Here is a 144179-nt window from a genome sequence, read left to right as displayed (position 1 = left end):
GACGCGCTGCTGTAGCTCGCGGAAAAGTATTGTATTCCTGGAAAACTGTGGAGCGGACGTTAAAATGAAGCGAAGTTTGACCCTAAAGGGCTGCAAAATCGTGCGTTACCCCTGAAAATGATGTTACTTCAAAAAAATCGGGAAAATATAATGTTATTGCATTTATGCTCTTTGAGCGACCTCTAAATGTTTAACAATTGAGCTGAAATTTTGAGGATATCCATTCTGCACCCCATATAATTTTTTAGAAATCAAAAATCTGAGAAAAAAATAAAAAATAAGCAACACCCTACTATGCCCTTTCAGCAACATGTGGGCAGATTACTGATGGACACTGAATAGGGACTTACCAGATGCTAAATATATGAGAATATCCTATGAAAGCACGTATTCACATTTCTTAATTCACTATTTATTTGCTTAAATATCCTTGAACCCTTAATTAATTCGGTTGCGTTAAAGAAACTAGACGTGATAAAAAACATCTGAGCCCAGATTTGGAATCAGGACGAAAAGCACCTCAAGTATCACCCAACATCTCTGAGACAGAAAAAAATGTTCTTTTGTTGACCAGTGTATTTAGAGTAATTCCTGATAAATGCGATGGTGATTGGCATAACATGGTGAAACTCCTTCATGATGCACAAAGGTTAAGAAAAGACTTCGCTGTTTCACAAAATAAAATATATTTGCGACCGGTTTCGATACAGCGTATCATCATCTGGCCAGCTGATGATACGCTGTATCAAAACCGGTCGCAAATATATTTTATTTTGTGAAACAGCGAAGGCTAATTCCTGATGCTCAAAATAGCTCATCGCCATTGCCTCCTTTCAAATTACGTCTAGCGAATATTTATTCCGTAAGTTTTCAGAGGCGAGAAAATGAAGAAGTGGAGACGGGCTTTAAGTTAATTTTATTACGAGTGCGCGCGTGGACCAGTATCCATACAATTGTCCCTGTGGTGGGCACCTTAATCAGTAGAATGCTATCATAAATAAAAAGGGGTGTTATGGCGGGCCAGAGCATAGGGCCAAATGGCCAAAATCGCATATTTTTAATCGCATTTTTTCGCGATGTTCCACCACCTAAAAATTATTTCTTCAATACGCCAGCCGAAAGGTACTAAAAACACCTCCAGAAAACGTTTTTCTTTTCCCACTCAAACACATTCTATAAAACCATGCGTCAGAAATTTTCTAATCAACGCCATATCCTCCTGTCCCGCTCAAAGTTCTTGAAAACAATTGGAAATCTGCTCCATTAAATAAGGTTTCAAATTCCGCAAACCGCATTAAAAATATGCCTTCTTGACGGAGATATTAAAAAAAGCGTGAAAATCGTATCTTCGATATAGCCGGCCCTAGTGCGCCTCCAGCGGGCTGGAAATGTGGGGAGGTTTGTCCTATTTGATCCCAAATCGCATTCCCCAAGTACGGGAAAAATCCCGGAGGAGGTACTTTTCACCCCCTTATTCGGCTATGCCCTTTTCCACTTATATTTTTCGTAGTGAATTTTAAAGGCCTCAACAATTTAGTGCATCAAATTCTTTTGCATCGTAAATTGAGGTCAATTAGATGTACTCGGTCCGGAATTCGGATTCTACGACATGGAATCCTTCATCCTATTCACCCACCGGAGAGTCAAAGTATATTGTGTAAAACTGCCTCCAAAAATTTCCGCCTATGAGCCTTAAAAGTAATTTCACCGCATGCTTAACAATAGTAATCAACATTGTTCACGCCCTGTCTAAGCATGATGAGATCTATCCGACTTCACAACTATTACTGTGTAATAAGATGCAATTTTCTACGAGCAACAAAATTCTCAAACTATTTTCAGAGAAAACAAACGTATTCCACATATTGATGTGAAGTGGCTGCTCATTCAGCAATGCTTTGAGTCAAACTAGAGTAGGGTGCAAGTTGAAACAAATTTTCGCAGGATATGTAGGCGTGACAACGTAGGACCACATGTTTTGGCATCAAATTTTATTTTTACCTGCTCATACTATCACGATATATAAATGTAATAAATTACTACTACCCTTATAGCAAAAACTTACATTAAGCTGTCCTAAGGACAGTAGACGTGATAGGCAGAATCTAAGCAAATATTCCGAATCAGAACGACAAATACGTCTATGATCACCTAACAACGTCTCTATGATAGAATCTATGTAGACCAATGTTATCTAGCCCCTCAGGGGATTGCGTAAAACAAACTAAAATTACGTCATATCTGTAACACAGAAACAAAGAAAGTACGACTTCACTTTTTTTGGATGGTGTCTGGGCCAATATAATTTCACGAAAATGTGAAATTTAAAAATTCGCCTTAAAAAACAGAAAAAATGGACTGTACTCTGAATAGGAGAGAGAGAGAACGCCCCGATGTCCACCTACCTTTTGCTGCATGCCTTCTCTCCTCTCCCCCGATGATTCGGCTCGCGGTCCTCGTCACACCACGTAATGCCCCGAACTGCTTTGCCCACACGACTATACTAACTTGTGGGTCAGTTGACCTCCCTCGCTCCTCTCAACCCTGGGAGCTATTATGTCATGCATGGGAGCAATTATGTGGTAGGCCGACACCTCAATTATTACCAAACAGATGTGAACAAAGAAAATCTACTAATCGTATAGTATAATACTAGTAGTACACGAGCTTTATTGACTCCTCAATAACCATTTGGAGAGTGAAGCTTACTCTAACGTGGCTACTCGAATTGGCACACATCACGGAGAAAAAATATAAATTAATGAAAAAGAAAGAAAACTGAAAATAAGCTCCGTTCGAAGTATTTTCTAAACGAAATAATAACGGAGGTGAACGCCGGATTGTTACAACCAATACGGGGAAACTTTTTACCGGAAGATTTTATTTCATTTTCTTCAGCTAACCCGTAAACAACACACAACGGCATTTACAATGGAGTTTCAAAATTGACAAAGCTGATTATAAATTTTGTAGACAAAATAGGGAACACTTAGCAAACGGCCAGGACGAATCAACGTTCCTCAGAGCCGCGACCTAGAAATATGTCGCTCCAATATGAATTTAAGAAGTGAATATGGTTACCTAAATGTTTGACTGTATCCATTAGATTTTGACGGTTTAATCACAGGTCTATTCGTTTCAGCTGGCTAATTTAGTATTTGAAATCTATAGGATTTTTTTCGGTCATTCGCATTCTTATCTATTTAGTAATAATTGAGAGAGGCCGCTAGGTGTCGGCCTACCAGCAAATCTTCCATTCCCCGATATTCTTCATCATCATCTGCATAATACCCTGCGAGCCACCTCTAGGGTGACTGCGTAGGTTTCCGTGGTGCCGAGGTTCCAAAATCTCCATTCTTTCGGTGCTACCGCGTCGGTTGTTTCTTGATGACAACAGTTTCGTTGACCCTGCTGCCAGCATCTTCAGGTCGAAGATGAAACTGTTGTCGTCAAGAAACAACCAACGCGGAAACACCGAAAGAATTGAAATTTTACCACTTCTTGGGTGGCAGGGGGTTATCAATCACCAGCATGCTATTGGATTCCCACGGGCACACCACACGGTCCATTAAACGTTACGCATACTTAAAAATCATACTACCACATGATGTTAGAAATAATAATAAAACTACAAGTAATCTAATCTCTTTATGAGTTATAACGCTGCCGTTTTAATCTTTTATTGATCGTGGAAGAAAAGACATTCTGAATCTGTCTGTTCTACAGTCTATCCCTCTTATTTTATTTACATGATATAATCTTCCGTAGTATATTGGCGTCTGTAAGATATGGCTAACCTCGTTAGAAAAGACACTGCTCTTGAATTTATCTGAAACGTTCAGTCTATTTTTCAACCTACGGTTTGACAGAGATTTCCATCCGAGTTTATCTAAGAGGTCAGTTACACTAACAAGACTATCGTAGCAATCTTTCAGGTACCTAGCAGCTCTTCTTTCCACGCGTTCTATTTCTGTTTTTAAGCATTTTTCATGAGGTTCCCAAACACTGGCAGCGCATTCTTAATGGGGTCTAACGAGGGAGAAGTAGCTAATTTCTCTCACTATGTCGTCGCTTTTCCCTAATATTCCATTAACAAAACCCAATTTACGATTGGCTTGAACTGTTATTTCCCGAATATGTTCATTCCACGATAGATCATTATTGAGTCTAAATACTAGATATTTCACGGATTCAACTGCCTTTAATTGGGTGCCCCGAATGATATAGCTATGTTGTGGGGAGTTATTCTTTTTCCAGGAATTCATTAATATGCATTTTTTTTTTCAAATTTAATTTTAACTGCCATGCATCGCACCACGCTTGGATAGAAGCAAGGTCGTTCGTTAGTTCAACCCTATCTTTGCTGGAACGGATTTCACAGTAAACTACAGCGTCGTCTGCAAATAATCGTAGGTTACTGTGTAGTACTTCGCCAATGTCGTTCATATACAGAAGGAATAGGAGTGGGCCAATGACACTACCCTAAGGGACGCCAGAAGTGACACTAACCTCGTTGGAGACTGCATCGTCTAATACTACTCTTTGCACGCGGTCGCTCAAAACTTCTTTTATCCAGGAAATGACATTTTCACCAGGCCGTAAGATTTCAGTTTTGTTATTAACTTTCCGTGGTGTACTTCGGGAATATTTGTACGCTAGTTGTGGAAGCAGTGGTAGTGGCAGGACGTTAGTTGTCAGGCAGGTTAGAGTTGTCAGGCATTGTAAACGTATGCTCGCCGATCATGTCACAAAAAAATACTAACGACAATCGAGCAAAGTTTTGAGCTAACCCGTAAAATCTCTTGAGGAGACAAACATAATGATTCTTGAGGCTTACGGGGGCCAAGCTCTATCCTACTAATTAAGTTTTGAGATTGTTTTTAAGCCTATAAGAAGGGCCGGGAAGAGGTAAATGGCCAAACTGATAATAATGAGGAAATAAAAAAATCTGTGCTCATCGTCTTTTTAGACAGCAAAGGGGTGATGTATAGACGGTGGAATTCTTACCTTAGCATGACTGCTGCTGTACTGAGCCTTGAGAGATTCTTCCGTCCCCTCCATATGAAGCATTTGTGCAGGACATTCGTTAAGAAGGGTGGGGGATAACCACACACTCTCAGCACCAACCTTTGTCGATCCTTCCTAGTGGGGACTTGGGGCATTATCTCGGACTCCCGAGGGTAGTTGGGCTCCCTCCTTTCGGGGTTTAAAACCGTACCAGCAGCATTGGTACGCGGTCAATCGTGCTTTGTTTATATGAATTAGCTACATGGATAATTGTTGCATGAACGTAAATTGCAGACTTCGAATTGTATTCCTCGTTTTATTCTGTGAATCGTCAAATTTTGAACCAGGCTCTACCGTCAATATTAACACATTTAATGCAGCAACAATTTCCATTTTGATGTTTATACTGAAATCGAGATATAAGTAAATTTTTATCGTAGAATTTCGTTTCGGAAAATTTTAAATAGGGAAACGTCCTGCGTATTTATCTACTCTCCGAAAGATGTGTTTGACGAACTTGGCTTGTAAACACTTCCTATTCTATTGCCCTTTATTGCTATTCGCGGAAAAAGAATGTTTGCTTTGGATCCAGGGAATTTAGCACATGGGTGGGCTTTAACGTGAGTTTGAGGTGTGTCGGTAAGCGGAATTTTAATTATAGTAATCGAAGTAATTTCGGAAATTCACGGCATGAATTCGTCAGTCATCATGGCCGTTGGCACTCAAAATCCTCCCACGCTATTGAATTACTTTAGTTCGTCACGGTGGCGCTGGGAGCATGTCGCGCGTCCAGAAACGCCCAGACTCATATTTTCGTCCTTAGTACGGAAAAGGATATGGAATATTTTTCTCAAGAACTCACAGATAATGCTGCCTAGTACATGCAAGTGTTGGAAAGACTCCGAAAAAGAGTAATCAGGACGAGAAAAGACACCTGGAAAATATATCTTGACAACGCGCCTTGCCACAACGCGCTACGAGTCCGCGATTTCCTAGCAAAATACGATGTTTAAACGCTGCCTCAACGCCTTATATTCCTGAAAAGACCCCAACAGTCTTCTTTCCGTCACCTCGGATTAAGGAAGCCCAGAAATGAACAAATTTTTCGTCTATAGAAGAGACACTATCAGTCGTGACCAGGACCTCGCGAGAGAGTCCACGAAGAAGCCTTCCTGGGTGCATACCAGTCATGACAGAGACGCTGGAAAAAATATGTAGAAGCCCAAAGGCAGTACTTTAAATAATTTTAAGTGTTTGTGCAAATCTGGCCAATAAATTTCATTTTTCTTCATAATTGCATTACTTTCGGATGGCACCATGTATGCTCAGTCACCGAAGCTCAACATCATCGGACTTAAAAGCCTATGGCATTCGCCTTCCTACTGTATGTTGCGGGAACAAGCAAAAATATCGCTCGCGTGCTCTCAACACATGGCATTGTGACGTCCTTAAATTGAGTAACAAAGACCGCCAGCCTTCTTTGCAAACCAAAGCACTGAGTTTGGGCAGGAATCTAATGCGGAGTATACCAAGTCAACTGAATCTGTGGCAGCGCGTACATATGGCAAACATACAGAGCCCTAAAGATACGGCTCTACTCTATGGCATGTTTTGTTAATGAAGCGATACATTATTAATGAATCGATAAAGATTATTCAAATCCACGAAAACCGAAGGCCGAGGAGAGGCGGAACAGAGCTATCGCTCAAGCAAGAGGATTACGCCTTAAGATTGAACAGCCAGTTTTTATGTTTTGGCTAGAAGTATTCCACAGAGTAATGCCACACGTGAGTACACTCAACGATCAGCTACAGAGGAAATTAATAGACTCCGTGTCAGCAAATGCAGCCATTAAGCATTTCGAATCCGTAGTAATAAATGTCAGGGGGAGCATTGACAATTGAAATAACTCAGAGCAAGACATGAAAAGAGAAGACGTGAGGACGCTTTCATCTCCAGAAACCTAGCTGCAAAAGAGGTTTGTGATGTAATACTTAGGCGAAGGAACGATTCTCTTTTACAGGCCATCTTATGGCATCGGTCTTTTTCTCTTCAAAAAATTTCCCGAATTACAACCAGGAATTCCCAGAAAAATATTTGCATAGTGTGCGTGAGTCATATACATTCATAGAACAAGTTCGCCTTCGGACTGAGCTTGAAATAATTGACATGCGCTAGGACTTCCGGAAAGTCTCCCGTGTCGTTGCTCTACTAAGATTTATTGTAGACAATAACATTCAAAAAACGTTCAGTGAAACAACTAAACTACTGAAAATTCTGGTGACAATTCCCATGACAACCAGTGAAGCAGAGAGGTGTTTTTCAAACCTTGAGCGTGTTAAAACATTTTTGCGCAGCACGATGGACGAGGACAGGCTCACTGCTTTGGCGATGTTGTCAATTGAAAAAAGTTCCTGGATGGTATCGAAGGTTTCAACGACAAGGTAATAGACAAGTTCGCTCAGAAGAATGGAGGAATGGAGAAAGGAGAATGAATTTCATTTGCCATCACTTATAAAGGTGTGTTTAGAATAATTATTTTCATTAGCATGCTAATATTATTTCTGTTCATGCAATTTTAAGGGTAGAATGTGATATGCTTTGCTTGCTATGTATTCTATTACGACGAAATAGGATGCTCATGGATTAGGATTAAAATAATATAATTAAATCATCCTATATCTGCTCTAATGCACACCCTAGATAAATTACCACCAGCCGCCACTGCCCTAGCCAAATGTCTGTCTTAATGATGGAGCCTTCTTTAACGTAAGTGGAGATGGTTCGCATAAGGGTTGGACCGTCCCGCTTCTTCGCCACGCAGAGAAAAGTTTGGCACGTCTCTCTGTCGATACCCCCCAAAACTCACGTCGTCTTAGTCAATCGGCCACGGTTATACTTGCGTCACCCAAATGCACTCTCGTCGATCACCACAACCTTGCCAGGACCTCCAATCTGGGAGCAATCTGGGCCAAGCGCAAAGCTCCAAATGATTCTTGCGACATTACAGCGATGCAAAGATGTTTCCCTAGCAATTACTTGGGTTGAATAGCGATTTATCTAAACCACAAGAATTACAAGAGCGTCTTCCACTTTGACGCGAAATTTGGAGAATATCGTTCCCGCCGTAATTGAAGATGCCATTCCGCACGCCTTGCACCGATGCACGTACGGGAATCCTCTCTTTACCCTTCGAGACGATGCGGCGTATTCCCCCGCAACGACAGGTTTTACTCTCTAGAATAAATCCCAATATGCAGAGGAATTCCGCTACACCTACGGCTAGCAGATGGGCTCTTAAAGCAGATATGCTTGTTAAGCACACCATGTTGACACCAAGAATGAAGATAGAGAAGTAGTATGGAGAACCACTCCGTTTCGAAGCCACCTCGGCGAATGAAGTTCGATGATACCTAAAAAGTGAAAGTATGGGGAAAGAGAATTCTAGGGCAAATAGCTGAGCGGCATCATTACCCTATCCTCCATGCACATGAATTCTCAGAAAATACACCGCATTGATGCGTTCCTTGCTAATGCTTCCCCTTGCTTGGTTTTGTTGATCACCATCGCCTACTGTGCATATGAATTCTCAGAAAACACACCGTATTGATGTGCTTCTTGCTAATGCTTACCCTTTCTCTTCTTAACTGCTACACCATCTGCTGCCCGAACGCAGGAAAATCCCGGCCAGCCCAACGAAGTGGAAATAGTCGAGGGCGAACCCTCATTAGAGGGACTGACCGTCGGTAGTCCCCAGGACAGCGACATTAACCGCTAAATGTTAAATTTTAAGTGACAAAATGATGTAAAATGCATTTCCAGGAATGTTATTTTTCAAAAAATTTCCTGAAATCCCCGTTTCCTGGGGGGTAGCCCCCACTAACCTCCCACATCCCCCCAAAGCCACCTCATACCCCCAAAGCAATTCCTAGTTACGCCACAGAGTGTTTATCCATCGAGGAACTAAACCTTTTTTCTTTTATATTTCAGGTATCACTCAAAAATTATTTCAAGGAGTCATAAATCAGGCTAAGTAAGCCTTAGCTTTTGGTGTGCCATACCCGTTGTTGATTGATTTTTTTGTCCGCATTCATTGAACCAGTTTATTATATCCTTAAAAAATAGCAATTCCACAACTATAAATATGTCTTACGCAATTTACACTACTTAATTTTACAAAATTAGTTTTCAAAACTATTTATAAGAAAGTTATGTATAAAGCTGTAATTTAATGTGTTTTGGCTGCTGGATAGGAAGATATAAAATGCTTAATTTTTCCAATACATGTCATTTACCTCGGGAAATAGTGTACCGTCATTTAAATTTGTAGCAATCATGTGCATGTGCAATGAGCAAATATTTTCAGTCGCAATTGACGTACTTAAATCTTTTATAAAGATGATTGTTTAGGTATAATCGGAATTTACGTCTGAAAGAGGATTCTGAACGTTGCCCACGAACTAACCTCCTACATTATGCCTTTGACAAATGATTACCTAACTCCATCAATGCATACTGCTCTATTTTGACACTTTTTTTTATTACTGTATTTTAGACACTCTTTAACGCCACTCTGATGGGCGCAATCATTATTCCTGGAGCATTTTCTTGCGATCTATCCAAAGTCATTATATACTCAGTTATCCGTCACAGAAATGAAATAAGTACTGCCATTTTATTTTATGGTGTCCGTTGGGCACATAGACTGTGCGAATTGTCAAAGATGACGATTTTTCGAAAAATAAATGTATGGCGAATAAATTAACAAATTTTTTATGGAATCACTTTTGCCGGAAATTTTACAACACATTAGAAAGCTCCCGCGTGATGGTAAAAAATGACATCAGATAAAATTAGGCGGTTGCCTAGTTAGCGCTAAATAATGATTTTTTAACGTACTTTTACATTTTGGCAGCCGCACATCTTCTGTTTGAGAAGGGTTCTAAGATCTCTGTAAATGTTTCTATTTTTTCCATAACTTTGTCCTATTATTTATTTATTATTTTTTGAATCACAAGTCTCAGCTCTCCCACAGTATTTTATCATCACTTTCTGTAATTGTGCTTTCATCTTTTCATCGATGTAAATAAAAAAGTATTTCTAGCTGAAATTTGAAACCATTGTTTTCCTCATCCTAATGTGATTTTCAAGCATGCTTGGAGACGTTTATTGCTACATTTTATTGATGATTTATTATGTTAGTTGAATATATTTCGCGCGCATACATTTAATGATAAACCTGTTCATTTTTCGTACGCAACGCCCAAACAGCCCCCCGTTTCGAGAACTGCGAGCGGTGATATCTCCATTGCGTAAACAGACTCTACATGACGTTAAAATAATGACATCAACCGCAATTGAATACTGAAGTTGTTTTTGACGTAATGCCTGTTTACATGATGAAGATAACACCCTTGGATCTTTTTCATAAAAGATGTGAGCTCAAACACTCTAGAATTCCCAGGCCTATTTTTTCAGTGCATTGGAGTGAAACACAGCCCCAATTAGTTTATACTGTCTTTCCACCTTCTAGGCATCACATATCGACCCCGTCTGTGACCCATGGAGTTGTCACGGGAGAAGTTGGGAGGGGAGATGCTTTTTTTCTCCCCCTCGCGGCGCTTCGACTTCGGTCAGCGGCGCTACGGCTAGAAGGTTTCTTTGGCCATTAAATTGGGAAATTCTAACGCTAAGGTGTCCCCTTAAGTTTTCCACTTGTCTCATCACACGAGAAATCAAAAATACTTAGGAGCGCAAATGTTTTATATTTACTTCGGCATTATTCTAGCGGTTACTAACATTTCCTAAGTAAATATTGAATGAATGTTTAACACGATTTTAAATTGCCGACGATTGCTTGAATTTTTATTGACAGAATGAAATTACGAGACTTTTCATCCTTTATGACAAAAAGTAAAGACGGCGAATTTAATAACAAACAATTGAACGGTTAAGTTGGAATTTAAACTTTTACCTCCGAGGTAGGAGGGATCACATTTGACCCCCTGGTTGCTATGCATTATTCGACTTTCTCTCTTCGTTGTATCATTGATAATTACCTATAAATGTATTTTGAACTGTTAAAAAATGCTTGAGTGAAACACAATCCCTATTACCTATACCTTCCACGTCGCAAATGTTCACATTTTATTCCTTTACCACATCAATATGCACGTGTTACATTTCTCCTCTGACCTTATTACCTGGGATATCAGTGTCTGTAGTATTTGAATGTAAACTTGATTTTCGTTGAGTCTATTCATGCTTTCAATGTGTCCATTCCTTGAATGTGAAACTTCCTTGAATTTTAATCAGAAAAACTCATTTGCCATATGAAATCTGGTAGTTTTCTAAAATTGGTAGGCGGAGCGTTGATTGGCGAAATTTGCTGATCTTTTGTGAGCTTCGATTTGAGACTTTGTCTCTGCGTGGTGATGGTGAATAGATTTATTCCCATCATTTCCGCTCAAACTTCTACTACCTACCATTCGATTCAGTTTTTACAAACCCCGATAAAGATGAGAGCATTTGGTGGGCGGACTCGTGGACAGCGAACTTATCTACCGTTGCCCGAGTTATTACCTACGGCTCGGAAAGGTTTATTTCACAAGGAGCTTAGCGCTGCCATACAGGGCATATATAAATCTAATTATGACCGTGGTTTACGGGAAAATCATGATCCGAGTAGCAACGAAGAACTTATTTATCTAAAAATCATTCTATCCCATCCTCCGACTCGGATTCATATGTCCCCGATAGATAACTGGAGGACAGCAGTGCATCTTCTCGCGATGAATACTGTTGAGCTTAGTCGGTAATATGAAATGATGTGAGAATGTGAGGTGACGTACCCCAAAATGTAGTGCCATATAATTACTTCTTTCCCTGAAATAATTTTTCGGAAAAAGCAAGCGTTTAGCAAAGCTCGAACGAAACTTGGAGATTAAAATTGGTCGTAAAGTTTTAAAAAGATTGATACTTTTTTTAGGAATTTCTCCCTCGTGAGAACTCCTCGAGAATAAATCTCTTCCTTAAAAATCACTGTAGTAAATAAATTGTAGTTTTCCATGTGCAAAAATGCAATGTTTAGAGACAGTTTTCAAGAAATTTTTCGTTTTCGATCAGATTTGACATAAAATCGACAAGGCCAAGTAGACTGGTCAAAGACAAATTTGCGTTCATAAACGAGGTGAGGAGTACTTACATTGGATACAGTCAGGCATGCTAAATTTCAGCGCCCAACGTAAAAATTGACGAAGAACTCCCCACAAAACCCGTTGTCCATTATTGCAATTTATGCCAAGTAAGCCTGATAAGTACGGGCAAAAGTTTTGGCTGGTTGTGAATTAGGATAAACATTATTTCATAAATGATTTTCCCTAGAGGAGGCCCAGGCAAGAAGCACATTGCGGGTTAAAGGAATACGCTGTTTATCCACAAATCGCTAATAGATGGCGTCACGGCACGCGTAGGCCGAAGTATTAGGAATTTCAACGAATTAGACCATATAAGCTACTAATATGGTCTGAGGGGATAGTTGATCGGCTGGGTGACGCCATAACAGTTAAAACAAAACAACACAGGTGCGCGTTTGTCGTTAAAGTGAGTAAGAACGTTCGCTGCTGTTTTCTTACGACTTTCGCTAAGGTGTGTACTTACTTTGTGACTATTTTTCCTCTAATCGTCAAAGATCGTTTTTTGCAAATTTCTAGTATAGTGGCTTTTGGCAAGACGGATATGGGAAAACGGATAGGTATTCGTCTTGGAGGGGAAAGACAACTTTGATGTGACCATCTTATATATACTTAATAAGGAAAAACAGGTGTGAAGAGCCGTACTACCACCACCATAATTTTTATCTATCAAAAACAAAAGACAAGTCGGAGTAGTGAGCCGCGCAGAGAGGGTCTGAGGGTCTAACCACTATTATTTGTAGTTTTCTTACGATATTCGCAAAGCTTCGTAGATATTATTTGCGCCAATTGTCTGGTGATAATCTAAAGGTTTTATTTGTTTGATGGCACGTTTTATTACGTTCATATTGCTAAAAGCCCAAGCCGAAAACAATTCACAACTGTTCATCGGCTATTTTGCCTGTTCTGTATGCAAATGAGGTACCCGAAAGGTAAAAAACGCCTTTGCCGTTTTCGACCATTCAGGACAAACAGAAGGACGAACAACACCAACACCATCGACGAGCTTCAAATCACTAAAAAATCGTACTCACATGATCCTGCGGATGCAAGAAGACAGGAATCTAAAAACAAAAACGCCATATCAGATTTCTTTTCTTGGTGTGTACTGAAAAAAACAGGGAGCCGATTACTCTGGTCAACATAGATTTTCTCCTAGACACGTTGTCGAGTGATCTTAGATTTACTTTTCGCGCATATTCCGAATCTGTGCGTAGATTCTTTCTATCACGTCTAGTTTTTTTAAGGGCAGCTTAATGTATGATTTTACGAAAGTTATAATTTAATTCATTTAAATATCTTGATAGGATGAGCAGGTGAAAATAAAATTTTCCTGACAAAACATTTTGTCCTACGATATCATGCCTTCCTATCCTATCAAAATACATTTAAACTTGTACTATCGTATCGTTTTGTTCCTTTCCCTTGGGCTACAACCTTGTCGCGGTGGAAAGGATTGCGCGTTCCCATGACCCCCTAGAGCTACACTGGCGGTTTGGGTTACGGAGGCAATGGTAAAGCAATGGAGGAAAGAAGGAAGTGGAAGAACGTGGACACAGAACAGGACAAAAGAATGTAAAGGGAACTAAATAATCGATTACGACGTGAAACTAAGAGGGCAAGGGAGGCTTGGTGGAAAAGACAGTGTGAGGAAATGGAAAAGTTCCAGAAGGATGGAGAAGTAGGCGCGTTGTACGCCAAAGTTAAGTCGCTATCGGGCGGCAAAAGAGGACAAGCCATGTCCAAAATTAAGGCTAAAGATGGGAGGATGCTAACCGAGCGAGAAGAGGTACAGAGTAGATGGAAGGAATACGTGGACGTAATAACAACGTGCGGATCTGTATGACGGAGGAAACAGGCCGGAGAGATTGACTCTAGAGGAAAGTGCAGTGGAGGATGCTAATCTTGGGCCGGGGATATTAGATTAGGAAATAGAGAGAGCACTTCGTGATATGAAAGCTAGGGAAGCAGTACAGGGTTCCCACTCTACCTTAATAATGAAATTCACGGTTTTATCAGGTTGTTACGGTTTTTCTTCCAAGTTTTCACGGTTTTTTTCAGATTTTCACGGTCTCAATGTCGTCAAATTCATGATCCGTTTATAAGTCAACAATAGGAAAATCACCGGCCTAAATTACATAAAAATTAACGTACGCGACATACGCCGTGAATGTAAACGCCACAATGAAAACAGAAATCTTTTATGACGTCAACGTTTGGAAAATTCAGGGCCAACTAAAGGCCCAACCCAACCACTCTTGCCCGGACGCCAAATACCATGGCCTCCTTTAAATATGCGAATGCCCTCAGGACCTTCTTCCGTCTGAACACCGGAAGTCCTTTTTTAATTCCTCGCCGAGAGATTGTTTCTTGCGCACGTTGTTATTACCGCACAGTAACCAAATTTCCCTTACCCAATCTTTCTGAAATCGCCGAAAATATTTACTAAATTGTTTATAGAATGTAATAATCAATTTCATATAATTACAGTGGAACCTCGATCTATCTTTTTTCGGGGTTATGGGCGAAAAAAACGATGAATGCGGGAAAACGATCGCTGCGGGAATGTTTGGATATGTTGCCTATGTCCCAGAAAACGCAGGATTTTGGCGCGTAATTATGACATTTGTCAAAGGATTCAAAGAAGATTTTAGCCAATTACAGGAATACTAGTACCTTATCGAGACACTTACGTCATGTTGTTGATTCGAATAATATCTCTTTCAAATATCCTAAAGGAACACGCCACCTCACTAAAAATGTTTGCTCTCCACTCGGCATTTACCCTGCTATTATGGATTTCTCTCTGATGTAAAAATCCAACAAATGCCATTTACAGTACACGTATTCACGAGAGCAATGTGAATTTTGTGCCTAGAACAACCGCTTTCGCCGGCGAAGTGATTGGTTGTGAGACAGATTATATAGGCCAAAAATAGTCAATTATTTGTAATGTTCCTATCTTATACATATATTTTTCACGTAATTTAGGCCATGTGTAAAGCGTGAACATTGTTGCGTTAATCGTCAGCGGCACGCCCGCCTGAGCCTCGGCTTCGTCCCACTTCTTGTTTTCACCTGGTAGCTCGCTCTACCCCCACACCTACCGTCATGTGCTAGCGGACAGCCCGAGGTATTCTCCAATATTCACGCGCTTCTACCCGGATGCTTTTCTTCATATTCAATTATTGTAAGTCCATCTTTTAAAGTACTCACTTGTTTTTTCGGAAGGGCGATGGTCCAAACGGATAAAAAAAATTAAACCTTACTTTATTAAACCCACACGAAAAACACTCGCTAGTTTGAAGTCAACCCACCCTGGAAAGTACGGAACCACTCGTGCGAGGTGAAGTTCGGAACTGATGCTATCGCGTACGTCTTACGCAAACATACTGCAGAGGGTGAAGCATAAACATCTGACTGCGCCATGAATTTTTTTGTTCTAAAGAGAAGGCAACTTACCCATTCTTTTCTAATTATCGTAGCGAAAAATGAGTAGATGACTTCTGATTGTAGGTAGGGAGAAACAAAATATCCTGAGAAGATTCCACAGTAACTCTTACAAGTGAGACTTATAGTATAACACGTAAGTTGATAACTGATAATAACCTGAGATTCTGTTTTCGGAAAAATGCCACATTAACTGCCTAGGAGCTCAGCTACGAGGATATCGCGTTTCGCCAGAAATCATCTTTGTATATTTCCAACTATTTTCTTGTTTTAAATGCTTAAATAACGTTAGAAATACATCGTGTTTGCTCTCATTCTTTTTTGAATTACGTGCACTTGACAAATATTTCATTGTAATAAAAGTATAATGCCAATTGCCGAAATTCATTGTAAGACACCTTTTGGGCTAATAGGTGATTCATGCAGCAGTTTACCTCCAGAAACTGTAAACTTTGAAGCAGTTAGGCTGAAAAAGGTCACTAGGTGAGAAAAGGGGGGGGGCTAAACACGTTTCCATTGTTCTCGTGTAACTCGATATTTTTTTCGAAGCTTAGGTCTTCGTAATACGATCCCTGCGCGGGCTGAGGCCTTTTTTTATTTCAGAGAAGAGGAAGAAAGCTTCAGAGGGGGGAGGCGAGTTCTGAGTGGAGGGGGATAGCGGATCTTGGAAAATGCGCTAATGTAACTATCCCACGGCACTCAGCTTCCCCTTATAGTAATTCAATCTCTTGGGGGTGTCTGCTTTATTAGCCACAAACAACACGATGTAAACGTCTTCGTCTCATTTTCGTCAAACGATGGATGCAGGGAAATTATACGACGGGACCGCGAGGAACTTTATGTGGGACCAGGAACTGCGAACGATGAATGCGGGTACAATAGATCGGGGTTCCACTGTATAATGCACTTGGTTTTAAATATATAAAAACCAAATAAATACCTGCTTAAACACGTTATTTTCACTTTTACTTCATTATTATCATAAATTCGACGAGGTGAGCGTAGTCTATTGAGAGCTATTGCCATCAATTGAAAGTCTATTTGCCGTAGAAATGTTTCCTTAAGTATAATTCCAATGGCAAATTCATATTTCGAAGCATATGGCATGTGCCCTAATTTTGTGTGGGAACCGAACTTCGAGCTACAAATCAGATAATTTTCGTTAATGGTTCATTCTGGGTCCATTAGAAATGCAGGTTATTTCATTCGTTCTTTTTCGAATACAAGTCCATCCCAAGCTATCACTGATATTGAAAAGCTTAAACAAAATAACAGACTTCCACCATTAAAATGGAAAATATTGGTCGATGTGTCGTCATACAGTATGGAGCAATTACTACACTTCGAATATTGGTGTGTAGATAAATGCGTAGACTAAGAGTCTATGCGTGCCTGACCATGTAACATGATTAACATATCGCATTTGATCAGGCAATCGTAGTATTATTATCAATATTGAGATATTTTTAAGGTTTCATAGTGAAATTCACGGCTTTTTCCAGGTTTTTTCACGGTAGACGAAATTCACGGCTAATTCACGGTTTTAAGGTCTTCACGGTTGAGTGGGAACCCTGCAGTAGGCGTGGACAATATCCCGTGTGAGCTTCTGAAGAATCTAGGAAAGGGTAGTAAGAAAAGGTTATTCGAACTAGTACGCAGGATCAATGAGGAGGGATGTTGGCCGGAGGATTTCGTGAAGACGGTTTTAATTCCGCTTCCGACAAAGAAGAAAGCTGTGGAATGCGGAGATTATAGAAGAGTCAGCCTAATATAGCATGCGGCGAAAGTGGTACTGAGGATATTGAACAGACGAATGGAGGCCAGGGCAAACGAGTATTTGGGCGAAGATCAATTTGGTTTCAGAAAAGGGAAGTCAACTCGAGATGCAATAGCAATAATGAGGTCCCTCGTGGAGAGGAACCTAGAATATGACCAGGATGTATATGCCTGTTTCGTGGATTTTGAGTAAGCGTTTGACAGGGTGAACTGGGTAAGTTAATGGATATTCTGAAGAGAACAGGTGTAGATTGGAGGGACAGACGACTGATTCGTAATCTTTATATGGCCCAGACTGCGCAAGTGAGGGTAGCGGACGGAGAATCTGGGTGGGCAAGCATCGGCCGAGGTGTGAGGCAAGGTTGTCCTCTATCGCCGCTGCTCTTTAACGTGTACGCTGAAGAGATGGTAAGGGAAGTGTGGGATGAAAAAGAAGCTGGAATAAAAGTGGGAGGAATGATGTTGAAATCGGTAAGGTTCGCGGATGATCAGGCGCTGATTAGTCAGTCAGCGAGGGGACTACAGGCTCTAGTGGATGCGTTACACGAGCGGTGCTAGGAGTATGGGACGAGGATTAATCACAAGAAGACTAAGGTAATGCGGTTTTGTAACGTATCGCGAGCGAGGAATGTGAGACTCAAGATAAAAGTAGGTGGGGAGAAACTTGAACAGGTCGAGCAGTTTAACAATTTGGGCAGCACATTAGAGGAAAACGGACACAGTAGCAAGGACATCAGGAAGCGAATTGCACTAGCAAAGGAGGCGTTCATGAACAGGAAGGAGCTTCTGAGAGGATCGTTACGTAAGAGTTAAAAGAAAAGGTTAGTGAAGAGTTTGATTTGGAGTGTAGCTCTCTACGGTGCGGAAACGTGGACTTTGAGGAAAGAAGACGAGAGAAGGTTGGAGGCATTAGAGATGTGGGTATGGAGAAGAATGGAGAGGGTGAAATGGACGGAGAGGGAAAGGAACGACAAAGTGCTGGATATGATTGGCGAGGAGAGGCAGCTTTTAGATGAGATACGGAGGAGACAGAAGGTATGGATGGAGTTAGTGCTTAGCGGGGAGGGGATGTTGAAAAAGGTGTTAGAGTGTAGAATGTCAGGAAAACGAGGGAGGGGAAGGAAAAGAATAGGATTTTTAGATAGATTGAAAGGGATTAGGCCTTAAATTAATTAAAGAAGGCAGTGCTGGAAGGAAAGGGAGGCTTCCAGATCACTTCTTGAACACTCCATGGAAACCTACCTTAATCGGTAGAATACTATAATAATAATAATCGCTTTGTTCTAAGCAATGCTGAATCAGCTGCCACTTAACATCAGTATGTGACCAACTGTAGGTGCGTGAAGACGTTTGTTTTTCCCTGAAGATGGTTTTAAGAATGTTGTTGCTCGCAGAAAATAAAGCTTATTACATAATAATCCCAGAGAAGTGGCTTAGCTTTAATTAGGCCTAGATAGTGCGTGAACCATCCCGTTAACTTTTGGTACTTGTGCGGCGAAATTTCTTTTCAGGCTCAAAGGCGGATTACTCCCTTTTTGAGACATTGTTATAAGCTTTATTTTGACTGTCTGTTGGTTCACCAAGATAATGGATGTGTTCCTAATGTGATGTGTGGCACCTATGTTTAGCTTCTTACTGGTTGGACTGAGGTAAAACATCATAAGAATTTTGCCGTGCCCAAGATTTGGCGGGATACAAAGGATCATTTTTCAGGCTGTTATTTTTGTTTGAAAAATTAAAGGAAGTCAAACACACAGTAAAATATCTAAATAATTTGGAAACAGCGACACTATCAATACCTCACTCTAAAAATTTAGAAGTTCGGAACAAATAATTTTTTTTACAACAGTGAATATTCGGAAAGTAATCAAGAACGTGAGAATGAAGGATACGGAAACTAGGACCCAAATTTTGGACTGAGTAAATCTGATGGACCTTCATTTTAAAACGCAAGAGGATTTAAATAATATAATGCGCGATTTAAATTTGTCCTAAAAGAAGAGTGAATTCTTAGGATCACAATTTAAGGGTTGCAAGTTGCTGGACCCTAATACGAAAATGTATCCAAATACAAATTGCATCGATCTCGCCATGACGATTTTAAATTTGTTTTTTCACAAGAAAACAACCTTACCTTGTATGATGTGAGGCACGATGCGGTGGAAGTTCTTAATACTGGTAAAATTAGACATTGCAATAATTCCACTGGGTTTTATTTTAGCACGACGTGTTTCGCTGTTACTAACAACATTATCAAGTGCCACATAAGTCTTGGGAGTTCTTCCTTACATAGGTCTTGGTGCTTGAAGGGAGGGAGTAAGGCGAAGAATGGGGTTTGGGAGTCGAGAAGTGAGGATATTGAAACATACGCAGTTACTATAAGAAAAAAATCACTGCGAAAAAAAAGTGGAAAATTTGTGGCATTTCGCAAATAATTGCAATTTTACTAGTTTAACAGCTTGGCTACACTAAATATTGTTGCTTCATCTGCGAGTGGGATAGCAGAGAAAGAAAAAAACATAAGACACTTGTAAAGCACTCGTTCATCGATGCAAAAATGATCTTTTTCAGCCTTTGGTCGAACCGAAAAATAACCTTTTGCCGCCTGTACATAGTAAATGAGGGATTGTTAAAATTTCGTGAAATCCATGGAAAAAATGGTTCTGGTACTACTTGTTTGAAACAAAAATTCAGTGAGGCAAAGATCAAAGATGGAATTTGTACAATTTGCAAGGATTAGAGAATTGCCGAAGTGTTTGGAATTTCGACAATCGAGTTCGATGAAAAAAAGCGTGTGAAACGCATTCAAAATGTATTTGAACATTTTCTAGGAAATATCGTGGCTGAAAATAACCGGAATCTCGTGGCTAATCTAATTAAATTTTACCAAAAAATGGGCTGCAATATGAATTTAAAAATTCACTTTCTCGACTCACACCTTGACTTTTACCACCAAACCTAGGCACTGTTAGTGATGAACGCAGTGAGTGTTTCCACCAGGATAACATGGAAAACGGCAGCAAGGAAAATCCAGCAACATGTTCTCAGATTACTGCTGGACACTTAAAAAGAACTTTCCAGATGTTAAATATGCGAGAAAATCCTACGAAGGTACCCATTTTTCCACATGCTTGAAAACCACGGTTTATTTGATGAGACGTCCTTGAGCCCTTATTTAATGCGCTTGTTCTAAGAAAACTTGACGTGATGTAAAAAACTGAGCCCAAATTCGGAATCAGCACGAAAAAACCTCAAGGATCAGCCAAAACCTGTCTAGGACAGAAAAAAAAGGTTTTTTGTTGACCAGTGTTATCGAAGACTGGATATAGTGCAGGAAGTGACAAGTACGGGCACACGAGAACTGCACATCAAGTGCAGGATTAGGATGCTGCTTCCTAAATGATTGTCGATTGTAATAATCAAATTTTTCAAGTCATCTTTTTTGCCCTTAAAGCGCATCCATTCCCGCAATTTCCTTGTCAAACCCCATTACTCTAGGAGATGTAATTTACAAAACAAATATTTCTGCTAAATGCGGTCACCAAGTAATTCGAATATGTTTCTTCATGCCGATATTTCCTTTCATATTGATCATCACAGTAAGCATCCGTGATTATCCTCTGCTGATATATTTTTCAATTAAGGGCGATTAATGTGCTCATCAAATATTTGCAAATACTTATTACTATTCTAAGGGACCGAAATTCATGCGTATAACTCGACATATCCTGGTTACGAAAAAAGCCGACTTATGTTCTGATTGAAGCAGACACCGAAAGGTTACGAACGAGATTTTCTACCCAAGAGGCATGGAAGCCAAAGATAAAATGTAGATCTCCACACACAATGAGAATAGCCGCAATGATGATAATATTCCTCTCGCCTCAATGCTGGAAATAATATTTTACTTACTACGCCCCAAATTAAAAAAGTATTTCTTCATTGAATTTATTTTTGTTTAAATGGAACTTCAAGGAACTAAAAGTTCAGAAGATCCCATGTTACTGACTAAAAAGACATGGTTACTTCAAGGAGGTCGAATGGAGAAAAAGATCGACATTGATAACATTTATCGTTATCCAGTCATACCAAGCCTATTTTTCACCAACATTCTAACCCGCAAGCCGCCTGAAAAGGCGTGAGGTAGGGGGTATTAGTACACCAGCAGTTTAGATTAAAAAAACTAATGCTTGACCAAAATTACGAATAAAAATTATTGTGGCAGGGGGTGTTGGAACACCAGTCGTCAAGGTAAGTATAGAAAGCAAATGCTCAAACAAAATTACGCATAATATTCATTCAAGTCTTATATGGTTCGAGGGAAAAACGAATTCCCAAATCTATCCGCTCCTCAATATCTCTCCCTCAATTTATCGCTAGTAGAACCTGGAAATATAGTGGCGCTCCTGGAGACATCTATTGTCAATTGTTCAAGCAATCGAAGCCTAGAGCGCAACCTCCGAGTCCCTAGCGGCTCCCAGCCTAATTCGCTTAACATCTGGGTAACGCTGTCGGTATGCCCGAAGCAGATTTTGACGAATCGTGCCGCTTTCCTTTCTTTTTTATTCAGTTCAGGGATTAAGTCTTTCTGCACCGGATCCCACATGCTCGCTGCATACTCAAAGGTGTGGTCGGACGAGTGCGACATAGAACCTTTCTTTTACTTTCTCATCCGAAAATCTTCCCACAATGCGACTGACGAATCCTAACTTCTGGGCTATGCCGCAAATATTCCTTATATGTGTTCCCCACGAGAGTTTCGAAGTTATCGTAACTCCCAGATGCTTCACTTCGTCTGATGTCTTTATGCGAATACCATCAGATTTATTTAATTTAGATTAATAAAAAATAATCTACACTTTTCAGATAATTCCTGTCTGGACATAATAGTAATCTGATCAAGACGGAAATGACAGATTTGTAAATTATGACCTCTATTTGACGACTTGAATAAAAATTATTACCACTCGGAATATTTGCGCATCATTTGTCAATTTATGAGCAAATGGTACCTTACTTCGATCACCAGAGTGAAAAAATGTTCTTAAAAAACAAGCCTTTTAGATTTCGCTCTAAACTTAATTTCTTCAGACGGCATTTTCGATAACTTCTTTTCCTCTTGAAGACGATTTATTGTTTCGAAAGAAAAAGGATTATTTGTCACAGGAGCCATCCGTGAAAATATAACGGAGGAGTGCCTGATAGAATATAACAAAACCATCGGCGTGAAACCGATAGGAACATGAAAACAAACATTTGATAAAGCCGAAGGTCTTAGTATTGTTCCATGGAATGATAACTCGGTTGTCACAGGAGACAGCAATACAAGTTCTGCGCTACCATTGGGCACAGTAAAACGTTTCAGCAGAAAAAAGAAAATACTGCTCCACAGCCTCGAATTATTGGGAGTATAGTAAATACATGGGAGGTTTGGACCTACTTGATAATGCAAATGCATATTACCGCACTATAATTCACGGGAAAAAGGTCCCAGTTCATCAACTTACAGGACAGCGTTTGCACTAACGCCTGGAAATTGTACAGGCTATGCAACGGAAGTAAATGTCAATGGTAGACTTCAGAGCGTATTTAGCAGGGACGCATCTAAAAAGTGAAGTGAATGAGTCAGTATATGACGGTCTCCTACAAAATTCACGTCCATAAACATAGAAAAAGGTAGGCCATGTAATTCATCGCGGATTCGTGAAGTATGAAAGGAAGAAATCGGCTATAGAGAAAGAGTAAGACCAGAAGTAGTTGCCGACGCCACAGTGTAAAAGCCAAAACATACAAGAACGTACAAAATGTTGTGTTCCATTGCACCCAAAATGCTTTCATGTATTTCATAGATAGCCATTAATGTTGTAATTCAATCTGTAATGATAAAATTTATGTCCATGAAAAAATGTGAAATACATGCTCTTCTGAGAAAATATTCTATTTTACTCATTTCTTTCAAACCGTAATGCATTTCTATTTCATAGTGGATTTAGGTTAAATAATACAGCATCTCATTGTAAACATAATATCTAAGAATTTTAACTATCAAATATGACGATATTTGTCATATACGTGGCATAAAAAGGCTTAGAAATATATCTGACAGCAAAAACGGCATATTCCTACGAGACAGCAATATATGGTAATGTTGGTTGCAACTGCCTATAGATACAGAATTCGGTCAAAGCTGAGAAAACCAACGTTTAATTATTACCATTAGCGAATGTTTTTGAAGACCCATATTTTCAATTCACCTTATTTAGTACGTTATTTGGCAAAATGAAGAGAAAAATTATACATTTTCCAGTATTTCTTTACTCAGCCGGTAATGAGTTAACTTCTGGTCCCCACTCTATGCTTCACTAATGAACGCTGTTTGAAATTCTATCATCCGATTTAAAGTCAGGGTGGTCACTAATTTCGCGATAGTTGACAGATTCGTCAGTAAATAAACATTTTTTTACTAATTCTTAAACAGCATAGGCCATTTATGTATGTGATGGTGTTTGAATTTTATTCAATTCACGGATTAAGTCTTTCTGCACCGGATTCCATATGCTCGCTGAATACTCAAGGCGTGGTCGGACGAGTGCGAAATAGCACATTTATTTTATTTTCTCATCCGAAAGCTTCCCAAAAAACGCTAGCCGAATCCTAATTTTTGTGATATGTGCAGATGTAGGGTATAAGGTTCGCCGGGGTAACTGGGACCATGAGGTAACTGAGGCACGGGTAGATTATATGCATATTTATGTGAATTTTAAATTTATGTGTTACTGGGTCATGACAAACCCAGTTACCCCAACAGTCAATTTTAATGAAAATTACACGGATATACATGTTATGTAACTTATATAATTCATCGCTTGCTTAAAAATTCCTTTAACGTAACCCTTTCGCTCAGATGCAAACAATGGTGCGAAACTATACACGGAAAATTCAGAAGGGAGCTGGACTAACCTACCCAATTGAAGACCTTGAAAATACGTAAATGATGCAAAAAACGGGAACAAAACTACTCATAGAACAGCATTGTACAACACCATGTTTCTGGTACTCAGGGGAAAGAACACATATCTCAACGACAAGAGTGGAGGGGGTGAGACTTCTTACATCTCTGCTACTGAGGAAAAGGAATGCAATGTCAATGCAATACAATTTATGGAAAAAATGTCTTTGGCCTAACTGGCGAAGAGGCATTAGGCATTGTATAGTGTTACATTGCTCTAAACAAACTCGATACCAGAATCAAAAATCAGCGACCTGGCCCAGACTGGTTTTTCTCGTTTCAAAAAAGTAATCGCGTTTCCATTAAGTTGCCTCAAAACATTCTGAACTCTCGCTGTGACCAAACTAATCCTTGGGTCATTTATAACTTTTTTGAAAAATTAACGGATCTTGTTGAGAAACTTTGGTTTGAAAGGGAAGCCGGGTCAAATAACAGTGACGAGACTTCCTTCTGTCACGATTCTTCCAACACTTCCCAGACAGCACACTGGTAACGGTATACGTATACCGTAAGTATACCAGGTGTATACTGTTTCCTTGAGAATCTGTATACATGTTTTAGATTCTAGGTATACATAAACAGTATCCTGAAGCGTATACGTATACAGTATACGAAAGGTATCTGTATACCTTTAATATACTGTATACGTATGTGCTACATATGGAAACAGTATCTGAGAGGTATACGTATACCTTTCATATACTGTTTCCATATGTAATCTCAGTGGCGGATGCATATGGGAGGCGCGCCCCCCAACCCTTTCCTGGCCGCCCGCATAACCAAACATTGCAGGACTACAATTTTAACTTTTTTATGTCATAAGATGGCTTTGTATTTCATGTGCGTATAATCAGTTCAAATAACACTTTCTTAAACTTTGCATGTGACTTGATTATTTTTTTAGGATAAAAGTAAAGGTTGGTCAAGATATCTTTTACGCCCCCCTCTAGAGTTTTTTTCTGTATCCGCTACTGTGTAGCCATTAGTAAAAAATTAGTGTCCTTTAAAGGTTACTCTGTCCGTATACTATTTCCATATGTAGACTTCAGTATACACAGCGTCCTTTCCAATGGGCTAAAACCTTTCCGTTACTAATTGCGTGCTCCTATGACCCCAAGAGCTACACTGACAGGAATAAATCAAAATTACCTCAGGAAGGGCCACTCACGCCAACTATGTGGAAGGGTAGGAGCCAGACGAATGGTAGTCCACGTGATGGTGTCACGTGAAAAACACTGTTGGAATTTAGTTGGAAAACCTTACCAGCTAACTCTTCCCTGAAAACATGGAGTGGGACCTGTTCGCAAAGGGCAGGTGTCATTCACGGCAGCGAGGTTGGCAAAGCAAATAATTACGTTTGTACATGTATCTTCATTCTTTGTAAAGGTATTGGCTCGAGCCGCTATTCTCTTCTTATTCTCCTTCTGGTTTCATTGGATAAAGACGTCGTCTCATTTAATATCTTTAAACTGATTCATCAGTGAATTTATTTTCCACGGTTGGCTTCAGGCAGCCCTGGCAAAAATGAAGGAGGCTGATAACGGTACTGGAGAGTGTTTTATCATTTCTGTTCGGAACACCCAAGAACGCCGTCCGCCTGGGTTATTAAGAAATCCAGATTAATTTAAAAAATCAATGAACTGCCTTAAGATGTAAAAAATCCTGCCATGAAAAGTCCCTCTTTTCATAAAGAAAAATGCTCTTCGAAATGTGATTTCAATCGTGCTTTTTTATCTACTGAGGCGATGAAACAAAAAAGATATTTTTCAGTGGAATTTATTCCTCGAGTCATAACGCGAAACTTAATTTTTTTGAATGCCAAGATTTGGACTCCCGCCCGTGATTTCGACCTATCGATAGTGGATTCCGTCGATAGTCGATTCCACCAGTTGTCGATTTCCACAGATAACATATGCAAACGTAAATGCGTCCATAACCGCTTTCACAATCAAAGACCACGCGAATAATGTTGCGTTCACTGTGTTGTGTTCGTCGTTTGCGAAATTGATCCTGCCGAAGTTTATCAGCCTCTTAAGTTCTTCATTTACTTGTTTCACCTGCACCTAGGCAATCAATTACCGTTATAACTTAACTTTTGTAGTGTTGTGTTTGCTGTTTGCGAAACTTGTCCAATGAAAGTTTATCAACCGCTCAAGTGCTACTTTTGCTTCCTTCATCACAATCTGGGTAAGTAGAAGTGTTGCCATTGCCACATTTTTCTTTCTTAAATGACGCAAATTCTTAATATTTTCAACCTTCTCACACTTTCTGAGACTGAGGGATCCATCTTCTATTGATTGAAAAACTTTGCATTTGCGTAAACTTTAATTTATTTATGTGCTTGACGCATTTAATCACCGTAGTGTGGGAGGAATGTGAACAAACATTTCTCGACTTTACTATTTATTAAGTCATTTAAAGTTATTTACATTTTTTTAATTGGCTGTTGTGCCATTAGTGTTGCTTCCTTTAAAATGTAATCATATTTGTTGGAGATCAGAGGGTATTTCACTCTTTAGGTTTAGACAAATAGGTTTTAAATTATTAGGAATTAAATTCTCAAATCAATTTAGTACTTCGATTATTCAAGGTGAATAACTTATCGTTTTTTACATATAGAACTGATGGGGAATTTTTTCGAAATATCCTTTGTTGATAGTTGGTAGGTATTTATATAGCTTAAGGGAAAATCACATCAATAGAGATTACTTTTTAACAAAATGACTTACTTTAACTAGACAAATTAGATGTATCACTAATAGATTCTAATAAAGTTTATGTGATATTATTTACAGGTGTAGAAAGGAAGACTTTTCCAAATTGCCAATGATGAAGAAATACGAGGAAAAGTGAGCTTGTTCTTCATGGATTCTTGTGACCTTAAGGAAGGATAATCAGGCAAAAACATTGATATTGATCCTATTGGTCTTTATTTTCGTTTACATTGAATAAAGGCATTTCTAACGGTATTTGTTATTTATCAACACTCATCAAAATATTCAGAAAATATTTGTCTAGTTATATTTGACATCTAAATTCTTACTACTTCTTAAATTGACTTTTAACTTACTATGCTTAGTGAATTTACTCATACGATAAGATGTTTTTTTACATTGGATGAATAGACTGATTAAATAATACTGTGAGAGGATCCACTAAAACCTCTTGACGATAATTAAGCACAAAATGTGGTTTACCATCCGGGCTTGGCCCCTTTATTGTGTCTAATGAATTCAATATCTTATGTATTTCTGAGATTGTGTGGTATATTAGTAAAAATGTGTAATATTTAGTTAAATATAATTATTTTGTTTTAACAGCACACATGTGTTTTCCATTTCCTCTGTAGACCCTGTAAGACCTGAATCTCACAGATTTTTTTCTCTATTCACTTTATTGTCAGCAAGAAGTCTCAAACAAACTGGTAAGTGTTCCCACAGAACAATGCAAAACACACTAGCATGTTACATTATGTTTATGAACGCTCTCTGCTGCTTAGACAGGATGTTCTCAAATGTACGTAAACACTCTGAAATGCTGGAGATGTCACTCACACTAAATGACAAAATGAATGTACTAGTACTTCCACGCTTGCACTAAATTCACACTGGCACCAGAACAGAGATTTAGTTTTCGTTTTGCTACTTTAATTTCAGTTTTAATACGGCAGTGTATGTCAACAGCTGCATTCAGGATTTTGCTCAATGAGGAAAAATATACTCAGGGTGTTTAGTGATTAGGAATCTGGAAATATGCATGATTTTTTGTCACTAAAAATATCCATGAATTTTTGCTCCTGCTTTGCATTTAAAATCTTTTATTTCAAACTCGTTTCACATGAAATTTGTCAGTGCAAGGCCAATTTTCAGGCCTATTTTATATACTTACATGCATGCTTCAAAATGCATCGATTGCATTTTAAATTGCACTTTATGAGTGCAAACACTGTTTAGATAACTTTTACAATTTTGACAAATTTGTTGATATTCCAAGTGTTGCATTCATAAAATAAGTGAATAATTTCTTTTAAAAATGTAAGAATTTTAATTAGGACAATACATAATTATAGAATTAATTAAAAGTATTAAGTAAATGTAGTGTTGTAAAATTCGTATACATAGCTTTTATCTCGTAAGATTGACCTGGAATTTAGTAAAATTTCCCTAGAAAACCTGGAATTCTGCAGTAATTTTCTGCTTTCATACATATATACGTCTTGTATACTGTATATATATATGTCTTGTATACTGTATACGTATACTGTATATGCGTGGTAGGAGGACATTTGCTGCGTTATATACATTTGGTAGATGGTGGGTAGAAGGTTTTTATACGTATACAGTATACGTGTATCTTCTACTGTATACGCATGTTATACACTACGTATACGTATATTTAATGTATACAGTAGCATGTGTGCTGTCTGGGTTACGGGCAACATTAATCTCAATATTCAAGGCAAAAAAATCACCTCTGGAAGAGAAAACACAGGAACTTGCCATTGTGTTTCTCGTAATGATAAGTGGAGATAGTGCTGACAACTATGAAGATGGTAAATGAGCGAGAAGGTTGGTGAGAAGGGAAAAATATCTACAAGAGGTGATGTGCTCATGTATGGTGCAAGGTTAGAGTGCACAAAGTAAGGGAATGTGGAAGAGAGCTCTGAAAACCGTTACAGACATATTGGGTTGGTGAAGAAATGCGGAAAAGAGAATAGGACACAAGGATGAAGTAAGTAGAATGAGGAATGCTAGGCTTAATGTCGGACATTAAGGGGAACTCAGTGCTAGAATGGGAACTGGCGAGGATGATTCGTGATATTGTGGTATCTCATGTACAAATGCCTTGTCCGTTGAAGTACCTGTATTGATGTAACATTTCTACCTTGATTTTTACAATAGATGAGTGGTGACAGTGACGAATAGGATCTTTATTTCTTTGGATTTTTTTGGAACCACTTGCGCTTACAAATACTTTCGAATCATTTATTGCGCCCATTCAACATTATTGCTGTCAGCACAGCTTTCGTTTAATCATTTCCAAGTTTAAGGTATTAAGGCACCTCTGACGTTCTCCGTAATACTTTTTAGATTCGTCGATTGTCATTTTAATCTACTTCTCTGAGGAGCGGACAGCTTGGATAGATTGTCCTTCGGTTTTATATCATGTCAGTTATTCTATGGATGCAGACACTAGGTTGGGATTATTTTCTGCAAAAATAATACTAAAAGGCTAATAACCTAAGCAAAGAGGAAGTTGTAACGGGGTCGTACACTCAAATCTGCGAGCGCTATTCATTACAAGAAATCAGCAAGTATATTAAAAAATCGTAACGACGAGAAAATTTCATTCAGTCCACTGACATCCAAGACAAGACATTCAGCCATTCCTTCGTAATTTAAAATAGCAAAGCGTGAATTTTACAGCCCACTTTCAATGAAATGCATCTCAGAAGCATTTCTTCATAGTTACTCAGAGATGGACCAAACCAATGTGTCATCACTTTCCAGTATTTCAAACATGAATATGAATGCAGACACTTTGTTGGAATTATTTTCTACAAAAATAAGTGTATGATCCTAGTATATTCTTATTATTTTAGGGCGATTCGTTATTTTTCACATTACATTAATCCTTGAGGCAGGTTCTCCGGTTTGGAGTTGGGTGTATATAGAAGTTCAGTATGAGTGAAGACCATATTCAAGATAAGACATGAAAATGCATGCATTTACTCTACGATATGAACGTCCTGAAATCCTGAAAGTAAGAAATAGGATGTTCCATTGAGCTGATAACGGATCACACCGCTTCCCTACACTTCGATTGCTAACTCGCTTTGAGCAGCCACAAGAGAAACCCTTGATGATGTCGCCTGAGTCAGCGGTTACATCTTTAAGCCGAGACAGCTGGAGAGTAAAGCGTCCCCTCTGCTCAGATGGCCAGCACACACGTCCGATGCAAAGGTTACATGTCATTTCAGTTTACTACGCACGTTGAGAGCACGGGTGGATTGCGGGCGGACTTCCCGAGGCGCCATGGAAAAATATGCAATACCTCTGAGCGGCAATTCTACCGCAATAACAATGCGTAAAAATTGGCTCTTAGCTATCCATCAATTATTTTAAAATATTTTTCATAAAGGTGGCGAAATCTAATTTTTAGGCCACCAAACGACTACCATGTTTTCAATTATCCACCAATGACAGGAAGTCGTTACTATACATAAAATTTTCATCATTCGGAAAAAAACGTGTGTTCTGATTAAGTTTAGTTAACATCCGGTCTAATATAGCCAGGAAAAATAATAAGAAAGATCACCACTCCCGCTCGGTCTTTTCCCGTGATTGCATTATTTGTTTAAAACTCAAGCTAATTTCAGGGTTGACCTTAGCCAATATTGCCTGTATTTCACATTAGAAAATATGATCCCGCTCAACATGTCTTCTTTGGTGACGGATTACTCGTTTTCAGTCAAACCTACGCCATCATCTTGAAATTGTTCTTATGTATGAAATAGACTCTCATCAATATTTGTATATATGTCAAGTTTAAAAATCTTACCTCGGTAATTCTCAGATGCAAATTTTTACATTCGAGAAAGAGGAAAATCTTGACAATTTAAATACAAGGATTAGAGGTCTACGGGCTTGAATAGGAATTGTAAGATGAAATGCTCCAACAGTCGTAGCATTATTGCACTTGTCCGCATTACACCTACCCCGGTAATACTGCATTGGCTTGCGGAGATGGACTAAGACCGCACGGACCAAACACAGCCTCTCGACCGGGAAGCCACGACAATCACTCACACACACACACAAAGAGAGCCAGGCTAAAACTGCCAGGAGAATAAGCTCAATAAGAGCGGGTCAATATGTATAAAGCTACAACAGCCGTATAGTAGTCCGATTCACACTGACCCCAATATTACTGCATTGGTTTGCGGAGATGGACGAAAGACCGCAGGGACCAAACACAGCCTCTCAACCGGCAAGCCTTGACAATCAATCACTCTCTCAAACACACGCACACGTACACAGGCTAAGAATCCCAGGAGAATAAGCTCACGAAGAGCGGGTCAAGGTGTATTATGAGACAAGATAGGTGCAAAATGCCGGCCGCTTTTCAAGAGACCGAAGTAGCGCTATTTGGAGCATTTCAACGCGAAGTAGTATCTTCACAACAACATAAGGTTGAAGTGATGGGAAAGTGCGGACATGGTCAGAATAAATTCATTTTTCCTATTTATTCAAACACCAACTTTTCCAATTTATAGTCTACTCTGTACACTCCGAAATTTTCATGATGATTAAGCGTAAGATTTAAAGGTACTGCTAATACGTCACCAAAGACAATTTACTACCGGGTGAGAGAAAAGGTATGCGTTCTCTTAAAGTAAAATTTTAATATTTTATACTCAGGACGCCGTAACATTTTCAATACTATAGCTTATGATTTAAACACATAAGTCGTCACGAAAAAAGACAAAATACGAGCAAGATTGATGCTTTCCCACCGATCACCAATGAAATGATTTGAATTCACATTAGATTGAACATGCTGGAGTCATACAGTTTGAAGGCAGAATATTCAGAAGAGTGGAACGTGAAAAAGAAAAGTTGTGAATCTATCATGTCAGGTATAGGTCGACAATCGAGCACTTTCTTATGAAAAAAGGAAAGGTTCACCAGCAATGACTAATTTTGCAAATGTATCAATGGCAAATAGAAACTTAGAAAGCTATATATTTGGTCCATGAGAGTCATTGTGACTCAGTGTCAATTTCTCTGTTCTACTTAGTCGTAAACTGAAGGCCATTTTGTATTAAGGCATGTATTCTTAGCCTTCAAAATGCGAGCCTTGCGGTCAAAATGGTAGTTTCCATTGACAGAGCAGAGTGAGAGCCTTTGATGGATAACGTGCGGCCATCTGAGCATTTCCAAGGGCCCAGTCTGAAGTAAGACGTTAAATATAAGTATTGTGTGTGCCTCTGAGCGAATAATAGATTGGAATGCGACCGAAGCATCGGATGACATAATTCCGCTAGTGTACATAGATCTCTGAAAGGCTTATCAGGAATCAGTTCCCCCGTGTCTCGTTCATTAAAATTAATGAATGGGCTGTGACTCAGCGGTTGATATGAAAGGGAAAGCATGACGGACCGTGACGTCGCTGCCTCCTCGTGGCGTCATCCGCGTCCGTGACGCCACCAACCATTATCGGACTTTACCACTGAAGTCAATACAATGGAATGGTGAGACCTCAACCTTGAGTGAAGCCTAATCACAGCGAATCTGGTCATCATTGAGAGGACCTTCATTGTCCACAGCTCTAGAGTTAAGCCACCAAGGCGGAAAACCTCCAAACCTCGTTAAGTATTAGCAGCGATTGTTCCTCTATTTAGCAAAAAAATGCTTCAATGCGTTTAAAATTATTCAATATAACTTACCAACCGCTCCGCAACCAAAGAAGAAGTCAGTTGAAATGACTATTGAAGAATCTAAAAAGTATCACGGATATCGTCAGAGATGCCTTAATACCTTAAACTTAGAAATTATTAAACGAAAGCTGTGCTGACAGCAATAATGTTGAATGGGCGCAATAAATGATTCGAAAGTATTTGTAAGCGCAAGTGGTTCCAAAAAAATCCAAGAAATAAAGATCCTATTCGTCACTGTCACCACTCATCTATTGTAAAAATCAAGGTAGAAATGTTACATCAATACAGGTACTTCAACGGACAAGGCATTTGTACATGAGATACCACAATATCACGAATCATCCTCGCCAGTTCCCATTCTAGCACTGAGTTCCCCTTAATGTCCGACATTAAGCCTAGCATTCCTCATTCTACTTACTTCATCCTTGTGTCCTATTCTCTTTTCCGCATTTCTTCACCAACCCAATATGTCTGTAACGGTTTTCAGAGCTCTCTTCCACATTCCCTTACTTTGTGCACTCTAACCTTGCACCATACATGAGCACATCACCTCTTGTAGATATTTTTCCCTTCTCACCAACCTTCTCGCTCATTTACCATCTTCATAGTTGTCAGCACTATCTCCACTTATCATTACGAGAAACACAATGGCAAGTTCCTGTGTTTTCTCTTCCAGAGGTGATTTTTTTGCCTTGAATATTGTGATTAATGTCGCCCGTAAGTGTTGGAAGAATCGTGACAGAAGGAAGTCTCATCACAGTTATTTGGCCTGGCTTCCCTTTCAAACCAAAGTTTCTCAAAGATCCGTTAATTTTTCAAAAAAGTTATAAATGACCCAAGGATTAGTTTGGTCACAGCGAGAGTTCAGAATGTTTTGAGGCAACTTAATGGAAACGCGATCACCTCCTCTGGATATTTCCCCTTCTCACCAACCTTCTCGCTAGAGAAATTCCTCGCACTTATTATTTTGGGTCAACCTCACCCTATCATTCTCCGCCTATCACAAACCACGAACGCTTCCAGGTCATTCCAATCGTTACTTCCTCCATGGCTATCAGCACGGCCTCCGAATAGTTAGATCATGCGAAACACAGCTCGCGCTCTATCTTCACGATGCTCTCAAATCTGGTGAATCGAAAAAACAAGTAGACGCATTATTTCTAGATTTTTAGAAAGCTTTCGACCGAGTATCTTAAAACATATTTTTCTACAAATTGCAGGCATGCGGATTAAACAAAACAGTGGTAAACTGGATACGCGACTTTCTGAGTGATCGTAAACAAAAAGTAGTTCTTGACAGAATTACCTCTGATGAAGTCCAAGTGACAGCAGGTGTACCACATGGAATCGTTATCAGCCTCCTTGTGCTCATCATATACGTTTATGACCTCTGCTCCCGAATTAGCAGTAAAATACGTTTATTAGCTGAAGACGTACAACGTTGTAAAAATTCTCTTCCCTAAATGCAAAGAAAACAACGCAGAATCAAAATTTTGATGAGGGACAACATTTTTACCCGTTCAGAATTAAAACCCGCGTAATATCAATGCTACAAGTTATTATAGAGACCATGTATTCCATTGACGCATGGGAACGAAGGGTAGGGAAAGCCCGTGATCAGCGTTCCAGGTAAAAATCATTAGAGACTCACGTAAAAGATTGCCATTGTTTCAGCTTTTCCTACATTTACAGTTCTCCCCCCTTAATCTGCCACCAGGGTGACAAAATATTATCGGTTGCGAGGGAGGCATTAGTTCTCATAATCAAACAAAATGATATGTTTTGTTGAAAGTGGGGGCCGACATCTGAGGCCATATCAGCCATGGGAAACGTGGGTGGTAAATCCGTGGTCAGCGTCGTAGGTACAGCACTGCGTCCGTCAGAATTGAGCCTTGATCTTGTCAGACCTTTTTCTCTGCAGAGAAGTGTCGCACACGCTCATCCCGCATATAGTTTATTTCCCTCGATTATGCAAGTGGTCTAGGATGTTAGTTGTCTTATCGAAGTAACAAACTTGTAAAGATAATTTCTTTCCGTGTTTTTTCTCTGAGTCAGTCTCTCCGTGTTGTCCGATATTTCGTTGTAGTGGAATCATTCAGTAATTAGTTTAAATTTATATTTCAACCGACTGGATACGCGACTTCCGACGCGAGTGATTGTAGGCATAAAGTAATTCATGACGTAATTAGTTCTGACATAGTTAAGTGACTTCATGTGCCCCAGAAGGAAGCGTCATCGGCCCCTTTTCGTTCATTAGATACATTAATGACCTATTCTGTAGAAGAATCAGTAAAAAAACGTTTATTTGCTGACGAAGCTGTCATCTATCGCGAAATTAGTGACCACTCTGACATTAAATCGGATGATAGAATTTCAAACAACGTTCATTTGTGGAACCAAGAGTGGAGACCTAGGCGGTGATTCTCTTTCTCCTTCCGCCCGAGTCTTCGCTTCGCCACGGAACTCGAAGCTAAGCGAAAAATTTCTCCGCGATATCCTCGTTCTTTTGGCCCCGTCTATCGCTTCGTTCTCTTGGCGAAATACTGTGACGTGGGCAATGAAGAATTACCCACAAGTCAATGGGCACTATACCACGTTTTGTTTATTGCGTGAGACTCAAATTGCTACACTAAGTATTGTTGTACAATATCGCTTATTAATTAGTCGTTTTCCAGAAGTAGTTGAACATAAAACCAATCTCTTTGTTTTTCATCTTTTTCGTAAATGTAAACGATGAGTCCAAAAGTCGCTCCAGTGAAACTTATGGGCTAATATTTTCAATTTTAACCTAACTCAGATGGCACAAAATAAGAGAGATATCCGTTTCTTATGGTTTACGTACGGAAGAAAAAGATAAGCACCTTTTCGTACGCTAAGGAACTTATGTAAGGCAAGGATAAGATTTTAGGGAAAAATAGTTGATGAAATACAGTCAAATATTCTCATAAAAAAATAATTTGCTGATATTAGATAAAAACACCAAAGGCGGCATGAAAGCGTACTACACATCACATGCTGCCTAGAGCTCTGCCGGACATAAATATGAACCCTGTTAAAAATTCCCCATTGAAAATACCCATTAAAATTCCTTATAGGGAATTGGCAATGGGGACTACCATTCCCTATAGGGACACCCATTCCCTATAGGGACACTTATTCCCTATAGGGACTGTAATTCCCCATTGAAAATACCCATTAAAATTCCTTATAGGGAATTGGCAATGGGGACTACCATTCCCTATAGGGACACCCATTCCCTATAGGGACACCCATTCCCTATAGGGACACCCATTCCCTATAGGGACACCCATTCCCTATAGGGACACCTATTCCCTATAGGGATAGATATTCCCTATAGGGACTGTAATTCCCTAATAAAACAGAATGAATAAAAACAATTGTTCCATTGATATGAATTTAATGCTAAATTAAACATTTTTACATTGTATAACATAAATTTGTTGACAGGCTTGCTACTCTTTAACAATACAAAAGGTTAAAGAGGGCAAGATTTGGGGTAAAACTGTACAAATTATGCAATTCCAGCTATGGTTATACACATAACTTTAAAATGTATGTTGGAAATGATGAAGTAAACAATATTCCTGTTAATACAAAGGTAGTATTGGATTTGATGGCCGCGTATAATCTTATAAACAAAGGATATTAATTGTATGTTGATAATTGGTATAATTCGCCAGATTTGTTTCACAAGTTACACACCTTAGGAACTAATGTACTGTACTTTGTGATCTAAATGCAAAAATATGCCTAAAGATAGAGACGAATTAAAACTCCAAAAAGGTGAAGCCATATCATATTGCAGTAATAACATTACTGCAAATGGAAGGACAAGAAGGATATGTTACAATAATGAACACCAGGCATTCCTTGGAGTGTACAGATACCAAAAAAGTAAAGGTAAAAGGATGGCAAAATGTGTAGTGTGCTCGGAGAAAAATATAAGAAGAGAATCCACATGGTAGTATGATGTGTGCAAAAAGCCACTATGTTTGGAACATTTCAAGCCCTAAAGAATTATCTCCAATTATGTAAAGTATTTAATTTAATTTTGAATGCTTTTATTTTTGCACACAGTAAACCATAGTTGGTAGCATATACTTCAAGCAAATGAAAGAGCAAGTAACTATTAACAAAATATCAAAATTTGGACCGAATTGGTTAACAAATACCACTTCAAATGTCTCATACAAACCAATATTACAATTGTGTTCAAATTCTTTCAAAGTTCGTGGTGTTTGGGGTCGATCAGGGGATTGATGTGAATGGTATGCGAGTATTACAAAGGCTGACAGGGAATGAACAATTAATATCTTAGCTGGTAGCATTTGCATCCATCATCAGTCTGGATAGACATGTGAAGTATTATTTGCTACTTTTCAGTAGCTTCTTCCTTTGGTATTTAACCATGTCACAACTTTTGGTGGCAAATGCCTTTGTGATAACTTGCTTTAGTGTAGTTGGTATATCCCTTTTCAGGTTGTCATCCTGACTCCAAACTCTCTCCATTGTCCCTGCAAATAAATATAGAATATTAGTAATAAAAACAAGGTTATATCATTTGCTATATGAACCTATCCCGCAGGAAATCTACCTATTTATTACATTTACACATGGCATCTTGCAAGCATATTTATGCACTCCCACTCTAACGCATTCATATTTATGTGCATGCATCAACGTGGCGAACAAAATGTTAGGCTCAACTTCCTAACAAGTATCTATTCTGTGCTCAACAAACAGGTTATTTTTTTATAAATATTTATGTATACCCGTTAACTGCGTAAGGAACACCGGGGTAAGTGGAACCCCTAACATAAATAGTTGACATTTCAATAGAATTGAATTGACATTCAATTTTAGTAACATTCTATAGCAATTGATAACAATATAACTCTTTAAGACTTTCATTGCAATTTAGGCATTTGTGAAAAATGTACTCAAGTACAAATCAATACCTAAATGATAATGATCGGAGAGATTTAAATTGCGATGGCAATGTTTTGAACAGCTTATTAATTACTATAATTCTTCGTCATAATATCTTCCCGATGGTTATTCATTTTTCAAGAAAATACCCTTCGTATACGAGCTAATTGTGATTGATAATTTAATGCCATAACGAACTGGATGCCATAATGGACTACTAACAAAGTGGATTCTTCTGCGAGAACCCTGATATTTCAACTTAATCGGTCTTAATGGATTGTATTTTTACTATGGCCGAGAAAGGAAAGATCATGCTAAATTGTAATTACACTGTGAACATAGTAATTAATAATCTTAAATACTTATTGAAATGAAATTAGCGGTCCATTAATCGTATCAATACATACAAATGTTCGGTGATTTACTAACGAATAGAAAAAATGTTTCATTTACTTACATGGTCAGCTCAGCGGAGATGTGTTGATGCCTTTTTGCCAGTCTTCACTGCGAAACACGGATTATTTTCCTCTTCCATTGCGTACTTCAACGTAAATTTGCTTGTAAATGAGGATTCTACAGCACAACTAAATTCGCAAAGTCACAAAACGGTCACAAAATACAGTAACTACGAATGTAAACAATTCATTTGCAATGGCTCTTGGGTCACTGGTATGCAAGATGGCCGCCGGTCGTTGTGGCGCTAGTTTCCAAATACGATATTTAATCCGTTATATTAAAAAATAATTTCGTAATATAATGGGCAAAATATGTAACTAAGGTATTTTAAACGCCAAATATATATTTCCCATAATTACCAAAAGTTGTGAAAATACTTGGCATTCCCCATTGAAAAAACATGAGAGATTTTCATTCCCCATTGAAAACCCATAAGAGATATTCATTCCCCATTGAGTACCCATAGGGACAATATATTCCCCATTGAGTACCCATAGGGACAATATATTCCCCATTGAGTACCCATAGGGACAATATATTCCCCATTGAGTACCCATAGGGACAATATATTCCCCATTGAAATTTAATGGGGAATATCATTCCCTATAGGTTTTTTCAATGGGGACTAATGGGTAATTTTTAACAGGGAAGCCTAATATTGAACTTAAGTGAGTCTTTATAAGAGCTGAACTACTCATGATAGATTTTCTTTTGCATAGAAAATATTTTGACAACTTCAAGTGAAGATGAAAACGATAGTATGCGAACCATTTTCATGTGATGGAGAGAAAAAATTTGCTATGGCAGGAATCGACCTCATAACATTGAGATTGGTAGATAGCCGCGCTATCCACTACACCACAACTTCATTTACTAGAGGACACGTTCTTATATGAGAATACTCCGGCCAGTCTCTTTCTCATTATTTCCGATGAAGCGTTCACGAGCATATAAGAACCGAAACAACAAGTTTTCTCAGGCAACCCAACACATTTATATGATCAGAATAACAGCACTCCCACGGTAACAATACGCTTACCAGACAAAAGCTTCGCAGTTCATTCAAATCCAAACCAACTTTTAATCCCATCTATTGAATTACGTAGGACAACAAGACGAGTGAAGCAACACAGGTTGTATGCCAAGAATTTTAATAATAATTAAACTAATAGGGATCAAAAATTTAACATTATAATGGTGTATAGTTGTAGTTAAATCACGAGTCTTTGTCTCGTCAATTCTTTCGCCAAGTCGCTAGAGCGACTTCACTGTCGTCGCTAGCGAAATGCTCGCCAGACAGAACGAGAATAACTTTTTCGTCGCCAGAGGGACGAAGCGAAGCTTTTCTGGCGAAATAGCTTGCGAATGAAAAGGAGAATAAGAATTCAGTCACCGTTCGGCAACCTTTTCGACAAACCACGTTGGCTATAGCCAGGAAGAACCAGAGTCAGGCCCCAGAACTTAATCGGAGCAAATGCTCGGAGTTCATCCTATTATAACCATGTTTACGCTGCGGATGGTATTCACATAAAGGCATCAGATGAAGTGAAGTACCTGGGAGTTACGATAACTTCGAAACTCTCGTGGGGAACGTAAATAAGGAATATTTGCGGCATAGCCCAGAAGAAGCTAGGATTCGTCAGTCGTTTTGTGGGAAGATTTTCGGATGAGAAAGTAAGAGAAAGGTTATATTTCGCACTCGTCCGACCACACCTTTGAGTATGCAGCGAGCATGTGGGATCCGGTGCAGAAAGACTTAATTCCTGAACTGAATAAAAACAAAGGAAAGCGGCACGACTCGTCAAAAACTGCTTCGGGCGTACAGACAGCGTTACTCAAGCTGGGAGCCGCTAGGGACTCAGAGGCTGTACTCTAGGCTTAGATCCCTCGAACAATTGACAATAGATGTCTCCAGGAGCGCCACGGAGCACATCATCTTAGAGCCCCACTATATTTCCAGGTCCGACAAGCGATAAATTAAGAGAGATATTTTGACGAACGGATAATTTGGGAATTCGTTTTTCCCTCGAACCATAAACGACTTCAGTGAATGCTAGGCGTAATTTTGAAAGCGATTTGGTCGATGACATAGGCAATATTAATGTTTAATATCAACAATATAGATAAAGAATTATTGAGAATTTTAAATACCTACCTGCACTCCGTCACATTTTAAATCGAAATCAGAAGCCACAGCTAAAAGCAGGGAATTTCAAAATACACAGGATATTAGGAAGGCGTCATTCAGGGCAATTTCCACTATGGAGAGGTTTTATTAGGGACCCAACTCTAGGTATATACACACATTTTAAAATTAAAATATTTAAAAGTAACATTTGTAGAAAGTTACCAACCGAGAAGTTCAATTTCCATCACGCGAATCAAATTTAAAGTGGAGATAAACCCAGCACAGACATTACATGGCTCTTAACATACTAGTAATTACAAAGCTAATCATTACTTACTCACCTTGACATGATTGGCAGGAGAATCATATTGCACTTGGATGGAATACTCCTGTGCTCTGCATGAATGCCAAGTTGGGACTAGGCTTCTCCAAAAAATCTCTCTCACTGAAAAATCCCTCAAGAGCTGTAGGAAATGTACACATTCCAATACTAAGGAAATTGCACTGAGGTATAGTTGTACAATCCACCCTCTTTTCCAACCTACCACTTACGTGCCTTCCTATCTTTATGATCCTATCTCTTCCCTTAGAGAGCGGACAACTGACACTCCACACTTGTCAGCTCAACCACACCATTTCTATATCTGAATGCTTTTATCAGGAACATGATGCATTCATCCATTTCTTGTCAATATATCCCAATTTCCTTCATTCACTAAGGTTCACACGTGGTAAAAAGCAATCAATTCCCTTGTGCATTAGAATCAAATTAGCCGTTAGATTACAGAAAAAAAAATTTGCAAGTCATTAAAACCATGAATAATTTATCCTCATCAAGCTAATTCAAATACAAGGAAAATATAAAAAATACATATACCTCAGCTTTGGAAAAGGTAAGCATGATAGTAAATTTGACAGCACAGGTTGATTAGTTTGGCAAAGGTAGATGGAAAGCTTAGACCCCTCTTCCCTTCATACGCTGAGAAGCCTACAAAGTTGTTCTCATCTCTCCTCAAATATGGAAAGCTTGGGACCAAAGGGTAGATTCTAGATTTCTGGCCTTCATGGTATGTTTTGTCAATTAATTAATTTATTAATTCGTTCAGGCTCTTGTGTGAGCCTGAGATAAATCCTGAGAAATATGAGATCCTTACACGTCCCTGCCTAGGTTGTTAGCATAAGTTCATAGCATGTGCTAACTTCCTATTCATCCCAGAACAAGGCTCAGAAAGTGGTGCCACAAGGAGGCTAGTTGAAACACTGCACAGACGAATTTTCAAACGTTTCAGATTTCTGATTTTCCAGGTTTCTGGATTTCGGATTTGAGGTCCTCAACTGTATTGTCAACATATCACAATGGCCAACATAGTGAACCAGAGGCAGCATACTCAGACTTGGAGAGTGAGCCAAAATATACACTACAGGTTTTCATATTGTGAAACAATGTTAAGCAATGATAGCATTCATCGTTGAGTCACTACAATTATGATGATAAATAAAAGCCATAACTCAGCATTCTGAGTAAGCTTCATTAACTTTTTACATAAACTTCATTTACTAATAAGGTTCTGACTTACCAAGTCACAAGGTTTCCTAATGTCAGACCTGACAATAACTTCCTAAGTAAAAAAATAAGTAGTAAATGAAGGCTTAAGCCCGTATGACACTTGCCAATTTATTGGCCAATATATCGGCGCGCAATATTGGTTAAAATATTGGGCTTTGAGCATCGTATGACACGTACCAATATTTACACCAATATTGGCCATTATAGTGTTCTAATACCCCACTAGAGAACGCCACGTAACACAAAATGACAAAAGAGCATCTCAAGACGCAGATTGATTGCCAATGAGCTACAGAATGGGAGGTGGCATAATAATTTAAATTTAATAACTATTTCGAGGGGCTGCAAAGATATTTTCGAATTGCTCGAAATTTCATTCGGGTGAGTTCCTTGAATGATGAGAGATTGGAAATATTGTGATCTCATAGGTGAGCCAAGATAACGTAGCGGCTCGTTTTGGCTGGAATATGTACATCGAATAAACAGAGATTGTGTCATCAATTGGGACTTTCACCCGAAACTTTAGCGCTCAAATCATGAAAAATAGTTTAATAATTGTAATTTAAACAAAATATAGACGCAATAGAGGAGAATCACGACGTTTTTATTCATTAAATATCCGAAATGTTATTTCCGAATTACCCACTTTAGACAGTTGATGTTTGTGAATTTATGTTCTCTCAAAGTACATATTAATTATTTGAGCTATTCCATGGATTGCTATGCTTCTAAAGTTTTTATATATGATATTAAAATTCCGAGGTGAAATGTTTTGCAAAGAGCTTATAGATTTGGCCACTAGGAGTCGACGACACTGAGTTCTGATTGGAGATTGGCCTCGAGAAAATAGAACCCGTTCTAAAATCTAGATTAGCCAAGAAATTGTGCCCAATATTGTGAAACGGAGATTGGGCTAGAAATTGGTGTGTGTCAGTGGGTCCACAATCCAATATCCAATGGATTGGCCAATAAATTAGGAAGTGTCATACGGGCTTAAGCAATAACGACTGCAGACCCTAGTATTTTTAAAAGATGAGGTTGGAGAATATAGCATTGCATAAGGTGTGGCTGATGAAGTGGTGAGAAAATGAGAATATTCATAACGGGTGAAGCATACAGCAAGCACATAGTATCCTGACCAGAAAAATGTAATTTTTGAACTTCTTAAATACAAAGGAAAGCTCAGCCATCCATCAAAAATGCCTCTAAGTGAGCATATATTGTTATGCCGCTTCTACAGGAGTGAGGCTGAGAGCCTCAACAGACTCACCAGTTTATGCACTATGATTAGATTCCTTGAGCTATAAAAAACATAAATCATTAAAAACGAAATGTTGAAATCATCCAACATCCCCACTATGTTTCTAGGACCATCAGAAATGGTAAAGTATGATAGATAAATTGCCCAAGAGATTGATATTGGAATTTGTCTCTCCCTCAAATTAATCAATAGATAAAACAAATAGATACTGGGTGGGACACAGCAGTTAAATTTTTTTTTATTTTTATTTTATTTTATTCTCAAACCACCGGATACAGCTCTTATTGGCCATTTTACACCGGGGTGTTCAACAAATGTAACAAGTAAACGTACACAAACGACCATGCCCTGGACCGGGGAAACCTACCCAGGCGATCCCGCGACCTTTTGTTTGGCAGGCGAGAATTTTACCCCTACGCCACCGAGGCCGGCAAAACCTCCAAGACCCTTCTTTTCTAATTTGTATAACAATCCCACCATAGACCTATTCAGGTAGATTACAGGGTAGTATGTTGATGAGGATGCATATGGCAAAGGAGTGACATCTATTGAGTATGATGAAAGAGAAAGATGTTCTCCATAGAAAAACTTCAAGCAACAATGAATTCAGGATATAAGTACATATGCAAACAATTTGCACTTGTTTTTGGCTGAACAACTGGTATATTGATTTTTGTTGCAGAGCATCAAGCTGATTCCTCAAGTAATCCATGAATTGAAATTTAAGATAAAGACAGAGAAGAAGCCATGTACAGGAGATTTGGTCATTAAAAACCAGGTTAAGAGCATGAAATATATAAGCCAGATTTCACACCAACCACTCTTCCATTGATAGGAAATGTGTATACATTTGTTAGAGGTAAAGATTGCCCAGACTGCTTTGAAAGAAACTCGCTCGTCGGATTAGTTGCCTCATTTTTTTGCCATGGTCAAATTTACTCAAAAATATTTCAGTTTTCTTCTTAGACCTAAAGATTAAAAAGAAAACTAACTTACAGGTTTTGATAACATTTGCTCGACAAGGATATCAAGCCAATGATAGCCGATAAATTCAAGCATTATTCCCGATTTTCCAGGAAAATTTTACAAAATTTCAGGGGCCCTATCCACTAAGGCAATATCTTGGATATTTTGTGGTTGGTTCTCAGATAGACGTCATAATATCGGAATGAGCTATCTACTAAGGTCTAATCAAACCTTACCTGATGGAAATCTGTCCGAGAGCAGCCAATGAGAAGTAGGGTGTCGGAAAATGACTTTCTGTTTCTGGGAATCAGAAAGTGCTGAGCCAGCTGGTAACTTTTGGAACATTTTTACAGCGAAAGTGGTTCTGCAGAAACTGGTAAGAGGTTATTAGTAAATTACACACCTGGCACGGTATGTGCACTAAAAGTTATAGAAATGCATGGTTATGGACGGAGTTAAGACGTAAATAATATTAGAGATGAAAACAGTTGAAAAATGTTGTGTTAAACTATGTGAAGAAATATTGATCCTAATAAATGTTGTTGTTTTAGGCTGCAGACAACTACATTGACCAATTCTCTCAGTATTGGGTATTACGGTCAAGGAGAATGATTTTTCTTTCTTGAATTATTTGCTCAGTAATCCAGACCATTTTGCTCCTTATAGCCCACAAATTTCCATTTAAAGCACATATGCTACGGTAGTGTAACTGGTAAAAGCAGTCGACCGGAAATTGGGGAATACAGGATCGAATCCCGGTCAAGGTTACAGTTTCTTTTTTGCACATACATTACTTCCTTGGTATTGGTTTTAATATTTAGATGGATTTTTTCCTGGTTACCTACGCTAATTATAATTCTTTTATAATATCACTTTTTGCTCAGTAACTGAAGTGTACCAGATTCTTCACATATAGTAGCCAAGTGGTGCTCTAATATGGGAGTCACAGAAGCAGAAGCAAGAACTCTTTAATCTAATGCAGCGGTTCCCATAGTGGAGGTCGCGACCCCCAAGGGGGTCGTAGGCCGTTCGGAAAGGGGTCGCGAGATACTAATAATATGGTGAACAACGTACTCAAACTTGGACGACCATTTTTAGGGGGTCGCGGCTAAAAAGAATGAGCTAAAATGGGTCGCGGAAAGAAAAAGTTTGAGAACCGCTGCTCTAATGGTTTGAAATCTGAGTTTGGACACCAAAAAAATCGTTGTACAGTAAAACTTCGATTTTACGCACTTCGATTTTACATCAAGTCTCGTTTTTACGCAGTGACACTCAAGTCCGGCCGGAAAGCATAGGGAATTCTAATGGTGAAACTTCGATTTTACATCTTTTCTTGATTTTACGCAGTTTTTCGATTTTGCGCAGCATAACCTCAGCCCCAAAGAGGCCGCTAATTTTGATTTTACGCAGTTGTCTTTCGACTTGTTTTGAAAATGCCGACTGGAGCAATATGAAGTTAGGTTATTTATTCGTCTAAATGAGTTGCAAAAATAAATATAAGAACGGTTGAAATGACGTCGCGCTGTTGAGCGTGAAACTGAAAACATCGCGAATCTAATTATTGCTTGCCCTTACGCCCTCTCAGTAATATTTCAGGCTCCTTTACGAACGCGAATATCGCTCTTAGTTAAAATTTGCCGTAGAAGGATATCGAAACCTAAAATATACGGCTATCGCCGTGTGTATGCGACAGATGATCGCCGTAGATATTAACATTATCACCTTTTGTTTATTATTCGACTTATTGATCGACGTTGCTTATAACATATTTATTGTAATTACAGTAGACGGTCGTTAATCCGGAATTAAGAACTACGGAATATCTATCCCTAACGGAAGGTTTTCTAGAATTTTGCGAACGCTATGTTTTCCTTCGCCGCAGCGAAATATAACGGCGAAATGAGCCGTTGAAAATCCTCCCGTGCCACAATTTTGGCTTCCAAGGTGATCCAAAAAAGATAGTCGTACTTCTAGTATGGACGTAAGTCGATGGTGATTCAACACGATGGTAAAAGCAGCATACGGTGTCTCATTCCGCGGGCTAACCCCACATCTGCGGGACGAATGGAGGCGAGGGAAAGTTGATTGCGCGGCGCGCTTATTAGAGCTGATTCAACTTGTATCTCATTGTCAGTGGGTTTAAATGAAACATGGTTGGAACTTGAATAGCTATTAGCTTAACTCCGCTAGGTGGCAAGCGTTTATTTTTAACGGAACGGAAGTTAATGCCTACGGAGAATAACTCGCGTCGTCAATCGTCATGCAATCATTGAAGTCAAATTCAAGACGTGAGTGATAAGGCAGTCCCTTTAAACTCAGGAATGGCTTATTACCATTAAATCGAAGTTCAAAAAGTGTCCGGTGTTGTTATCAGATATGGGAAGGCAAAATATTACGTGAGGATGAGTCACACGGCTTGTGAGTCGAAGGTCCCGGCGCTGAATTCGCGGAAGAATGCCGACAGAGAAGCTATACCCGGTAGATTCTATCTAATAATGCTAAAATTTCACGGGAAAATGCTTTTTTAATGCGTAAAAATTATAAAGAAGGAAGATTGTTCCGGACTATTAATATTTTTTAATTCATCAGTGGCGGCAGGATGGTAGTTGCGCGGTTATTTAAATAGCTCATTTTAAAAAAGTGATCTAAACACCGGAAAAATCTGAATTTCCGAGTATCCCGGGTCCTATGTGCTCCGTATTATCTATGGTATGCTATTTGGAAGGAGGTAACCGACATCTGGGGTCATTAGCGCCATGAAGTAAGGGCTGGGGGGGTAGGAACCCTATGTTGGCAATAGCCAGATTATAATGATATGTAGACCTTAAAGGGACGAGGGCTTAACGTCCCATCTGCTGGACAGAGTGGTGCACTGGAAGTGCCCTCCACATTACTCTCAAGTAGGTATAGGGTCATCTCTGATAAGTTTCTACAATTGCCAGGACTTGAACCCAGGCCCACAGGGTGTAAAGCCTTTGTGATGTATTAGCGAAATTTTGCTCCCTGTTAATGGGGTTAATTTAGATGACTATCCTCAGATATCTCATTTCTTCAATCTCCAATCTTTGTTTGTCTGCAGGTGGTTAAACGGATTTCCTGAAAACTGCTTTTAATGAGAATGTTTTCAAAAATTAGCTTCTCTGCAAGCATTTAGTATCACCATTCTGACATTTCTCCTGGGTAACAGAAGTAATCTTAGTGCCAGAAATGCTAGCAATTCTACCATGTTATTGAACCATTGGAAACATTGTTCAGGAATGCAACGATGTTTTTCTTCAGGCAACACGTCATCTGTGGTGTTGCTTGTGAGTAAATAAGATTATTAGGCTTCATTTTCTTGCCTCCAAATGAGTTATTGAATCCAGGAAACATATACCTGATGCGATTGAAAATGATTTCATGCTTTTTTACCGTAAAGCCTCACATATGAGACTTTTTCTGAATCCGGTTCTGGCTTAAATCAGAACTATACAAAAGTGTATGACTAAGGGTTCTAAAAATAATGAGCAAGAGTTATCCTGAAAACTATACTTCTCCTCAATACTAACTCTTGATTTTACACACTTTGATTTTACACAGTGCCCATATTTCGGTCCCTCCAACTGCGTAAAATCAAAGTTTTACTGTACATAATTCAAATTTAAAAAAATTGTCGAATGCAAAATGGACATCATTTAATTGAATACTTTTGTAAACAAAGTTGGAATGCATGACAAAATTGAGATATGTGGTTTCTTTTAATGTTGTAAATAACTCTCATTGGTGTAAGAGGATACAAAAACCGTAAATGTTACTTATGTTGTCAATATCAATGAAATATGAGATGACAGGAGAATACAGTAGCCAAATGTGACAAACCTTTAGAGATGGACGCCATCAATTAAAATAAGCAGGGGAAGTGGCTAAGGTTTTATTTTATCCTTGCGACTGTCAAATCTTCGTTGAAGAAATGGATGATATCCATTCGGTCATAAATTTTTAACCATTTATTGTTGTATGATCGGGGCGGTCTGATAAGGGGCCATATTCTGTATTTCGTCGGTGCTGCACGGGTCGGTTTCCCTTTCAAGCCCACCGACTGGACATCATTCTGTACCGACAACGGTTTCCATACTGACAACGGCACTTTCAGCGATTCTGTAAGGTCGTCTGTTTCAAACCAGTCGGTACGGTTCCCCTCCCTTCCCAAACAGGGAAAATCCAAATATATCCGAAGTTAGAAGTCATCTAACATGTTACCACCAATGAAAGAAGGGTAAAAACAAGTGAAGACTCATTGGCACAGTTTGTTGTCGTCGTTCTCAATCTTTTTATTTGCGGAAATTATGACTTATCGCTAGATTAAGATAAACAATATTGGATAAGTTGCTAACAATGCTTATATAATGTGTGGTAGTAATGCTGTACCTACAGAATCGAAGGAAACAATATTACAACATCACAATAAAGTTTGTATGTGATGGAGATTGTTGTTGCTGGAATGGATTATTGAAACTATCCTTGAGATCGTAGTTTCTTTTTTTAAATATTAGTTCCGTACATTGCTATTTATTCATGATTTGGTAATATAGTTGTCATTAAGTAAGTTCCGTCTAAATGTTATCAACGGAAGGTTATGCCATTGGCACCGTAGCAGATGAAAATAACATACCATGGAACGTGAACGTACAATTCAAAAGCAAATGTAAATGTCATATTAGAGGAACAAGTTAGGAAATTGTTATAAAAATATGGAGCTGGGTGTAATTAAACAAGTGTAATGATGAGGAAGTAAAGAAATTGTGATTGGGTGAAATACATATGTTTAAGTTGCGCATTCCAAGTGAGAGAAAATGATAATATTGCGGCAAACCTCATACTTATTAACAAATATCTTCTTTTATCGTCAAGGGAATCAATCGCTGACAATAAAATGAAATATAGTTGCCTGTTACAAAAGAAAGAAAATGATACCGTTGTGGAAAACTTCATACTTAAATAAAAAGATCTTATTTCTATGCCGAGAGAAACGCCAAATGATGATTGAGTGAAATAATAGTCGCCTATTCAGAGTGAGATAAAGTGATAACATTGCGGCAAAACTAATATTTAATCAAAAATATCTTTTTTATGTCAAAGGAGCAAATAAATGATGATAGAGAGAAATAAAGCCTATTACAAGCTAGTGAAAGTGGTAACATAAATGAGAGAAAGTCATTATATGTTAGCAAACCTCATGTTTATTAACCATTACCTTATATTTCTGTCAAGGTGATCAATATAGATGATGACACAGTGAATTATAGAGGCGTATTCGAAGGGGCAGAAAAAGAAAACATTGCAGAAAACCTCATTATTTACTCGGTGATGAGGTAAAAAAATAAAACGTGCAATGCGCACCGGGGTTCATGAAACCCACAAGTCGGTGGCCGTACCGACACCTTTTAGCTGTCGGTACGGCTACCGACGATCTCCCGTCCTCACGTCGGTGCCGCACCGATCGGGTGCATACAGAATCGCACCACTGCTTGCCGGGAGTCGGTGTGACGTCGCACCCGACGAATCGGTACCGCACCGATCGGTTTGGAGATACAGAATACGGGCCCAGGTTAGTTGGTTGGCAATCTCTGAGGCCCCAGAGGTTATAGGGCCCCCACAACACTCGCGTCTATCTCGAAGTGTATATGAAAGGTGTAATAAAAAAACTCAGATAACTCGAATCGAAGTATTTTTAATAATTAGAAAATTCTAATCTTTGATTATTTGAGTTATTTACAGAATAATCTGTGTGCAAAATTTGTAAAAAAATAAAATAAGTGTTTTAGAAGAGAAAAGAGATTCTTATGCTTTTTGAAAGGGTTATTTGAAAGTTATTATGAAGGGTTTTCACTTTTCAAGGTGGTTTTAAGGAACAGATATACTAAATAGAAAATAGAACCATCATTCCCAATTAAATTTTTAAGCTGTGAAATTTTCATTTTTATTAGTACAGTAAAACTTCTATACACCCCTGTCTCGTTTAGCGCAATTTCGATTAGCGCAATTTCGATATAGCGCAAATTCGTTCCTCGGGGAAACATTGCAACGCAGTGTAGCCTAATCAAAAATCTTAAACGCTTTCGTGATAAAACGTGAACTTGCGCTAAGTACACACGAAATTGCAATCATTTTCAAGACCTATGCTACCAGGAACGCATCCCTATCTTCCCAATGTTAAAACGCTCTCGTATAACGCAAATTCGTATAGCGCAAAGACCCCAAGGAACGCATCCCTTGCGCTATACGAGACATGGGTGTATAGTGAACCTCTTTACATCGTAAACCTCCATACTTCATACCACCCCTACGGTCCCGTCAGATTTACATGTAAATTTATAGGCAAACCTCTATATAGTGAACCTCTTTATCTCAAAAAACCTCCACTTATCATACCAAGGAGACACCCCCGAGATGGCCCAACTACCTCCGCAAATCGTACCGAGACAACTAGAGACCATTAATGCAGCCACGATTACGTACGTACGTATGTACATGGAATAACATTTTCAGCGATAAATGTTTCACACTTAATTTTTTTCTTATACACCTTTAATATGCTGTAATTTTCATGTTAACCATCAGTTATGACCATTTTGTTCCATATGAGAGCATACTTAACAGTAAATAAGAAAAAATGTATCCAACTATCCTAATAATTTTAAGTGACTGTTGAATTAAGAGAGCTGACATTGTTTTCTCTCGAATCATGGTAAAAATCATGCAGTAGCGCTCACTTTCTGTTATAATGAAATAATAAATACATGTTCACTAATGCATGCATGTTTGTTTAAACCAGTTGAATTAAATGAAAATGTTTCATTTCGACCCGGAGGGAAGCGAAAATTTGAGGCCTGGGTGTAGTTTCGTTCCCGCACAAAATTAAATTCACCAAGTAGTTTAGTTTTGACCCAGAACGAAACTTTACTCCCGGGAACGAAACTAAATTAATCGAAACTCTGCCGCTCTCAGTTAAATTTCATTCCCGGAAGTTGAGTGGAGGGGGAAAAGAGGGAATAGTTTCGACCCATTACGTTTGACATATGTGTAGAGAGGTTAAAACATCGAGCTTAATAATCGAATGGCCAGTTTGTGTTCCCATTCTCCTGTAAGTGGTAAAAATATGAGTGCTCCATGAATATAATGGCGATAGGCCGAACCTCTACTTCATTCTACCATACTTTGTACTCGGTGTGTGGGTCGAAACTAAACTGTTCGAAGGTGAAGAACGTGGTCCCTGCGGTGTAAAACATTATCTGCATTTCATTACATCGTAGAGTTTTAGTTAAGTTTCGACCTGAAGTAGTTCTGACTCCGATTTCGTTTCGATCCCAAGTTTAGCTCCCCGGGTTTGAATCCATTGCATTTCATTAAAATATTTCGCTCCTGGGAACGAAGCTATTGAAATTTTACTGGTTTTGACTTCCTTTTAGTTTCTGTTGCCATCCCTGGCTTAAACACATAAATAATATGGTTTAAAAGACAGCAGTGCCTTTCATTTACGCAGGATATGAAAAAATGGTGCCCATCACTAAAACCTCTCCATATTGAACCTCCATACATCAAACTGCCAAAATTGTGGTCCCCTCCATTACGATGTAAAGAGGTTTTATTGTAGGTACTTTCATTTACGAAATTGCTATCTTTTATGAATTTTTATCTAAATTTGAAGAGCCAGAATACCGTCAAAATCCAATTCTGGGCAGGCGGTTTCCCAAAATCTTCCGGGGGAGGACCCCCAAATTCCCCAGTAAGGATGCCCTACCATGAGCCGCAGCTGAGGTCACACAATCACCCCAGGCCACCCCTTCGTCCGATTATTTAAGGTGAAAGATTTCATGTACCAATTTACTTCCGCTTAATTCATAGAGATATTTGTATTTCGAACTCCCATTGGAAGGATAGAGTTGGTGCTTTTAATCACATAACTTCCCATACTGGTGAACAAAGATTTTGTCCTGGAGAAGTCATTGGATGATCTCAAATTTATTTTTTGTGCTGATTCGGAATCTGGGCTTAGATTCTTTCCATCACGTCTAGTTTCATTAGGACAGATGAATGTATGTTTTTGTTCATGGTGAAATAAAAACACAGTACTATTCCACAAACTTATATTTTTGCAGTCTACTAGTTTCGACGTTTACACCGTGAAAACATGTTGGTGCATGAAGATGTGTGCTTTTCATCTGAAGAGGGTTTGAGAATTATGTTGCTCACAGGAAATGTCAGCTTATTACAGTGGAACCTCATTAAAGCGAGTACGGGCTATAGCGACACCCCCGCTATTACGAGGGATAGCCAATGCACCGTCAATTGACCCTATAATAAGCGTGTTAAAAAATTCGTTTTTTACAAGACCCTATGGTGTTGGCTCTCGCCATAGCGAGGGTTTCACTGCCGGAAGACTTTCATCAAGACTCCTTAACCTCTGAAATTGCTAGTGATCTGTTAGAAATGAAGTTAATGGAGTGCTCAGTCTCAAATTTATGTGCTAAACTGTCGTTCGATAAATATAATGATTGACAAAACAATGCTTTGCATGATTTTTATTCAGTGAGGCGCTTATAAATTGTTTGAATAGTTAGTCGTTATTTGAGTAAGGAAATTTAGTGATGCAAAAAAACATTGCCTTTCGCCTGGATTTATGCTTACGTTTATCGGATAGATGTTTATCTGTCGCCGCACCACTCCTGTTCCTGTATATCTGTTCGCAACCGTGGGTTGTCGTTATATCGAGGTTGCACTGCACATTGTAATCATTGTGAAGTGTCTTAGCTTTCATCATGCCTAAACAGTGACTGGACCACCATGATGACTTTTGTTACATGTGCGATGAAATTACTTTCAAGGCTCAAAGGCAGAGTATTACCTTTTTGAGACAGTGTTTTAGACTTTATTTTCACTGTCCATTGGGTGACCTGGATAGAGGACCAGAGCCTTACATGATATGTAGCATGTGTGTAAGGTTTCTCACTGGTTGGACTGATGGAAAACGTCATACGAATTTTCCCGTCCTCATGATTCTGTGGGAAGCTAAGGATCATATTTCTGACTACTATTTTTGTTAAACAGAAATTAAAGGAATAACACCGAAGTCAAAACACACAGTAAAATAGACCTCTTTATTGATGACGGAGGATTTAAGTGATCTAATGCGCAATTTAAATGTCTAAAAACCAGAGTGAAATCTTAGTTCACAATTGAAGGGCTGCAATTTGCTGGATCCAAATACAAAAATTTCTATGCATCGATCTCGCAATGACGAATTTAAATAATTTTTCTCATGAAAACAATATTAATTTTTGCAATGACGTTCTCTCTGTTATGGATACTCATAGTTTTGAATACAACACAGATGATTAGGGTTTGTTCATTGATTCCTCTAACGTCAGTTGAAAGGCTGTTTTCTAACATTACAGAATTGAACTACCCTCGAAAGCATTAGCTCATGGAACTGGAATGAAGGAATCTTACCAGAATATGCAGTAAATTTTTCATTATGCAAAATGTATGGCAAATTGAAAGTAGGTGCATTTTTACTAGGCTTACAGCTTGACTACACGAAAAATTAATGCTTCTTCTGCGATTGGGATAGCACAGACAGAAAAAATAATTGCTTGAAAAAAATTGGCTAGAATGTAAAGCACTCATTCCTGGATCCAAAAACTTCCTTTTTCAACTTTTCTACGATCCTAAAAATATTATTTTAAAAAAGCTATTTTTTTAACTCACAATTTATTCACGGAAACTCCCTTGAATCCCTGTTGAATTCGATTGTCCTAAAAAAACTTAACATGATAGAGAACATCTGCGCCCAGATTCCGAATCAGCCCAAAAAATACCAGAGGATCACCCAAAAACATGGCTAGATCAGAAAAAATTATTTTTTGGATGAACAGTATTATCGATTGAGTTGCACACATTTCTTATGATCTAGGGCTATCATTCTCATTTCAACAACGAGTGTATCTGGCTATTTATTGAGTATTGTCCATATTATGAGTAAAGATTTTTATCAACGGAGATTTCACAGTCGCAAGGATAAAATACAACCTCTGCCACTTCCCCAGCTTATTTCCACTCTTTGAATAAATCTGCTAAGAAATAAATGTGTTTACGCGGATTAGGTCATTGATTTTAAAAAAATAGTCACTAAAAAAATTCTGTATTCATTTTTTTCTTTAGTCAACTGTATCTATTATGTTGATGTTTTCAATTAATCTTTCACAAAATGAAAATTACAATTTGCTCAGATTCGAATCTCCCCCATAACCTCAGTGCAACAAATGCGCATGAAGTAATCCTACTCAGCTACGGAGCCACATACACATTCCGTGTTTATAGTGAGTCCAAATATGAATCTAAAGAGAGGAAATCCTCACCACGGAGCTCGCAAGAAAGCACTCCAACGGCCCAACCTGAGTGTGGACATGAGTTTTCTCAGTGCATTCTATCGGCTAGGGCATTTGTGCCTGTATTTTGACTCCTGTCTTCCCAGCCTGGTCGCCCCCACGTCCGTCCTTGTCGGCTATTGCTGGCATACTGGTTAGAGATGCAGGCTACCTCATGTGCCAACCTTCCAAATTTTTACCAATCCTACCACATCAGTTAAGTGCGGTTCGTGGGGGTCTACATACTTTTGGAAATGACAGTACATATGACACGAAAATCAGGATCCACATGGTGCGAAGTCAAAGTGCTAGGTGGTCTTCGCATAAAAACATCAATAAGTACTGATTCCGAAAAAGACTAAATCCAGGAGGTCCATTAAAATCCAAAAAGCATAAATTCAAAAGCTAGCCGATTGAAATCCAAATGTAATGTCGAAATTCAAAGCAAATTTATAGAGAGTACAAGGCATTAACGCTTTTCAAATTCCAACCCAAACATCCCAGGTGCATTTGAGCACCCAACGGTAACTGAATGGCTCACATGACAAATTGTAGCAATGTCAAAAAATGGAGTGCCAGAGGATAAATGACCCTGGGATAGTGGTTTCTTTAGCATATGCATTGCGGGTAGCTACCTTCCCACTGTCCCTATATTGGGATTTTTCTTCCTCATAGAAAAATCTCCCCGGGATGGTGGTAAAAAAATTGTGTACGCATGGTTTCGCTAGGTAGGGCCCCTTTTGCTTCCATAGCACTGGGGTGCTTTATCCCTACTCCCATTTCCTTCCAGCCCTTCCCCTTCCCTGGAGGCGTCGGCGGGCTCCGATCGCGACGGCGTCTCCATCCTTTTTCCTTCCTTTCCAGCCCCCTCCCCGGGATTCCTGGCGTATAAGCCCCTGGCTTGGTTCCGGGCCCCGGTGCGTTGTACCCTTATCAGGGTTCGCCTTGAACCCTGAAAGTTCTTGCGGGTAGCTACCACAATAGGAAAAAGTTTGGAGGGGGAGAGAGGGAGGGCTGAAGCCCCCCATGTCCCTTCCTGGCCACATGCTGGCGAGTTGTGAGGGTAAACAGGTTGTTGCACATTAATAATAGTTAAGATTACTAGCCAAATAGGGCTAGTTCAACAATTTTTAAAATTTGAATTGCAACGATTTTACTGGTGGCCAAACCCGGAATTTCCACTGTGAAATTATGGAGCTCTACCTTATGCTCCTATGACACCCTGGGCATCACCCGTATTAGAGCACCACTTTGGCCAGTATGCATAGTGAATTGGATAAAGTCCAGTTACTGAGAAAATTATGTAATTGCAAAGATTCAGGATTAAAATCAACTTAGGTCACCAAGAAAAATCCATCAAAATATTAAAAGATATATCAAGGATACAAAGGATAATATCAAGTAAAACACTTGCATGGAAATTCCTTTGAGGAAAAAAACCAACTACGACTGGGAGTTGAACCCAGATCCCTCAATCTCCCGGAAAATGCTTTAACTGTTTGAGCTACCGCAACTTCATATGCTACATTGGAAATTTGTGGCCTATACAAAACAAGATGGTCTGAACTGCTGAGCACGTTATTTCATGGAGAAAAAACCGTGCCCCATGAGTGGGATACACAATGCTGGGAGAGATGGTCAATATAGTTGCCTACGACCTAAAACAACAATATTTATTAAAATTAACATTTTTTCACTTACCTCCTCCTCGCTCCACATTCAATGGCATGATTAATAATTGCCAGATGATATTCAGCCATTGGCTGCGTGAAGATTCATCATGCATTCTGTGACGTAGCCTGTTGTAACTTCGGCAATCTCCGCCTCTTCTTCTGATGACTGGGGAGGGCACGGAATATATCCTGAAAAGCAAAGTGGAGAGCGTAAACCAGCTTCCAAGTAACAGAAATGGATTCAAAATGTTCTGAGATGGAAACAAGAATTTCAATTTCGAAATCTCAGAAACAAGAAGACGTAGTTACAGGATAGGGCTCCGGGTCAATCTTATGTGATTACTGCGAAAGATAAGAATTTTAATACACATAAAATTACTTCAATGCTTTTCAGCAACATTATATTTATGTATTCACAAGGACAAAAAATAGGTTAGTTAACAGACAATGTAATCAAAATTTAGATTTATTCAATGAAAGCCAAGAAGCTGCATCGACTTCATAAGTAGATGTTGACATCACCTGGCATTCTATTTTTCGTGTTTTTGAATCTTACTTGAGTTGCCAATGCTAGACATTTCACTTCTGTTGTCTTGTTGGACATTTCATGTTTCAATGGGGCTGTAAAAATTCTACTTAAGTATGTACTGCAGTTAAATTACGACAAACACATTTTATGCCAGAAAATGGGTGTTGAACTGGAAAAAATTACAAGTGTAATGAATTTGAAATAAAAGATTTTGAAATTCCAGGTTGGAGCAAAAACTCATGAGTATATCATGCATAATTCCAAGGGCTTAAATTTCAAGCACAAGCCCTGGTTTTCCTGCTCGCTGGACACTATGTCTACTATGACAACCATGCAGATATTTTATAAGGCTAGCTTCTTCCAAATTCCATTTATAGCCAAGTTTAATCATAAAAGAACTAATACGTACAGGCAATCATCGCTTGTAATATTCAGCTTCATGTATTGCAGTAACTGTTAAGCATGTAGTAAATCCTTAATTACAGTCACTGAAAGATGACATTTCATTTTTATTGTTCTATTAACTCCATGAAGCCTCTCAAGAACAGCAAAAACGTTGCATTCTCTTTATCGTTTGTGACACCAAATATTGCAATAGAGTGGTTTCCTATTATTTTTTTACGAGCGTGCTGCGCCTGCTCCCAGTGGGCTTCCCCTGCTCTTTGCATGATTTCTTGATTTTTACTGTATTTTCATTTCAACATGCATTTTCGCAACGTAAAAGCCGAATCAATTGAATTCATGAATACACGGTATCAATAAAGGTAATATTAAAGGTGGGTAACGAATCGAAATCAATGCCTTTCATTTTCTTTGATGAAGGAAACCCACCCTATTACTGAAACCATTTCCATTTAGCTATGCCAAGCTTGGGTGCCATTATGAAATACCTAACCTAAGTATGCAACTTTCTCTGGTAACTTAAATTCAAAATGAATAGATATCACATAAGAAACAGTAACCACCAGGAATGGAATCAAGTCATTCTATTCCACATCGGCCGCACCATGGCACCTACCAATTTGGATTTTGATGAAACTTGGTACATTTTACCCCTTCGCCAAGACAAGAAAAATACTCAAATATTGTTTACCTAGCTTGAATGGGTTGACAGTTACAGCTTCTCATCCTTACAGGGGCTTCTCAATGTCTTCCATTATCACAATGAAGTATAATATTTTGACCACTTTCAAAGATGCTTCATTGGGGCCTCTAAAATTTGATAGATTAATTCCCAAACATTAGTGCATTTGCAGCTGTTTCCAATTAATTACCTTAAAAATGCTCTTTATTTTTTGGGAAAAGGTTACGAAGCTATTACTTCTCTTTCTGACGATGAAACAATGGACTTTTAAGTTAATTATGGCCCAAAATATATCAAAATTGATGGACACAACATTGTTATTGAGATTCAAAGTTGATGATTTATTGTTCCAAAAATATTCCAAGTACAAAGTTTAAGAATTTTTCATAGTTACAGAGACCGAAGGGTCAAGACCATTAACAATACCATTTTTTCCATAATTCCCTCACTGCTGCAGTAATATATGGCTGAAAATTTTCTAAGGAAATAATCCACAAACAAGTGAGAAAGAATTTTTTAAGCAAAGCAGTGCACCTCAAGAAGTGTGCACTGATATTGGAAGAAATTGATAATCCCCTTAACTTTGAGAGGACGTAATTGACAAAATATTCAAGCTAGGTTTTACTAACTCGCTAAACTAGCAAAATATATTAGGACTTTTTTTATATCTTGGTGAGGGGACACAATGTAGTAAGTTAATTCAAAATCAAAGTGTGTTGATACCAAAGTCTAATTTTTGGGGTTGATTTCATATGGAATGACCCAACCTTGAAACACTATTTACTGCAAAGATTTTTTTTACCATCCACAAATTTTTCTCCTTATTTGTAACAATATTCCAAAAGAAGCTCAAGTCAAAAGCAAATGTGCATTCCAATAATACTGTCATCAATATTTAAAATAATTAAGGTATCGACTACACACACAGTATGAAAAATAAGTTTCCCACAATATCTCATGACACATGATGGAAAATTCATAACAATAAATATTTTAGTCATAAATTATCACCAGGTCAATGATTTCAAACAAAAACTTACCAAGACCTTTCCCAAATCCTGATTGCTTGAATCCACCAAATGGAGTTATGATACCAGTTTTGTAGTAAGTATTGACAAAAAAGTTCCAGCCTTTATTTTGTCAACTACAATTAATGCTCTGTTTATGTTGGTTGTAAACACACCAGCAGCAATAGCATTCTCTGTAGTTTTAGCTCGATATATCATTGAATCTTAGTCACTGTAAATAAAAAGCATTTACATGTGATTATATGGTATTTTCAAACATGCTAAATTAAGTACGTATAAACTGTAACCTTGTGCCTATAAGAAGGTCAATTTATATCAAGAAAAGCTATGCGTAAAAGCTGTAAAATTATATCATAAGCTTCCTTGATATCCTCCGTCATGAACCGTAATGCAACGAGAACCTTAAAATAATTATAAATTTTCCGTTAATTTTCATTCAGAGGTTTCATGCATCCATCCCCCCCCCCCTCCAGGCATGACATGTCATAGATGAATGACAAGCACATTGTAGGTATGTAGAGAGTCCACGCGAAGAAAGAAGAAACTGCTCACAGCAGGAATACAAACGTTGAAGTATTAAAATCAGTTATTCAGAACATTTGAAGAATACTTTCAAAAGGCACTTGTCTTGTCGATGATAACAGCAGTAGAGTAGTCCACAAAAGTATGCATAATGAACAGCAAGAGATATGGGATTATAAGATCGAGATTGATTGACCATGCGACTAAAGAGTAAGGATATGCATGTAAAGAGTGAAGGACGAGAGAAGTAGTCTTTTCAGATCTTAATAGAAATACGGAAATAATTAAATGGCCACATACTTACACTTGATGGTGCGATAAAAACAATCGCCAACAGACAAGCCACTTATTTCACATTCCTCCGTATCAAACAAATCACCACACCAAATAAATTCGCCAAACTAACCGTTAAAATCGCGAGGAAAACTAAATATTTAACTGAGTCCACTGATGCATATGCTCACTCCTACTAAGTATCCTAGGGAACAGCAAACTTCGTTCGGGAAGAAGGCACGAGGTGGCGTGCAGATTGGTTAACGCGGTTAACGCCATCAGCCACCATCAGCTCACCGGGTAGTTTGGCACCCTGTCGCTACATCTGCATGTCAAGGCCAAGCGCGACACTGTCAACGTAGCGTCGGTGCCATGGCTTTTGTCGTAGCGTACTTTCGTGCGCAAAGAAGGCAGGCGGTAACGATCAGACTGGCTAGCGCCGGCTGGAGACTAACAATTATTGTTGGGATCTCACCAAGACAAAAAGCCAGGCAGTCCGACACCTTGCCGAGGCAGCTGCATGTCTGAGCCAGATGCCAGACAGTCCGACGCTAGTCAGCTACAAGTCATCGCCGTGAGAAATTATTTCAGCCGCAATGTCGACTCTGTCTCAATGGTCTCAGTCATAGAGTTTATGTTACTATTAGTGATGAGCGATATAACGCTGTGATTGAATCACCGTTACTGAAAAGCAGCAATCACTGTCGGTGCGAAATCACTGAGATAGGATCACTAGATTCGGTGATGAAAGCACAGGATGCTACCAAGTGATTAGCGATATATCGCTACCTGTGATTGAAGAGAAGTAGCCGATCACTGCCGGTGACTAAATCACTGAATACTCGAAATCACTGCTGCGACGCTGCTTGAAATCGTTGCGACTGTAAATACCGTGAATACGCTGAATGTAGCTTCGGCTGCTACCACTGCTACCAACAGCATAACTAAGGATGTCTTCATCTTTTATGATGAGTAAGACATTCTTTACGAATTACACAGCTAACGGTTTGAATATAAAATATGTTAATAAATGCCGACGGGATTTTAATGATTGCCCCTTATCAATTCCTTTACCATATCAAATTTACTTAATTAATGTAATATAAACTCAGAATCAGAACTATTCCCTCAAAAAAATATTTTGCCTAATATTCCTATTTTCAGTAAGCTTATTCGTTCCTTTTGCGGCCGCAGAGCCGGAGAGCTTATTCTCCGGAGAGCTTATTCATTGGAATTGGACGAAGTAGCAGGAATAACAGAGCTACAAATCACCGCTTACTTTTAAGAGTGATTCTCCTCGGTGATCGCAATCACCGTTACTGATGAGTAGCAGTCACAGGTAACGAAGTGATTGGAGAATCCATAGCGTTAATATACTCTAAGGGACAGGGGCGCAGCTAGGAATCAAGGCTGGGGGGAGGGTTAATGGTGCGACAAATACCGGGGTGTACGGGGGTATGGAATACCCACTGGGATAAGCGGTAGGTGCGAGATTAGTAAATTACAGAATTTTAAGATAAATGGTTCAAAATGGTGAGTTTTACGGCTTTCTGAGGGATACTTTATTTCTTATTACACAATTCTATTAGTAATATCAATCCAATTAAGTAAAATTGATTAAACTTAAAAATTCCTCTGAGCTCTGGGGGTTTTTTTATCCCCCAAACCCCCACCCCCCTCGCTGCACCACTGCTAAGGGAGAATCACAGTTCTGCTCATCACTAATTACTATATTGTGGCTCACTAGGGAGCAGGTGCCCCGTTACACGATATTTTACCCTCCGGAGAAGATAACATTCCAGTAGATGCGATTTTTCTTGATTTCTAAAAAGCATTTGATAAAGTACCCCACGGAAAGTTAATAATAAAACTGAAATCTTATGGTCTAGACGAAGATGTCATTTCCTGGATAAGAGAATTTATGAGCGACCGCGTCCAAAGAGTAGTATTAGACGGTGCAGTCTCCAATGAGGTTAGAGTGCAGTCTCCAATGATTGATTTCTGGCGTCCCTCAGGGTAATGTCATAGGCCCACTCCTATTCCTTCTTTATATAAACGACATTGGCGAAGTAGTAAACAGTAAGTTACAATTATTTGCAGACAACGCTGTAGTTAACAGAGAAATCCGTTCCAGCAAAGATATAGATGAACTTACGAATGACCTTGCTGCTATCCAAGCGTGGTGTGATGCATGGCAGTTATAATTAAATTTGAAAAAATGCATCGTAATGAATTTCTGGAAGAAGAATAACTCCCTGCAACGTAGCGATATAATTCGGGGTACCCAATTAGAGAATGTTGAATCCGTGAAATAGGTACCTATCTTAATAAAATAATTTTATGTTTGTCGACCATTCCATAAACCCCCCCCCCCGAAAATATTTTCTGGCTACGGCCTTGGGTATATGTGTCAGATGGTGGGGGGAGGGGAGCAGGAGGTTGGAGAAGTGGGTTGCTGATTGTTTTTTCTCACTGCGGGTTGCCAAGTACGGCTAATTTTAATGACGGTGTTCCTGTTAAAATTGTTCTTTTCTTCTTCGGATATTTCAATGGCATCTCTGACGAGTTTCTGTTTAAAATCCATTACTTTGGCAAAGATTTGGCTTCTTTGAGGTCGATTGTGTGGCCAAGCACTGCGTATTCGGCTACCGCGGACTTACTTGACTGACCCAGTCGAATCCTTCTCTCGTGCTCCTCTAGGCGTGTTTTGACTGACCTGCCTGTTTCGCCGATGTAGTTCTTCCCGCAGGTCTGGCAAGGAATTTGGTAGACCCCTTCCACTTGTGGTGGAGTTCTATCCTTGGAGGTATTTAGGAGATGCTTTATCCGTATGTGAGGCGAGAAGATTATCCTTATCTGGAATTTTCGTAGGATATTTCCTATTACGTCAGTCGTCCCCTTAATGTATGGCAGGAGGGCTTTCTTCTGGTTGCTGAGGTCATTTGTGGATGAGTTCGCGGCTTCTGCGGTGTTGTTTTTTATTTTTTTTATTTTTAATGACTTTATTAAATGTGCGATAGATAACTCTGTCGTCGAATCCATTTCCCCATAGAATGGCCTCTAGCTTCCGCCTCTCTTCGGCAAAGTTTTTCTGGTCACTTATCGTGTGGGAGCGGTGAATCAAGGTGTTGACCACTCCATTTATTTGGGCTGAGGACATTTTTTTTGGAGTTTCTTTCATAATATCTCTTAATTAGTGGTAAAACAATAGGATAGGAAAATAATAATAAAAATCAGTTGGTAAGTTAGTTCGGTCTTTGAACAAGCTGGATGGTCCTTAGCAGGTGAATACCTCAGAAAGACATCTTTCTAAGCACAAGCATAGATTTCACAAGGCAGCAGATGACACCCTTCTCCCTCCCACTTAGAGTCAGCGTTGTCATATTATTTACTGTGATAGTGCCCGAAATGCACCGCTGTGCTCGGAGAGATGTATTACAGGTGCATATATATGATTCATTTGACCTAATGGTGACACTATGCACCTGTTATGAGTAACAAATTTTCACAATGAAGAAGTGATCAGTGCAAAAAGATTTATTTAATTCATGCCATTATGTTGTACCATCATATCAAGCCCAACAAAGCTGAACTAATAATGGGTAGGAGTGTATGACAGCTATTAAGGTCCATCCCATCCTCTATCACATGAGGTGTCATTTCACAACATATCTGAATTTCTATAGAAACAGAGCAAACTGACACATCACAAATTATAAAAAATAGATAAATAACCCAGAGCAGTGGCGCAGCGAGGGGGGGGTTTTGGGGGATGAAACGCCGCCCAGAGCTCAGAGAAATATTTAAGTTTAATCCATTTTACGTAGTTGGATTGATATTACTAATAGAATAGCGTCAAGATTAATAAAATATCCCTCAGTAAGCCGTAAAACTCACCATTTTGAACCGTTCATTATAAAATTCCGCAATTTATCAATCTCGCACCTACCGCTTATCCTGATGGGTATTCCATACCACCATACACTGCGGTGTTTGTTGCACCTAAACCCCCTCAGCCTTGATTCCTGGCTGCGCCCCTGACCCAGAGAACTCTTTTCATTGGAGTAATCTTGTTCAATTCAAGCCCAACAACTATGTCCAGGGACAAAATTTGTAATAAACAATTTTGCATACAAAGAAAAGTAATATTAATGACAAAAATTAATTTCAATAATTTTACTGTTCACAAAGAAAGAATAACTATAGATCATTCAAGTTAGTGAGCACTTACATAAAATTAAATCTTGATCAAACTTAAAAGTATTTGGTCAGAGGTATCGATGGTCTTAAAGGTGATTGCCACGTATGTGGTTTTAACACCTGCAAGGAGCTGAGTTAAACTGTTGGCATGAAACCCTTGCTTACACGTGCTGGTCACTGTCCTATTTTTCATTATGATAATAAAAAAATAGGATATGGAAATTGAAAGTTTAACCTGTTCAAATTCTCTAAATTAAAAAAAAAAAACAAGCATGTGAAAACAATATCAGCCACATAAATTATGGGCATGTGCAAGCACTCGATCATTTGAGTTGCATCGAGCACTAGGTGGTTGACTTCAAAATATCAAAATATGCAGTGTTGCGGAGATTGCTACATAAATATGCAATAAGTTGATGCTCATCTTCCCACTGTCCTATTCATCCTGTCTTTTTTCCTTAGATCCTTGGTTTTTTCCACCATTTTCCTCGCAGTTTCATTATTCTCACCAAAGCCTTATGAATGGAAAAAATGCATATTAGTTACAATTAATTTTACTTTTTCCTGGGTAGCCAGTGAACACTTATGGTAAATTAAAATTAGAATGAAATCACAATTACAAATGCTAATTTCTTTAATAAGAGTAATACCAAATTTCTGTTGAATTGGAATTGCCCGAAGGACATTTTAATCTGGGAAATAATATGTAAGCCATAGGAATATCAGCTTGCACTGGACGCTTCCTCGGAGACCATATAAATTCAAATCGTGCAAGTGCTAGTGCGGGCAGATATTTGGGGCGTATCTTCAACCGATCATTCACATCACAGGGCCTTGGTTTGTAGGTGAAGGTAGACTGACTTGATATTCCTGTGTCCATTGATGTTAGATAGGTTTAGGTTTCCGTTTTTCCTCCGAACATTCAAGATAGCTCCGGCTTAATAAATGCTGGGTAAGATTCAACGGTGAAATATTTTGAACACACACCATATTTACTTTTCCCTTTTCTGCACGATGGTGGTGATTCAATAACCTCTTCTACACGCCTATAGCGGCGGTTTGCGGTGTAGTTAGTAAATGCAGACTACATAGCAAATTGGCAATAAGAGCAGCGAGTTGAGAACTGATGGCACCAATGAATGTGATAGTATTTATGAATTTTACATCTCAATGTGATAGTAGGTTGATGAATATTAATAGTTTATTTGTAAATAGACCAATTGTCTTACCGATTTCTCGCGAATTTCATTTACACACCTTAAGAGCCATCATCCAGTGAGATTGGATCAGCATTGGGCTTCAAAGTGCTTCAGCAATACTCTTTAATGTTACGCAAAGGAAGATTCACTCACCTCTTGATGGAGGCTAGCCACGGGTCTCAAATGGGACCCTCGCCTTGGGGTCTGGCCCACGGAAATCGTACCTCTGTAGCAGGGGCTGCGTGGCCCGAGAAGACCATCATGACGTCACCGCGGACCACGAACCCCACCGCCCGGACCACCCTCTCTCCTCCGTTTCCTTCTGCCAGCACATGGAGGAAGACGTTCATCATGCCCATTGGCATTGCATCCAAGCCAGGCTCCCCCGGTGGATGCCGCGGAGGGGCTTGGCTAATGTCTGGGCCCGCATCGCCCGCCCCAAGATTAGGCTCCTGGAAATCTTCTTCTTCCTCCTACACGAGCGAATTAGGGCGTGGTGGACTTCACCTTGCTGCCTCCTAGTCCAGGGTGCTGAGTGGCGTCGCTAATTCACACGTCTCTGTGGAAGTGTTAGTGGTGATGGTGTTAATACTTCTTTGGGAGGGACAGTGGAGGAACCTCATCTATCCTCCTCGCTCCTTCCTCGTCCATTGTGGTCCTCGTGCTTCACCTCCCGTGTGCGCTTGCCTGGCGAGAAATGAAGGATATAACAGTTCTATAATCTCTCTATGAAGACGATCATCGAAGGGCAGGTCGACTGGGAGAAGGGTAAGGGACGGCCAGTAGTAATGAGTTACATAGGTCAGGTGAGTAGCATAACCATGGGTGTGGGATGAGGGGAATAGATTCCCCAACAAAGCCTCAGAAAAACAAAAAATATTTAAAACCAGTCTAGTTTTTACATTTAACTGCATGTGTCTTGAGTTAAACTTTAAGCGCCAAAATGATGTATAATATATTTCCTGGCATGTCATTTTTAAAAAATGGCATGACTGTGGCCTGAGGTAGGTCGCACCCTGACACCCTCACCCCATTGCCCCTAAAGCATATTCCTAGTTATGTCACCGGGTCAGATTATTAAGGATGCAAAAGAGAACAAATACACCACTATGAAATAAAAATATATCTATTTCCAGTGGTATAATCAGGGAGGTAGGGCACAGGGGGCCGTGCCCCCCCCCCCAAAGCATTTGATTTTAGCATAAAAATTTTAACCTATAAAACAGCTTTATTCAACCACACCCATTTATTTGAGAGAAACAGTTTCCGGACGACTCATCAATTGTGTTCTTTTAAGTTCCAGAATAGCATAAAATGTGATTTCTTGAGATTAAAATTTTCACATTTTCCCCAGAGGATGATTACAACCCCCTGTAACCCCTGGTCATGCAACCCCCCTAGCACATCGTCCTGACTACGCGCCATACTGTTACAAAATACATATGTATCAACATTATTACACAGTACTGCTGGTAGTTCATCAATTAATATTGAGGAAAGTAACGCTTCAGCGAGTCATTGATTTTTTAAATATAATTTCAACCTTTCCCATTTCCATTTGTAATAAAAAAATGAATGAATGTACCTTATATCAATTAAATTGATTTGAAGCATACATAATAGAGATGTGGGAGTAGTACTTTTTGATCTTGAGTTGAGTATCAAGTCATGCATGCTCAAACATCTCATTCTCGCTTTTCCAATTTCCTTGTGAATTTTCTATCCTGAATGCATAGCTCCATATAAAAAGGAAAAGAAAATGAGGAACGATGATGGTATTTGTATCTCAACTAGGACATAAATGAAAATTTATTTGTCATAAACAGTTCCATAAGCACAATTGAAATGACATTACCTCTAGTAATATGTCATCAATTTACTTAATGTAAGTATCCAAACTGCCCTGAAGAGTCCTCAGTTAAGGCATTTGTATAATTGTAATAAAGATTACATACTTAAATAAATCATGTAAAATTTGATTCTTTCAAATTCTCATGCAGAGAAATTATTTTTTTTCATGCTCAGGCAGCAGGTTTCAATGCCTCCATGTTACAGAACTACTCCGGCAGAAAATTGTCTTTCGCAACATACTTGTGTGGCTAGACAAGTACTTTCTTGCCAAAGTTGCAAGATTGGGAACATTGGGAATTTTTATTAAAAGTTATAGCTACGAATTCTATTGATCTTGAATGATCATGGAATTTAAGTGGACAAGCTATAGAACTTCCAAGTAGCTTTAGCTTTATAGACCAAAAATTTTTTTCTTCATTTCTTACTTTGTTTAATTAACCATATTGAATCTTTTTTTATTAGTTCAAGATAGAAACTAAACCCAACAAAGGATTAAACAAAAATTAACGATGGTCCTATGTAGTATCTACTCAAAAAGGTCAAAAGAGGGCACTACTTGTGACGTCAAATACCGGGAAAAACCAGCATTGTCCTTAAAACCTAAAAGTTGCATTTTTTCAATAGAAATCCTAATAATTGATGCATATTCCCTCAGCGTTTGAGTAAAGAAAGTATGGTAGCGTACAAAAGTATTACATAAGAAAGTATGCGTGATGCAGTGGTCCACTCAGATTACGCCGCCTGGTTGGAAGACAGTCGGCTGCCGCAGCGGACAATAAGATATTCAGTACCCACATCGAATACTATTGTGGTTGACTGCTACTTAGACACCTAGCTGAAACTCCCAGGCCAAAGACTTAAAATGTCTTATTGTCTCTAAAAATGGTATTATTACATAAGTTTTACGATAGTGCATCCTGTCAGTATATTTCTGATCTTACTGGCCATGACAGCTCTGCAACCAAAACTACTCGACTCTACTCGACATTCCTAATACTAATAAAAGCACTCAAGTAGAGTACTAACTACTGGATTCGACTCAAATTTTTGAGTTCTCAAACATCCCAAGCACAAAATTGCCTATATGTTACCAATTAAATTCCTATTTTATGCATTTCTCGAAACACCATTGAGCATGAATGAAAATCATTTGATCAATTCAATTCAGGTCTCGGGCTTAGGTTGTCTGAAATTTGCGAGCCCTATAAGCCTACCTTCTCCTTCGAGTAGGATTCTTGTGTAATAAGACACTATGGATACGCTTCGTTGCAGTAACTGGTCATTGCAAAAAAATAAGCGAAACGAATTTCATACAATGAAGAGAACTAGGGGCACAGCTAGGAATCAAGACTAAGGGGGTTTAGGTGCAACTAACACCGGGGAGTGTGGGGGTATGGTATACCCACCAGGATAAGCGGTAGGTGCGAGATTAATAAATTGCGGAATTTTAAAGATAAATGGTTCAAAATGGCGATTTTTATGGGTTTCTGAGGGATATTTTATTAATCCGTACGCTATTCTATTATTAATATCAATCCAATGAATTAAAATGGGTTAAACTTAATAATTTCTGATCTCTTGGGGGGGTTTCATCCCCCAAAATACCCCCCTCGCTGCGCCACTGAAGAGAACAACAGCATGAAATCTGCACTTGCATTCACAAAGCACGCCATAAAACCAAACACATCAGGTTTACGATTCAGAATAATGCTTAGTTAATTCAAATCTGAAAGATATTACTCCCAAAATTAAGAGCATGTGCCACCACTTGTGTATCACCACTTGAAAACCATTGAAACATTCGACGTCCGACCAGCCAAGGGATGTAAGATGATTATATTGAAGTTGTTGCTTGGCGATGTTTAAGTCCTCACCTGGCAAACCTAAGGTCATGGGTTTGAGTCCCCGCCTGGTTAAGTTACTCTTATCAAGCCTGTGGATGTATGTGAACGTTTGATTGTAAGTTATCAAAAACCCTGATGTAAAGGCCAAAGAGTGCTGTCTCCGGTAGCATGGAAAAAAATAGTTTAAAAATATTTCTGCAATTATTTTAATTAAAACGAGCCAATATTTTGCTGAATTAGGTCTATTAATGCTATCTAATAATGCTTATGACACTTAAATAAACATTGACCCATGCTGGAAGTCAAAGTTGTTAAATTAGCCAGCAATATCTTGATATATATCTATTGTGTTGTTCTCGACAGCGAGGTTGGCAAGGTCCTCTGGGTCATCAACAGGCGAAATCCTTGCAGAGACTTATCATCAGCAGCAGCAGAAATAAAGGGGTCATAGTTTCCTGTGTGAGCTGCAGAATAATCTATGCTGGGATGGTGAGAGAAGGTTATTCAAACAAGTATGCAAGATCTATGAGGGAGGGTTTTGGCCAGAGGATTTTGTGACAATGATCTTTATTCCAACACTAAAAAAGAACAAAGTTGTAGAATGCGGAGATGACGGTACTATTAGCCTAATATCGCACAAGGTGAAAGGGATACTGAAGATATTAAACAGACGACTGGAGATGAGGGCTAATGATTACTTGGACTCGGCTGTCAGAAAAGACAGTGCAAGGAAATGGAAAATTTTCAGAAGGAAGGAGAGGTAGGTGCATTGCATATGTCCTTCGGAGGTCAATAATTGACGAGATGGATATGTTTAATGCACTGTCTTGGGCAACCGTAAAAACCTTTCAGTTGATTGCCTGGATATTTCTGCCCATACCTCTGTGAACTTTGACCATCTTATGACCACAGGAAGTTAACAATTTAACAAAATGGATATGAAATATGATATGATGCTTTCCTGGCGAATTATGTGAGCAAACTGTTATTGGGATTCCCAATGAGATTATTCTTTCATAATGGCCAACGTTTCAATTTTGATTTATTAAATTAATCAAAATTCAGACCTGATGATGAGCACCAAGACGGAGCGGATACATGTACTATGCCACTTACTTATCACCCTTTAAAATCTTTAGCAGGGGATGCTAGTTTCATATTTTAGTTAACATTTTTTAGGACTTTCACGGGAAAAACATCGTAACCTTTAACTTGAGCATTACCAATGGAGGTCGAATGAATGAAAAGCGGCATCAAGGGGCATTGCTATTTGCTTTGAAATCTTTAAAACCAATGGGATTATAATGTAATTACCATGAAAGTCCTCTGTGGCATTTGACCTCCTTACAACCTTCTTGGAAGAGAAAAGGCAATGGAAGAGTGTGGGCACAGAGCCATGCCAAAGGATGTTTAAGGAAATAAATAATCAACTTATGGTATGAGACTAAGAGGGCCAGGTAGGCTTGTTGGAAAAGGCAGTGGATATGTGTGTTATGACATTCACTTGGTCTTGGTCACCTTTAAAAACGTTTGGTTGGGATCTAAGGTTTCCCTGATGTTTTAAAACATACCTCAATGACAAAACTGACTTGGATACTCTTAAAAACCTATGGTTCCACACGCTGGTAGTCACGATGGCCCAACGTTTAAGTCTATGACATTTGACCTCCGTATTAGTCTTGGAGGTCAATTAGTGGATAATAAAGGTATAAGGACATTGACTTGGGCACCCTTTTAAAATCAACACTTTTGTTGGTATGCTTTCTTTATACCACTCCCATGACCTTGACTGTGACCTTATTTGGTCAACAGTTGAATTTTCATAAATTCAACAATTCCTTCGTAACTTATGTTATATCTTGGTAGAAACCGTCTATGTATTTTTTCATCTTCATAATCTGATACAGGCATGTAAACCTGCAACACAAAAGTAGCTATGGGTTTAGTTTCTATCTTCACCATTGCTATCCTTTAATTTAACTGCAGCTAGCTTTCAACACACATCCAGGCATTCTTTCTAAGAATCATCCCTTCTCCAGCATTATTTTTATTTTTTATTTTATCTCAATTACCCCCGAAAACAGCATATTTAGGCCTTTACTTTGGGGGTTTAAAAAATCAGCAACAGACGATCACACACACCCATGCCCTGCAAGGGGCAACCTATCCAGACAGGACTCAAACCCTCGACCTTCTGTATGGTAGGCAAGGACTTATCCCAGCTGCCACCGAGGTTGACAATTACCATTGAGCTATCCCATGTGTATCCTCAAGTTGCCCAAAAAAGGGGCCACTGTTGTACTATACAGAGTTTGAATCTGCAGAAGCATGTTTTTACCTTTAAATAATTTTCCACCATCTCCTTAGGTGGAATTTAAAAGCCATGCATGCTAATGATGAACTCTAGCTGTTTAGGACCAAACTCAGACGGGTTAGAAATGTTTGATTTATCAGTTAGGTTTGGAGTTTCATTGGAAACACTGAAGTAAGTGTTCAACTACTGGTTGTTTATTGTATATTTTTGCCCGGGATGCCTAAACATTTTTCCTCATAGGGATATACATATTAAGATTCACTCCTCCAGAATTAAAAAAAAATCCCCACCACCATAATTACATATTCTTAATGCTATGGAGGTGAAGATCGAAATACTTTCATTGTTATTGTTGCAAAGGCAATTATTTTCTACCAAAAAATCTGCCAAAATCTTAAAAAGGGTGGTTATCTGTGATCCAAAGGATGTAATTATTGTTGCCCCCCCCCCTCTGTCATTCACCAAATAAATATCTGACAACCAGGTAACTCAGGAGAGTGGCATGCATAATAATAATAAGATGTCTTTATTTGGGCGAGGTTGAGACTAAGAAGTCCCCTCTTCCACCTAACCCCTTGATAGCATCAATGCAAACATATTTAAAAACGACAGATAAATGTTTACAATACAAAATATATACAATATGCAAATATGTACCTAATATATTGTGAAATGCCAAAAAAGATAAACATGTTGTATACATGAAAATTTTGTGTTGGAAAAAAGATTTCTGCTCGTGGGAAAAAACATGAGGATAAGGGTGTACTATCCTTCAGCAAAAAAACTCACTGCAGAAAAATGCCCACACAAGAAGGGTGGCATGAAAAACCTGCGCAGAAAAAAAAGCAGTGAAGAGGAAAATAGAAGTAGATTTGACTGAAAAAAAATCGGAGGAGGATAGCCAGAAAAACATTAGAAAAGGATTTCAAGGGGGCAGAAGAGAAGTTCTAGGGAGACAAAAAGTTGATTAGAAAAAGCTACGGATCATGAGTGAAGTTCTATACCTCATTGAAGAGCATAAGAATCCAAAAAATGAGGAAGGCTTTCAACAGGAGAATAAGGAATCAGATTTGTCAAAAGGCGAGGAAAGGTAGAGAAGCGTGGATGATAAACCCATTAGAGAATGCACAAAATAAGATAATTCAAGGGAAAATGGAAGGGTCCCATGCAATAGTGAAGAACTATGTGAGTGAATGGAGAGCAAAATGTAATTTCATAAAGGACAAGGATGGATATCATTGAGTGGAAACAAAGACAAAGTGAAGAGAGAGAAAGAATACCTGGAAGAGGTACACAAAGGAACCAAATTTAGCACTCCAATAAGAGACCTGCGAATGAGTAAGTCACACTCAATCACTCAGTGATTCATCCCATGGTTGGTTTGGATATGTATTTTCCACATGAGGAAAGATCTCACCCTAAACCTAGCCACAAGTATGTGAATTTCACTTATTCAGAGTAGGAAGTCCAGTTTCTTTCCCTGGGCAACTTTCCCCCTTGAGGATTTAGTTTCTGGGGGTGTCCAAAGGCTTCACCTAGGATTTTAACTTGGAAGCCTTCCATCCATAGCAAAGGGCTCTACCCACTATGCCATTACCCTTCCTACAGCAAAGGTCACACTAGTCTGTTGAGCAGCTGCTACTAACCAGCTGCCGGTTAAAATTACCTTCAGCCAGCGGATCTGTAGGGTTCACATTATAAATAAATAGCAACAAGTACAGTTGCTGCTACTGACTTGAAAACATTGTGTGTGTGCATGCAACATGTCATCCATTGGAGTGAGTCATGGTGTTTTGACACAAAGTGTTAAATGTTGGAGTTACAGATTGTTGTGAGCAGATGTTGAAACAGAGAAAAATGAGATGGTGGGTTATATCCTGGATATGAAAAAGGCTCTATTTGGGGGCATCAACAAAACCTTTTAACCCAAAACCTCTTTCATATGGTTTATATTGCATTGAAATTGATCACCTCGTTTAGATGATAGAGCTCCTCAAACTCGGGTGTCTTCCTTTTTTTTTACAGACAGTATGTAAATTTCAGGGCGTGAGAGGTAGCTCTGATGACGATACGATTTTGCATCTTTTCGTGTCTTTGTGACAATTCTTTTTGTTAGCTATCCACTTGTTGGAATATTCCACACATTCCACCCTTTTCCCTGAAGCAAATATGCTTTACCGTACTGCCATACACCTGTCTTCTCTTCTTATGCCGGAATTGTTTCCTGCAAAGCATTTTATACCTTCAATTCAACTCATTTATTTATTTACCCTTTCTACGTACTCTACTCCACCTGTCCACATTCAATGTACGCATATTTCAGCTAAGCACCAATCACATAAGTAAATGCCTCGAAAGAGAGACTTGTGTTCAGTACTTCTGCCCAACCTAGGATATTTTTATGTTATTTACCTCATTGAGGAACATTGCGAAGTATATATATATGTGAAAGTCAATATCAATAAACATAGAAACACTCACACAGTAAAATAAACTCGGAAGCTTTCGAAGTAGTTACTCCTTTCTCAACCTCTGTAAGAATGGGGAGGAAAGGAGAGTGTTGGAAAAGGGAAAAGAGGAGAGAGGTGTATGGGGGAGGGGTTTAGGAAGAGACGTTTGGATGCGACGTTCAAACCCGGAAAGCTATTGGCTTGCAAGTGCCAAATGCACACCAATTCAAGGGTGTGGAGATTGAGGGTGGAGTCATTGGGAGGAAGGCAATGACTGAAACTTTAAAGCATTGATTAAAGACGGAGTCGTGCGACAAACAATGTGTAGGTACTGGTAGAGATGCGTGGGGGATGGATGATGGACAGAAGGAGGTGATTATTAATTCTAAGATTGAGGTGGGTGGTGCATTGGCCGACATAGAAAGCAGGGCAGAAATTGCAATGGAGGAGGTAAATGATATTGGTGGACGTACAAGTAGTGGAGGGGAAAATCGGTAGGCATTTCTCCCCAAACTTAAATGCCTACCGATTTTCCCCTCCACTACTTCTACGTCCACCAATATCATTTACCCCCTTCCAAGTGCTGCCCCCTGCTACGCCCCACCACCTCACCAGTCATCAATAGATCCTCCTCCACTCCATCTTGTACTTCCTTCGACGTTGTTTACAGACTGTTTTGTAATTTTTGCCCTTCGTATTAAATAGGAGAATGTACCACACCCATATCCATCAGAATGAATAGCCACAGACACTCTTGCAAAACTCCCCCCTTTCTTGAACCCATCCCCATTCACACTGCCTCACACAACAGCTGTTTTGACAAATGTTTTTCTCTAACCTTCATCGAAGTTCTGCCAGAGAGGGCAACTACCATAGAGGTGAGAACTAGGGAGATGGCCCACATCTGGGCCGAAAAGGCATTTGAAGCGCATGGGCTAAATATTGCCCATTAACCGCCAGAGCAAACCCTATCCCCCCAATGCCTTCCCCCTTCTTCCACCCCCACTACTTCACCAAGGAGGACCACTGGAGGAATTTTCCCTGCCTGCAGCAGTTCATCTTCGGAACCGAAGATAGCGGCTCAACCCATTGAAACGTCCGCTAGTTATTGTGAGTGTCCCTTTTTTTTGTTTCTATGTTTTTTTAACTGTCAATTTTTATATGTCTATTGTACTGTTTGTGTGATTGTGACCATCTTTAATTCCATTTCTTCTTCTGTGTGCGTTGAATTCTTCGTTCGTGGCAGGACCTACGCCCAGAGCCATCTCTTGGCCACTTGGCCTCTTGTTCTTTGAACTTAAAATGTCACAAATTCTCTATTAGATAAGTGGATGTGATGAATTAGTAAGCTAATCAACAGAACTGTATTGTTACTGCAATTTTGATGCGAAATCCCCATGCATAAAATAAGTGAAGTGTGTCAAGTCATTTCAACCTCAAAGTTAGTAGTAAGTAATAGTGTGGGGGCAAATGGGGAACAGCGGTGTGGAATGTGCAACCCTCCATCAGTTCTCCACTTATTTTCTTCAGTCATGTCACGAGACAACTCAGGCGGGCTGGAATGTACGTGCATAAATTACACAAGAAGGCGAGATCCTTGTAGCAGGTAGTGAAGATGGAGAGATTTAGTCTATGTTCAGGACACTTACCCCTAAAGGAATCAAATACATCAGCTTACATGGCATTTTGAGTAGATAGTAAATTAGAAAAAAGTGAAAACATTGCACTCAATTACCATAGAAACAGATAGTAGCTGAAACATTTGAGTAAAACAAATGGATGGCTTGATTACTGCTTCAACAGATAACTATAACGTTTATACTAGATGAATTCACAGTCCAGCCCAGTTCCAAGCAGCAAAAGAATATTTACATGACATTGTAGTTTATATTAAGTAAAAACAAAACTAAAAAAACGGAACAGATTCTTTTTTTTAATTGTTCCCCCAAGGGTGTACCAATTATATACTAACAAATTTTAATCTCAGTGTCAGGATCTTGGAAGAATACATGAAACGCCCATAAATGAATCACTTTTTTAATTTTTCTTCATTATCCAATATACAGTTTTTTACTCTTCGTTTTTACTTGTCCCATCTGGTACTCCCCTTTGGCCTGCACCTGTAAAAAAGTAATATTTATAAAAATAAGTGAAATTTTAATTTTTAAAAGCCACCAAAATTTTCAAGTTCATTAGATTTTGCAAATCATAAGTTTCATTAAAACCATCAACCAAAACTTTCACTGATGACCGCAATCGATTCTGAATATAGCTTTCAAATTCAGAGTCACTCTCTGTAATGGCTGTCTTTTTTCCATTGAATAGTTGGAAAACTTTAAATTTTGCATGATTGTTTGTGAATTTTATTTTTTCACAAATCTTTTTCTTCAGTAGTTACACATTTATCAAATTTCTTTCAGTGAATATTACATGCTTTAAGTTTGTTCTCTATGACATTTCCTGATTGTTCATTGCTTTTTTTACACTTGATTCTTCAGAATTGGGCATTCATTTTTATCAGAATATCAACTTTCTATGAATTATTATAAAATTTTGATTCAATGCGCTTGACCCTAAAAGTTTTTAATTGTATCTTTTTAGACCTCAAGAATGTACCTATCTTACTGGAAGCAACAAGGATTACATTGAAAAAGTGAGATTTAGCTGGTGCCACATAAGTAGACCTAATGCGGAGAGCGGAATGGAGGTTAAGGTACTTAGTGGTCAACTGATGAATTCATGTGTGTGAGTTAAGTATAAATTGCACCAATTAAATTCTGAAGATAGAACTTCTCTCGGGGGTGGAGTGGTCATTTATAGGGGAATACGTTTGGGGAGAGGTACCTTATCATGAGGAGGGGGTTCTCTTAAGAAGCATCACTCTTGTAACTGACCAATGGCAGTATAAGCGGCAGCCGCCTCCCCTATTTGTACACTTATCTATGAAAATAGAAGCTGAAGTAATTCACAATCACTTTCAGTACCAGGCAAGATTTGGAAAAAAACAGGCATAGGCGTCAAAGGCTGGTTGTTAAAAAATAACTCAATGGAATTGAAAATGGCCAGCACTCGGGTACAGATCTATAGAGCTAACGTCAGCACCAGTGGCGCAGTGAAGGGGGGGTTTTGGGGGATAAAACCCCCCCAGAGCTCAGAGAATTTTTTTAAGTTTAATCCATTTTACTTATTTGGATCAGTATTACTTACAGAATAGTGTTAGGATTGATAAAATATCCCTTAGAAAGCCGTAAAACTCGCTGTTTTGAGCCATTATTCTTAAACTTTTTCTGGAGGAGGGCCCCCACAACTCCTGCTTACCCTGGTGGGTATGCCATACCCCACACTCTTAAGAATTAGTTACCCTAAAACCCCCCCTAGCCTTAATTACTAGCTGCGCCCCTGGTCAGCGCGGTAAGTAATATGCTTCCTTGCAAGCAAGTGGGTTGGACTATATGTACTGGAAACTAGGAGTCTGAGGGGAATTCCAGCCTTGTGCACCTTATGGAAAACGAAGAATCTGGTGGCCAGATAAAACCTCTGTCCGCCAGATTCCTCGCTTTCCCAAAGGTGCACAAGGCTGAAATTCCAGTCTCACCCAGCTTTTTTCTTCTACTGGAAGTTTCCATTTGCATTTATTTTCAAATGAAACGGAAAAAAGAACACTTTTTTCAAGCGTTGTGAGTGTTATCTGTTTTCAGGTGCCAATATATACTAAAGAATTTAGTCGAATATCCCATGCATTTATTTTCACCATGCACCTCTTACCATGGCCCTATCTCCCGTACATAGATCTCCTGGACTTTGCCATCGTGTGATAAGACGGTGGTTACGACTAAGTGGCGCTTTTTGGCAACTGGGGTGGCTGCTTCGGTTTTTGGCTGTCCTACAGACTCCTCCACCACACTCCTTTCCTGTTGTCCTCCCATCTGTTTGAAGAAGATAATTACACATAATATAACGTAACCCACAGTATGAAATTCAACATTTAGGTACAGTGGCTTCACCATGGGGGGATGAAGGGATGGATTCCTCCCCCCAAACCTCAGAGAAATAAAAAAATAATTTAAAATATTGTCTAATTTTATAACTAAATCTCCTTAAAGTTAATTATTAGTGCCAAAATGATGTAAAATGTATTTCCAGGCATGTCATTTTTCAAAAATTTTACCAGATTTTGCCTGGAGGGGGACAGGGGATGCCATTACCCCCCAACCCCCAGCATATTCCTAGTTACGCCACTGTGTGCGTAGATATTTTCTCCCCGTCGATGTCGTGTTTGAAAAAGTGCAGAGCAATGCATGCTTGATACTATCTTACCATTCTAAGGTAGTTCTGGCACATACGTGGCCAGCTCCTAGATCTCGCCAAAATATAGATTACATTACAGTCTCTAAGTGCGGAGGCAAATTCACGTTTCCTTTATCATAGCCTAAAAGCCAGAGACCACATGTTACATTAATCCCCTATTTTCAAGAGCTGACATTACCATGTTTTCATTAAGTCGCTTCTTTGCATGTTTGTTTTGTCCTACCGGAAAAAATTTTGCCGCTCATATTCAGCCCAATACCCGATCAGCTAACGACTTAAAATTTTGAGTCCTGGGCAGAACCAGAAGGCAATCTATTCTTACGCTATTTCTAGTACTTTCGATGCAGATAAGGATCAATGGGAGACACAGGGATGTACCCTATTCCACTTTGCATTGTTACAGTGATTTATAGTGTTTATTATTTCTTTCTTGCGGCTGGGTTTAAAGCCACCAAATGCATCCAAAGGGTTGCGAATGGGGGGTCGACCTCTAGATATAGAGGTTAGCTGCGAGATAAGCGAGTTCTTTCGTCGAATAAGCAGTCGTGGACAAAAAGAGATGGAGTTCGGAGGGATTATTGGTTTCTCCTTGGGTAAGGTAGATCATTTTTATGATAACGAAACCTATGAAGATTCTGCGAATTGGTGACCCGGGGCTGCCAAAAAATTATGCCTCTCATAACCCAGGGGAGAGGGAGAACAGCTCTTCTCCATATGTGCAAAGGTGAAACCACATTGGTCGATACAGCGGCACACATTCCACTAGGGGCATTGAGGGATTTACTTTATGGCTGTAGCACTGCAATGTGAAAGGCAAGGGGAAACCACCACAGTATCATCCCAAGGAGTCGCAGCCGCTCCGCTCTCTTTATATAATGAAATGATGGAATTCTCTCGATTAAGATATACCGGAGGTAAATTAGTCCCCCAATTGGATCTCCAAGTGGGTACTACTCGAGAGGGTGCATCGATCAAAGGTGATAGAATGTTAAAAATAGAAATGGAACATTAGTTCGCTTCGTACCTGCAGTAGGCTAGAGAACATGAAGGTGGAGATGCGAAGAATGAACCTCAATGGATTAGCAATTAGGTGTCAGCGAAATGAAGTGGCCCCAAGAAGGAGACTTTTGGAGTGGAAGCTTTAAAATGATACACACAGGATCGCTAAATGGTAGTGCTGGATTAGAGATAATGCTTAGATGGAGCGCCCAGATGCGATTTAAAAGCTACTCGCAGTCTAATGAAGAGAGAGTAATGGTGAAGGTAGAAACTGAACCCATAGCTACTGTAGTGGTGCAGGTTAACATGCCTACATCAGATTATGAAGACGATGAAATAGAAGATTTCTACCAATATATAACCGAAGTTATCAAGCAGGTGAGAGGGGAAGAAAAGCTTATTAATTTAGGTGGCAGGAATGCCTTCGTCGGCGAAAGTCAAGACAGAATATGGAAATATGGATTGGGGAATCAATGAAAGAGGAGAAAGACTACTTCATTTCTGCACTGAACACAGGCTATAACCCTTTTTCTGAACTGACGGCGGCTGACCTTGAGCGTGCTCAAAACCCACCCACTCTTCTAGCCAATCACAGAAGAGCGACAATAGAAAGTTTGTAGGAGCCCGCAGTCTCTCTCCGAACTCCGTGCAGTGCAGATCGCACTCCAGCTAGCAGTGTTGCCAAATCGAATCTGTGGAGACTGCACAGCGTTCGTCCGAGAATCTTCTGCTGCCCCCGAAAGTACCGTTATTCCCAACGCTTGCAACGCCGTACAGTGAGCGAAATGCCCAAAATGGTGGCCAAAATAGGAAAATATGAACTTAGTATACAAGGTTTTTGAAACTTTGTGTTGGCTAAAGGAAGAATGGGATCGTCCGAAAATAAAATTGTAAAGGCTGGTGAGTATGTTTACACGTTGATAAACCACAGTGAAAGTGATCTCCACGTTAGTAAGAACGGCCACTATGCAGCGCAAGAATAAGTACTTGTAATTCATAATAGCGCTACTGCTGGTGTAATTGGGCGATTTTCGTTCTGTAAAATGGATTTAGCCAAGCAGTGTAAGTGCAATCTAATACATTTTTTTAAAATTGCTATAGGTTAATAAATTGGCAGTATTAAAGTTTTTTGACTAAAATTAATACAATATTATTCGAAAATTATTTGAAAATTAAGTCATAAGTTTAGCATTCAGGGGCGCAGCCAGGAATTAAGGATATGGGGGGTTTCAGGCAAAACTAATACTGGGGTGTCTAGGGCGTGGCATATCTTCCAGGATAAGCCGGAGGTGCGAGGGCCCTCCGTCAGAAAAAAAATATAAATGGTTTAAAATTGTGACTTTTATGGCCTTCTGAAGGATATTTTATTAATCCTTACACTATTCTATAAGTATTATTAATCCAAATGAATAAAATACATTAAACTTAAAAAATTGCCTGAGCTCTGGGGGGGGGGTTTTATCCCCCAAGACCTCCCCCCTTCTGTAGCATTGTAGTCTGCCACTGTAGCATTCTGTCGTATTCTGCGTACTAACAAACATATCATCAATCTTATACATTTTATAGCTATTACGAAACAAAAATTTGCTGCCCCAAACTGCCCCTCGCGAAGTTTAAGCCATTTGAGATAATCACATAGCCACGCGCTGGGTTCCAGAGTAGGTACTGTACACGCTCTTTGTGTTTCCGTTAAAAACACGAATATTTTTATGCGAATGTATTTAGTTATGAAATTGAACTGAGAGTATTTATTTTTAAGTTTCGAAAATTGTTTATATGTTTTGTTATTAACGATTCAAATTTTGAATGGGCCATCTGAAGAGGTTTTTGGTAAAAGCCTGCGAAAACAGGACTGGCAGAATTGTTACGAAAGAATAAGGAACGAGATATGTCGCAAAGCAAGGAAGACTAGAGGAGCGCGAATTAAAATATCTCGAAGGCGTTCAAAACTATTTTTGCATTGAAAAATAGAGGCTGCCTATAGGATAGTGAGGAACCACTTTCAGGAAAGGGGCATAACACATAATGCCCTAAGAAACAAAGTAGAAGAACTTATGATTGAAAACGAAGACAAAGAGAAGAGATGGAAAGAATATCTACAAGATTTGTACAAAAGAAGCGGCCTAAGAACCAATGCTATCGAAAATAAGAAGGGAAGTGAATGAAGATGGCATGGGAGCCCCAATTTTACGATCAGAATTTGATGCGGCTGTAAGAGACCTTCGTATAAATAAAGTATCTGGAATTGATGATATTCCCGCACAGCTGAAATGCAGGTGAAAAAACGTTGAACCACCTGTACAAAGCTATCATTGAAATGTACTTGACAGGTGAGACACCAAAGGACTGCTAGAGGAACGATATAATCCAAATTCGCAAGAGGATAAGAGCGGAGAACTGCGAAGATTTTAGGACTATTAGACTGGCTACACATGGGCCGAAGATACTGACAAGGATCATCTATAGAAGAATAATAAAGTAGAGCAGAAGAGTACCTGAATGAGGACCATTCCGGATTCAGACAAAACAAAGGCACAAAGGAAGCAAAATTGGCCCCTAAGCAGCTCATAGAGAAGAGAATGGAAAAGAACAAGCCGACGTTCGTTTTGTCGTAGAGTTGGGGAAGGCATTTGTAAATGTATTTTGGAACTCAATGCTTGGAATCCTAGAAGAAATTGGAGTTCTTTACAATGACAGAAGAATCATCCACAGTTTACACAAAACCAAGTAAGGGTGGTAAAATCAGGACCTAGTTGTGAAGAAATGAAATAGGAAAGCAGTGAGATGAGGCTGTGCCTTGTCACCCATAATTTTCAACGTTTACAACGAGGAAGCAACAGTGGCGCCGACTCCATGGGGCCTGAGGGGGCCCGAGCCCCCTCAAAGATTCGTTTGGGGGGGCGGAGCCCCCTTACCCTTTTACCCCCCTTACCCCCAACAGATACGGTATACAGCGTTTTGTTGGAATAACTGAGCGCAATTTTGCGTGCTTATTTGCTTTCAGTAGGTTGACATCGTTGACATATACCTTAAAATTATTCTTAAAAGTTGTAATTTCTTTAATTTACTCACTTTTCTAATCATAGGTTTGCTGACCGGTGGTGATGACTGTTTCTCATGAACGCCTTGTGAACTGGCGAGGAAAGTGAGCACGTGGAAAGTACAATTTCCAGTCTATAGGAATTGAAAACCCACCGAGCAATTTCTCTTGTCGTGGACAATGGAGCAGATACGTCGCCGGCCCTTCCTCGCTGCCCCTCTGCTATTTCTCTCAACCGACCCTTCCATTTCTTCGTGGGGCGGTTAACTAGGGACTATCAAATTCATTGAAAGCGAGGGTACCATAAATTTCTTAGGTTCCTACGAAAATTGGAAACATCCGGAAAATCGAAAACATCCAGTGTAGTCCAACCAGCAGAGACAACAGATACGGTATACAACGTTTTGTTGGAATAACTGAGCGCAATTTTGCGTGCTTATTTGCTTTCAGTAGGTTGACATACCTATACCTTAAAATTATTCTTAAAAGTTGTAATTTCTTTTATTTACTCACTTTTCTATGCTTTTTCGCTGATTCTGGCGGTGATTTTTTTGGCCTAGTGATTTTGTCGACGGACAAGGACAAAAACTTATTGGCACAGGTTTGTCGGTGTATGGATCTTATTTCCTCACGTGGTGGCAGGAATATGTAAACACTGATATTCTTTCCGTGAGTCTTTTTGAAGCAGTGGAGGGTATTTCCTACTTGTAAAATATAATTAATGCACTTTTCAGCCAGTTTTTCCAAAGTCAAATATTTTTCTGTGTCACGAGTATATTATTTGGCACTATTTTGTCTTTGCGCAAAAGTATCTTGTAGGGCTAACATATTTTGGCGCGAAATTTTCCCGCCTTGTTTGTTAAATATTCTTTACACACTTTTTAAGCCAGTTTTTCGAAATTAAAATATTTTTCTGCTTCAAGGTTTTATTTTTTGGAACTTTTTTTACTCGAGACAAGTTCACGTAAAATATATTATCCTACAAGATTTTTTGGCGCAAACTTGTCCCTCGAGGAAAAAAATAGTGCCAAATAATTTACTCTTGACGCAGAAAAATATTTAACTCCGGGAAAACTTCTTAAAATATGCATAAATTTAATTTAAATAATCGGAAATTTCTTCCATTGCTTCAAAAAGACTCACGGAAGGAATAACATTAATTCTGTATTCCGCCACCGCGTGAAGCAATAAGCACATCCATACATCGACTGACAAGTGCCAAAACGTCAGCCTCCTTGTTCTTCTCCTGCAAAGCCAGCAAATTACCAATAAAAAAGTGAGTAAATTAAAGAAATTACGACTTTAAGGAATAATTTTAAGGTATATGTTAACCTACGGAAAACTAATAAACACGCTAAATTAGCTATATTTATTCCAGCATAACTTTGTGGACGGGCACGTTTGCCTTGCGAATTACGTCGCCATTTGGTTAACGTATAGTGACAATAGAGAAAGGTGGCAGTGCCTTCAATCTGAAGTCAAGGTAGCAACAACTTTGGAGGTCCATGCTTATTATATTCGCTTACATCTTTGTACGCCGCTGTATTTGTTGCTATTCTTCAATTGCATTTGCGGTAGACTTTTGAACGTTATTTTCTGGAGGAAAGCCTGGGACTGATGATTACCCCCTCAAAAGTGGCCTCTTGAGGACCTTGGTGTCAAAAAGGGTTGACAGTAGTCACAGGATTTAATCCGGGCGAGGCCTTTGTAAACCATCATACCATCCATCCCATCAAACCATCGCAGGATTAAACGACCCAGGCAAAGGAATTGACCCTCCCACGGTGTGTGCGACCGCTGCAACTCCGACTCAAGTAATACGATCCAGGGTATCCTCACATCATCGGTACAGCATTTAGGATCGCGTTTACATTTCCTTTACTTTATGTGCCAAGTATTTCAATGTAAGCGATGTCATTGCATTCAATGCACTCGTAACATATAATATCATTCAAATCTTAACATATTTGGAGTTAAGCTTCAGCAGGAATCTAATGAATTGTAACATTTTAGGCTTAATGATCATGAATTTATATGATAGTTATAACAATATATCATTGTATTAAATATTTTTAGATTCTTTTGGCGCTGAACCCTACAGCTAGAGTGAAAGTACTCATGAATGAGTACCAGCAAATACGGAAAAACTTAATTACATGTTCAACCATATTATCTTACATGGGGGATTTTATATCAAATCACGCAAGGGGGGTCTGGTGACCATTACCGATTTCCCTAAGGTTTAGTATGCGAAATATGTATCCTAAAGATGAATCATACAAAGTTCAGAATGCAAGTTATGGAAAGTTATGAACCCTTGGTGTATCAAGCCATGGAGGAAAAACTGAAATATCACATAAATGCTAACTCTGGAATTAAAGCACGTAGAGAAGATATATGCTGTTTATTTTAAAGAATTTACTTAATGTAAACAATTTTTGCACAGTTTAAAGGCTTTCAAATTGATTAACAGGGTGTAAATCATCAAAATTTGCAATCATTTAAAAATTGATATCGGAAAGAGGCTTCCTCTTATTTTCCTCAAATATTTGCAGTAGCTTAAGTTGATCCATAAATTAAGAAAATAAAGAAGTAGTTTCTTTCCATGTCAAAGGGCAGAAAATACAACTTTTTCGTTTTTATATAGATGGATCAGCACTGACCAGTGGCGCAGCAAGGGGGGAGTTTTGGGGGCTAAACACCCCCCCCCCCCCCCCAGAGCTCAGAGAAATATTTAAATTCAATCCATTTTACTTAATAGAATTGATATTACTAATAGAATAGTGTAAGGATTAATAAAATATCCCTCAGAAAGCCGTAAAACTCACCATTTTGAACCGTTTATTTAAAAATTACGCAATTTATTAATCTTGCACCTACCGCTTAACCTGGCGGGTATTCCATACCACCACACACCCCAGTATTAGTTGCACCTAAAGCCCCCCAGCCTTAATTCCTGGCTGCACCCCTGGAACTGACTACTGCGTAAGTTTGAGGAAAATAGGTGGCCTCTTTCAACCATCATTTTCCAACAAATCTGTAAATGCACTCCTTCTCACGCACCAAATTCAAATTACTTCAAGAGGAAATGATAATTATTATACTCTGCATCACAGGCGGATTTAGGGGGCACATCCCCCCCCCCTCCAAGATGCTTAAAAAATAGACAAATATCATTATATGTTTATGATTACATTCATTTTTTTTTGTTTATTACGGAGCTCCAAGCATTAAATGTCATATTAATAACTGCCATTTGAAATTATAGAGAATATTTCGCACAGTAATTGTTGTATCTCGTTCATAACCTCAAGTATGAGAAGATTGTTTGCTGGTCAGACGCTTCAGCCCCCCAGAAAATATTCTTGATCTGCCCCTGCTCTGCATGCAAAATAAGCAGTGCTTACCATGTACAGCTATTTTTTACATGCTGTTACTGAATACAAGTAAATAATGTGCTCTTCTGTAGCAACAAATTCATGTAAATGCCCATTGCTACTGACAGGATATGGTGGGTGTTAAAGCTTGAATAGAGCATTTTTAGGACATTACTGACACACATCTTTTAATATTGGTCTTCAAAAACTATAGAATAGCCTATTAATGTGATACTATTACAATGCTCTGGGAAAGGTACAGCAGTAATTTTAATAATATGCCTCTTAATTCCATAAACGCTTGCAATGAAGCCATTGAAGGGAGTCTTGAACACTGATATTTACTCATACATCTATTATCCCCACTGAATTATGGACTCTACTACTATCTCTGCCTCTTTACTTGTGTGGTTTACTAAGCGAATGATTATGGTCCTCTGTCTGTTTGTAACCCAGACATAACACCTGTTTGTGCAATGAACTTTGACCCAATCATGGTATTTTGTCGGAAATGAGATATTAAATCATATGAGAAATCTAAAAGTTATCAAGGAATACTTTTCTTACATGCTATAGAAAGGATTCACTGTGTTCACATATACAGTCAACATATAAATAATACACAGAATTGAAAATTTTCAACTGCACAGTTATTTGCATTCATGTGATTTTTCAATTTTTGCCATTAGACATTCTTCCTTATACCAATATGACTTCTCGACTAAGTTGCAATATTTTGACCTATCTTATTCCATCACATGGCTCTTTTCCATGTTTGATTTCTCCAAAACACCCAGGACTTTCTTTTAGTTCATTATTTGACTCAGCTGAAACATGTGGAATCTATTTCTAGAATCAGCAACCATCCCATCCCAAGTAGCAAAAGAACATGGAAAAATGATTTTAGAATTATTGCACATAATTTTAAAATCAAAATATCATATGGTGGCTAAATTCACGACTTTTTCAAGATTTTAAAATCATTTTAAAATAATGTATTTGGCGTTGCTCTTTTTAAGTCTTGTACCATTTGATCTCATTTTGTTAATAGTGTATACATGGATATGTAGGAGGTAATGGCTTATTTTTTGCATTAAATGTTCCTTTTTTAATTTCACAGAAAAATAATTATGTGAACATTATTTTAAAACAATTTCAAAATTATTTTACCCACATAATATTTTGATATTTATTTTCTAATCATTTCAACATAATTTTAAAATCATTTTCAACATAATTTTGAAATAATTAGGTATTTATTTTGAAATCATTTTAAAACACTTATATAAATTAATCTCATTGGCACAGGCATATACCAATGTGATAAAATAAACCAGTATAATAATTCTTATTCCTTTGAGGTGAATGTGAATAACTGACAAGTAGCTTTACATAAAACAAGTAATACGGAGACTTTTTCTACCAAAAATGAATCCCTTTTTACAAAAGTGAGTTTGAATTTTGCTGTTTTCAGGACTTCTTGAAATCCACAAAGCTGTATTTTTTCGCAGTTCTCCATAAGATTACTAAAATTTAAAATAATGAATTTACGGGAAAAATGTCCCAAAATGAAGGCATATAATTGAAAAATGGACATTGAATGATCCAAGAATACAATCAAGCAACGCCTGAAAACACTCTCAATATGTGCTTCATTGCATACTAAAAAGGGATAAGGCCTGAGTTTTTCACATTTGCGATTGCGTATGTCTTATAATCCAAACACAGACATATCTGATTGGAATGTCATTAAAATGTCTCAGGTGATGGTGGGAATTCAGTGAAAGCATGCAGATAAGGAGATTCTTTAATTCTCATGATGGTTGTACTGCTTCATGCGAAATATTCACGTATGCAAAACTATAATGTTGGTAGCATAGTAGTTAGGTGGGAAAACAGTGTTTTACTGTTTCTGTCACAGTTCGAAATTTCAAACACGTTTACTTGTATTATATTAGCATAACAATTGATCAATTTAAAAGGAGGCTGAATTAGTTACAATGTATTTAAAACAATTTTAAAAAGTACTATTCATAGCTCCTTCAAGAGTAGGACATATTTTAAACTTCTGTTAAAATCATTTTGAAATAATGAAAAAAAGATTTGTAACATTGAAACAGAGAAAGCTTATGTTTTCAAAATTATGTTAAAGTCATTTCAAAATGTTCTCGCAATATATTTTAAAATAATTTTTGCATAAGATTTTGTTACTTGGGTATCAGATGTATATTTTTTATATTTCCATTTAAAATTTGTCGGCATGTTGTTTTCTTCTATATTCCAAATTGCAGGTAAATCATATGCCATGTCATGAGGCAGCTACACTCAATGAATACCTTAGCTCTTGATCCCATTGTCATTTAATCACGAACAGGTTCTTACCGTTTACTTTTCATAGGACGAAACTGATCTTGCAATAACATGGTAAGCTATATTGTTCTATCATGTAGTGTTTCAATAAGATTTCAAGCAGTGATATTTATTTTTTTAGCCATTGAATGAAAACATACAGTTGTGGTAATGGCAGTTGCTTTGGCAACTGACCGGCATCCACCCATTAGTACTCATATAATTCTTATTCTATCCTTAGAAGCCCAGAAAATTATAAGGAAAACAAATAAAGCTAGTAGCGTGTATCAGGGATTTTCAATAAAAAAATCATAAGCAAACTGCTTCTATTGCTAAAAGAAAAAAACATGAAAAGAGAAGCAAAAGAAAATGAGCAGGAAACTCTTTGAATCTGACTCCGACTTCTATTGATGAGAAAAAGATTTGTGAAGACGAATCAGAAAGTGAGTTACTTATAATGGAAATGGACAAAGAAACCTCACTCTATAGCAGAGCCACCCTAAAAGATGGAGTAATGCGGTATCAGTGCACTACTTATGAATTATGGGCTCATCAAGAATGCTCTAGATGGAACAGTTCCGAGGGGTATTTATGAGACATGTGCTTCAGAATGTAAAATGCACTTAAGCTTCTAAAAGCTCATCAACTTATGTAAGCATATTGGTGGTACCCTTAAAGTTTTCAGCCCTTTTTATCATGGAAAGATATTTTTTTAATTGACCCCTATTGGAAATTTCTTATAAGTCTTACAGAAATTCTTATAAGAATTCTGTAAGACTTATAGATATCTATAAGTCTTACAGAATTCTGATAGGATTCTATAAGTCTTACAGAATTCTTATAGGATTCTATAAGTCTTACAGAATTCTTATAGGATTCTATAAGTCTTACAGAAATTCTTATAGGATTCTATAAGTCTTACAGAAATTCTTATAAGAACTTAGCATTTCTTATAGCATTCTATAAGAATGTTGCACAGGTCACATAACTTTCAGGTTTTCATCCGGCATGCATTTAAGTCACCATAACTTATGTTGGCAAATTATAATTATTTAAGAAATTCTTATAAGATTTTTTTGGAAATAATGTATAACTCTTTGTTAAGTAATGTTCTGCTAATTTATTGGCGTTTTCAGCATGGTATTTGACATAAATGGTTCCAAGAAGTTGAGGCTTCTTCTTATGAGACTTGTTAATATATATCCCTAAGAGCACACGAAAAATTGTACACTTATAATATCTGTCTGTTTGGAGTCTATAGATTACTTAACCGATGGAAGTTTGATATGGGCCATGAATAAGCACGATGTATACTACGATTGCATACGTTGCAGGATACGGTTGCCATGGAAACCTTGTTTGGTTGTTAGGTTGCTAGGTATTGCTTTTATATGTTAATCATTCACCATGTTTTTGTGTGACCTGTTTAATGAAATAACCCTATTGAAAATTTCTTATAAGTCTTACAGAAATTCTTATAAGAATTCTGTAAGACTTATAGGATTCTATAAGTCTTACAGAATTCTTATAGGATTCTATAAGTCTTACAGATTTCTTATAGGATTCTATAAGTCTTATAGAAATTCTTATAGGATTCTATAAGTCTTACAAAAATTCTTATAAGAAATCTGCATTTCTTATAGAATTCTACAATAATGCTGCGCGGGTCGCATACCTTTTAGGTTTTTATCCAGCAGGCGTGTCACCATAACTTATGTTGGCAATTGATAATTATTTAAGGAATTCTACATAAAATATTTTTTTGAAATTATGTATAACACTTTTTTAAGTAATGTTCTGCTAATTTCCTGTTTTTTTTCAGCATGATATTTGACATAAATGGTTCCAAGAAGCGGAGGCTTCTTTAATGCGACTTGTTAGTATATATAGCTGAGGGCACATGAAAAATTGTAGACTTATAAGATCTCTCTGTTTCGAGTCTACAGATTACTTGACCGATGGAAGTTCGATATGGGCCATGAATAACCACGATGTATACTACGATTGCATACGTTGCAGGATACTGTTCACATGGTTCCCTAGCAACCTAACAACCAAAACTTGTTTGGTTGTTAGGTTGCTAAGGATTGCTTTTATATGTTAATCATTCACTATGTCTTTGTGATAGCAGTTTAATAAAATAAATCGTGTGCTTCTAACAAAAATAAGGCATTGACCTCATTTGGTAAGTCTTACAAAACTGGCATTCCTAAAATCATGTCACCTTAAACAAACAGTTTCATGGAATTTTAAACTTTTCATCGTTAATTTAGATAGACTTGTATATTTTTCAGATTGTGACATATCTAATATAAGTGGAAGTTTTAATGAAAACAGTGTTTCAATGGACAAAGTGAGTGATTTAGTCGTCTCTGGAGAGAATGAATTTGTATGAGTAAACCTAAATAACATCTGCACAATTATTATTTTATGGAAAATACATCAACTATTATTCTCAATCAGTGTTTCTGGGATTCCTATTAATTTCCCTAAATCTTGCACTAATTGTTAGCCATATTCTACCTATCCTTTTCTCCAAATGGCATCAAATTCCATTTTACTTTATTTATTTCTTTCATTATCTATCCAAATCTGCATGTAGAGGTCATTCTCTCTGGTATCTTAAATAAAAATTTCTCCTATGTATTCGATTTATCAATTTTTCCTTTTCCTTCCCAAATAATTTCTTGAAGTATCCCAAGTCGAACTTGAATTTTATTTCATTTGCTTCTTCAATTTTCCAGGTTAAATCATTCCATATTGCAATTCCTTTATATTTCATTGCGTAGTGATTGCCAAAGCCATATTCTATTATCAGTCCATCATTCCAGGATATCGTTGGTTTCATTGCTTTTAGTTTTTTAGTTTTAAAATGTGGGGGGCGTTAACCCTATGCAGAACCCATGACCTGAAGGACCTCTATGGTATCTCGCATTGTCTGGCCAGTCAGGTGGACTTTACAGAACTTGAATGTCCTTGCTTGATGCACACTAAAGATAGACATTACATTTGGTACATGGGAAATCATTAGGTTTGCTGTGTACCAGATATAGGCACCTTCATTTGGAAAAAATTAGGTATAATGCTAACTTTGTACTCTCAGGAGGGATGTAAATCTCATGTAGCTTTTTATTGAAGTTTGCACAAGTGTTTTAAGCATGATGATATGATAATTATAATAAATATTTCCATGAGAAAATTTCTAATAAATAACATTTTGTAATTGATACTTTTGATAAGAAATTTTCTTATAAGAAAAATGCCCAATTTCTGATAAGAAATTTTCTTATAGAAAAATTCTTATAAGAAATTTTCTTATAAGAAGAATTCTTATAAGAAATTTTCTTATAAGAAAAATGCCCAATTTCTGATAGGAAATTTTCTTATAAGAAATTTCCAATAGGGACATATTATATCCATACTTCCATTTACTTGTTTGTAATTTCTTAGTTGCGGAATTATTTAATGTAATTAGCATAATTATTTCTGTTTGACGTGCCTGTGCCATCGAAAATCCTCATATTTCTTGTTTTAAAACAATTTAGAAGAAAATGGCATTACCGACTGCCATTACCCCAGGGTAGTGGTAATGCCGGTCTAAGCTGATTTTGCAATATTTATAATTTTATGAATAGCTAAGGCTAATTAGAGCTCAATTGAGATCTGCAATAAGTAAAATTTACTAAATGTAAGTGATTCCACACAACTGCATTCCAAATTTAAAACAGAGTGAAGCTTTATACTCAATTTCCCTTTGATGACAGTCATTAGGTAGCCCAGTCCCCCCTATAATTTAATCTGTAACATATAGGTTAGAAATTTGAGCAATCATACCATAGAAAATATCATAGCAGCTTTGGCTTCTCTAGATTGTGGGTTCATGAACTACTTATATTACTTCATATCACCCACAGTGATTTCCGACATATCTTGCTGATTAGGGCTTAAACAAGAGCAATCATTTTCTTCACCCATATCATATGAGCCAGCAATCTTAATATACTCATCAGTGAAGAAATGTACACCATAAACTTCAGAAAGGGCCCATATTTCTGGTTGCTATATAGCTCTATGTGATTTTACAATAAAAGTTTTGATTGAACTTGAACAAGATACCATAATTTCTTGCTTGGAGTAACTTGTTGGTAGGAGTGTCAAAATTTAAACTTGATCACAGATTTAGGTAGTTGCCACTATTGGCTATATTAAAAGCTGCTGAGATATGATAACATTCATGTTTCATATTTATCATTTTTAGTGATAGCTATGTATTTATCTTGAGCATCATACGATAAACTAATTTCATTGAAGACTTCTGGGAACAGTGACTTCAGTCAGCTTCCTTTTGCCCCATGAAACCCTTCAATCTGGTCACATTCTCATTGAGATTCCCAGTATGGACATGAATCCCATTGATTACTATCTATACTATTCATACATTACCTGCATAGACTTTTAGAGGATTATATAAACTGCCAAAAGTATCATCATTTTTCTAAGGTTCAACTAAAATATCTTCATTGATCTTTTAGTCAAATCAATTGAGATAATCAGTAACCTATATGGCCATATTTTTTTATTTTGGAAGATACAGGCACATCTCCCTCATAGGTTTGAATTTCTTCTCGTATTAACAACTCTTGGTGAAGAACAGGAAGGTCAATTTATGCATCCTGTCATCTAATGCAAAAAAATTTTACTTGAACCATTTGTTGACATGTATCATGAGTGATCAAGATTTATATAGGATTAAGTGGCTAAGATTTCATTCTCATTGCCTTTTAGATGGCAGAAGGGAATCACCCCCCACCCCGGTCCTGGAGAACCCCTCCACCATCATTATCAAGGGTAGAAGTGGATAATGCACGAAGAATTGCCGAAGAAAGGTCGGATGCTGCAGCTGCAGCTATTCAGCTTGCAGTTCAGCGTCAGCACCAGAACTTAGCTAATCCAACACCTCCCGGTCCTCAGGGGGATGCCGCTCCTCCTCCTGGAGAAGGAGATGCCCCTGGGGTCAATAGGGACCCAGTTCCCCAACAAGGGGCCAACCGAGGCCTACCACAACGGCGTCATACAGTCAGCCGAAGAGGCGATCGTGCTCCATGACTTTAAAATCTTTGTGCTTTGAGCAGTGGCTCTGCAGTTTAGTTTGAGATATCCTACTTGTATTACATTATATAACAAAAATCAATTGTCACCTTTAATAAAATGTTGGCTGAACCAAATTTAAAAAAATGAATGCCATATAAGTACAACAGTTTTGTTCAAAAAACTCCAAATCTTTCCTCAATCTCCGGACAGAATCTTTCATTGATATATTAAGATTTCATGTAGGTACCCAAGAATCACTTGCTTTCCACCTGGTGCAGCATGGAACACATAAATAACCAATGTTGTGCGATGATTCTAAAACAGAGAATTATTTTTCCCCTAATGCAAATTGACCTTCAAAATAAGCAAGCCGTCATCAACTCACCTTTGACTTTCCATACATGGAGAAGGATATCCTACCTTAACCCTTTCACTGCTTTTCAATCTCCGAAAACCTTCTCCTCACATGCCGCGAAAAGGTTAAAATGTGTTTCATGGGGCCATGAAGCAGGTACTTACAGGATGGGCGTGGTACACCCTCATTAGGTCCCTAATCCGGGACCCTTTCCTCGACCAGCTCACCCTCGTCTTTGAACCATGTTTCTGCAGTGAAAATTAACGATTTTATTAACTTTGCTAAAAACGTGGCTGCAGACCACCGGAAATTGGCCATTTTAGCAAAGATAACAAAATCGTTATTCCTCATCGCAGAAACACGGTTCAAAGACATACTTGATTGCCTGATTGGCAGGGGTGCGATGCAAACAATCGTTTTTTGATGATTGCATTGAGTGATAGATTTTCAAAATGCAGTCAGAGTGGTCACTTTTGGGGAGGGAGGCCCCCCGCTCAGAGGGACAAAGAGATGGGCCAGCGAGGGTGAGCTCGTCGAGGGAAGGGTCCCGGATATTAGCGATCCTTTGGAGTGCTTCGGCGAAAGTGCATGGCAGGGAGACGACCAGGTACATTCACAGCAGTGAAAGGGTTAAAATCTCCCTCCATTACCCTCTTCCTTACCTCCCTGAAACCCTTCATGACAACAGGGGCGCAGCTAAGAATTAAGGCTAGGGGGGATTTCAATATTTTGGTGTGTGGGGTATTGCATACCTGCCAGGGTAAGTGGGAGTTGCGGGGCCCTCCTCCAGAAAATGTTAACATTAATGGTTCAAAATGACTAGTTTTACCACTTTATGAGAGATATTTGATTGATCCTAATACTATTCTACAAGCAATAGTAATCCATTAAGTAAAATGGATTAAACTTAATAATTTCTCTGAGCTCTGGGGTGGGGGTTTTATCCTCCAAAACCTCCCCCCCCTCGCTGCGTCACTGCATGACAATACCAGTCTCCTTCTATACCAACTGCAACTTTCACTGCACACCTCTAGTTTCTCAGTTTGGACTTGTTGAATATTAAAAAAAGTAACTTTGGTGTTAGTACTCATCCCTGGGTTCATCCTGGTGATGCAGGGAATTGCAATAGGAAAGGCCACATAACAGAAATTACTCCTAAAATAACATACATTTTAAGAGTCCCCATTCCTGAGTGCCTTCCACCTCAAAGACCCACTTCTTGCTTACCTTGCATCGACCACGTGGTTCCCTATGGGCTCCTCCTAATTGGCCATTGAAATGTAACCTGAGATGCCAGGTATTTCTCCATGATGGCAATTTCAAAGTTTGGGATACAGCAACATGTGAAAGTTAAATGTAATTGGGGTGGGGTTGGTGCCAGTAAATCACCTACAGCAATTTTAGAAGTTGTATCATTGTCCGAATGACAACCTACAGTGGTGGTATTACTCTCTCTCTCTTTAAAGCGGGAGTTTTCTACCCCCGTGGTATTCATTTCATGGCATGATTTTAGCTCATAAGATTTTAGATCATTTACCCAATAAAGCCATACCATCTCAACAAGGAGGTCATCTTTTGCTTTAAAAAGGGGAAGATGTTCAACAATTATTCTTCTGCTATACCCTATCCTACCCTGTAAGCTTTATTTATTTCCCTTGCTACTTTAACATTTTGAGTATTTCATTAAATCTCTTCCATCCTATCCCTATAATTGGGGATACATGCTCCTTCTGATAGCCTGAACTGTTTCAAGTATTTGAGGATCATTTTCAACTGTACCCTCAATATTTATCGGTGAACACAAGTCTACAGTATCTAAATCCATCCCCAGGATATAAAACATTGAGGGAGAATTATAGAACTTTGAAATCTTAATGGCCCAATCCATGTTTCAAACACTGTGTAATGCATGTGGTTGTGTGTTTCACAAAGCAAACAACACTTGCCAGTTACTTGATGTGAACTATTTAATGACTAATATGTGATCATATTTGAAAGCAGGTGGTTTTTGTTTTTGAATTAGTGAATACAAAGATGAGGAAAATGGACTAATTTTGTGAGAAAACACGTAAAATACAAATACATGGTAATATATAATTTGTGAATGAAGTCCAATTCCCCATCTACCAAATACCCACTCTTCATCAGTGGCGCAGCAAGGGGGAGTCTTGGAAGATAAACCACCCCCCCCCCCCCAGAGCTCACAAAATTTTTGTAAGTGTAATCCATTTTACTTAATTGGATAAGTATAACTTATAGAATAGTGTCAGGATTAATCAAATACCCTTCAGAAAGCCGAAAAACTCGCCATTTTGAACCATTATTCTTAAAAAATTTCTGGGAGAGGGCCCCAGCAAATCCTGCTTACCCAGGCGGGTATGCAATACCCTTATACCCCTACGTATTAGTTGCACCTAAAACCCCCCCTAGCCTTAATTCTTAGCTGCGCTCCTGCTCTTCATTACTGGCATGAACAGTTTGTAATCACTTTGGACATTGATATTGAACTCAAATATATATTCACAAGTTCACTCAATTGAATGAATGGACCCTATGATTTCCAGTTTCCCCATTTCCTCTTACCCTTTGGTCAATGACTGCAGAAATTATCGATACTTGACAAAATTGTATAGGTGGGGATATTCTTGTTTGCCCAACTTGGGCCCTTGGAAGAGTGTGTTTCAAGAGGATACATGAATAAGATATGAATACTTTCATAAAACAATGAGTAGTAGATAGCAAGTAGTATTTACATTTTTCAGACATAACAAAAGGAAAAAAAAGAAGAATAATGCAACAACAGGCATTTGGCAGTGCCGTAGCAGTGTCTAAAATATGTATAAAAATTGCATTTTCTAACAGATTCTGGGATGTAATACAGCGAAATTATGTATGGGCTCCACCAGCATAATTTGAATTATTGGGGAAATAGTGTCCTTCAACCAGAAGTAAAATCCTCAAATGGTTGGGAAAGAATGTAATGACAAAAAAAAGAAAACTGAATAAGGAAGTTTTTTTGTCATTACATTCCTTTCCCAACCATTTGAGGTTCCAAAAAACTTCCTTATTCAGTTCTTTTTTCATGAATATAAGTAAAAAAATGGAAAAGCTTCCTACTTCTCATTAGTTGGTGACATCATAAGAGCCCCAGTTCATACCCATATTCAGTGATAACTGCAAAATGCAGAAAGGAATTTCACCCATGGTTGAGGTAAATTATTATTCACGGGCCTGGTACTGTATTCATCACATTCTGCAGTGCCTTAATATATGCAAACCACTTTGTGTTCATGCGTTTGAGGTCTGATATGCACAGAAAAGTGGAATTTATATATGTATCAATTATTTATAAGCATTGTTTTTTAAGATGGTGAAAAAATCTTTCATTGAAGAGCTGCCTTGAACAATGCCATATTTTCAACTTTAATCAAAAATGAGATGGTGGGAAGGGGGGCAGCAATAAAGCAGTTTTATAATATCAGCATCTGTTTTCTTAAGAACAAAGCAAATAAGCCCTCACTTATTGATTGTTTCAACCAAATTTGGTATCCAACAGAGAACTATCTAGCTATATGAGGCTAATGTGAGGAAGCAAGAAGTGGCTGAGAGGCAGTAAGCTGCTGTGCAGGAGTGTGTGATGCCATCAACTTAAGGATAAAATGGTTGGATGTTGAAAAAAGCCGGTGATGGATTGAGGAATTAATAAAATATGATTGTCTTTATTTTTCTAACTCATTTACTATCAAAAATGAAAATGCTGATCAAGCTCATTGTTAACTTATACCAGCAATTACAGGGGATAAACTTAACATTGGATATGTTTTGTATAGAGGGTTAACCATATCATGCATGCTCTTGTTGATAAACAAATTGAGTGACCTTTGAATAAATAAAAGTATATTGGGATGGGGCATCATCTTTTTCATAACTAGAAAATCGATTCGATGCTCATGGCTTCAATTTTAGTCATTAGTTGAAAGGGGCAAGAGCATCTGTTAACCCATGAATTTGACAGATAGTGACATAAGAAAGTATGTATCTTATAATAATGCTCATTTGAGTTGTTAGAGACTACTTTGAGGTAACAGAAATTTTTAGCATGTTGCACTTGATATTTTTTTGCATTTATGCCGACAGAACAGTGGCGGATTTTTCATCATAGTTAAAATAATGGCACATTTAAGCAAAATAAAGGCATTAATAGCTAAGTTAATTAGCATAATATTAACACTGATCTTATACAATTCACATGCTAAAATATATTACATGCCGTAAATTGGGATAACTTTGCCAAGTGGGACAACTTTGCCAGGTTTTGAAAAATATTATGTTTGGTGCCCCCTAAGATTCCAAATTATCCAAGAGATGGCCTAAGTTTTCATCACAAGGACAATGTATTTCTATTCTAAGTTTACATTTGCGGTGAAATTCGATAGAATATCTGGTCAGGATCCATTAAGGTGGTCTGCCCTGTGCACCTCACGGGCTTATTTCGGGACACATTAGCACATTAATGTTTTCTTGGAAAAACTTATTATCCTCCAGCTGGTACACCTAAGAGTATATTGGTGTAAGTATTCTCCTACTGAAATATGTACGTGGAAGATGATAACCTAACTCTTCTCGGAATAGCTCATTTTCTTTTAAAAAATATATTGGCGTGTATTCAAATTTAGCCGTTAACTATCTGTATGCATTCCGCTACCTATACCAGGGATGGTTTCTGTAGAACCCTGCTGTGCGATGCAGCCCATACCATGAATGAAAGAGAACTGCTCTACCCAGGTAATTACTATCATATCTTGGTTCTCTGGTCAGGATCCACGTGGTCTGCCCTGTGCCCCTCACAGGCTTATTTCTGGACACATTAGAGCATTAATGTTTTCTTGGAAAAACTTATTATCCTCCAGCTGGTACACCTAAGAGTATATTGGTGTAAGTATTCTCCTACTGAAATATGTACGTGGAAGATGATAACCTAACTCTTCTCGGAATAGCTCATTTTCTTTTAAAAAATATATTGGCGTGTATTCAAAATTAGCCGTTAACTATCTGTACGCATTCCGCTACCTATACCAGGGATGGTTTCTGTAGATCCCTGCTGTGCGATGCAGCCCATACCATGAATGAAAGAGAACTGCTCTACCCAGGCAATTACTATCATATCTTGGTTCTCTGGTCTGGTCTGCCCTGTGCCCCTCACAGGCTTATTTCTGGACACATTAGAGCATTGATGTTTTCTTGGAAAAACTTATTATCCTTCATCTGGAACACCTAAGAGTATATTGGTGTAAGTATTCTCCTACTGAAATATGTACGTGGAATATGATAACCTCACTCTTCTCGGAAAAGCTCATTTGGCTATGATATAGTGCCGTTTTGCTAAAACCCTAAAAATAACCGTAGAACTTCGTTTAAAAGTTGTACAGGCATTGCAAAATGAAAGGAATACATTGATGAACTGACATTTAATGCAACAGTAACAATTAAAAAAATTAAAATTGCACTGGCAACAATAAACTGACCGCAAAAGTACGCCGGGATGGGCTGCCTTCGGGGAAAAGGGTCGAGGATTATATTTGCCCAGTTGCGGAGGAAAGGGTCCGGGACCCCGCTAGGAAAGGTCATTAAGGGGAGGAAGCGACTACCTGCATAGTCCCAAGCCAAGAAAAAACTCCGTACGGAGCGAAAAAGAATTTCTCAAACCCTTCGTAGAGCCAAAAGCAACTTCCCGTGAAGGAGCTCGGCGCGAAAAGGTTAAAGCTCTTGTAAGCCTCGAGTCTCCCTGCAATAAGAAAGAATTGCAGAGAGTCCTGGGAATGTTCAATTATGTGCCTGGTTTCATCCCAAACATGGCAACATGAACAGCCCCTCAACAAGAATTATTAAAAGCTGGGACTGAGTGGAAATGGCTCCCTTCCCATAGCCATGCATTCGAGAAACTTAAAGAAACTGTGTCATCTGCCCCAGTCTTAACATCATTTGACCCATCCAAAAGAATAACAATTCAATGTGATGCCTCCCAGTCTGGCCTAGGCTGTTGCTTATTGTAGGAAGGAGATGGGATTAAGCGGCTCCAGCCAGTTGCTTTTGCCACTAGAAGCTCGACGGAGTATGAGCAAAACTATAATGCTCAAATTGAGAAGGAGTTGCTAGCCTTTCATTTTACAACTGTAAAATTTTACAACTTTATACATGGGTCTGATGTCAACGTGCAAACCGATCATTAACCACCTGTGTCAGTCATGAAAGAAAGCGTTTGCAAGATAGGGTCAGTAAGACTTCAAAGGCTGAGACTCAAACTGCTGTGATATTCCTTAAATGTGTATTATGTCCCAGGGAAGGATTTGTATATTGCAGACACACTGTCACGATCTTACGTTAAGGGTGAAGTTGAGGAGGAGCCCGAAATGCTATAGAGATGGTTCATACCATCAGCAGTGTTGTGATTGTTTTTGTTTGAATATGGCTGGTAATCTCCCAACTATCGTATTACTGTATTCATTTGTTTTTCTGTTCTTCACCGGAAGTTTGTTCTTTTAATAAATTGCAGTTTCGCCATGTTATTCAACACGTGTGGTCGTGTTCATTTACCACTCCTCCTGAATCTAAAACCATCGTCCCCCCAGTAACTATTTACAACAGGTTATGGGCCCAGCACGCTTCCACTGCGCTGCTGAATTCAGATTTCTTTATTTTTGTGGTAAACCGTGTGGTAGCAAAGATGCAAGAATCTCAGGTCACTTCGCAGGCGTATGGTTTCGAAAAACTCGTTGGGCGGGAAAACTATTATGACTGGTCGTTCGCGATGACGAACTATTTACGTCGTAATGGATTGTGGAGTTGTGTCCAGGGAAGTGATAATGGCGAAGGTAAAGAACGTAGGGACGAGAAAGCTTTAGCAGACATTTGCCTTATGGTGCAGCCTGTGGTATATCCCCATGTAAGGCCAGCTAAAACGGCAAAGGATGCCTGGAATGCTTTATCCAAGGCATATGAGGATAAAGGCAAGTGGCGGTATGTATCCCTGCTTCGTTCTATGTGCCAAATGAGGCTCGAAAAGTTTGAAACCATGGACACTTATATCAGCGAGGTGATAATGTTGGCACACAAGCTCGAGGGTATCGGTGAGCCGATGGCGGAAAACTTTGTTGCAGCAATGTTGCTTCAGGGGCTGCCAAATTCGTATGACAATCTTGTCATGGCCATCACGAGTGGGGAGAATGTCTTAAATTTGGATCGTGTGAAGACGATTTTGCTAGACGAAAGCTACCGGAAGAGCGTGAGTGCCGGTCAAAATGCGAGTGTTCCCGAAACCACTGCCCTGTATTCCAAGGGCAAGAAGTACAACTCTTCGACCATGGCTGGGAGTTCATCAGTTGTGAAGGCGTGGAAGTGCTGGAACTGTGGTGAAAAGGGGCATCTTAAAACACAATGCCCGCAGTCGCAGAAGAAGAGGGATCCGAACGAGAACAGAGCCGAGGTTAAGGGAGAGAAGAAAGGAGAAAATAGGAAACCGCTGAGAAGTCTTCTGTGTGCCCTGTCGGCTGCATCGTGTGACTCAGATTGGTTTGTAGATTCCGGAGCATCCGTGCATATGTCACCCCATGAAGACCGTATGCATGATTATTGTCGTGACGTTGACAGTCATATTGAGATTACTGTCGGAAATAACGGTAAGCTTAAAAGCAGAGGTGTTGGATCTGTGAACCTAAATGTAAGTGATCACATTTGTGAACTTAAACATGTTGTGCATGTTCCTGGATTGAAAGAAAATTTGATTTCTGTAAGTCAAGTTGCCGACAAAGGGATCACTGTTGTTTATGATAAAAAGGGTTGTAAAATGTATGATGATGACTTTGTCTGTAATGGTACAGAACTAGCTACTGCAAGTAGAACGAGTAATGGGTTATACCGTTTGGATGTTAAATCAAAGCAGGCATTTGTGTGCAATATTAATGATTATGAATTGTGGCATCAAAGAATGGGTCATTTGGGTATGCAAAATATGATATTGTTGCGGGATAAATTAAGTGATTGCATTGATTTCAAGTATGAACCTGCTGATGATTGTAATGCTTGTGTTCTTGGAAAACAGCACAGAAATCCTTTTCCTAAGGAAGGAGGTACTAGGGCAGATGAGGTACTAGGTCTTGTTCACTCTGATCTGTGTGATTTTGGTTCTAATGTAAAGTCATGGAGTGGGTCAAGGTACATTCTTACTTTGATAGATGATTTCTCTCGCAGAACGACTGTTTATTTCTTAAAGAGCAAGTCTGAAACCAAGCAGAGAGTGATTGATTTTGTAAATATGGCTGAAAATATAACTGGTAAAAGGTTGAAAATTTTCAGGTCTGATAATGGAACTGAGTTCTTGAGTGATGAGTTACAGAATTTCTTTAAAAGCAGAGGAATCACACATCAGAGAACTGTAAGGTATACTCCACAGCAAAATGGTGTAGCAGAGAGACTGAATCGCACCATTCTGGAGAAAGTGCGATGCATGCTCTTTCACGCAGGAAGTCCTAAGGAGATGTGGGCAGAAGCAGCTAACACTGCTGTGTACTTATTAAACAGAAGCCCCCACAGGAGTGTCCCTGACAATGTCCCTGAGGTCCTGTGGTCAGGTAAGAAAGTCAGCTATGATCAGCTCAGGGTGTTTGGTTCTGATGCATATGCTCTAATCCCTGAGGAAATAAGGGGGGATAAACTAAATCCTAGGAGCAAGAAAATGGTCTTTGTGGGTTACTCTTCAGCTTCCAAGGGGTATCGTTTGCTTAATCCTGAAAACCCGAGAGAAATTCTTGTTGCTCGTGATGTTAAATTCATTGAAAATAGTTTCACTGCAATTAAGGCTATTGGTAAAGGGAAGAAGGGTTCTTTCAGTATGCCTGTGCCTGTAAACTTAGATGATGATTTGCCATTTACTTCAGTGTGTAATGTCAGTGATGATGTTCATTGTCAGAGTGAAACAAATGCCAATGTCAATCACATTCATGGAGCAGAGAATGATATTGAAAATCTGTCTTTTGCGGATGCAAATGAGGTGCAAATAAATCCTGGAAATAATGTCGATGAAGGTGAAAGGAGGTATCCTATGAGGGAAAGGCAAAGGAAGGAATTTCCTGGTTTTGAGTTATATTTAGCATGTGATGAAAAGGTAGAACCTACATCAGTTACCGAGGCATTAAATGGTACTGATAAAATTCATTGGAAAGAAGCTATGGAAAGAGAGATCAGTTCTTTTCAGGAAAACGATGTGTGGGATCTTGTAGACAGACCTAAGGGTGGAAATATAGTGCAATGCAAATGGGTTTTTAAATTGAAGCGGAATGGGGAGGGAGAAGTGGACAAGTATAAGGCTCGCCTGGTAGCTAAGGGTTTCTCTCAGCGTTATGGTATTGATTATCTTGACACTTTTGCTCCTGTGGTGAGACATGATACCTTACGATTGTGTTTTTCAATTGCTGTTGCTCATGGTTTGCATGTACATCACTTGGATGTTTCCACAGCCTTTTTGAATGGTTCACTAAGTGAAGACATTTTCATGTACCAACCGGAAGGTTTTGTTTCAGATGCAAGTAAAGTGTATAAGTTAAAGAAGGCCATTTATGGCCTGAAACAGGCTTCGCGTTCCTGGTATGAGAGAATGGATGAAGTCGTATTAAGTGTTGGTTTTAAGAAATCTCAACATGAGCCTTGTGTTTATTTTTGGAGAGATGGTGCATCCATGGTTATAATATGTGTTTATGTTGATGACTTTTTTGTATTCTTTAATGATGAAGTTCAAGCTGAGAAACTGAAACAAAAGCTCCACTCTTGTTTTAAGGTAAAAGACTTAGGATCAGTCGTGGATTGCCTGGGAATGAGGGTAGAAATGGGTAATGGTAAAGTAAAGTTGAACCAAAAACAGGTAATTTTGAACTTGCTGAGTAAGGTGGGGATGGCAGAATGTAAATCTGTGTCAACCCCTATGGTTCCTGGCACTCGACTGACCAAGGGTGAATCGATAACGTGTGATAGTGTACCTTACCAACAAGTGATTGGAAGTTTACTGTATTTATCAGTGTGTACCAGGCCTGATATATCCTATGCTACCAATTACCTCAGCCAGTTCAACAACTGCTATGGAAATGAACACTGGCAGTGTGTGAAAAGAGTGTTAAGGTATTTAAAAGGAACAATTGATGCAGGAATAGAATTCCGAAGGACTGAGAATAATCCGGATATTTGTGGTTTTGTTGATGCGTCATTTGCTAATGACGTCAACAGAAAATCAGTGACTGGGTATGTTTTTGTGTCTGCTGGTGGACCAATCTGCTGGGAGAGTAAAAAACAAAGTGTAACTGCCTTGTCTTCAACCGAGGCAGAGTATATTGCCATTGACTCTGCAGGTAGGAAGGCCACTTACTTGAAGGGGTTACTCTCTGAGTTATGTGGTAGGAAGGGGCCAATTCTTTTATGGAATGATAACCAGAGTGCACTAAAATTAGCCTCTGACAATGGATTGCATGCTCGCACTCAGCATATAGAAGTGAAGTTTCATCACATCAGGGAACTTGTTAAGCATAAGAAGGTTGTCCTCAATTACATGGAATCTGAAAAAATGATTGCCGATGTGTTTACTAAGGCACTTAATGTGACTGCACACCGCAAGTGCATTATTCCTCTGGGTATGGTTAATTGTAAAAATGCAATGTAAAGTTGGTAGATTAAGGGAGAGTGTTGTGATTGTTTTTGTTTGAATATGGCTGGTAATCTCCCAACTATCGTATTACTGTATTCATTTGTTTTTCTGTTCTTCACCGGAAGTTTGTTCTTTTAATAAATTGCAGTTTCGCCATGTTATTCAACACGTGTGGTCGTGTTCATTTACCACTCCTCCTGAATCTAAAACCATCGTCCCCCCAGTAACTATTTACAACAAGCAGGTATCTCCCTATGACTAGGGATCAGAAGCAAGAGTTTCAGCAAAGAACTAAAAATGATTAAGTTTTAAGGGAAATAATTGAAGCTTGCAGAAGCAGGTGGGCAGCTCATTGTAAAATACCCATTGAACATCAGCCTTCTCATAAAGTCAGAGATGATCTTCATGTTGAAGATGGCATACTTTTCTTAGAACACAAAATTGTAGTCCCTGGTGATTTGAAATCTTATGCACTAAAATTATTACATGAAGGGCATGGGGGTATAGAAAAGACTCGTGCTAAAGCTAGAAAGCTATTCCATTGGCCTGAAATGTCAAAAGATATTGAAACCATTGTTAATGAATGTGAAGTGTGAAACAAGTTCAAGCCAAGAAACAGAAAACAGCCATTACTTTCCCATGAGGTAGGTACCCAAGTTGCCATTTAAAAAATTGCATGTGATATTTAAGACTTTGCAAAAAAAAACCTTATCTAGTATTCGTTGATTATTTCTCTAAATGGTTGGAGTTAGTCCCCTTGCCTAGCAAAACTGCTAACTCCATCTAAGAGGCATTTCAGAATATTTTGCAATGCATGGGATCCAGAGGGAATGTATTGCAGACAACATGCCAATCTTGTCGTATGACTTTCAAAAATACCTAACAGAAAATGAAATTGAGTTGAGGACTTGTAGTCCCCACTACCATCAGAGTAATGGGCTAGCAGAAAAGGGTGTCCACATTGGAAAACAAATCTTAAGGAAAAGTCATTAGTCGGGGAAAGATTTTAGGGATATGTAAAGGGAATACCGTAATTCCCCACTTAAAGGGCTCAATGTGTCTCCAGCCCAGATATTGTTAAGCCGTCAATTGCACTCAAAGCTTCCAGTCACTTTTAAAGCTTTGAGACCTAAGGAGCACAGGGCCTCATATGGCACTTAAAGCAAAGCAGGCCATGGCGAAAGGACTCTATGACAGAACCACCAAGAGGCAGGTGAAGGAATTAAGGGCTGGAGAACAAGTATGGGTTAGGGCAAGAAATAATGAATGGTGGGATCCTGGTGTCATTACTGGTAAACATAATTGCCCTAGGTCATACCCTGTCAAAAATAAGCATGGTAACATTGTAAGGCATAATGACAATCTCTCAAAATATGTGTCCATCCAAGATCCACTCCTATTGTTAGATGAACATGGGGGGCAATCAGGTAGATGCAATGATGGAAGAACTCAACTCATCAGAGAAAGCAGTGACACTTTAGGGGCTCCTTTGAGTGAGTGCTCTACATCTGCAAGAGCAGTACCTCAGACTGCCAATCCAGTGCCAGGGAGGACCAGAAGTGGCCGAAGAGTGAGAACTCCTGCGTGCTTCACTCTGTGAAAGGGGAGGTGTTGAAGTGTACTCTTAGGGTGGTGCCCAATTCATAGTCAGTGAGTTGGTACCACTGAATGATTCTTATTTCCGGTTGTCTCCCAGAAGTGTTGTTGGTGAAGTGATCATATTGTAATGGTGACTGTCAAAAATAAAGTCTTACAAGTATCCATTAATATGTTGCTCTCATCCATCCATCCTCAAAAATCCATTTTAAATTATAATAACTACCTGTTTGCATGCAAGTACCAACATATATCAGTTTCACCAGGAGACTTGTTGGAAGTGCGATAACTTTAAACCAAGCTGGGAGGCCGCAGAGATAGATACACACATAGACCATGGCTTGCCCCCCCTAGTTATGATCCTGGATATGCCCATGCTTGCACGTAATATTTTATGACCGTAGGGTAAGCATATGGCGGTAGGTGAATCAAACAGGGTTCTCAAATGGCCGTCAAAGACACCACTCTTCAAAACCAAAAAACACTTAACCAGAATGCCCCCCTCTGGCAGTTTACGAGAATTACTTGCACGCCAGGGACTGCCACAGACACAAGCACACCCCCCAATGGACGCCTTCGCAAGGCTGTCAGACCTCGCTAAGGTGACCCTGGGTTGTAACCTGGGATCCTTCGTAGAGATGGATGGTCTCTTCTAAGGATGCCAAGTAAATACGCACACACACTTATATGGTGATTTACGGAAATGTTTCTTCCCTGCCAAGGACCACCACAGACCACACACACTACCCAGAAGTATCCTTTTTGCGGCTAAAGTGACCTCGCTAGGGTAATCTGAGTCATGGGCGCAGCTAGGATTTGAGGCTGGGGGTGCTTAGGTGAAACTAATACCAGGGCCTATGGGGGTATGGGATATGCACCAGGATAAGCAGTAGATGCGAGATTAATAAATTGCAGAATTTTAAGATAAATGGTTCAAAATGGTGACTTTTAAGGCTTTATGAGGGATATTTTATTAATCCTTACACAATGCTATTAGTGATATCAATCCAATTAAGTAAAATGGATTAAACTTAAAAATTTCTCTGAGCTCTGGGGGGGGGGGTTTATCCCCCAAACCCCCTCACTGCGCCACTGATCTGGATTATAACTTGTCATCCTTTGCAGAGCTGTAAGGACTCTGCTTAAGGATAACAAGTTTTGCCACAATCACATACAGAAGCACTGAGCACAATCACTCAAACAAGCACTAGGGTATGGATTTCTAGTAAACCGCTCAGAGGGCAAGGTCAGGGTAACAAAAACACACTAACGAATGAGGATGAAAATCTAATACGTATTTCGGTCACAAAGTGACCCGCTTTAGCCAGCGGAAGGGAAAAAAGCACTTCCAACACATAGTCGAAAGTGAGACGGAAAGGGAGCACAACCTAGTTTAAATAGGGAAGGGACTTAAAAGGGTTTTCGGGACTCAAAACAGCAGGGATCCTGCCATTCATTTGGAAGAGGGCTCAGCTATCTACGCTCCTCTTTGCTTTTCCATCCATTGGGAGATGAAAGCTTTTGTACATAATTAAATATTGTACATAATATTTTTCATTAAGCTATTTTTCTAATTTTAACTAGGTAATTTTCTTTAATAATTTTCGTGTAGATGAAATGAAATGTTCATCCTTTCACATTCAGGCTTTCGACCGGTATTTACGAGGATAATTATTTTTGCATTTTTCATGTTATTTAATGCTTCTCATTTTCCAAAATTTTTAAATTTTTCTCAACGCATATACCATCTCTATCTTTTTAAATAATCTTTAGGAGTGTAAAATAGAAATCCCACGATGCAGAGAGTAACGTCACGCACATCACACATATCATTATCTTTGTATTCCAGAACCTCAATTATTAAAGCCTTAAGCACAAGTAACGAAGATATATTTGCCGGTCATTTGTCATTCGCTAGGTACAGCTCAAAAAACGCATCCCTCAAGTAGGAAAGGGGCTTGGAAGCTGTCACTATATATGACTTATTAATATCTTCATATTAATACCTTTAAAATAAAGTAAAGAAAATCTCTTGTACAGCAATTGTTGTATGTTGTTGTGAATCTCAAATATCATTGGACAGTTTGCCTGTCAGATCATTGTGCCCCCCCCCCCCAGAATCATCCTGCATTAGCCTTTGCATTGTGTTCTTCCTGTAACTTTTGTTTGTTTACATTTTTGATTTATCAGGCTTTACAATTTTCTCTCCTCAACTTATATTTCTTCTCTGCCCACTAATACTCTTTTTGGAGTGTGAAATATCTACCCTTCAGCCCCAATAGAAACATCACACATGTATCGTATCTCGTGTCTTTTTCTATTTTAACTGCGTGTGACTAACCTTTCTAAGGGAGATGTTTTTATCGATCTCTAAGAAAATATTCATGAGGAAAATAAATATCTTTCGCGAATATTAATGGAAAATTTTCTCTTGAACACCTTCCTAAGGCAAATTTTTCTGAGGTGTGGCCTCAGGGGCGGATCCAGGATTTCTTTCTGGGAGGGGCACAAGCAAGGCCGTATCCAGGATTTTGTTCAGGGGGGGGCACAAGGATACCTCGTCATACAAAACGAACGAAATGATAATGGGACCGTATTAAAAATCTAGCATATTTTTAAGGGTCTGGGGGGGGCACGTGCCCCCGTGCCCCCCACCTGGATCCGCCTATGTGTGGCCTTTACTCATGATTTATCAGCAGTAAGCTGAAATTTTTAAATTGAAATATTTTTTCGACACAAGTTCAAGCTATAATGCATTCAGTACTGCGAAATGCAGCATGCATAATTGGAACGATTTGGGGGCCTCAATGATTCAGCTAGGCATGTACGTTGCTTTCAGTACATACACACTCAAACTTTCACTTACCATTGAGACCTAAGACGGATTCTACAATTTTTTTACTGTCTTGATATATCCCCTCATCAACTTGAGATTTTTTTTGTGATTAGAACAATAGAAGTTTTTGCAACAATTCCAGGTTATGGTCAGCCGTTAGAAACCTCTTAACTACTGAAGGTTTCCTTTGCAGAAATGTTTAATTGAATAAAGTAAAATGCATAGTATCTTTTAGAACAATTTACTAATGCATACGATCTGCACACCTTTGATACCCAGTGAGAAATGGGTGGTGGAATCCACGTGGAATCCACGTTGAGTGGTGGATATTTGGTGGTGGTGGATATTGAGTGGTTGGACCCACGTGGAATCCACGTTGATTTCAAGTGGATTTGTGGTGATTATCATAAACTGTTAAACAGAATTTCTAATTTGTGGAACTTAACTCTCTGGTGACATTGCGTCATTTATCATCCTGAAACCACGCTAGTTATGTGAAAATGTATCGCACATTCTATTTTTATATAATTCGTTGAAAGGCAGCCATGAGAGCACATGAAAAATCGTAGACACTTATATAGAAGGTTTAGATATAGAGTGGTTGAGGTTTTAATGGTTTTAGGGCAGCACCAACGGCTGTTTTAATTTTTCCACCAAATTTCCACGTGGGTTCCACGTTGATTCCACGACCAAAAACACGTGGTATCCACGTTAATTCTCCACGTGGGTTCCACGTGGATTCCACCACCCATTTCTCACTGGGTAAAGGCTATGATGCAGGACACTATGCTAAAAAAACTAAAAAGTATGAATGAAGACTGGACAGGAGCAGTAATAATATTTCCAAATAAACCTAGCATTCATTGCAAAGGAAGGCATTTGCATCATTCTCAACTGATCCTGGAAGCGACATGAAGCCAATTGTTATTCTGCTCCTTAAGCACGGCCACCTACATGGCCATACTATATATACTCAACACAGGCTAATAGGTCCATCTTCAGGCCTCACCATCTCCTCTATATGAATGAAGAGACTAAGACCCTTTTTCTTAGAAAACTCTTAAAAAGGACCCTTGAAATGCCACTAGACCCTAAATAAAGAAATCATTCATATCAAGCAATAGCTGTCAGCATTTAAAGAAATACACTGCCACAATTTGGTATAGGGTAGGCATCCGTACCATCTCTACACCCTATATAAATATGGTGGCCATATACCTTTTTTCCTGACATAATGTTAGAATATGGATAATACAGGAAAACTTGGAAATGCAGAAATGATATAGATGCAGGTACATTACAAACACATCTTTATTCATACCATAGCATATTTATAACCTTATGAATCACACAGTTACACAGTGCACACAAATACACATGAGAGCTCGCCACAATCACATGACAAAAAAATTACAAATATAATATTTATCAGCTGACAATACTTGAAATATATATACATATATCATTGGTAAGCATACATATGCAAGCAATACAGTTCAACAAATAAGAACATATCAGGTAGCATTATCAAAAGCTATACAGTCGGGGAAACATGGTTGCCATTCTAAATTTACTTTACTACAGTGTATCCAAACATTATATATCTAGATAAAATTGACCAACAATGCAAAGGTGCATAAAAAATAGCACATAGCCCTTTCTTCTCATAATACATGATTTTGTGATGCAATCAATGAGATTGAGGTTCTATCGAACAGATTTCCAAAGACGGGAAAATTTGGCCCACAGTAATTGCTTATTGTAAGTATTATATGGAGTGATATTACACATTGAATTACTCACGGCAAGTTATTTATTCATAATTTTCCCTTTAAACCTTGTAGCTGATGTAATATCAGTTCCTTTTCAGCCTTTGACCTCCATGTTGACTAATGCATTCAGCTGGTGCCAATATATTTTTTATATAAAATACCTTCTTTGTTTCATGTGCCATTCCCAAAACAGGGAGTAAATACTAATAAAATGTCTTCTGTCAGGTAGGTAGTTCCATCCCATACTACACCCAGAGAGGAAAAAGGGCACTGCATCACTGACAACAGAACACCATACCATCACTTAAGTGGGCTCAGACTGAAATGCATGTGGAGGACTTGCATCAAGAAGGGAGGGATATTTAGGTTTGTCTCTGAACGCTCCCCCAAAGTGTTGCAGAAAAAAATAAGAATGAGAATCAAAACCTTAGGAATTAAAAAAAAATGAACAGCTAATTTTACTTCTAAGCCTTGTAGCTGATGTAATAGTAGACCCTTCTCAGCCTATGAGATCAATGTTGACTATTTCATTCAGCTGCAGCAAATATAAAATACCTCTTCACTGTTTCATGTGCATTCCCAAAACATTGAGCAAAATATTACTGGAATGCCTTTCGTAAGGAAGGGAGAGAATTAACAAACATAATAAATGAATAAAATAAAGAATATTTTTTTCCCAAATGATAGAGAATGATAAGAAATATAAAAAAAATTATTAATGATCCTTATTTAACCCAAGCGCTATCTGCTTGCAGGGTGATCTGCTACCTGCTAGCAGCCTGCATCGTAGCGGTGCTCAGGGCTCGCACCAAGGTGGCCTAACAGAGCACCAGCTAGAACCAGGTGTACATCACACAGGCTTTTCTCAGCATTCATAATAAGCCAAGGCATTTTCCCACACTAGACAATTCTCACTTTACATTTATGTAGTCGCCAAAAATAGATGTCCTAATTTCAAATTTTAAAAACATAAAATATGTACTTCAAAGGTAATAATCTTGATTAAAGCATTTAAAAAAAGAAACAATCCTATTCAAAGAACGAGGTTAAAAATTGAAATTACCTGACTGAAGTAAGAGAAACACAATTAACAAAGGAAGTGAGCAAAAATTCCACAGATAAAAATCATTCACTTCAACTGCGATTTGAAAAAGATTTTGATTCGTCTTACTTCTGCTATATTAAGGGAAAAGTGTGTAATGTGGGCATCACTGGGTTACAAGCTGCTTGTGGATTTTGATTTGTGGTATATAAACATAAGAATTCTCACAAGATTTCGTTCGATTAAATGTAAAAATGCCGTAATAATCCTCAAGTATCATCAGCTTATTTCAGTGTGAACAAATTGCAGTCGTGCCAGAAGTGAGATCATTTATAATTCACCTCATGGATTTGGTACCTGAATTTTGATTTTTACCTCGGAGACTTGATTGGCTCCGTATTTTTTTCCTGTTAAGAATAATGATAACAACATTGACATGAATAAATGAATCACCAAGAAGAAAACGAAGACATGGTTAATAAGAAGCAAGGAAAGCTGCCAAGGAAGTTAAAGATGATGGGATCGTAGAGACTTCAAACAGTCCATGGGTATCTCCAGTGGTATTGGTCATGAAGAAATATGCATCAATGAGACACTGCATAGACTACCGCCTTATGAAAAAAATCAATAAGGACAGCTTTCGGTTGCCATGAATAGATGGCACATTAGACAGCCTCGGAGGATACAGATTAGTTTTGTTATTGGATCTGAAAAGTGGAATCTAACTAGTGGGGCTGAAGTCGGAGGACAAAGACAACTGCATTAATAGTTGCTGAAGGACTATGGCATTTATATGTCATGCATTTCGTCTCTGTAAGGTGCCAGCTACCCTTGAAAGGCTTATGGAAAACGTGTTGACAGAACTATCTTGGAAAATCTGCTTGGCCTACTAAGATGAAATAATTGTTCTGGGAAAGTCCATCAATTACTACCTTCCCAAATTGAAGAAGGTATACCAAAGGTTAATGCATGCAGATCTAAACTTGAATCCAAAGAAGTGACACCTCTTCAGAAGGCCACTCAACTACCTTGGTTACGTGGTATCCAACTCAGGAGATGTCCCGGACTCTGAGAAAAAAAAAGCCATAGCTGCTTGGCCAGTTCCAAGTAACAATGATGAGATTAGACCTTTTCTTGGACTGTGCACATATTATCGGCAGTTTGTGAAGGGGTTCTCAAATGTGGAACACCTCAAACTAAGGGTACTGAGGAAAAGAGCAGCTTCACTTGGGATGATAGCTGTCAGCAAGCATTTGATGAGCAAACACGTGATCAGGCCACATCAGAAGTTGGATCCTTTACTTTTTATATCTCTCACATGGTACCTGAATGTAGATTTTTACCTTGGAGACTTGATTGGCTCCGTATTTTTTTTCGCGTTAAGAATAATGATAACATCATTGACACGAATAAATGAATCATCAAGAAGAAAACAAAGACATAGTTAATAAGAAGCAAGGAAAGTTGCCAAGGAAATGAAAGCCGATGGGATCATAGAGCCTTCAAACAGTCCATGGGTATCTCCAGTGTTATTGGTCATGAAGAAATATGCATCAACGAGATACTGCATCGACTACCGGCTTTTGAACAATATCAATAAGGACAGCCTTCCTTTGCCATGAATAGATGACACATTAAACAGCCTTGGAGGATGCAGATTAGTTTTGTTATTTGATCTGAAAAGTGGATTCTAACAAGTGGGGCTGAAGTTTGAGGACAGAGAGAAGACTGCACTAATAGTTGCTGAGGGACTATGGCAATTCAATGTCATGCCATTTCGTCTCTGTAATGCCCCAGCTACGTTTGAAAGCCTTATGGAAAATATGTTGACAGGACTATCTTGGAAAATCTGTTTGATCTACTAAGATGACATAATTGTTCAGGGAAAGTCCTTCAATTACTACCTTCCCAAATTGAAGAAGGTATACCAAAGGTTAATGCATGCAAATCTCAACCTGAATCCAAAGAAGTGACACCTCTTCAGAAGGTAACTCAACTACCTTGGTTACTTGGCATCCAACTCAGGAGATGTCCAGGACCCCGAGAAAAAAGAAGCTGTAGCTGCTTGGCGTGTTCCAAGTAACAATGACGATATTAGACCTTTTCTTGGACTGTGCACATATTATCAGCAGTTTGTGAAAGGGTTCTCAAATGTAGAAAACCTCAAACTAAGGGTACTGAAGAAAAGAGCAGCTTCACTTGTGATGGTACCTGTCAGCAAATATTTGATGAGCTAACACCTGATCAGATCAGATCAGAAATGGGATTCTTCCTTTTTTACGTCTCTCAGGTGGTACCTGAATTTAGATTTTTACCTTGGAGACTTAATTGGCTCCATATTTTTTTCATGTTAAGAATAATTATAACAACAATGACAGGAAAAACTGAATCACCAAGAAAAAAATGAAGACATAGTTAATAAGAAGCAAGAAAAGTTGCCAAGGAAATGAAAGCCGATGGGATCATAGAGCCTTCAAGCAGTCCATGGGTATCTCTTGTGGCATTGGTCATGAAGAAATATGGATCAACGGAATTATGCATACACAACACCCCCACCTTTGTAACCCAAGGCAGAAGGCAAGTTCATCTTGGATACAGATTCTATCAATGTGGCCATTCGAGGAGTTTTCTCAAAGGAGCGGGAAGTGATTGAAAAGGTCATTGGATACTTCGGTAAGGTTTTGTCAAAACCTGAGTGCAACTACCGTGTCACCCTTAGGGAGCTATTGGCAGTAGTTAAAGACATTCGACACTTTTCCATGTATTTGCCTGGAAGATACACTATACTCAGAAGTGATCATGCATCGCTGAAGTGCCTTCTTACTTTAAAAACTCCTGAAAGGCAAGTAGCATGCTGGATATAACAGCTCCAGGAATCTGAATTTCAATCAGTCCATCGAGCAGGAGCCACTCATGGAAATACTGATTTTCTTATCAGGAGGGCCGTGAGAGGAAAGCTGCAAACATCGCTCATGTCATGACAACAAGGAAGTATTATTATCTTCGGGGTAAAGGCAGAGAATGAAAGGAAAATAGTGTATGTGTTCACACTAAAATAAGTCATCCTGTTTGTTGAAAGAAGCTTTGACACTTGAGGGTAATAACAGCACTTTATATAAAACACTAAAAGAACGATTTCTTAAATTAATTTCTTTCATTCCAAGCCACAAATTAATATCTAGTAACAGCCAGTTACCCATCGATATCTGCAGCATACTCAGGGGTCGCTACACCACTCCCACTATAAAAAAATGTTTTTCCCTGATGAAATGAACTTAGCTCTCACCACATATTATGAAAGTCGGAGACATTGGCGTTATCTTGGGGTACCAATGTTTGACTCAGTGGATGAATTAAGTCCTCCACTTCCAAGGCCACTAGATTTCCCAGGGGGTGAAGGAACCACCTTTACTGGTATAGGCTTCACGGAAACCATTGGCAGAGTTGCAGGAAGAGCTTGAATAATAGAAGGTGGCCTGAGGATAGCAGGAACAGTGGATGGTAGTCTAATCATTGGTTGAACCATTCTGACAGTTGGTGAACGATGATTAGATAAGACTGCTTACACTTCATCAGGTTGAGCTCGGCCATTGAGAGCTGGTGGTTTTTAAGTTATCTGTAAGTTGAAATAAGCCATTTTCTTTTAAGTACGATGTCCCTCAACAGTGGTTAATATGATGAGGCTTACATCTTTTTCAGCTTCTCAGCAGCCACCAGCACCATCCGACTCTTCATTATTGTCAATTTATCCTGGTAGCGATGTTTATCATTATATGCGTAATACTTCTTGGGAGACTGAGTGACAATACCATCCCGAAATCCATTAGCTGCCAATGGGCACAGCATCTGAGCTTCTTGTTCTTTCTCCAGACCATTACTAGCATGAAAAGGGGCCGAACAATTAAAAATGATAACTCTTGGCTTCCCACTTGGAGGTTTCTTCATCCTACAAAGTACATATTAACCTTCGTAACAACCTCTTACAGTTTTTCCAACTGGTTCTAGAGGCACCTGTGAGTGATGTGGGCGGCGCCGGGTAAGGTGTTTTTCTCGATATTTCTTCATGGCATAGAAGGAAAAGAGTTCTCTTTGGAGATCTTTTGTGCAAATGTATTGTAATTACTGTATGTATCTGATATAGTCCCACTATTTTCCAAAAACTGCCCCTGGCAAAAGTAAAAAGGGTCTATATTCAAGTATGTTTCAAAAATTTTTTTCCAGAACTAAGGCCTCAAGTTTAAATCCAGGTACTAGATTTTGATTTGTGCCTTGGAATAAAAGAAATTAATTTAAGAAATCGTTCTTTTAGTGTTTTATATAAAGTGCTGTTATTACCCTCAAGTGTCAAAGCTTCTTTCAACAAACAGGATGACTTATTTTAGTGTGAACACATACACTATTTTCCTTTCATTCTCTGCCTTTACCCCGAAGATAATAATACTTCCTTGTTGTCATGACATGAGCGATGTTTGCAGCTTTCCTCTCACGGCCCTCCTGATAAGAAAATCAGTATTTCCATGAGTGGCTCCTGCTCGATGGACTGATTGAAATTCAGATTCCTGGAGCTGTTATATCCAGCATGCTACTTGCCTTTCAGGAGTTTTTAAAGTAAGAAGGCACTTCAGCGATGCATGATCACTTCTGAGTATAGTGTATCTTCCAGGCAAATACATGGAAAAGTGTCGAATGTCTTTAACTACTGCCAATAGCTCCCTAAGGGTGACACGGTAGTTGCACTCAGGTTTTGACAAAACCTTACCGAAGTATCCAATGACCTTTTCAATCACTTCCCGCTCCTTTGAGAAAACTCCTCGAATGGCCACATTGATAGAATCTGTATCCAAGATGAACTTGCCTTCTGCCTTGGGTTACAAAGGTGGGGGTGTTGTGTATGCATAATTCCGTTGATCCATATTTCTTCATGACCAATGCCACAAGAGATACCCATGGACTGCTTGAAGGCTCTATGATCCCATCGGCTTTCATTTCCTTGGCAACTTTTCTTGCTTCTTATTAACTATGTCTTCATTTTTTTCTTGGTGATTCAGTTTTTCCTGTCATTGTTGTTATAATTATTCTTAACATGAAAAAAATATGGAGCCAATTAAGTCTCCAAGGTAAAAATCTAAATTCAGGTACCACCTGAGAGACGTAAAAAAGGAAGAATCCCATTTCTGATCTGATCTGATCAGGTGTTAGCTCATCAAATATTTGCTGACAGGTACCATCACAAGTGAAGCTGCTCTTTTCTTCAGTACCCTTAGTTTGAGGTTTTCTACATTTGAGAACCCTTTCACAAACTGCTGATAATATGTGCACAGTCCAAGAAAAGGTCTAATATCGTCATTGTTACTTGGAACACGCCAAGCAGCTACAGCTTCTTTTTTCTCGGGGTCCTGGACATCTCCTGAGTTGGATGCCAAGTAACCAAGGTAGTTGAGTTACCTTCTGAAGAGGTGTCACTTCTTTGGATTCAGGTTGAGATTTGCATGCATTAACCTTTGGTATACCTTCTTCAATTTGGGAAGGTAGTAATTGAAGGACTTTCCCTGAACAATTATGTCATCTTAGTAGATCAAACAGATTTTCCAAGATAGTCCTGTCAACATATTTTCCATAAGGCTTTCAAACGTAGCTGGGGCATTACAGAGACGAAATGGCATGACATTGAATTGCCATAGTCCCTCAGCAACTATTAGTGCAGTCTTCTCTCTGTCCTCAAACTTCAGCCCCACTTGTTAGAATCCACTTTTCAGATCAAATAACAAAACTAATCTGCATCCTCCAAGGCTGTTTAATGTGTCATCTATTCATGGCAAAGGAAGGCTGTCCTTATTGATATTGTTCAAAAGCCGGTAGTCGATGCAGTATCTCGTTGATGCATATTTCTTCATGACCAATAACACTGGAGATACCCATGGACTGTTTGAAGGCTCTATGATCCCATCGGCTTTCATTTCCTTGGCAACTTTCCTTGCTTCTTATTAACTATGTCTTTGTTTTCTTCTTGATGATTCATTTATTCGTGTCAATGATGTTATCATTATTCTTAACGCGAAAAAAAATACGGAGCCAATCAAGTCTCCAAGGTAAAAATCTACATTCAGGTACCATGTGAGAGATATAAAAAGTAAAGGATCCAACTTCTGATGTGGCCTGATCACGTGTTTGCTCATCAAATGCTTGCTGACAGCTATCATCCCAAGTGAAGCTGCTCTTTTCCTCAGTACCCTTAGTTTGAGGTGTTCCACATTTGAGAACCCCTTCACAAACTGCCGATAATATGTGCACAGTCCAAGAAAAGGTCTAATCTCATCATTGTTACTTGGAACTGGCCAAGCAGCTATGGCTTTTTTTTTCTCAGAGTCCGGGACATCTCCTGAGTTGGATACCACGTAACCAAGGTAGTTGAGTGGCCTTCTGAAGAGGTGTCACTTCTTTGGATTCAAGTTTAGATCTGCATGCATTAACCTTTGGTATACCTTCTTCAATTTGGGAAGGTAGTAATTGATGGACTTTCCCAGAACAATTATTTCATCTTAGTAGGCCAAGCAGATTTTCCAAGATAGTTCTGTCAACACGTTTTCCATAAGCCTTTCAAGGGTAGCTGGCGCCTTACAGAGACGAAATGGCATGAAATATAAATGCCATAGTCCTTCAGCAACTATTAATGCAGTTGTCTTTGTCCTCCGACTTCAGGCCCACTTGTTAGAATCCACTTTTCAGATCCAATAACAAAACTAATCTGTATCCTCCGAGGGTGTCTAATGTGTCATCTATTAATGGCAACCGAAAGCTGTCCTTATTGATATTTTTCATAAGGCAGTAGTTGATGCAGTATCTCATTGATGCATATTTCTTCATGACCAATACCTCTGGAGATACCCATGGACTGTTTGAAGTATCTACGATCCCATCATCTTTAACTTCCTTGGCAGCTTTCCTTGCTTCTTATTAACTATGTCTTCGTTTTCTTCTTGGTGATTCATTTATTCGCGTCAATGTTGTTATCATTATTCTTAACACGTAAAAAATACGGAGCCAATCAAATCTCCGATGTGCAAATCAAAATTCAGGTACCAAATCCATGAGGTGAATTATAAATGATCTCACTTCTGGCACAGCTGCAATTTGTTCACACTGAAATAAGCTGTCGACACTTGTGAATTATCACAGCACTTTATTTTATGTAATTAAATGAACGATCTCTCAAAAGAACTCTTTTACTTCCATTCCATAAATCAACATCAACAAACCGTCACTCAGCTATGCCCATAACTCACACAGCGGCAGCTTTAAAAGCACATGTAGGAGGATTTGAAAACCTTTTCAATTTGCATTCAAGGCGAATACCGTCTTTCTCAGAATATAGTCCCCCTATGAATATAGTCGCCCCCCAATTTTGAGGCTTCATTTTTGGGAACACTTAAAAAAAATGTGTTTGAATATAGACCACCCCTTTACTTTTACCGCAGGCATTTTTAGAAAAAAAATGGGGGACTATACTCCGACATAACAATTTTTTTTTGTGCAATTTTTTCACATTTTCTGTGTGCAATTTGTTTCTCTTACTTTAGTCTAGTATTTTCAAGTTTTCACCCTTATAGTGCCAGCGGGCCAATACATCTGCGTTGGGAGTTTGCACGAAGAATGACAAGGTCTGATCGTTCCGCAATGCTTTTTACACTGATGCCTTTTACAAATCTTTTTAGTATTTATCTTGCACTAACATAGCTGTAAAATTTGTATAAAATAAAAAATGGTTTCTGGAAATGAATACTAGCCTTAATGTCCATTCGCATGTGCAAACATGTAAATTCACCAAAAAAAGCCCTGGCATTCTACTGCGTATCGGGAAAAATAGGATGGCACCAAAGAGGTTAACCTCGTTCATTGAATTGCCCATCACAGACAAGGATGCAATAATGGCATTTTTGCAAGTTGACTGTTTCATGTAGCATAGCTGACGCCTTCCTTTGTAATTTATTGACATTCTCTATTGTTTGTGAAAAAAACTATTCTTGATTTTATTAATTTATTATGCTGGTTATTATCCAAGCATAATGTTTTTTTAATCCTATTTAGTTTTACTACCATTTGTATTTTTCCTAACAACACTTGGGGGAGCATCAGAGTCAACTTTTTTTCCTCCCATTCTATGCCTCTACCCTGGAGATAATAATATGCTTGGGTATCATCCTAATGAATAGAGTGAAAACTTTTGTGAGAAATACTACTTTTGCTGTCTAGAGTGCCTTGGATAGAGGCCAGTGCCATTTTGCCAATCCCAATCCCATCATGGAGATTGCTTCCCCAGGGGCGCAAAGGAGTGAGCACAATTGTCAAAACAGTTCTTCAATAGGAACATTGAATAGGTTCCACCCACCATGACATTCAAATAAGCAGTTGAGAGGTAAAAGTGAATTTCCATTCAAAATCCGGGGGTCCTATTCTGCCGCAGATTGGTATCATGGGTCGCAGTTGGGGTCTCCACAGCGCCATGTCATGATCATGGAGAGCATGACACTCAGCCTGTAAGGATGTAAAAATAATGAAGAGTATTTAAACAAGCTGGATGGTCCTTAGCAGGTGAATACCTCAGAAAGACAGCTTTCTAAGCACAAGCATGTATTTCACAAGGCAGCAGATTACAACCTTCTCCCTCCAACTTGGAGATAGCGCAATCATATTATTTAATGTGATAGTGCCCGAAATGCACAGTTGTGCTCTTAGAGATGTATAACTGGAGCATATATATCACTAGAAGGACGGCAGGGGTTATTTGACCCATTTTCAGAATTCAAATTTTTTTCTCTCATTAAAATATTTTGGTGGTGACACTATGCACCTGTTATGAATAACAAATTTTCACAATGAAGAAGTACAGGCATCCCCCGAGTTACGTATGTCTCGACTTACGTAAATCCGTACTTACGTAAGCGATAACCGTATTTCAAATGATTACGTTAATTTTCGAATGCGAGCGCGAAGAAGTATATATTCGCTTGTACAACCTATGGTAGAAAAAATATCGAATAGTTATAGAGTTTTTTACGTGCTAAAAATAACAAAGTGACCCATTTTTGTCATTCCTCAAAGGAAATTTCATTAATTTCTGTAGAAAAATCGCTTATAAATCCCAAGTCAATAATCAACGTGAAAATTTGCAGTTCTAGCGATGGATGTGGTGGCGTATGTGGTTGCGCTCATTCCTGTACGATACAACTTGTTATACAGCAATCTCTGAAGCGCCAACGCAAAGGTTCGACTTACGTAAATTTCGACTTACGCATAGTCTGCCGGAACGCATCTCTTACGTAACTCGGGGGATGCCTGTAATCAGTGTAATAAGATTTATTTAGTTCATGCCATTATGTTGTACTATTATATCAACCCCAACAAAGCTGAACTAATAAAGGATAGAAATGTCTGACAGCTATGTATTAACGTTCACACCATCCTCTATCACATGAGGTGTCATTTCACAATGTATCTGAATCTCAATAGAAATAGAGCCGACTTACACATTACAAATTATAAATAATAGATTAATTAAGCAGAGGACTCTTTTCATTGAAGTGATCTTGTTCAATTCAAGCCCAACAACTATGTCCAGGGACAAAATTTATAATAAATAATTTTGCATGCAAAGAAAAGTAATAGTAATGAGAAAAATTCATTTCAATAATTTTACAGTTCACAAAGAAACAATAACTATTGATAATTCCAGTTAGTGAGCACATGCATAAAATCAAATCTTAATCAAAATTATAATTATCTGGTCAAAGGTATCTATGGACCTAAATGTGATTGTGGTTTCACCAACTGTAAGGAGCTGGGTTGGCATGGAAACTAAATTTTTGTCAAAACAACAAACTTGTGAAAACAATTTCAGACACATTAACGGTGGTCATGAGCAAGCACTCGAACATTCAAGTTGCATCGAGCATTAGGTGGTTGAGTTGAGTGCTTTGAGTACTGTTATGAATGTCGAGTACAATGGGTAAGTAGTTTTGATAACAGAGCTGTCAAGGCGAGTGACTCAGAAATCTGCTGGTAGGATGCACCATCATCAAACTCATGCAATAATTGCCTGTGTAGTCCATAGATCATTTGATTGCCTTGACCTGGAAGTTTGATCTTGCTTTCTTCATAGCAGTAATCTACTATAATAGTCAATGTAAGAGTCAAATATGTTTCTGTCGGTGACAGCAGCCTACCCCAGAGAACACGTGCAGAGTAATCAGAGTGGACCACTACATCTCTCATTATGTCTTATATAATTATTTTATACCTTCCCCTATAATCTTTACTGAAACACATAGAGAACATGTTAAAATGACATAGGGGCAGTAGAGCAATAATAAGAAATTTGATGCTAATTCTAATATACAAGCAAATGTCGATTGCAAGCAAAATAATCAGGAAATCGGTCTTTTGCAACCTAAAAATTAACTCTACCGCCCCAAAAATGGAATAACTGGTGTTTTTTGGCTCTGGGAACAATTGAGATGAAAACTTTGATAACCAAATTATTAAGCAAAATGTATAGCAGCATTATCGAATTCATTACTCCTGCATTTAGATTGTCCCACAGCCCGTGTGACATTTTGGACCTCTAATTTTTAGTAACTTTGCCTCGAGAAATATACAGGAAAACTGGCAAGATAATGGGGAAAGGCCCTTTATTTTTTTCACTGTAAGCAAAATTTTGACCTCACAATGTGGGTCCAAAGAAAAATATCAAATTTGCCATATGAGGCTTCAATGTTAAAAAGATTAAGATACAAAAAGTGTGAATTTAATTGACCAAGACATCAAGAATCAATCTTATCCACTGATTGACCTCCAATTCTTATTTGGAGGTCAAAGGTCATAGAAGTAAACATCCCACCATCAAGACAACCAACCTGTCTAACCGGATGTTTTAAAGAGTCTCCAAGTCAGATTTTGCAGTTAATAGACCTCTGTGAGTGAGACCTCTTTGCAGTTAATAGACTTCTACAATCCACATTGTTGATTTTTTAATCTCCAAAGGTTATGTACAAGGAAATGGCCTAACTTTTTAGAGGTATTAGAGTAGTTCTTTGGAAACTTAAAAATTGATATATAATTTAAGGACTTGGTATGTGTCTCTTATTTTTTTAAACTGAAACACCATATGATTTGTAGGTACCAATGATTCAAGACTCTGTAATTTTGAAAAAGGCAACAGGATGCGTCAATAAGGATACCATTTTGCACTGGAGTTAACGCAATTTCTGCAACACCACATATTAAAATATTTTGCTAAATACAAAGGCGGTAAGTTGATGCTCATCTTCCCAATGTCCTTTTCATCTTTCATTTATCCTTAGACCCTTGGTTTTTCCTGCCTTTTTTCTCGCAGTTTTATTATTCTCGCTAAAGCTCTATGAATGAAAATGAATGTGTATTAGTTACAATTGATGTTACAATTTCCTGGGTAGCCAGTAAATGATTACTGGTAAATTAAAATTGGAATAAAATCACAATAACAAATGCTTATTTCTTTTATACGAAAAATCTCAAATTTCCTTAGGATTAGATCTGCCAAAACTACATTTTAATCTGGGATGTATTAAGTCATCAGCATAAAAGCTTGCTGACTGAATGCTTCCGTGGAGGCAATATGTAATCAAACTACGTAAGCAAGTGCTAGTGCAGGCAGCTATTCGGGGCGTATCTTCAACCGATCATTCACATCACGAGGCCTTGGTTCATAGGCAGTTGTAGGCTGAGGTTCATGTGCCCATTGATGTTGCCACTCGGTCTTCCACCTCTGGGAAGCCTAACTTGTTTTAATATCCTATTATGTGCTCTAATTATTAAAATAATGCATTATTGGCACATTTATGCATTCATTATTCCTTAAAAACTACATTTTGAATGGAAATAAGTGGCTAATCTGCCATACCGATTGGCCCATCAGAAATGACAATATAAGGCAATTTTGCAATACGGATAGCTTTAGGTTTTCATTTTTCCTCCGAATATTCAAGACAGTTCCGGCTTTAATAAATGTTGGGTGGGATTCAGCGGTAAAGTATTTCGAATGCACAACATATTTAATTTTCCCTTTTTTTGCACGAGTGATTCAAAAACCTCTTCCACACGCCTATCGCAGTGTATTGCGGTCTAGTTAGTACATGCAGACTTCATAGCAAACTGGCAATAAGAGCGGTGAATTGAGAACTGATGGCTCCAATGAATGTGCAAGTATTTATGAATTTTGTATCTCGATGTGATGGCAGGTTGACCAATACTTGTAGTTTATTAGTACCTGAATAGACCAATTGTCTTACCAATTTCTTGCAAAAATCCATTTAGTGCGGTCAACCTGTGAGATCAAATCTACTATATATTTTGACCTATACTCATTATCATTAATTTCATTATCAAGAAATATTTTATCATTATTTAAATGAGGCCAAGATAAGAGGAAAGTGAGATTGGATCGGGATAAGGCTTCAATGTGTCAACTATACTCATTAATGCTACACAAAGGAATATTCACTCACCTCTTGATGGAGGGCAGCCACGGGGCTCAATGGGACCCTTGCCTTGGGGCCTGGACTGCGGAAATCGTACCTCTGTGGCGGGGCTGGGTGGCCCAGGAAGACCACCACGACGTCACCGTGGACCACCCACTCTTCTACGATATCTTCTGCCAGCACATGGATGAAGACATTCATAATGCTCATTGGATTTGCATCCACGCCTGGCTTCCCTGGTGTATACCATGGAGGGGCTTGGCTAATGTCTGGGCCTGCACCACCCACCCCAAGATTAGGCTGCTGGAAATCGGGAATGAGTTCATATTCTTCTTCCTCCTCCACTAACGAATCCGGGCATTGTGGACTTGACCTTCCTGCCCATGAGTCTAGGGTGCTGGCTGGCATCCCTAATTTGCCCGTTGCTGTGGAAGTGACAGAAGAGATCATGTTAATGCTTCTTCGGGAGGGACAGTGGAGGAACCTCATCTATCCTCCTCGCTCCTCCCTTGTCCATCATGATCCTCGTGCTTCACCTCCTCTTTGCTCTTGCCTGGCAAGAAATGAAGCATATGACAGTCCTATAATCTCTCAATGTAGACGATCGTCGAAGGGTAGGTGGACAGGGAGAAGGGTAAGGGGGGATAGATTTATCCACAAAGCCTCAGAGAAATAAAAAATATTTAAAACCGCTGTCTAGTTTTTACACATAAAAACTGCATGTGTCTTGAGTTAAACTTGAGGTGCCAAAATGATGTATAATGTATTTCCTGGGTACGTCATTTTTCAAAAGTGGCATGCATGGTACCTGTGGGAGGTCGCATCCTCAGATCCTCTCCTTGTTGCCCTCAAAGCATTTTCCTATTTACGCCAATGGGTCAGATTATTAAGGATGCAAAAGAGAACAAATTTGCCAATATGAAATAAAAATATCTATTTCCAGTGGTGTAATCAGGGCGGTAGGGCACAGAGGGCACTTGCCTCCCCCCCAAAGCATTTCATTTTAGCAGAAAAAATTTAACCTATAAAACAGCTTTATTCTACTACATAAATATATTTTACCAAAACAGTTTCCTGACGACACATCAATTGCGTAATATTAAGTTCCAGAGTAGCATAAAATGTGATTTATACAGATTAAAGTTTTCACATTTTCCCCAGAGGATGCTTCCAATACCCCTACCCCCTGGTCATGGATCCCCCAACCACATTGTCCTGACTACGCCCCTGCCTATTACAATAGATACATATCACCATTGTTACACAGTATTGCTGGTAATTCATCAAATCATATTAAGGGAAGCAACACTTCAGCGAGTCATATATTTTTTTAAAGACAATTTCATCCTTTCCCATTTCCATTTCTAATCAAAAACGAATGTATGTACCTCACATCAATTAATTTGATTTGAAACATACATTATAGAAAAATGGAAGTAGTACTTTTTGATCTCGAGACGAGTATCAAGTCGAGTATGGGAATTCCTGAACAAGGCAATGCAGCAATGCATGCTCCAACATATTCTCACTTTTCCAGGACCCTCGTTTATTTTCTATTCTGAATGCTCCGCTTGATCTAAAAAGGAAAAGGAAATGAGGAACGAACATATGTTAGGAATGAGTGTAATTCCTTCCCATTTTCATTGTAAACACTGAGGTAAGGGTTCAACTACAGGTTGCTTATCGTATATTTTTGCCTGGGATGCCTAAACATTTTCCCATATAGGGATATACATATTAAGATTCACTCCTCCAGAATTAAAAAAAAAATCACCACCACCATAATTATTCTTGATGCTACAGAAGTGAAGATAGAAGTAATGTAATCATTAATGCAGCGATGGCAATTACTTTCTACCAACAAATCTGCCAACATCCTAAAAAAAGGTGGTTGACTGTGATCCAAAGGATGGAATTATCGTTGCCCCCCCCCCCCCCGGTTGTTCACCAAGTAAATATCTGACAACCAGGTAACTCAGGAGAGTGGCATGTATAGTAATAATAAGATGTCTTTATTTGGGTGAGGTTGAGACTAAGAAGCCCTCTCTTCCACCTAACCCCTCGATAGCATGAATGCAAACATATTTAAAAACGGTAGATAAACGTTTACAATATCAAACATATAAAATATACACTATTTGTGAAATGTCAAAAAGATAAACAAGTATATGTGAAAATTTTGTGTTAGAAAAAAGATTTCTGTTTGTGGGAAAAAGCATGAGGATAAGGGTGTAATATCCTTCAGCAAAAAAACCCACTGCAGGAAAATGCCTACACAAAAAGGGGGCACGAAAGACCTGCATAAACCTACTGAGTGAAGGCTAATGTCATGTTACATGCTAAATACAACATAGTTAATAAGGTACATAGAATACACAAATATTTCACATGCAATTAGGACACAAAATATAACATATGTACATATAAACATTTAGTGATGCATATCACTTGGTCGTAGGCGATGCTCTGTGTCGTGTATATTAACCAGCTAGTTGTGAGGTGAAAAGTGCTTTGTGTAGCCTCCTCTGATTTATGTGTGTATGAGGTGCTAAGGCAGAAAATTATGGCTGATGCCATTCATGAAGGGGACATTGTCATGCCAGACAAAAGTTTCAGTACCAGAAACGGAATTGAAGGTCTTGCTACTTCCGAAGCCCAGAATTTCAATGAACACTTCATGACCAGTTCTCCTCAATTTTAAAGGAGGAAGTGTATTTAACTTGAGTGATAGCATCTGGCCAAGTTTATGTGAAGATAGCAATAAGGAGGGTGAAAACTTTTCAAACACTTCAGGGAAAAATACCAATTTCCCAGATTTTCCTCATAATTGAAATATGGACTATGCTGCCTTCTTTCCTTATTCAGGTGTATCACTCAGAGTAAATAGTGTTCATACAATAGCACCCCTTTTTTCCTAGCCTTATTAATGAATGATTTATTTTTATTTTTTGCAGTGATTGACCTTGTTGTATCCGTCTGTGTCTATTTATATATCTGTATTGCAACCATGTTTGTAATCCTGATATTATTGCCTACAGCCCATATTGCTAGTTACTACAACTGAATTGAATCCCTTTATTTAGCTTTTTATGTCTGGATTAGTTCCATCTTCATTAAGAACCACATACTCATTATATATGAGTTGACCATGTGCCAGTTAAATTTTGCTGTCATTATTTTTTTATCAAAGGTCCTGTGTTTATTCCTATGATATGACCTAGATTGCATTCATAGTTCCTCCTTTTGCAATATATATTTGAATTTGGGATATACGAAACAGGTAAATACTGTGTTGGCAGAGGGTTGCACATCTAAGACAGACTAAGACGATAAAGAAGTGGAAGATGCCCAATAAGATATCATGGAAGTAACGACACCAGTAAGAGGTGAAAAAAAACAACATCGTTTTTTGTGGCTAGAGTGCTGTCATGAACAAAGGCCATGATGGAAGAATAAATGAAAAATATGGATTACGAAATCAAAATTAGGGATGAGAAAGGCTACAGGTATTCTGCACTGAGTACATATCAGTGGTTGTCAGTGCACTGTTTAAGAATCACATGCAAAAAAGATTTACATGAAATATGTCAGGAGACAAAAGAAGATTTCAACTTTACTGTAGTTTAATGATGCAGTGGTTACGGAATCAGATAAAGAACTGCAAAAGCTACCCAGGGACAGACAGGAACAGTGAGCATCAGGGCCGGCCCAAGCAGGTGCGGGGCCCTTCACTTAAAATATTAAACTCTATACCCCATCTACAAACTCGAGCATTTTGAATCCCTACTACTCTCTGGCTAAGTTTGTGTTCCCCTCCCAAATTCAGACTTCGTAATTTCGCCGTTATGATACCATCACGCAGTAGAGTTCAAAATAGTATAATACAAATAAAATTTATAATTATATTTATTCATAAAATTATAATGTAAAATAAACATATAAAGCGCGCTTTTTCAATAGGTACGTATTTTTAAAAGTTAGACTATGAAATTTAATTAGTTGTAAGCCTAAAGCCCTCTCTCACTTGTTGTTATCACTCACACGACACAGTACTGTACTGACAAATGCAATTGCACAATAAAAATTACTGCATTATTATTCCTTTTTCATAATATTATTTTTTTTCTAGCACGGACTTAACAATACAGTGATAGTTGAAATTGCGATTTCAAAACTATCGTATATTTTAATTTTTTTCACGAACCTTCACCCCGGGCCCGGGGCAGTCGCCCCGCCCTAAGGCCGGCCCTGGTGAGCATAATCTAGTGATGGTGAAATGCCATCTGCAATTCTTGAAATAAAATTAATCAGCAAAGAACTCATAACGAGTGAGAAACTGAAGGTGCCACAACAAAGTGTGTATTTTAAAAAGCAGTGAAGAGGGAATATATGAGTATATTTGGCTGAAAAAAAATCAGAGGAGGATAGTAGGAAATACATAATAAAAAGGATTTCAAGGGGGCACAAGAGAAGTTCTAGGGAGAAAGAAGTTGATAATAAAAAGCCATGGATCATTGATGAAGTTCTAGACCTGATTGAAGAGCAGATCAAGTACATATAAGAATCCAAAAAATGAGGAAGGAGAAAGTCATTCAACATGAGAATAAGGAACCAGATTTGCCACAAGGCAAGGAAAGCTAGAGAAGCATGGATGATGAAACCATTTGAGACTGAGCAAAATGAAATCATACAAGGGAAAATGGAAGGGTCCCATGCAATAGTGAAGCACTATGTGATGGAATGGAGTGCAACATGTAATTCCATAAAGGACAAGGATGGATATCATTGAGTGGAAACAAATACAAAGTGAAGAGAGAGAAAGAATACCTGGAAGAGGTACACAAGGGAACCAAATTTAGCACTCCGATAAGAGACCTGCGAATGAGTAAGTCACACTCAATCACTCAGTGATTCATCCCATGGTTGGTTTGGATATGTATTTTCCACATGAGGAAAGATCTCACCCTAAACCTAGCCACAAGTATGTGAATTTCACTTATTCAGAGTAGGAAGTCCAGTTCCTTTCCCTGGGCTACTTTCCCCCTTGAGGATTTAGTTCCTAGGATTGTCCAAAGGCTTCACCTAGGATTTGAACTTGGAACCCTTCCATCCATAATAAAGAGCTCTATCCACTATACTATTACCCTCCCTAAAGCCAAGGTCACACTAGGCTGTTGAGCACTTGCCACTAACCAGCTGCTGGTTAATATTGCCTTCAGCCAGCGGATCTGTAGGGTTCACATTATAAATAAATAGCTACAATTGCAGTGGCTGCTAATGAGCGCGTGCATGCAATATGTCATCTAATGGAGTGAGTCGTGACATTTTGAAATGGGATTTAAAAGCTGGAGTTACAGATTTGTGGGAGCAGATGTTGAAACAGAAGAAAAGGTGATAGTGGGTTATATCCTGGATATGAAGAAGGAACTACGTGGGGGAATCAGAAAGACTTATTAAGGAACTATAATTTAAGATCATCTTAATGGCGAATTTTATGAATGTCAGTTCCTAAATTTAAAGAGTAATTGGAAGTCGTGACACTGCTCGCTCAGAAAATAGACACCAAAGTCTGAAACATGACGGCCAGCGTATGGTAGGCAGTGCTGAAAAGTTAAATGTATTCAAGTAATCACTAGCCCGCTGGCAATCACTAGCAATGCTGGCAATCACCATCCGCTGGTTCTGGATCAGACTAGGCTGCTGGCTGGCAATATTACCAGCAGCTTGTTAGAAGTGGCTGCTAAACAGTCTAGAGTAGCCATGGCTTCAGGAAGGCATCGCAGAGATGAATAAAATATAAAGGCTAGTAAGGATGTGAAAGAGAAAAAATATATCGCGATTAAAATACTAATGGATAGGGGAGCAGAATGGAGAGCTGCATCAATCCAATCATAGCATTGATGAAAATTTGTGATGATGAATTACAAAGTTTGCCAAAGCTTAGGGTTACAGCATTTCTTGCAATTTCATTTATTGATTTTTGATGCTTCAATGAACAAAATTTGGTTCGATGCTCCTAGGATCAACTTTATATAATGATTAGGTGGTGTTTCCTCAATATGGCCAGGAGATACCAAATCTCTTTGCATCCCATTTTCCATCAGTATTCACTAATGGTTTGTGCAAGCATGGTTAATTAAAGTTAAGGAAGGACTTTTAAAATCATTATAATAGCTAGAGCATGCTATAGCATATTTTCACTTAAATTTCCTCCTTGAATATAGAAATTCATGAATGCATCATTCATTTGAAGGGTTTGAGCTTGAGACCACTCGAGTTGCCGATCATCAAAAATAAAACATGCTTCAAAATAGTGTAAGTTATGGTTACATTCACAACAAATTCTTTGAGGAGTAGACTTCTTGAATTTGTCAGTGGTAATAGATCCTAGAGGTAAATATGGAGTAACCAGAGTGAATGTTATGGCCTCACTTGAGAGAAAGAGAAGGTGCTACGACTGAAGAAAAACTAAATGGAGAGACGAAGAAGGCAGGCAATAATAAGCAAGTGTTAAATTGAATGTTTCAACGACATTAATCATGTGTCATCCATTGTACTTCCATTATGGCGACCTACAACTACATATAACACTTGAGGGAGACAACCAACTGCCAGTGCTCTATCCACAATGTAATGTCACGTGATGTTTTCTCCAGCACACCAGTTTCATGTGATACATATAGGCCTGATTAAAACTCAGTTTTTCTAATGCTCAAAAGACTAATCTTCTTTGCATGAATGAAAAACCACCACTTCATTCCTATAGTTAATTTTGAAAATAAATTCCTACTATGTAAAACTTTCACTTCTTTCAAATTCAGCATTGACTTTCACAATGAAATTGAAATATGAGCGAATTATTGAAAAATAAGAATGCAAAATATGAATAACAAACCAGTGTGTGTGACTTAAAAGACTACTGTCCATTTTGTTATAAAAATCTCTCGAATTTCTGAGTAAAAGACTTACTCAAGTTCTTTTTTCAAGCAATATGGGTTTTTAAAAAAAGGCACTCATAACTGACCTGAGGAGACTTAATGGGCATTCTATCCTTGAACCTCTCCCGGTTGAAGGTTACCCATGGATGAGAAGTTCTTGCGTCCATTCACAGAATATGATGCTATGAGAAGAGGAACAGAGTGGTCTGCAAAGTTGTTGGGATGAGTGGCATTTGAACTGCCAGTTTTCTTGGCCATAACACCCCATCTGGGAAAAGAAATATGTCGGGAAACATTGAAGAAAAATTTTTCAAGAATATTATAAGAGTGTAATGTAAAAGTTGTTATTTGTTAGTCTGCTTCTGCTGCGAGTTTTAATGCTCAATTATTTTACATTACTCTCTGCGCATGCTGCTTCTGGGATGCAAGTTGGCAATGTGAATCCCAGGATGGCGAGCACGTCCCTGGAAAGTGATTGTGCATACGTGCATGTTGAATTAAGTATTGCTTAAAGTGAGACTAACTGGTTGTTAAGTTCAGCTGATTCAGGCGTGATATGGTGGACGTTTGACATTTCAAAATGAAAGGAAATTGCAACTGGTTGATATTTCACAAATCCATAACACAGAGGTACCAAGAGAATCATATGAATATTCTACAAATTTCAAATTGAGAATTTATTACTGATTCGAGGCGACAATTTATTTTTACCGGATGGATTGGACAGAATCACAGTAAAGAAATCAACTAGTTTTCAATGCTTTCCATACTTGTATGCCACTCATACAACCAGTCCCTAACTTCACGATTTGAGCGAGCACTTCCATTTATTTTTTGTTGAACATACTTTGTAATGCTAACGTTAAATAAAAATGATGAACATACAGGTTTTTGGAAAGATTGTCGCCATTTTCTTTAACTATTGCAGTTATGGTAACGCATACAAACGACGGACGTTTAACTCAATTATGTGTCATATATTTTTACATAAAACTGCTGACTTACTAGGAATTTAAGTTATTTCACTTTTAACTTAACATCTTAAGTTGTCATTTGAAAGTTGAATTTCAAATAAATCTTGCATAAAGTGGAAATACACCATAAACAACCCATGCGATGGCTTAAAATAACCATCATACTTCGCCGCTGAGTTCGATGAGTCGCAAATATTAATGATTATGGCATTGAACTATGTGACAATTAATTTCCCTCAAGAGTGAATTAATTAACGGCAAAGCTGACCCCCGCGGCTTCAATTTTTCTTCTTAGAGACTGAGAAAAGCCTTTAGGAAAATTTTTCAGACAAAAAAATATTCATATCGCAAACACTTTTGTCGAAGCTATATCATCTGTTGACCGAGTGCTTTTAAAGTAATAAAAATACAATTACTACCAAATGGAACTCAAAAACATAGACGTGTGCACTAACCTCATCATTGGTAGGTTATGGTGGCCCTTTCCTCGAGGATGTACGCAATTATATCCACACATGGGTTAATTTTCCGACATCTTTGGCACTCCGTGCTCAGAAGCCGCCAGCGGCTCATTGTCTTTCACGATAAACGACATCTGATGAACGTAGTTTGAAATTTTCCGGCCCCTGAAAGTTTCATATATTCATGTTAATTTCATCTCATTTTATCCTACACACATAAAATATTTTAGAAAATTTCTCGCCAAAGCGCAGCAAACAGTGCTATGAGTAATTCTCTTGGAAGACAATTTTCAGGAATCAGAAAACGGTTCGACCTGATGATCCGTGAAATTTATCTTGGTTATGAGGTTTTACTATATAAAGCTAGATTAAGCTCCGAAGCTATTTCATTTATTTCAATCAAAATACTTCAGAGTCAAAAAATAGCGTCTACCAACCAAATGCAGATAGAGATAGTATATCACGAGAAGCAATAAAGTATGAATAAAAAGCACAATCTTGTATATTTACTCACCCAATCGTAGATTGAATCAAATAACCATGTTCTTGATAATGACGGAAGTCAGACAAGCATTTTGGTAATATTCCTAACATTACTGGCACGTGCTCTGTTCTCATCGCAATGAACTCAGCAAATGGCTCCTCCGTTCGAAATGACTGGTTCAGTTGATGAAAATGGCGCGAAATTTTCCCGCCTCCGAAAGTTTCTCGCGTTGGTAATAGTTCAAGTAGTCTAAAATCACCACACGCTCTGCGCCTTTTTTTGACGACTCCTGCCCAAAATTCACTGAAATATACACTCTGAAAAATATATCCCCTCCATTGCAGAACATTCTAGAATACGTGAACGATTCAACCGGATGAACCATTCGTCGAGAGTCGTTCACCTACCCTTTCCCTTATGCCCCGTTCACATTACCATCTTTCTTAACCAGCGTAAGATGACGTCAGAACCAACGCGCGTTCACACTCAACCATGGTTAGACCCTGGCGACATCTGATGAGTGGTAGAGTAATTCCAAGTGAAAAATGAATTGACAAGAGCGAAAAACTTGTTGGAAGGAAATATAGAATGTGTAGGGAAAAGTTCTTGTGTTAATTGCAATGATATTGATGATGAATTTAAACATATGTGCATATTATGAGCTGCTTATGAATTAAAAATTGCATTCCAGCGTCGACAATCATTGTTCCTTGCTACGTAGAAGGTAATTCAAATGTGTTCGTCCAACTAATCATTTCATCCATAGTGTGGCTTGCATTCTTCTACTGCTCTATTTAATACGAATGAAAGCGAATATCACTGATAATTAGGTTGATATCAACAGCATATACTACTACTTGCCCTTGATTCGGATGTGTCGACAAATCATTGATGTAGGTGAAGAAAATCGAGGACCTAATCTTGAGACTTGAGCCTCAATTTGAGACACTTGTGATTTGGGATGGAGATACACTTTTCGCTGCATTACATTCTTAGCTATTATTGTTTTCTGACTTTGACAAAGGACATGATCCACTCTGATGCTATACCGTAAATTAAAACTCTTTTACCTCTTCTTCAAATGTGGACGAATAACTTGCAGAAATGTGACGATTGTTGAACTTTAACTTATGAAATAAGAGAGAGAACGTGGTAATTTTTGCGATATGTGGTATCACCCGACGTTTCTAAATTTATTTTCTATCGTTACATCTGACTAGCTGTTAGCCTGATACTTTATATTAATATGGGAAGAACTTTTGTTCAAGGATGAACATAAGTGATCTTTTTCAAACTGGGACAAAGAACTCTTGCCAAACCATTAAAATCATTGTGACCTTCGGATTTTTATTATGGTAGTTTCGCACATTTTACTTAATTCTAGCTAAATATTAATATAGATTATTCAATCTGTCCGTAACAATACAATACGAGCTAATAGCTAATTCACTACGAACTATAAAGTATATCGCATAACTTAAATCAGGTTTAAAATCTCATACTATACAACACATTACGGAATGAATCAATAGCACTTTCCTTTGAATTAATTCTGACGAATATAATTCAACAATAACGGCCGTCTCCTCTTCGAAACTTTATTTTCTGTTTTCTTTCCTCCTATCCCACTTCGTTGCTGCTTCGCCTTCTTCTTTTTCTAACCAGCTTTTAACCAACTTGCGTTCACACACGCATGAACTACCGCCAACCATGGTCGGAAAACGGTGGTCAGAATCCCAACCACGGTTAACGGGAACTTGCGTTCACACCTCGTTTTGTAACCATGGTCGGGGCTAACCGGCGTAAAAAGGACGTAGTGTGAACGGGGCATTACCCCTAGTCTCTCTGTCACAATTGATTCTTAAAAAATTAATTCGGAACACAAAAGTCACATTCCAGTAATCCCTAGAATTATCGGAGATCCCTATAAAATATATCCATTCAGTGGAAGCCCGCCTCGACGATTTCCAGCCTCTTCGTTTTCCCGCCTAGAAGATTTCCCGCCTTTTCGATGTACCCACCCTTCTTGTTTTCCCAGCTTTTTCTGACTATTCTTTTTGTTGGCTATCTGCTCGTTCAAAAAATCCATACACCATAGCCTCCTTTAATTTAATGATTAAAGGATCAGTAATAATAATATATGTATTAAAATGGTTGATAAAAACCCTTTGTATAGTTGTACATTGATTGTAAGTACTTAAAGTAAAAAAAAAGACGCATCAAGGGTATAATAGAGAGCTTCAAAAATATCTTAGTAATAGTAACAAATGTCATGATTAAAAAGGCAAACAGTCAAGAAACATTGATGTGCGTTTACACTGTTTAACATGTTTTTCAAAAATATTTCGTGCTTTCAATCGTTCAAAATGATTTTTCAAAATATTATGATATATTGTGTGGTACCGTCTATCAGTATACTCCTCTGAGATCTGTCTCCTCATCTTCCTTTCCAAAGTGGTTCACTCCTGAATTGAGGTCTTTAATCAAAACCAAAAAGTCTCTCCATCTGAAATTCAAACTTACAGGAGCTCAGGAGGATTGCTGTGCATTCATGATACTTAGAAAGTGCAAGTTGCTTTCTGCCCATTGCCAAAGGAGTTACATCAAGGAGGTTGGGGAATCATTAGTTGACAATGCACGCTCTTTTTGGTCTTATGCTAATTCAGTTAGGATAATCATGTGGCTTCCTGGAAGCATGCATCTGGATGACAGTGTTGCCGATTCAAAGAGTGAAATATCAGAATTATTTACCAAACATTTTTCGTCTGTGTACAGTCACGCAGACCACGATGTCACGCCTAAGTTCAGTTTCGAAAATGCAATTTCACTGTCTAAAGTGCATTTATCTGTTAGGGAAATTGATGATAAACTAAGGTCTTTGGATACAACAAAAGGTCTGGGGCCTGATGACATTCCTCCTATCAAAATAAAAATGTTGTATGTAACCGCTGTATCCACTCTTTATTTTGTTCAATATGTCTTTAAATTGTGGCTCATTTCCTGAAGCATTCAAATTATCATCTGTAATCCCTGTCTTTAAAAACGGTAAAAGAAACAATATAAACAACTATCGCCCTGTTGTGATACAATCCTGTTTGGCCAAATTACTTGAAAGCTTAGTTGTTGATAATTTGATACCCGTACTAAGACGTATCATTGACCCACATCAGCTTGGTTTCTGTAAAGGTATCTTTACTACGTCTAACTTATTAATACTACAGAATAACATTATATCTGGTTTTAATCAGGGGAAACAAACTGATGTCATCTATATTGATTTCAGTAAAGCCTTTGACAAGATCAACCATAGAGTATTGTTAGACAAATTAGAACCTCTGTGTATTTTTGGTAATTTGCTAGACTGGATTAAGATCTATATCTCTTATCGCCATCATTTTGTAAACTTTGGTCAAGTCAAATCTGAGGCATACAAAGTAACTTCTGGAGTTCCACATGGCTCCCACTTAGGACCTTTGTTATTAAACCTATTCATCAATGATATTGGTCTCAGCATTGGTCCATCACGGTACTTACTTTATGCTAATGATCTAGATATTTGCCACTATCAATTCACCTGGAGTGAAGGCAATGCAATGGCTTTAAATAAGTACTGACAACATTTTTTTTACTAATTGGGGGTCAACATCCATGACTTACTCATACTCTTTGAAGGGTTATTCCATAAAGGAGGTTATATTCATCAAGGATTTAGAGATCATTATATTGACCTCATACTTCAATTTAACTTACATTACTCCATGATTAAAGCAAAAAAAACAATAGGTTTTATTATCAGGTTTTGTCGTGATTTTAGGGATATTAACTGCTTAAAAGTGCTGAATGTTTTGCTTGTCAGATCTATTGTTGGGTAGGTACTGTTCCTGTGTCTGGTCACCTTATTACAAAATTCACATTAATTTAAATGGAAAAGTACAGCATAAATTTCTAAAATTTTTGAAGTACAGGTTTGGTCTTCATAATAGGGTTGTTCAAGCCTATCAGAACGGTCTAAAAAAACGAATGTATATCACTTCTGATGTAATTTCATTTTGATTGGGATAAAGGATAAATTTGGATTTTCTTTAAACACTGATCTGGCGGCAGACGCTGGAGATCTTTAAAAAAGTGGAATAACCCTGCTGAGCCACTTCAAACACTGCAGTAGGGCATCTACAGGCTTGTGACGTCACACACAAATTCAAGATGGAAGTAGGGCTTTTTGGCGTAACGTAAAATTTGTCACTGTTTAAAGCCTTCTCTAAACATGTACAATGAAGAAAATAGCATAATATTATTGTCATTGCTCCTTCTGATTCTTTCGATTTCTTAAATAAAAAAAATATGGTGAACAACCCTATTTAGACATCGTTGCTATCCTCTCGATTTTAAATCTTGAACCACTATATGTGCAGAGGATGAATCTCGGTATTATATTTCTACATAGTTTAGTTATGAGTTCAATATATGTACCTGAATTACTACAGGCCATTACATTCTAGGAACCTACCATCCAATGGTGTGAGAAACCCTGCCATATTTAGTATTCCACATCACTCCACCAATTATTCTTTCTTTTCACCTGTATCAACCTTAATGCGTGATGCTAATTCCATCACTAAGGGCATCGATAAATTCAGGCTTTCAAGTGACCAGCTTTTAAGAAGCTTCTGAACAATATTGCATAATACATAATATAGGCAAGCTATTAATTTCCCCCCACAAAAAAAATATATATAATATGTGAATTGGGGTAGGTAATTGATATTGTTTCGGATTCTATAGTGAAATTTACGTAATTTATTAATATGTTGAATGTAATTGTAATTATTCTCCTCATCAATCTCTTTGAGCTCATCTCCTCATCAATCTCTGAGGAGTCCAGCGGAGCCAAAAATGCAATCTGTAACATGTTATTTGTGTCAGTTTGTTTCCCCTGATTAAAACCAGATATAATGTTATTCTGTAGTATTAATAAGTTAGACGTAGTAAAGATACCTTTACAGAAACCAAGCTGATGTGGGTCAATGATACGTCTTAGTACGGGTATCAAATTATCAACAACTAAGCTTTCAAGTAATTTGGCCAAACAGGATTGTATCACAACAGGGCGATAGTTGTTTATATTGTTTCTTTTACCGTTTTTAAAGACAGGGATTACAGATGATAATTTGAATGCTTCAGGAAATGAGCCACAATTTAAAGACATATTGAACAAAATAAAGAGTGGATACAGCGGTTACATACAACATTTTTATTTTGATAGGAGGAATGTCATCAGGCCCCAGACCTTTTGTTGTATCCAAAGACCTTAGTTTATCATCAATTTCCCTAACAGATAAATGCACTTTAGACAGTGAAATTGCATTTTCGAAACTGAACTTAGGCGTGACATCGTGGTCTGCGTGACTGTACACAGACGAAAAATGTTTGGTAAATAATTCTGATATTTCACTCTTTGAATCGGCAACACTGTCATCCAGATGCATGCTTCCAGGAAGCCACATGATTATCCTAACTGAATTAGCATAAGACCAAAAAGAGCGTGCATTGTCAACTAATGATTCCCCAACCTCCTTGATGTAACTCCTTTGGCAATGGGCAGAAAGCAACTTGCACTTTCTAAGTATCATGAATGCACAGCAATCCTCCTGAGCTCCTGTAAGTTTGAATTTCAGATGGAGAGACTTTTTGGTTTTGATTAAAGACCTCAATTCAGGAGTGAACCACTTTGGAAAGGAAGATGAGGAGACAGATCTCAGAGGAGTATACTGATAGACGGTACCACACAATATATCATAATATTTTGAAAAATCATTTTGAACGATTGAAAGCACGAAATATTTTTGAAAAACATGTTAAACAGTGTAAACGCACATCAATGTTTCTTGACTGTTTGCCTTTTTAATCATGACATTTGTTACTATTACTAAGATATTTTTGAAGCTCTCTATTATACCCTTGATGCGTCTTTTTTTTTACTTTAAGTACTTACAATCAATGTACAACTATACAAAGGGTTTTTATCAACCATTTTAATACATATATTATTATTACTGATCCTTTAATCATTAAATTAAAGGAGGCTATGGTGTATGGATTTTTTGAACGAGCAGATAGCCAACAAAAAGAATAGTCAGAAAAAGCTGGGAAAACAAGAAGGGTGGGTACATCGAAAAGGCGGGAAATCTTCTAGGCGGGAAAACGAAGAGGCTGGAAATCGTCGAGGCGGGCTTCCACTGAATGGATATATTTTATAGGGATCTCCGATAATTCTAGGGATTACTGGAATGTGACTTTTGTGTTCCGAATTAATTTTTTAAGAATCAATTGTGACAGAGAGACTAGGGGTAAGGGAAAGGGTAGGTGAACGACTCTCGACGAATGGTTCATCCGGTTGAATCGTTCACGTATTCTAGAATGTTCTGCAATGGAGGGGATATATTTTTCAGAGTGTATATTTCAGTGAATTTTGGGCAGGAGTCGTCAAAAAAAGGCGCAGAGCGTGTGGTGATTTTAGACTACTTGAACTATTACCAACGCGAGAAACTTTCGGAGGCGGGAAAATTTCGCGCCATTTTCATCAACTGAACCAGTCATTTCGAACGGAGGAGCCATTTGCTGAGTTCATTGCGATGAGAACAGAGCACGTGCCAGTAATGTTAGGAATATTACCAAAATGCTTGTCTGACTTCCGTCATTATCAAGAACATGGTTATTTGATTCAATCTACGATTGGGTGAGTAAATATACAAGATTGTGCTTTTTATTCATACTTTATTGCTTCTCGTGATATACTATCTCTATCTGCATTTGGTTGGTAGACGCTATTTTTTGACTCTGAAGTATTTTGATTGAAATAAATGAAATAGCTTCGGAGCTTAATCTAGCTTTATATAGTAAAACCTCATAACCAAGATAAATTTCACGGATCATCAGGTCGAACCGTTTTCTGATTCCTGAAAATTGTCTTCCAAGAGAATTACTCATAGCACTGTTTGCTGCGCTTTGGCGAGAAATTTTCTAAAATATTTTATGTGTGTAGGATAAAATGAGATGAAATTAACATGAATATATGAAACTTTCAGGGGCCGGAAAATTTCAAACTACGTTCATCAGATGTCGTTTATCGTGAAAGACAATGAGCCGCTGGCGGCTTCTGAGCACGGAGTGCCAAAGATGTCGGAAAATTAACCCATGTGTGGATATAATTGCGTACATCCTCGAGGAAAGGGCCACCATAACCTACCAATGATGAGGTTAGTGCACACGTCTATGTTTTTGAGTTCCATTTGGTAGTAATTGTATTTTTATTACTTTAAAAGCACTCGGTCAACAGATGATATAGCTTCGACAAAAGTGTTTGCGATATGAATATTTTTTTGTCTGAAAAATTTTCCTAAAGGCTTTTCTCAGTCTCTAAGAAGAAAAATTGAAGCCGCGGGGGTCAGCTTTGCCGTTAATTAATTCACTCTTGAGGGAAATTAATTGTCACATAGTTCAATGCCATAATCATTAATATTTGCGACTCATCGAACTCAGCGGCGAAGTATGATGGTTATTTTAAGCCATCGCATGGGTTGTTTATGGTGTATTTCCACTTTATGCAAGATTTATTTGAAATTCAACTTTCAAATGACAACTTAAGATGTTAAGTTAAAAGTGAAATAACTTAAATTCCTAGTAAGTCAGCAGTTTTATGTAAAAATATATGACACATAATTGAGTTAAACGTCCGTCGTTTGTATGCGTTACCATAACTGCAATAGTTAAAGAAAATGGCGACAATCTTTCCAAAAACCTGTATGTTCATCATTTTTATTTAACGTTAGCATTACAAAGTATGTTCAACAAAAAATAAATGGAAGTGCTCGCTCAAATCGTGAAGTTAGGGACTGGTTGTATGAGTGGCATACAAGTATGGAAAGCATTGAAAACTAGTTGATTTCTTTACTGTGATTCTGTCCAATCCATCCGGTAAAAATAAATTGTCGCCTCGAATCAGTAATAAATTCTCAATTTGAAATTTGTAGAATATTCATATGATTCTCTTGGTACCTCTGTGTTATGGATTTGTGAAATATCAACCAGTTGCAATTTCCTTTCATTTTGAAATGTCAAACGTCCACCATATCACGCCTGAATCAGCTGAACTTAACAACCAGTTAGTCTCACTTTAAGCAATACTTAATTCAACATGCACGTATGCACAATCACTTTCCAGGGACGTGCTCGCCATCCTGGGATTCACATTGCCAACTTGCATCCCAGAAGCAGCATGCGCAGAGAGTAATGTAAAATAATTGAGCATTAAAACTCGCAGCAGAAGCAGACTAACAAATAACAACTTTTACATTACACTCTTATAATATTCTTGAAAAATTTTTCTTCAATGTTTCCCGACATATTTCTTTTCCCAGATGGGGTGTTATGGCCAAGAAAACTGGCAGTTCAAATGCCACTCATCCCAACAACTTTGCAGACCACTCTGTTCCTCTTCTCATAGCATCATATTCTGTGAATGGACGCAAGAACTTCTCATCCATGGGTAACCTTCAACCGGGAGAGGTTCAAGGATAGAATGCCCATTAAGTCTCCTCAGGTCAGTTATGAGTGCCTTTTTTTAAAAACCCATATTGCTTGAAAAAAGAACTTGAGTAAGTCTTTTACTCAGAAATTCGAGAGATTTTTATAACAAAATGGACAGTAGTCTTTTAAGTCACACACACTGGTTTGTTATTCATATTTTGCATTCTTATTTTTCAATAATTCGCTCATATTTCGATTTCATTGTGAAAGTCAATGCTGAATTTGAAAGAAGTGAAAGTTTTACATAGTAGGAATTTATTTTCAAAATTAACTATAGGAATGAAGTGGTGGTTTTTCATTCATGCAAAGAAGATTAGTCTTTTGAGCATTAGAAAAACTGAGTTTTAATCAGGCCTATATGTATCACATGAAACTGGTGTGCTGGAGAAAACATCACGTGACATTACATTGTGGATAGAGCACTGGCAGTTGGTTGTCTCCCTCAAGTGTTATATGTAGTTGTAGGTCGCCATAATGGAAGTACAATGGATGACACATGATTAATGTCGTTGAAACATTCAATTTAACACTTGCTTATTATTGCCTGCCTTCTTCGTCTCTCCATTTAGTTTTTCTTCAGTCGTAGCACCTTCTCTTTCTCTCAAGTGAGGCCATAACATTCACTCTGGTTACTCCATATTTACCTCTAGGATCTATTACCACTGACAAATTCAAGAAGTCTACTCCTCAAAGAATTTGTTGTGAATGTAACCATAACTTACACTATTTTGAAGCATGTTTTATTTTTGATGATCGGCAACTCGAGTGGTCTCAAGCTCAAACCCTTCAAATGAATGATGCATTCATGAATTTCTATATTCAAGGAGGAAATTTAAGTGAAAATATGCTATAGCATGCTCTAGCTATTATAATGATTTTAAAAGTCCTTCCTTAACTTTAATTAACCATGCTTGCACAAACCATTAGTGAATACTGATGGAAAATGGGATGCAAAGAGATTTGGTATCTCCTGGCCATATTGAGGAAACACCACCTAATCATTATATAAAGTTGATCCTAGGAGCATCGAACCAAATTTTGTTCATTGAAGCATCAAAAATCAATAAATGAAATTGCAAGAAATGCTGTAACCCTAAGCTTTGGCAAACTTTGTAATTCATCATCACAAATTTTCATCAATGCTATGATTGGATTGATGCAGCTCTCCATTCTGCTCCCCTATCCATTAGTATTTTAATCGCGATATATTTTTTCTCTTTCACATCCTTACTAGCCTTTATATTTTATTCATCTCTGCGATGCCTTCCTGAAGCCATGGCTACTCTAGACTGTTTAGCAGCCACTTCTAACAAGCTGCTGGTAATATTGCCAGCCAGCAGCCTAGTCTGATCCAGAACCAGCGGATGGTGATTGCCAGCATTGCTAGTGATTGCCAGCGGGCTAGTGATTACTTGAATACATTTAACTTTTCAGCACTGCCTACCATACGCTGGCCGTCATGTTTCAGACTTTGGTGTCTATTTTCTGAGCGAGCAGTGTCACGACTTCCAATTACTCTTTAAATTTAGGAACTGACATTCATAAAATTCGCCATTAAGATGATCTTAAATTATAGTTCCTTAATAAGTCTTTCTGATTCCCCCACGTAGTTCCTTCTTCATATCCAGGATATAACCCACTATCACCTTTTCTTCTGTTTCAACATCTGCTCCCACAAATCTGTAACTCCAGCTTTTAAATCCCATTTCAAAATGTCACGACTCACTCCATTAGATGACATATTGCATGCACGCGCTCATTAGCAGCCACTGCAATTGTAGCTATTTATTTATAATGTGAACCCTACAGATCCGCTGGCTGAAGGCAATATTAACCAGCAGCTGGTTAGTGGCAAGTGCTCAACAGCCTAGTGTGACCTTGGCTTTAGGGAGGGTAATAGTATAGTGGATAGAGCTCTTTATTATGGATGGAAGGGTTCCAAGTTCAAATCCTAGGTGAAGCCTTTGGACAATCCTAGGAACTAAATCCTCAAGGGGGAAAGTAGCCCAGGGAAAGGAACTGGACTTCCTACTCTGAATAAGTGAAATTCACATACTTGTGGCTAGGTTTAGGGTGAGATCTTTCCTCATGTGGAAAATACATATCCAAACCAACCATGGGATGAATCACTGAGTGATTGAGTGTGACTTACTCATTCGCAGGTCTCTTATCGGAGTGCTAAATTTGGTTCCCTTGTGTACCTCTTCCAGGTATTCTTTCTCTCTCTTCACTTTGTATTTGTTTCCACTCAATGATATCCATCCTTGTCCTTTATGGAATTACATGTTGCACTCCATTCCATCACATAGTGCTTCACTATTGCATGGGACCCTTCCATTTTCCCTTGTATGATTTCATTTTGCTCAGTCTCAAATGGTTTCATCATCCATGCTTCTCTAGCTTTCCTTGCCTTGTGGCAAATCTGGTTCCTTATTCTCATGTTGAATGACTTTCTCCTTCCTCATTTTTTGGATTCTTATATGTACTTGATCTGCTCTTCAATCAGGTCTAGAACTTCATCAATGATCCATGGCTTTTTATTATCAACTTCTTTCTCCCTAGAACTTCTCTTGTGCCCCCTTGAAATCCTTTTTATTATGTATTTCCTACTATCCTCCTCTGATTTTTTTTCAGCCAAATATACTCATATATTCCCTCTTCACTGCTTTTTAAAATACACACTTTGTTGTGGCACCTTCAGTTTCTCACTCGTTATGAGTTCTTTGCTGATTAATTTTATTTCAAGAATTGCAGATGGCATTTCACCATCACTAGATTATGCTCACCAGGGCCGGCCTTAGGGCGGGGCGACTGCCCCGGGCCCGGGGTGAAGGTTCGTGAAAAAAATTAAAATATACGATAGTTTTGAAATCGCAATTTCAACTATCACTGTATTGTTAAGTCCGTGCTAGAAAAAAAATAATATTATGAAAAAGGAATAATAATGCAGTAATTTTTATTGTGCAATTGCATTTGTCAGTACAGTACTGTGTCGTGTGAGTGATAACAACAAGTGAGAGAGGGCTTTAGGCTTACAACTAATTAAATTTCATAGTCTAACTTTTAAAAATACGTACCTATTGAAAAAGCGCGCTTTATATGTTTATTTTACATTATAATTTTATGAATAAATATAATTATAAATTTTATTTGTATTATACTATTTTGAACTCTACTGCGTGATGGTATCATAACG

At 38.5% G+C, this 144179-nt stretch overlaps 2 protein-coding genes and 2 long non-coding RNA genes across 5 annotated transcripts; 2 read left to right on the top strand and 2 right to left on the bottom strand.

The window, feature by feature from the left end:
* Nucleotides 1–44386: 44386 nt before the first annotated feature.
* Nucleotides 44387–60534, bottom strand: LOC124171429. The gene is made up of 4 exons (XR_006867713.1): nt 59750–60534; nt 58936–59134; nt 56311–56471; nt 44387–44576 (listed from the first exon to the last, which is right to left on the bottom strand). It is a non-coding gene; the product is annotated as an uncharacterized LOC124171429 (long non-coding RNA).
* A 15642-nt stretch (nt 60535–76176) lies between these two features.
* Nucleotides 76177–92887, top strand: LOC124171084. 2 transcript variants are annotated; one of them, XM_046550228.1, is made up of 2 exons: nt 76177–76289; nt 92435–92887. In XM_046550228.1, exons 1-2 carry the CDS (start codon nt 76278–76280, stop codon nt 92753–92755), a joined length of 333 nt encoding a protein of 110 aa, XP_046406184.1. In that variant the 5' UTR covers nt 76177–76277; the 3' UTR covers nt 92756–92887. The 2 variants fall into 2 exon arrangements, 1 of the variants encoding a protein (XP_046406184.1); XR_006867659.1 differs by lacking the exon at nt 76177–76289 and adding an exon at nt 83104–83199.
* Nucleotides 92888–119015: 26128 nt separating this feature from the next.
* Nucleotides 119016–132519, bottom strand: LOC124171599. Its single transcript, XM_046550777.1, has 5 exons — nt 132428–132519; nt 131908–132078; nt 130565–130746; nt 123568–123965; nt 119016–119560 (listed from the first exon to the last, which is right to left on the bottom strand). The coding sequence occupies exons 4-5, from the start codon at nt 123946–123948 to the stop codon at nt 119423–119425; spliced, it is 519 nt and encodes a 172-aa protein (XP_046406733.1). The 5' UTR covers nt 123949–123965; nt 130565–130746; nt 131908–132078; nt 132428–132519; the 3' UTR covers nt 119016–119422.
* Nucleotides 132520–139041: 6522 nt separating this feature from the next.
* LOC124170696 lies at nt 139042–140990 on the top strand. The gene is made up of 3 exons (XR_006867536.1): nt 139042–139133; nt 139483–139653; nt 140815–140990. It is a non-coding gene; the product is annotated as an uncharacterized LOC124170696 (long non-coding RNA).
* The last annotated feature ends 3189 nt before the right edge of the window (nt 140991–144179 follow it).

The sequence above is a fragment of the Ischnura elegans genome, chromosome X (genome assembly GCF_921293095.1).
Source record: "Ischnura elegans chromosome X, ioIscEleg1.1, whole genome shotgun sequence".
Classification (NCBI taxonomy): domain Eukaryota; kingdom Metazoa; phylum Arthropoda; class Insecta; order Odonata; family Coenagrionidae; genus Ischnura; species Ischnura elegans.
Note: the sequence above shows the minus strand (reverse complement) of the source record. Positions and strands in the feature narration are given on the sequence as shown.

Coding starts and splice junctions, on each gene's coding strand:
- LOC124171599 (XM_046550777.1), bottom strand. CDS start 123,948: ATGCCAGCCAGCACCCTAGACTCATGGGCAGGAAGGTCAAGTCCACAA. Junction 119,561..123,567: donor TGGCTGCCCTCCATCAAGAG/GTGAGTGAATAT, acceptor ACATCCTTACAG/GCTGAGTGTCATGCTCTCCA.